The sequence below is a fragment of the Gobius niger genome, assembly GCF_951799975.1.
Source record: "Gobius niger genome assembly, chromosome: 10".
In the NCBI taxonomy this organism is placed as follows: Eukaryota; Metazoa; Chordata; class Actinopteri; order Gobiiformes; family Gobiidae; genus Gobius; species Gobius niger.
Window position 1 is genome coordinate 19,315,697 of NC_136861.1, and position 143,410 is coordinate 19,459,106.

Here is a 143,410-nt window from a genome sequence, read left to right on the forward strand (position 1 = left end):
CAGTTACATGTGCTTCAGTATTTAAGAGGCAATTAACATATAAAAAAAAACATGTCCTGGGGCGAGTATTTGGCAGTGTCCCATGGAGAGATAGATAGGTCCTACAAATTGTTCCCAGCTTGGAACATTCTGAACCTGATAGGAGAAGTGAGGATGGTGATACTGGATAACTCCTGAGAGTAGCTATTGATTGGGTGATAAGATGCGGCTGACACTGACACAGGATGGACCAGCCCAAAGTATGAAACCTAATATAGTCAGCAGCACCACTGACCATCTGGAGAGAAAATAACTGAGCAGGACTTTGTTATACCATTTGTAGCACACCTCTATTCTCAAAACTGACCAGGATGTCTTTCTTAACCACACCCTGGTTGAAACCTTGCAGAAGACAGATTGGTAATTACCCTGTGAAAGGGAAAGGATGCCAAACTCTTTTTATAGGCACAGTAGGAGTTTGAAATGTCTTATGACCCCCTCATGTGCCCCCTCCCCCGACACTGGCCTCCTGGGCACCATTAACACCAGAGAGGGGCATTGGTTTGGAGTTTTGGGCAGGACCAGAGAATAGAGAGTACTCACATCTGGAAGGCATTATGCTGCAGCCTCGGGGTGAAACGCAGGGAGACGATGACGAGGGACTGACTGTGATTTGACCGAGCTGTGTGTGTTTTACATGGGGTTACTTGGCTGTATTGTTGGTAGGAATCAGTACACTCTCTGGTTTCTTTACAAATGGGTTGATAGAGAGAGATAATGAAGTACAGTGTGAGCCTTGTGTGAGGCGTGCGAATGCGTGTGGCACAGCACTGATCCTGTATGGCTCTTTGTTCATGTGACTTGTTTGAAGAGTGGGTCTTTGGCTCAGAGGCAGGATGTAAAGCCCTGGACCCTTGGCAACAGAGCAGCTCCATCGGAGCTGGGCTCAAACAAGCTGTCTTTGTGTGCTGCCCCTCCCTTCCTTCCCCTAACCCTTACCTACAGGGCTAACTCTACCTATAGGTCTAATGCACCAGGTGCTGTGCCTCATTAGCCTCAGAGCGGCCCGCCTGCTGCTGCCTATAGAAACTTACCTCAGCACTTTGACCTTCAGGCAAGTGGCTTTCAGAGCCCTGACATCAGCCAGAGGCAGAGAGCCGTCAGCTGACAGGGAGCAGCCTGTGATATCGCAGACGCCCTTATGCCATATATAGGACTCTTCCTCTGGTTCAAGGGCTGCTGTAATAATAAAAAAAATCATCTGGTTAGTCCAAGCCTCATTTGGGCCATGAAATCTCTTGGCTCAGTACAGTACTTGGAGACCTTCATCTCTGACAGCAGTTACTGAGGACACATGTGTCATTAATAAAATGTTTCTCAATGTCCTTGAAATTATTTCTTGCTATTTGTTATATTTTCCTGGCCACACTTTTACACCTCCGCTCCCGGTCTGTTTTTAGTGCTCTGTAGCTCTTGACCACATGTTACCCTGGGCTCGCTGCCTCTGCTCTGCACTCCTGCCCCTTCTCCCCTTTTCAGTGCATCTGAGCCGCCTCTTTGTCCATCCTCCTGCTGTCAATCCACTTCTAGTGAGCTGGTGTTTTGCAGACGCTCCCTCTGAGACCAGTGACCTCATCAACAGGCAGGAAGTCGAAGGGTTCAAGTTCCTCCTGAGAGAGTCGTCCGGGACAGATCTGCTGGACTCAAGGAGGGGAGTGCTGAGGGGCTTGGGGGTGTGGAGACTGGAGCCCTGGTCCATTCTCACTGTCAGACCACGCCACATCATTATTATCTTTCTCATGGTCATAAACCTTTTTATAGACATCATTTGTGACTTGGATATTCCCAGTGGAACCAGTTTGATCCAGGTGCCTCCACTTCCCAACTTTGAATCACTGCAACGTGAGAATGGAACAATGAGCAGGAAGAGTCACATTCAGAAACTAAAATGACAGAAGGAAGAAGGAGTCTTTTAACAAATGACTTCAAAAATATCCACGTTGTGTTTTTTTAAAAGGCTCTTGATGAGTTCTGGCCACAGAGGTCTTTCTCGTCAACCCAAGAGGCAGAGGAATAATCATCAAGCCTACGTGACCGTGATTGGGGCTTCTCAGTGAAGCAGGTCAAGGACTGTTCAGCTTAGTTTCCTCAACAATGAGTCAGTGGGAACATAAACTAAAGCTAATATGACGCCTAACTGACCACGCCCACACGGCCTTACCAAGACCACTCTGCACGTTATTGCTTTGTGCTCATGTTGTAAGGCTTAAGTGTGTTTTAATGAGACTGTTCAGAAAACTGATTATAATAAAGATTTATTGCAGCATAAACATTTAGATATAATTATAAAACACACCTAAAAAATAAACTTTCATTAGTTCTGTTAGATGTGAATGCCCTTTTCCCCTACATTATTGATCTTTTGCTGCTGTATCCTGAGAGCTCTGGCATGTGAGTGCATGTTCACACTAGATCAATGGAGTAGCAATTAAATGTAACCTGCAGCTATCATGTGAACGCAGCCTGTCAGGATCCTGGCTCTAAAAGCATAAGCAGACAGTGCAGTACATACTATACCTTCACATGACCACACACTTCTTTTGCCTCTGTGGGACTCCCACTTTCACTGATAACCTCCACCACTGAGTGCTGTGCTGCACATCTGTTATGAGCAGAAAAACACTGCTGTTGCAGCCAGGCACTGCCACTCCCAACATGTTGAGAAAAAGATGCTCCCTCTGCCAGAAAGCCCATAGCGATTTTGTGTAGAAATCAGAAGACAGAATACAAGACTGAACAGAAATGTAAGCGGTGGGTGGGGAATGTTGAACTGGGCACAACTCAGATTTTTGCCAAAGGGGACATTGTGCCCAGATGTGTGGGAGCAACACAGAACGTCAACTCATCAAGGCGCAGTCCATTCTCCTCAATAAATCTGCCGCACTTCCAGTCTCTTGGCGTCAGTGACTTGGTCGCTTTTTCTTGCACGTACAAATAATGAGCTGTTAGGGCTTTGACAAGGGTCTTCCTGTCTGTCCGCACTTCTGCACTGCACAGGGCTAGCAGAGGGACAGAAGGAAGTGTTAACATGTATTTTTATCTTTAGTCTTATCACTCAGGAAGAAAACGGCACTGATAGATTGAGCCCACAGAAACCCACAGGCCCTGAAAAGATAGTCCTGAAAAATGCTTTAACCTGTTACTTGCCGTCCCCAGTGATCAGGGAGCTAAGATTATGATTAGGGCTAGGGACGGCAAATGTGATGTAAGTTGTATTTCTCTCACTCAGATTTTACGCATATTTTTAGAAACTAGAAGTTCTTGTGAAGTTCTCAGTGTCAGATTAAGTGTTGAAACACTGCTGCTTGTATCCCATATGCACATAAAGACATTACTATCATAAATTATTGTAGGAAAGCAATATAAAGTCCATGTTTGTTTGCTTTGTGAGTTTGTGCTTGTTAACCTGGCAAAAAGCAGATTGGTATTAACACAATTTTAATCTGGAAAGGCTACACTTTCAATCTTTCTGGAAAAGTGTGGGCTTTGAGGGGATGATATTTGTTGCATATTCGATCAAGCAAATCGTATTAGCCAAACACAGCAAAGTCTCAAACAACAGCTTTAGAAAAAACACTGAAGCTATTAAATACTTTTTTTTTTATGTTACTCATGTCTGTCTGTCTATATTAGCGCCTCATGTTTTTCCTGCCGGTTCAGTGTTGTTGATAAGTATTGATAAACATGCTTGTTGCCGGCGATATAAAACCCGCCTATTCACAGAAATACCGCCCTTTCATTGGTTTAAAACACCAGGGTTTTGAGCCGAACGTTGAAGATTGAAGTCTCTTAAGATAGGGCTGTGCAATTAATCAAAATTCGATTACAATTTCGATTATTACACTAAACGATTACAAACATTAGCATAATCGGAATGTTATTTATTTATTTTTTCAATTTTTTTCAATTTTTTTTATTTTCCCATCGCATTTCACGTGCAATGGCTCATGCTTTTGCCTGACATAAAAACAAACAGCTCTGTGTGATGAGGTCATCAGGCCGCGCTGCTCCGTTTACTTGCGCAGGTGTGAGGGCTGGCCAGCAGGGGGCAGGTGTGAAACAGAGACCTCTCCTTAATCGGGGCACACTTGAAATCATTTGTACTCTTATGACTGTTCAGAAAACAGAATATATTCAGCATTTTGATTAATAAATATATAAATAAAATAATCGTTTGAATAATCGTGATTTCAATTATGACAAAAATAATCGTGATTTTTCTTTTTTCAATAATCGAGCAGCCCTATCTTAAGATGTGCTTTTACGAGTTTGTGAAATCACAAATGTCGCCAGAAATAAAATTATGTTTCTGTGCTTTGTGATTTATAACACATTTTTAGAAGAATTTAAAAGTTATGGTGTTAACACTGACAAACATGTCCAATGCATGTCATATTCTTATTTATCTTACTTAAAGTTTTGAAATGTAGCCTATGAATGTCTAGTTTGAAATTAGGGCAAAGCCTGGTTCTGAATCTGAAAGTGCCTCAGTTCTCTTATCGAATCACTCAGACATTTTCCTACAAACCGAAGTTTGGATGTTCTTGTGATGTGCTCATGATGAAATCAGGTTTTAACATTTAGAGACTTGCCTTTAATAATGATGACGCCCACTGGTCATATCACAATTTCCCTCTGTAACACAGTCGCTGTGAAGGCTGTGCGTGTTGTTTGAAAAGCTTCTTCTATCCTGCCTGACTCTCTGCCAAATTTCATACATTAGTGGAACATTCAGATAGAGACAGCGGCGATGCTGGGAGGACAGTTACTGATACACTGTGACCCTTCTCACTGAAAACAGTCTAACTTTGTGGACATGCTTTTTGCTGTTTGCTCGATTCTCAAATTACATGCTCTCTGCTTCAGGAAATGTACCTTGCTAAAACGATTGGTTAAAGATTAGTTTAGTTGGAACGCGAAGGTCTCTGATTGTAAAGCCTTTTCCCCCCCCCATAAAGCCTATAGCTGTTGATAATTGTACAGAAAAAAAAGCATTGTGTGTGTGAATAAATTGCGTAGGAAAACCATGTGAAAGTGGCTTTGCTGATAAGCGCAGGTCACTGGAGACTGGCCGCTTTCGGGGTCAAGAAGGTCAGCACTAGAAATGCAGAATGTCAGTCACAAACCCTGTAGCGCAGTGTGGGAAAACCCAGAGTCGGAATAGGGAACATTTTCAGGTCGGTTTGAGATAATTGAAGTGCGTCCCGTGGATGGTGTGTGTGCGTTGGTCATGAGGAGTGGAGAGAAGGGGAGAGTGGACAGGGGAATGGAGATTGGGTCCTTGAGCAGGTCTGGTTCCCATTAGACCAGGGGCCCGCGGCCGGTTTGTTTGCACAGGCAGAAGGTCCCAGAGGAGAGCAGCTTGCCTGATGTTGCTCCTCCCAAATGGACCGCTTTTTTATTTTACAGGGAAACCCGGAATTTTACCCTCATCCTCTCTCCATCCCACCCACTGTCTTGGAACAAAGTCCAAAAGGGTCATATCTATCTAAACTGTTTACGGATGTTTGCTGTTGAGTGGTTTTAGAATGTTTTCACACTGCTGTAAAATTTATTAGCTTCCTGATTTTAAAAGTTTAAATGTTTTGGAAAAATTTACATTTTAAGCATTAAAACTCTATAAAGCAAATGCAGATCTAATACATCAGTCTCAATCGTAGTGGTGCTGTTTTTGAACATTCATAAAAGTTTGCGTCTGCTGTAAATCCTGTTCATTGACCCTTGCTCAAAGATATGGCCTCCATAAAAGCCTGAGTTGGTTTTTGAACATTTACAGTTTCAGATTTCACATAATATATACTATTTTTACTTACATAGGAATAGACTGACACTTTCTGAACACACTGACTAACGCACTTCTACTACTATTATCTGTCCCCATAAATAATGGGTGTCCAAATTATGACCTGGGGGCTTGAATTCGGCTTGATTGACTGAAATTGCCTTGATCATAAAGTTCAAAGCCATCGCAGTAAAACCTGCTAATGCACTTATTTTTCAATATTCACTACATAACTAACCTGTAAATGTACATTAGACTTTTTGTATAAGAGCTGATTTACAACATCATCAGTCAGTAGCTCGCAATTATGTATCTCTCAATGAAAAGTTGTGGCCACCGCTGCCATAAATTGATCCAAAAGAGTGCATCATCGTGTTCCCTGTAATAATTATCTCGCCGATGTGTAATGGGCATGCAACGACAGGTTTGCAGTGCTTATGGGTTGGGCTTCAACGCGGCACTCACACGCTGCTTGCAGGCATAATCACAGGGCTATCAATAAAAGCTTTCCACCAGAATTATAAAACAGGACTTGTGCAAGACTTCATTTTATTAGCTGTGCTCGTGTCATGGAACATTCTCCCAGTGTAAAATGTACGGCACGCTTCCTTCTCCTTAAAGGTAATGTCTGTAGGATGCAATCTTAGTGTTTTTAAAGGCACTACAACTACAACAGAACTTGCCCCAAGCTACACATGAGGACACAAGCATTAAATGTGGACATGTCATTCCTCATTTGAAAGCTAAGAACCTCAAGAGTTCAGTCACTGAGCCTTATGTTGTGGAAATTGTACTAGCACTTGGTTGCGGACAGGTGCTGGAATTGTGGAAGTAGGATCCCTTTCATTTCAAGTGGTTTTAACCATAAAGTGCTGCTTTCTGATTGAATAATTGTCTTGAAAACTAATAAACGCTTTAACATCAACATCATGTAAAATCATCAGTCTAAACCGTGTAGTACCGTATTTTCTGGACTATAAGTCGCTCCGGAGTATAAGTCTCACCAGCCTTGGCAACTACCTGGGTACGGAGGCGTAACTGCACCTTTTACAAGCCTCTCCCGGCATCACGTTGTTCAAGCTCTCATTTGCTCGTTCCTCCAGCTGTGGCCATCTGGCTTTTAGCCTGCCATTAGCTTTTTTTGTTTTCTTAATTGCAGTGAGAGTAACCTCCGCTTTTCGCCCGTCCTTCACAAGTTTCTCACTCACTCCACACTTTCTTTCTGCTACTCGATTACCTTTTTTTTCTTTAATCTTCAGTGGTACAGGAGTCGCAGAAATTATATATTTTGATATTTAAAAGTCGCACCTGAGTATAAGTCGCACCCCAAGCCAAACTATGAAAAAAGTGCGACGTATAGTCTGGAAAATACGGTAATTTACAGCTGTATTGATTTGGAGTGGATTCTGTTTATTCATTATGTAAAATGTTTTTGTAATTGTGAATTGTATATTATATTTCCTACATACCTCACCTTTAAGCAGCCCCCTTGAGTATACCCTTTGTTGCTTTACGTCAGGCGCTGGGATTCTTAAAGGGAACAGACAGCAGCCAGTCACTTGACACAGGCAGACACTGTTGCAGATTGACGGCAATAAAGGTCTCCTTGCCGCGACCACATGCTGAAACGATATAACCGGTAAAAATGGGCCGGGAGCCTGGTTGGTAGCAGCATGACTTTGACGCCACCGCAGTGTGACAGACAAGGCCGTAAAGATCTAAGTGGACAATGAGTGACTTAAAGCGAAACGCAGACCTGGTAAAACGCCGAGGAAGTTTGACCGGGCAGAGGAGGGGAGGGGGGGATTCAGGGGGCCGACGTGGGATGATGTTTCTCTTTGGACGCTCTGCAGGGAGTGGGGCCGTGATATATGGAAGCCAGAGCCCCGCTACATCTTTTCCTGGAAACATCTGAAGGAGGAGGTGGGGTTCGTCCAGAAACGGGGTGAGGGGGCAAGAGCGGTCCGTGGAGCCAGGATGGGAGTAATATTTCACTGAGGCCGTTAAATCAATTCGTCTCTTAAAGGGGCTAATGAACATTGAGTCCTTTGCTTTTGCAGCGCTCTGTGACTTACAAGGCCTGTCAGGATCCCAGGAGGTCCAGAGGTGGAGACCTATAGCATTTAACTCTGTTATTGGAACATGTTCAGTGTGACTTGTGTTTATCTTGTTGAACAAAGCAGGAATAGAAGTGGAAGTGGAAAAGGTGATTTCGCCATAAAAGATTCACATAGGCTTTTTCACACTATTCATGCACTAAAAGGAAGAATAACGTTGTCCCTTTTATACCAACTAAACATTATATAATGTATAACACCTGTAATGATGAATATGTATCACATACTTATATTATTTTTTTCACATACTGATATTTATATATATATATTTTTCATATTGGAGACAAATTTTGGCTTTAGCTAATTTCATTTGATCGACATTTCAAAGTAAACCTCATTTTATACAACAAAAATGTAGCAAAATAGTTTCCATTTGATTTCTCCTTGGTCCAAAGTTCACTCCAAACAATGAGCTGTACCTGTCATATAGGATTGGCTGCAGACCTGTAGATTACGAAAATTACATGTGGATAATAGCTTCTGTTAAACTTGAATTACCTGCACAGCCTTAGATCTTTATTTAATTGTGCTACACGCCTCCTTACCATTACGCACATTTCCTATTCAGTCTGCATTTGTACGTTTATTGAAAGCAGAAATGTTAACTTTTACTCCTGACCGGCGATTTTCACCACTTTTATTGTTGTGTGGCAGCTGCATTGTTGCAAGATTTCTCCTCTTGGCTATAGAGGCAGCCCTGTGAGTTTGCATTCCCAGCATTTAACCTCCATGACTCCGGCTGATATAATTACTCCCAGCGATGATTGTTTGCAGCAGATGCTATCAAACTACTGGCCGTTCACTAATGAGTCTCTCCTCGCCAACGCAGACTTTAATGACTTATGACTCATTGAACTAAGTACAACCAACAGGAGGCAAGAAGCAGCATGAGTGAGCCATCAGCGTGAACACTGGTAATTCTTTTTACATGTTTTCACTGGCCGCTCTAGTTTGGCATTAACGAGTCCTTTTTGCTCAACGAAGCGCCATGTACTGACATTTTATATAGGGTGTTTTCGAGAAATCATATTGGTTATGAAAGTCGCCGATATGTTAGTCTGGTCTGCTGCTAGAACTGGAAATGGCATTGTCTCTACTGTCAATCTCTACACATATTTAAAAAAAAGAAAACATTAAAGTAAATCGAAATTACATTACTTCCACTCCCTTGGCGCAATAGGAAAAGAGAGAAAAGAGTTCATTAGAGTTTTTGGGGCTGGGGAGGTGACAGGGACGGGAGAGAGTTCAGCTTCCTGAAGAGTAGGACAGGGTCACATTAAACGATACCAATTTGGTTTCGGAAAACAAAAAACAAAAACAAAAAAAAGTATTTGTATCGAAAAAATAAGTGTTCATGCCTGTTGGGTCCAGGGGCAGCATTAAAGACGGGGTATTATGTTTTTTTCAATCACATAGCACCAGTCTATAGCACACTACAATGATGACGCAACCTTCTGTTGGTCTGTAAATTAGAATAACTGCCTTGTATAAAATTGCTCTCTCAAAATGGCTGTAGCAAATGTCTTGAAATAGGCCTCTGTCTCTTTAAGAACCTCTGACTCTTTCCGACACGCCCCCTCCACACGCTGTCTGTGGCATCAGTGGGGAGGGGGTTCTGCTGAGGAGCAGTGATTGGTTACTCGGCTGGTGACGAAAGCTCGGAGGCGTCTCCAGGAGGTGGGGGCGTTCCTAGGAGGACTCAGGCAAACCTATCCCTAAAATGGCCGCCATCAGAGTTTTTACAGATTACTCAAAAATACGTGAATGTGCCAAGGCAACACTTCAGGCATGTTTTTAATGAGGTAATGACATAATAACATGATGCAAAGCTTGAAAAAGTCGAGTTTGCATAATACTCCCCCTTTAAATGAAGTTACTTCACCTCAAATAAATTAAACAAATTTAAAATAAATATTTTATATTGAATACATGACCTGTTCGGTTTTCTGGTTTTAGATGACAAATATTTTAGGTATTGAAAAAAGTATTGTTTTGGTATTGTAAAGCAAGCAAGTACCAGTGACGAAAATATGTAACAGTACAAGACCGTGATGGGTGTGTTGGAATCACCTGAGGAGAGGGGCTCTCATGTGCAGGACGCAGCGTTGACACCACACAGTGATGCAGCTGGTCAGGTCTACTGTGCACCTGCAAAAGGTGCACATGATGGGAGACAGGGCTCTTCTCTTCTCAGCTTACAGAGAAAGTTGAGACGATGAAACCTTTTCTTAGACAGTAACGTAGTGTTTGTGGAGTGGGATAGATTATCTGTGATATGCACATCCAGATGTAAACAATTATGTCATTAAGTTGTAAATTCTGCCATTGTCATGTAAAAACAATAAATGACAGCTTCACAGCCCATTGGCCCAGGACAACAAAGTGAGCCTAGGCTTTGGATTTCAATTCCTGCCAAGTCTTTGCAGACTTCATGAAAACAAATAGATGAAATGATTTTTCCCCTTGCTGAATGTTTTTTATGTGTTGGTAACAGTTTGATGGGATGGTGCTGGGACCACAAAGAGAAGGTGATATTTTGAAGGAAGTTAAAGGGACTATACGGAGTTTAAAAATGTTAAAACTAAGTATTTTCATCTCGCTACATGTTCCAGCCATGTCCTAATGCAGGGGTGGCCAACCAGTCGGAGACCAAGAGCCGAAATTTTCAACCTTGATCCTGTGAAGAGCCACAAAGGCACCGACCATTAGCGAGATCCCGGGGCGGTACTTTATTGTGATTAAATAGAATGTGACCGTTTTATTTAATCACAGTAAACTATAACTTTATGCCTTTTTCTTTTTTTTTTTAAATAATTGTGTTAGATTGAATGGTTTTACTCCTCAACAAGATTGAAATACATGTATATTAAATGACATTTTGTGTTTCCTGTTCTGACTGAGACAGAATTAGATTATTATTATTATTTTTATTATTTTTAATGCTGGGGTGTGTTTGTATGTGGGGACCTGCACACTGAGCCCCCTTCTCTGATTCGCCCCTGGCCTGTGCGCTCAGTGCCTGCAGCTTTGTCCTGACTGGACTGTGCAAAGAACGCACTCTAGGCTGCACAAAGTTCATGAACTTTAACCAGGAGCCTCTGGAGGATCTGAGAGTCTGTTTTAAGTTGCATCTGTTACATTTATAGCACGTGTGAAAGAAAAGTCATGACTGCGTATTTCCGCGTTACGATGTCGCGCTTCGCATCATACGCTTAATAAGAGCTCCGCTTTTTTCCATTTCCTAATTTTGATCTTTTTCTGTGAATATGTGGCCAAATTACATAAAATAAAGAGTAGCTGATCAGAAATCTGAAAAGCACAGAAGCTAATCCTAGTGCCACGATCTGCCTGCCTGTTGTTCAACCTACATCCCGCTGTGAGTGAGGCTGCACGGGCTCCTTTTACACACTGCCTCGAAAAGGAGAGAGATACGGACTCTCATTCATGTAGAGATGGAAACATGGTCTGTAGGACGATGGTTGGATTTTTGGTCAAAGACTGTTACAGTTTATGGGAAATATTTACCAATTATTTTGCAAAGAGCCGCATTGTATTAAACATCTCCAATCATGCAAAGAGCCGCACTCTGATTGGCCAAGAGCCGCATGCGGCTCGAGAGCCGCGGGTTGGCCACCCCTGTCCTAATGTGTAGAATGAGCTCAGACCTATTCACTACAACTGCCACTAAAATTCAAGTCACTCAAAAAGGTGTTAATTCGGTCCGAAGTGCCGTCATGCACAAGCTTAATATAGAAGCTGCAGGTACGCATAAGACCTGAGGTGGCAGTAGTGAGCATAAAATGACTAACTTGCATCTAGCCTGTTCAAACACTTTTTTTTTTTTAATTTTTAAAATGATTTTTTTTTATTTAGGAAGGAGAAGTCAGAGAAGTCAGAGCTCAAATCTCAAGTCAACGGGGCAGTAGTTAGCACTAGAGCTTCACAGGTTCCGGGTTTGATCCCCGGATGGGGCCATTCTTTGTGGAACTACAAACATGTTGACTACTCCAGCGAGGTGTTTCTGTAGGTTTAAGGATTAAGTCTAAACTCATGAAATTAGTGACTCAAGTGTCTTGAAAGTCCACACCTCTGCTAAATTCTGACCATGTACCTGTGAGAAAAAAGATCTTTGATAAATATGTCAACATGTTTTTCTGCCGTGGCCACAGAGAGTGACTCCACTGTTACCCGAGTGAGAAATGAAGGGTGGTGCTCTTTAGTCATTGTTGCTCATAGTGGACGTCAACTTGGAAAAAATGACATGTTCTGTCTTGATTATTTATTGATGGCTCTGCTTTCTGCTGCCAAGTCTGGGGAATGTAGCTACAGTTAATTATTATTTTGTCCTGGCTTATTATACTGGGATTGAGCAGAAGAGCTTTTAATGTGTTGAAAGGGGATTAAATTGCAGAGACTTTCCTTTAATTGCCTGGCAGTGGCTCATAAGTAATGCTGAATTTGATTGGATGTGGCCCGCAACCCCATGATGCAATCACTGTATCCATAACACTCCCTGTAAATCCCCCAACTGTGTAACTGCAAGGAGTTTGGAAAAGTATTTTCTTTGTAACTTGGGCAAAGAAAAACTTTAACCGAAAGGAGCTGGAATTGCAGATTTCACTTCTGTATTTCTAAATATAAGTGGTGAATATTGCTTAAACTTCAAAGGACCAAGTATTTCTTCAGAACGGGAATACAAAATGAGGCAAATTTTATCTTGCAAAATGCCTGAGGGACAGCGGTCTCCTGACAGTTTTCAACTATAAAATACTGTGCACTGCCATAAATGTGTTAATTTATCTTCTAAGAGCGTATTAGAAAGTAGCTGTTGAAAGAAGTTGTAGCTTTGCAGAAGCAGTAGTAAAAGTTACTTGAGTTTTCATTTAAACAGGTTTTTAATAACCCAACAGAAAGCCTGACATGTTAAAAAGATGATTCAACAAAACTATCAGGCAAAATATCAATAGTGTTGCTAATGCATAAACACTGATCTTTATTTTGACAGACAGAACAACATGTTTAATTCATTTGAAAAGCGGAATTGTACAATGACTCCATGTGACCTCAGACGCTGCCTGGTGTAAACATGTCTCGTCATAAACACGTCACACCTGGCGCTAAAGTCATGAAGCAGTGTAACATGCATTATTATGAACAGTAAATGAACTATACCGAGCAAATACAGCGCTCTTCTCTTGAGAATCATGTGACTTGTTATATTTTAGCTCCTGCCCTTTTGTCCCGTTTCAGACTAGTGGGATATTTGGAGAAACTGCTGGCTGTGCACAGTGTTTGTGGCTCTTGGGAAGTGACTATTTTCTTGTTTGGAGAAGGAAATGAAGTAATGCTCTACATATGGACATGAATTGAAGCCTTTGCTGTGTATTGCATAATAAACTGGAAAGCAGTAATTGAAACCAAAAAGGAAAACATTGTTATATCATATTATAGTGAAGCTAGTAAGTGTAGTACTGTAAGTTATGTTTTTAATGATCACCGTTTATTTTTGCGGACTGAAAGTATTTTTTTTTGACTACCTACTTGGATGACGTTGATTAACCCCTTAGCCCCCTCGCCTTAACCGAGTGCATTTTCTCCAGTTCGGCTTTACCCAAATCTAAAAGCTTCTGGACTGGAGATTGCCTGTAGGCCAGTCCAACGCCTCATTTGAAAGCTAAGACCTAAGACCATTTGAAAACTGATCTTAACAGATGTTTTTCCTCGCGTTGTTGCTGTGTTGTCGTCACTTTTTTCACGCTCATTTTTTGAGGCTTTGTTATTGCGTTTTCGTCACTTTTTTTCTGCACTTTCACCACTTTTGGGTCACATTTTGGTTCACTTTTGGTTGGTCTTTTGTTCCTTTTTTCATCACTTTTGACAAGCTTTTTTTTTACTTACTTTGTTGTCTCTTTGTGGCTTTTTTATTGCGTTTTTGTCAAATTTTTGTTGCTTTTTGCTGCACTTTCATCGCTTTTTTGGTCAGTTTTTGATGCTTTTCATCCTTGCTTTCTTCTCCTTTTTTGCATTTTGCTGCACTTTATTTCAAGAAGCTTTTAGATTTGGGTAAAGCCGAACTGGATTAAATGTGCTCAGTTCATGCGGGGGTTAAAGATGCACAGCGTTGCAGGACTCAACAAATCATCTGCCTCATTTGCATATTTTGCAGGATTTGTTGTGTTTGTCGTTTGGTCACTTCTTTGACTTGGACTTACAGGGCAGACAGGAGGCTTTTACGGGCTTTGCTAAATGCAGCTTTACTCCTACCCTTACCAAACACGACTTGTGATTACCGTAACCAAAGTGCCAGATTAGACTCGCTGTGTGTTAAAATGGTTAAAACCTGTTTCGCGTGCCTTCGGAGGGGCATTTGTCGGGGGGGGGTTTGTTGTCAGCGTGACCTTGGAGGAACGAGGTGTTCCAGCTGCAGCCAATAATGAACGGTTTGGTCTGAAAAAAAAAAACATGTGATCGGGTGATGGGAAAAATGTGTGGTGTGCGCTGGGGATCAAAGCGCCACTTCCCGGGCGGTGGGTGCAGCCCGACCACAGGGGAGAGCCTGCGACTGTGTCTGCTCAATAAACCTGACAGTTACAGGCGGACAATAAAAACAACTTCAAATGACTTCCTATAAATAAATATTATGCACCTATTATCAGAGGTGGGGAGCCAAAATATTTACTCAAGTGAGAGTAGCTTTACTTTAAAAGAAATGAGTCACCCAAAAGCACATGGTGAAAATACTGTTTGTACAAATGCAGAACAGTTTGAGCATAAAAGTCATATTTATGTTTTCATACTGACATAAACCAACAAAATAAAATAATCTATAAATGCAAAGATCATGCAATCATTCAAAGAAATAATTATTAAAGCAGTACAAAGTAACTTGTTTGCCATAATGAATTCTTTTCGTAGCCCCTCTGGGGTATTACAAGTGTTAATGGGATGATTGGGGGGTCTTTCATCTCCCCCAGTGTCTCTGGCCAGAAAACCACCCTTGCAACTTTCCCTGCACCGGGTCGGAGGAGACTAATGGAATCACGAAGAAGAAGCTAACAGGCTAACGGGCAAAGCTAACTACGGGCTAGCGCCACTTAAACAGTATTTACAGCTAAGTTTGAGTGAAAAAAATTCTCTCCATTGTGTAATTGGATGTACAATATCCCTCTCTCCCTGTGTCAGCGTAGTATTTACTCTCACAGACAATTAATGAGTAAATAAAATGCAACATGCTACGACACCTGCAGTGGCGCTTATGGCCTCTAGGGGCATGAGTTACTTAGCTCTGCTTTAATTTAAGGCTTAAAACATATTTTTTACAACGTAAAGCTTATGGTAGAGTATTTGGCTTCTTAGCGAGATGGTTCCGAGTTTTATCACCATTCAGAGGGGCTGATGGCACAGACTGGTTGCCTCGTTTCTTTAGCTTATCACCAGAGAGTATGGTGTGAATGAATATTGACTACAGTGGCACTTTGAGAAATTTCACAAGTGTAAGCCATTGTTATTAGTATTCATGCTTAAAGTAATATTGCTAAAGTACAAGTAAATTAATGTCTAATAGACAAAGATTCATAAGTTGTCATCAGCTTTGTTTTGTTTTGCTGCTGGGATGAGAGGTGAAACATCCTCAATTCAACCAACCCAGTCCAGTCGACATAATTTGACAATCTCTACAATATACAATAATGATATTTCCTGCATGACAGAGATAACACACACAGCCTCATATTTGCTTGTTAGTAACATGATGCCTTTTGTGACAGTTTAAACCGTTTTACTCAGCTTCCCGTTTGCGTCAACAGACAGTCAGTCTCATCTGTCCACTTCCTATGTTGTAAAGGTGGCCCATAGGCTGCACCGGTCTGGGTCATGTGCAGCTTAAGTGTATGAGTGACTGTCCCGGGGGCGGTATAAGGTAAGTGTGAGCCGCCCCCCACCTGCTGACCTCCTGTCATGTCTGCCTTCATGCTTTGTCTTTCCAAAGTCGCTGTTGGTCTACGGCACATATGTCAAACACAAGGCCTGGGGGCTCCACGGCCCTCTGCTGTTGTTTGTGTCCCATCCGGCAGACTTATGCTTGAAGTTTAGTCATTTCAGACGGCACTGTTTACTTTATATTTCAGCCATAAAGCTCAAAAGGGTAAAGGGATATTTTCATAGACGGCCAGTGACAAATTGATGAGAGAATATATTTCAATGTGAATTGGAATCACGGTGTTTAGGACTTTTGTTGTGGTTGGTTCAAGGCTAATTTTGTCAATCTGTCTTTTATTTAATGCATTCTATTTATTTATTTACACATTTTAATTGTCTTTCAGTTAGTACATGGTAATAGGGCCGCCTATTTATTCTTCAATTATCCTTATTGTAATTTCAAGTAAGGCAAGAAGCTACAATTTAGCCTCTACGGCAGGGGTGTCCAAAGTGCGGCCCGGGTGCCAAATGCGGCCCTCAGACCAATTTTGGTGGCCCTTGGGCTTCTTGCTGAATTGGTACACATCATCAGGCAATCAGAGATGGTCCTTTTTTTTAATATGTAGTAATTCCACATAATTCTAACCTAACAACTAGCACAATCTAACTCCCTGCTAGTCGAAGGTTTCACCCCCCCCCCGAAAAGTGTTTGGACACCCCTGCTCTAAGGTCTTCCATCTGACAGAGATTCATATTTGTTACTAACAGAGCCAAAACACATGGCAACAAAAAATGTGCAATGGTTGATGTTTAATTTGATGAAAAAACAACTTGCTTGCGTTTTTTTAAATGGCTTAGTAAAATATGTCAATAATACTTTTATTGCAAAATTCAAGACTGTTGAATATCAGTAGTTTTTCCCTCTCATATTGTGCAGCCTTGTATGGTAGCCAAAAGCAGTAAATAAAAAGTGACATTAATAAAATTAGCATTGTATTTCACTAAAACTGAAAGTAGAGGCGCAGTTTGAATCACAAATAAAAAATATCACATAATAGTGTTCCCATATTGGCATCATGATAAAGTAAAATACAAAGATTGTGTGAATGTCTAGAACAAGCGCAGTTCAGTCTTTTTGTGATGAAAGAATACAAGAACCGTTGATGTCAATGTGGGGGGCTCTTTATTGACCGGCCTGAGTCCGTGGGGGTCATGAGAGAGTCTGGTACCTACAGCTGGATTAAACTAATGGCCTCCCTGCTCCCTCTTATCAGATCAACCCCTGTGACCTAATGCCAAGCTACAAAAAAAAACCTTCTGCTTCACAAGACAAATGCTTGATGCATAGCCAGAAACATTCTTATTCAAACAAACAGCAAAGACAACGCCTTAAGGGAAAATAGACACATCCTCTCCCATCTCCCCCAAGTCATTTCACAGCAAAGATCATCAGAGCTCAATTGGCTTCTCGCACTACATGGCCATGCTATTTCTGAGTGCCAATGCAAATAATTGTATTTTTAAAAAGCTGACACGGTGGACAGTGAGTTTAAGTAGCGAGACACTAACCATAAAACCAGGTGGAAAGATCTGCATTTTGAGCAATGTTTCTACCATAAAGTCCAGCTCATATTAAGCTATTGATAGTTTCCATTGACATTCATGGGAGGGCAGTAACCATGGGAACAAACTATGGTCACACAACTGGTGGCAGATTTAGTTATGCGCTTGACAACTCAATAAAGCAGTACAATATAGAATAAAGTACACATTTTCTGTAAGCTGAGGTCCATACAACGTTTCATGTAAACTTTTTCCTACGTACGCAAAAACAAAATCTGCCTTTTTTCAATCACTGAGTTAGTTTTAACCTTCGCAAATGTTTTTTTATCGCTGTGCAAAATATCCGGGTAGCAATAGCATGCTAAAGCTAGCGGGAGCATGCTAATGCTAGCGAAAACTAATCAGCTCAGACACTATGATAGAAAAACAAATAAAAAAATAAAATAAAATCAGCCACTGCTGAAGCCAAGTGTTTGTATTTTTTTTAAAGAAATAATTGATCTAGCACAGTCTATACAAAATGATCAGATCACTTAATGTGAGTTGTTTATATTAATGTAACCTAACCTGTCATATATCCAAGGATATTTAGTGTAGAAAAGTAATCCTTGTTAAATGCTCGCCACAAGAGTTTATCAATAGATATATTTGATAATTGATCTGTAACATGACAGTAAAATATGACCCTCTTGATCTTACAATGGAGAAGAGTCATTTAATTTTTTTCACTCAGAGAATGCAACTTTTAAGAAAGTCTCTTAGTATTGGTAAATATCAGATATTGGCAGATACTCAAACCCCAGTATCCGTATCGGTGGCCAAAAGCTGTCGGTGCATCTCTGCTAAATATTACATTATTTCATTATTTAGAGGGCCTAATACAAATCAACACATTAGCTTGCTTGTCGTTTTTTAGAGCAAGTATAAACAAAGCCCATGCTTTTGAATAACTTGACTTGAAACGTTAACATTTCAAAGCAGGGATGTCTATGCTCTATATGCTCTTTACAAATGAAACTTATACGCGTATGCTTGACCTGGTCACCGGCAGCTTATTTTACCCGCTGTTGATCAACTTTGCTTCCTGCTCCATCCATCCTCTTCCTATTTCCTTCTTTGACTCCTCCGCCGAAGTAACCTGGCTAACACCAGGCTGCTGTGTGCGCTCGAATTATTTCGAACTGCACAACAGCCTGGGGACCATGGCCCAAATTTTCCGGTGGATTTGGGAACCAATCACAGAGCGAGGAAGGACGGCAAGACGATGACGCACGGAAGCTTGTAGTTTATTTACGGATAAAAAATAAAAAAAAGTTTATTTACGGATCCAACATGACAGCAGCAGACACGATGGTATTTTTTGATCAAGCTTTAGACCGTGTTCTAAATAGTTTAGCTCAAAAGTTTACAGCGGGTACGTCATACGTCATCTCATGCGATGATACGATTGGCTATGGCTACGTGCAGACGCAAGATAGACTTTTTTTTTCTTTTTCGTATCGCCCAATAAACGAGTATGGACGATCGTAAACCACACCTCTCCTACGAGAAAATGCATTGGTGGTCCCCAGACTAAATATCACTTGTGATTTTAGTCTGGTGTTAGCCAGGCTACCGCCGAAGCGCTTCATTGACTCCCACTGGCTTGTAAAAACGCTCTCAGATCTTGCACGCACAGACAAAGGAAAGACCGGCCTGCTTCTCTGCGCGCCAGTGTTGAGTGATTATGGCGTGACATCTGGACTAATTCTCTCGCTTACCTCTGCAACACGTATTAGCAGATGCTGTATGCATTTCACAGATGCGGGAAAAAAATATGTCATGATCGCCTTATCCAACCAGAATCTGCCTTGAAATGTGATTTGGTAAATCATGGCTAACTTCATTTCTGTTTCTTAACTTTACCTGACATATGTGCACTCAGGAAGAAAACACTAACCTTTTGAACTTATTTTATGGTTAATGAATTAGCTACAAATGCCAGTGTTGGGTTACTTTTTGCAGTCGGAAGAGGAGACACTGATGGCTGCCATATGGTTTCAGGTCAAAACAACAGATTTCTTCTTTTTTTTTTTTTTTTTTTGCTTTGGCTCTATTTGAGGTTAGCACAGATTAAATGTCAAAGACGCTCAACATAAACGACAAGTTCAAGACCACGAAATGACAGTTGGACCACAAATTTGACATACGTTGCATCACTTCTGTCATTACACTATAAAACCCATTATTGCAACTTAAATAATACTTTTTTAAAGGTAAGAAGAATTTGTCGCTCTCCAAGTTTGAAGAGCACCTCTTATTGTAAGTTACGAAGCTCTCGTCTTCTACTGTAATGATCCAGTGCAGCCATTTTGTTTTTTAAATAACGCTTACTGTAGTTGTAATCACCAAAACTGAGTACGTGCTCTGTGCTGCTTCATTTAAATATAATAAATATAACCGGGAATGATTCAATGCTCTATAATTTACTCTACAATAAATAATAATACAAACAAGTACTGTGGGATATACTGTAGTCGTGTGATCTTCTGCACAAAATCACCAGCTAGAATGATTTGTGATTAAAACACTAAAAGAGCTGTTTCCGATTGTTGACCGCAATGAAAGGGTTATACCTTTTGTTGTTGTTAAAGGAACAGGCCACAGTTTTTCCATACTGAGATATGTTCTTACCTGAGCTTAGACGAGTTGATGCATATCTGTCTGGTCTGTACGCGAGTGCTCAGTCACGCAAAAAGACCAAACGTGTTGTTAGCATTTAGCCTCTCCACCTCTCCTCTATGGGGCCAAACAGGGGTGAAGTTAGAAGCGACCAAGCTCTTCCACATATTCCTTATTTAAATACGGATACATGAGTAGTTACACGATCCAAGTATAGTTACACAAAATCAAACATGTTGATTTTCTAAACGGATGAAAAGGGGAACTATATTGTAAGGCGTAATAACAGCTTATGAGTGGTTAGACGTCCACACAGTGAAGTCGAAGTGCTGCTGTTGTTATTACGCCTTACAATATAGTGCCCCTTTTTATCCGACCAGACAAGTACACATCAACTCGTCTAAGCTAAGGTAAGAATATATCTCAGTGTGGAAAAACGGTGGCCTGTTCCTTTAACTCTGAAGGGTCCAACATGCACAAGAAATTATAGGTTTTGGTTCTTCATTATAATATAATGCAGTCATAAGTTACTGTTGTTACAATAATCTATGATACTGGTGGTTTGGGACCCAAAAGAGGAATCATATTCAGTGGGTCGTGCTTCGTCTAAAATTACTGTTGATTAACGTTTTTTGACAGTTCCTACTTTCTGCAGTGAATCCTAAAATAGGGCTATAAGTTGAAATTGACATTTTTATTTGGGTCACAGCTGGTTGAGAGGCATTGAAAGTGGGCCGTGAAGCTATGGTTGAGATCCTCTGCTCTTCGGGGGGTAAAAGGATTTCACTCTACAACAAGTAAGTATATTCATTGTTCTACTATGGGTACTCAATGTTTTTCCATTTATAAACTTCAACCATTTTAGTTCATAAACCTTAGGGCAGTTATTACTTATTTATTTATTTATTATAGGGACAGTGCATATTAATATACATTATACATGCAAATATGCCAGAATTAGCCTAAGGGCTATTTTTCATCTGTAGTCCCTGGACAGTTGTTGTGTGTCCTCCTGAAGGGCGTAAAGGTACAATTATACACATTAAAATGCAATACAATAAAATATTTAAAAATGTAACAGAAAACAACACACTCAATATCGCAAACCAATCATGCTGACAGACATTACAAGAAGACTACTACAAACTCAACAACTACAGAGACAGACACAACAGACGAGGACAAGAGGCCAGCAGGGAGAGACCTGCATTACCTACATTTATTTGAGTTGACTTAAACTGTTTTAGAGTTTATTAAACCCTTGCAGTCACAATCCTGCTAGGACAATATTAAGATAATGGACTTGTGGATTTGGTGCTGTTTTGCTTGGGCTACTTTAGCAAAGCTCTGTAAACACTGGCCTGATCTGCCGGAAGTCATGACTCCCCCAAATGATGAGGACCCCCTGAACACTTTAGTATCAACTAACACACTTCTCTATTTTTGAATAGAACATTTACCTCATGTTGATACTGTGGGTGCAGAGGTTGACCATGGGAACAGGTCCGGCTGCCAAAATAAGGTAATCTTACACTTGTACAAGAGACATTGTAGTAAATGGAGAACCTTAGAGCTGAACGTTCTTATGTTGCTTTTATGTGGAAGTACAGTAAAATAAGATTGAGATTTCAAGCGTTGACCACATTAAACTGTTAACTGTTACAGGAACTTAAAATGTTTAATGTAATTGAGATTAACAGAGAGATAGTTCTTGGGGAAGTGAATACAGGAAGGATTTCTGAAACCTGTGAAAAGCAGCTGCTCTTGAGCTCACTGTTTAGACACTAAACTTTTGAGTGCAAAGAGAGATAAGCTTTACTTACAGCAGGCAAGAACATGAAATGCTAAGCTATTTTTGTCCTTCTGCTTGGACTAATATTGAGTGGCCTTTTTGAACGATCAATCCCCTGAGAATTACTGTCTCTTGACTGTTTATTCAGCTACAATTAAGGATCTAACTTCAGACATCAAACTGAACTTGCACACATAAACCCTATAAAAAAAAAAAAACATACAAAAAAGAAGCTTGATTGGTGAGGAACGTCTGTAATTTGTAGCTTTTGTATTCTAAACAGCTTTTTGTTGAGCCAGTCTGAATGTTTTAAGGTGTAATGCTGTCGTCAAATTTAAAATCAAATTGGTCTGTTTATTCTCAGAGCCACAATGTTTAGCCTGTTCTATTACCTATTATTAATATCTGTAAGAGGAAGCGTGGACTGTCTGTTGTTAATCTGATGCACCCTTTGAGCTTTGCTTTTTGTTGTTATTTCAAACACTGATATCAAGCACATATTTGGTCTGGTGCAAGTCTACCGTAAGCACGAGGAAGTGAAGTGTGCAGAGACACATTTGACAAGTTGATACAGACATAGATGTAGCAGATGAGCCTGAGAAACTGGCTGTGAGTTTTCCAAAGCAGCCTATATTTATAACTGCTTTATAAATACTAGAATGAATCTTTGGCCATTTTCGGTCTCAGCAATAAAAGATGCAGCTGCAAATAATAGCAGATCCTTATATGCATGTTCAGTCGTTTGCATTCATACTGAAAATATGCTTGCGGATAAGTTTGTGCTCAGTTCAGGCCAAGGTCAGGCCACCGCAGTTCAAAAACACTCTGCAATGGAGACAGCCTTTCCACTCATTTGTAGAAAGCTGACAGCGATACCTGTCAGGAGACTCTGCAAACTGAATAAAAAACATGACAGTAAAACGTTTCTGTGGGAAACTTCGACTGTTAATGTGGTTCGGTCGTGCAGCTGAGCGAGACCTGAGTTGTGCGGAAGATCGTCTCACATTGTCACAAGGTACAGCCAACCACTGCAACCTTCAAAAACAACATGTGACAACCACAAGTGAAGAAGAGTGCAATTCTTGGTTTGGAGAAAACTTAAGTATGTCATAAGAAGCACCTACTCTCAAATAGATGTGTTGTGTTGTGTAATCCTTTGCAAGTGATCACTTCAGATTCTGATAGACTAACTGTGTTTATTTGTGCTAGTATTCACATGTTTATAACTGCCAAACATGACAGGTAACTTAAAATAAGGATCTGCTACCATAATCAGTGAACTTTGACACAATTACAAATATGACAGACGGTATATGAAGGTATATGTGTTAAATGACTCATTGCTATATATTTCCTATAGTCGCTCTCGTCTTCCTGTTGAAGAGCAGAACTTCTTTCTGCTCGTTTTGACGTTAGAGCTTTAGATAACTATTCGGATTTCTGGGATTCCTGGCACATTACATAATAATAAAACCATTGGAGTTTTAAAGGAACAGGCCACCGTTTTTCCGTACTGAGATATGTGCTTACCTGAGCTTAGACGAGTTGATACGTACCTGTGTTTGTGTGTGCCCATGAAAGAGCGTGGCAGCTTCTAACTTCACCCCATTTGAAGCTATAGGAATACATTGGGAGAGGCCAAATGCTATCAACGTCTTTGGTCTTTTTGCATGATGGAGGGCAGTGCCCACGCAAAGACCAGACAGGTACGTATCAACTCGTCTAAGCTCAGGCATGAACATATCTTATCATAGAGAAACGGTGGCCTGTTCCTTTAAAAATGTTAAATACTGCAGTTATCATTCACATACTCATACTTCACACATTAAATGTCATTAAGTGACATCAAAAATACAAAAATTATGTTACAAAACGCATTCAGCTGCAGTTTTGACTGAAATGGGGCACATTTATCCGCTCAAAAGTTGCCCGTTGTGTCCAATTTGATGAAATGTAATGATGAAATCTGAAGTGATTAGATATGTAGCCTACAAATTATTTTGCATTTGTGGCATTAAAATTGTAGTATTTGTGTATTGAAATGGCAATAAAAGCATTCAGCTACTAATTTATGATTAGAAATGAGCTAATTTCATGATTCCGCCCTTGTATAATGAGGACACATCTTTACAATGGACACCTCGACAGCAGTCCAGTTTAGTACAATGTCTATTATATTCAACAATGGAAACAGATGTCTTTCTACCTATTACTGACTCGCCTCAAGTTCACAAATAACCCCACGCATTGTTTATTAGCTAATGCACCGAGGGCCATACATTATTGTGGTCTTCCTCAGGGGCTGCATTGGGGAAGTTGGTACACAGAAGGCTTTGCTAATAACCGCGTCCAGATGTGAGAGTCCCATGAGCCGCGTACATTCTCACAGACAATGGAATGCTTGTGAGGACCCCAACAGGAAGTGAGGTCATGTCTCTTGACCCCTCCCCCTTTCTACTGCCTCTCTCTACCCCTCTCTCTCTCTTCAGGGGCGACACATGGGATAAAACAGCTCCCGCAAAGTGGACCATCATAAAGTCGCTGACAGTGAGCAAGTCCATAAAAGTCAGTCTCTTACGCGTCCATAAAAAACGGGTACTTCAGCACACCGTAAACAAAGCATCCTTTGAACAAGTGTTTCACAAACATTTCACACCAGACAAGTGGCACCATAAAATATCACTAGACGTTCAGCTTACAGTTACCAAAGAAATTAAATGACTGTTGCTGATATTGAGGGGACTAAAGGCCGAGTAAACTAGGTCCTAAAGGGTATAAACGCCAACTTGGTAATCGTGGTCTCCTAAACCACGATTACCTTATGGTCTGAAACCAAATTATTTAGGGGAGAGTGGGGTAAGATGAGCCACTTTTTGCTTTGGTGGTTGTTGTGTAAAAACTACTACTACTACTAAATACAAAACTATTTTCATACATTTTGGGATGTTTTCTAGTTGTTTGCATCTTTAAAGGAATAGGCTTAGTCCGCGCAGACAATACGCTTTACGCCTCGCTTACAAAATTGACATGTTTAATTTTGTGTGACTAAACTTGGATTGTGTAACTACTCACATAACCGTATTTAAATAGGGAAAACGTGGAAGAGTTAGGTCCCGTCTAACTTCACCCCCGTTTGGGTCCATAGAGGAGCAGAGGAGAGGCTAACTGCGAACAACAAGTACGCATCAACTCGTCTAAGCTCAGGTAAGAACATGTCTTAGAATGGAAAAAATGGTGGCCTATTCCTTTAAATATCGTCTGGAATATTTGGTTTTAAAGATGTTGAACCAGGTCTTGGGGTAAATTGAACAACCAGATTTAAAGGTGAAATTGACAATAAAATGTTTAAATTGACATTAAACATCATAAAGTTTTTTTTTTTTACATTTTAGTGTTTCCCATTAGCAATTTTGAAATATTCCATATTCTTTTCATACTATCTGTAGATTATGACATTTTGGCTCTAAAAAAAACCCATGATTTTATGTAATGTTTAATTTTTATTTGCCAGACCCACCTATAAACTAGGCAAAAACTATACAATTGTACATTCATATTTTCTGTAGTTTGTTATTCATTGTTTCTTTTGCCCCATTTTTTCTTTGTTGAAAACACCAAGATACTTGTGTTGATTTAAGAATAAATCTGAAGAAATCTTTATACCGAACAAAATGACTAACCGACATGAGGGGGAAAAAGCCAAGATGTATTTGTTTCTTTGTGACAATCATTTTTGCGTCAGGCCAAAAAATTACTTTGAGTCTTGAAAAACACTTTTTTTAAGGGACTAGATGCAAGTTGGTCAGTTTTATACTCACTACTGCCACCTCAGGTCATACGTGTAACTACACCTTATATGTTAAGCTCATGCATGACAAAACTTTGGACCAGAAGTAACAAGTTTTTGAGTGACAGTGCAGGATTTTAGAGGCAGTTGTGGTGAAAAGGTCTGAGCTCATACTAGGACATTGCTTTCATTTTCAAAATATATGGGTGGTTCATCTTAACCACTTGCTCAATTTACCCCACTCTCCCCAACGCACGTATTTACAAGTAAACAGCAGTCATTCCAGTAATAACTCAAGTAAGAATGCTGAGTAACTTTTTGAGCAGTGTGATTCATGTTTATGTAGTAGTGTAAATCAGTTGACACAACTTTGTGGCATATTTATGAAGAATATTATGAAACAACTAAATAAAGCTACTAGATTATTGCTTCATTTGTAAACCTGTAGTTGAACACTCATTAAACACATCTCAGACATTGGCTGGATCATCCATAAAAATGCTCCAATAAAGAAAGAAAAATCGAGATCTAATTATGCTCGAGATATAATACAGTAAAAACGATACAATATTCTAGTCTATTTCATCTTAGATTTACGTATGATTCAATGGAAAAAATAATTATTACCTCAAGAGTATTGTTACTTCAAAATAACGATTAAAAAATGTACTGTGATAATACTACAACTACAAGTACAATTTCCTCCAAAAGTTGAGTAAATGTGAATGATCTTTTCCCACCTCTGTTTAAGGCCAAGCCCTTGGAGTAAACCGTGACTAACATTGGACTAAACCATGGACTTAGACAGAACCCAAGTCTAATCCAAGTCTGAATCAGGACCAAAACCAAAAGACCAGACAGACATGACAGAAACTGAAACTCTTAGGCTGAATTTCCTTCTTTGTCAAATATGGGGCATTTAGTTGCTCTTGTCTTTCCAGCACAGCAATAACAAAACTGGAATAAAGACAGTTTCATGTAATTCACTGCTCTGTTTTTTTTTTATGTATTTGTATTTTACCCTGAAAATGCTCACAATATTCCCTGGTGGTTACATAGTCTTCATACATAGGTTAGGATTACTCAGAATCACAGCTTGCCGACCACCAGCGTATATGAATGTAGCGTCATACCACCACTAAAGGATTTAGAAGTTTCAGTATCAGTAGTTTTTGTTCTTGAGCGCGACGGTACACTTTCCAAATACCAGCTGTTTTGCGGGGGCTGGGATGAATGTGGCGAGAGTTGCTCAACGCACGGAATCTCGCTGCGTTTTACGTAACTAAAGAGCGTGTAGAAAAGTACAGAAGGAAACTTAAACTTAGATGTTTGCCCCCTGACTTTGCATGAGGAGGTGAGGTGTGAAGGGTTTTCCTCCACGCAAATGGGTGACGAAATGCCAAAATGTACTTTTCTGTGGCACTGTGACACTGGTGGTGCTTAGACTCATTTGAGTTCTAGTCGTGGGTAAATTTACAGTTTTGGATTAGTCCTTTCCTTGATGATAACTACTTCATGGTCATAGTTTTGTCCCATTTTAGTCTGAGATGTGATATTGTTCAGTCTGAGATGTGACATGCTATAGTCCTTTCATAGACTAGGTTTATATCTGGTGGTATGTGCAGAGACATTTTTTCTTCAGTGGTACTTGGTGTGAAAAACCATAGACATTATATAAATATGTTTTGCCCATAACACCCTCTGGTTTAGAGTCTTTCTGTTTAGCTATAACCGTGAAAAACCTTTTGTACAATAGAAATCTTCTGTTGTTTTGAATCAGCCTGGATCTCAATTTTGATTTCTACTCACACCTTTACTACAACTACATGTTCCTGATAAAGTTGTCTTATGCCCATAACTTTTACTCCAGTTATCAAAGCAGACGAGGCCCCTCTCTGCTCCTTTCGTCTTCCATAACCACTATTTTGTCTATCCCAAAAATGCAGGCCAAAACAGGTATCTTATCTCCACTTCAGAAGCCGGGGACCCCCCTGAATGTTTTGCGAGATAACCAACACTAAAACAACATTAGCCAGGTTCCCGTACTCCTCATCGCAGACGCTGACTTCATGGCCTCTCGGGATGACTTTGACTTTTAACGTAATGACTGCGAAGACGTTATGATTACGTCCTCTGGGGTTGGATAGAGGCTCTTTCACTGATGAGGGAGCACCTGCCCGGGCGTATGCGGCCGACATGTGTTGAGGCGCACCGGTTTTGATGACTAACAAGCCCTGACTTACCTGCACGTCACCTCCCGCGTGACTTATACCTCTACACCTGGGGGAAACACAGAAATTAAAATTGAATCACTTCAGACATGAGAAAGGGATTGGGAGCATGAGGTTAAAAAAATAAAAATAAAAAAACACTGCACAATTCAGCCACTAGTTCTGCAGTTGTGTTATAAATAGGTAGGATGGAAAAGTCCTGTCTTGTTTTTATGTTATTTTATTTATCCTTTATTTATACAGGTTTGCACAAGAGAGTAGAAATAAAAATACAAATGTGGCTAAAAGATTCTAGTTAAAGTTTAGTTTTGTCATGCGAATAGAAAGATTACACTGTTTACTCTTGTTAAATGTTAAAGATAGACACAATAAGACAAAGGAGCTTATGCATGAGATATAACAATAGTCTTTAAAGGAAACTGAGGCATGCAGAGGCTGAATGCTGGGAGTAGGAAGTGAGGAGGAACATCTGGTCTTCATTTGGGCGCTCTAGAGTGAGGAGAGACTCCAGAAATAGGCTTAAAAGGTATTTTCCATACTATTAATTGCGGTTCACATAAGCCGTATTATCATTACTTCGAAGGGCTCGCGACTCTACGCCATGTGACGTTTCATTTATGAGCTGCCTGCCGCTGCCTGTCTCTCTGGTGGGTGTGCTCATGTGCACGTTGCACGCGCGCGCGCTCCACAGCCCCTGTTGTTCCCAGACCGCCAGGAGCAGGACAATCAGACGAGCTGCTGCTGGATTAGGACCACAAAGGAGAAAGTGCAGTCTTCGCGTGAAATACAAGTTTCTCTAGGCGCTCGCTGAAAGGGATCGCGGCTCTCGCTGACGACTGATTGGCTCTCATTTGCCTTTTACGCATGGATTTACCAGTGACAAGACACGCCGCCTGATCCTGCTGCAAACTTTTTGATTGTCATCGCCTCCCCTCCTCTCGACCCCAGTGCCGGAGGTAGAGCGCTGAAGTTTGACGCGGCATTTGGTGGAACCGCTGGACACATGTGAAGACTTTCGGTGGGCAGTGGTCGGAGCGTTATTTTTTTTGCCGCTTTTCAAGAAACCATTCATGGGGTAAGAAGTGTTTTTAAATGACAGTTTTAGCTCTTGACTGGCGTGACATCATTGTTCTTTGGAAGCGCACAAATCACAGGACATGTTATAACTAAAACAGCTCAGCGCATTTCACTGGTCTCCGGAAACCTCACCAAAGCCTATCGTGCTGATGGTTGTACTGACTCATAGCGCACATGACAACAGGACGGTCCGTATTAAGCAACACCTCTGCGCAGTGGACGCGATGTGATAGTTGCTTTCTAAACAAATCGGTGAAATATTAACTTCAGCAGACTTGCAGGGGGGGAGCGTGTGTATACATCGCGTGGTTAATCTAGTAGTCCATCAGTTGTGCATGCATGTGACCCCCCCCTGTAGCCACTGCTGAGTCTAACCCCCCCTCGCTGACCCCTCCGATGCTGTTGGGGCTTGTTCATCCGTCACTCTAAGGAAAGCATTGTTGAAAGGATGTATTAATAAGACAAAAGCCCATATTATCCTTTTGTACTGGAGTTAATCTGGCTTGAAGAGGGTTTAAACTCGTCAATGAAAGTGTGTTATGAATTTGGAGCAGTAGCCTACTAACACTGACCAATGCAGTTAAACTTATCTTTACAGAGGATGTATAGGTGTTAGCAGTCCAGTTGGAAGCATCCTGATGCAGCTGAGCTCCCATATCGCCCTCAGATAAAGATGATAAGGCAGAGGAACTTTTGTTTATTGGCCTGATAAAAGCTACCATCCATCAAGCTTTATCCTGTGGTTGCCCTCTCTCTCAATCCATGTAGTCCATTAGTGCTGCTGCGGGAATGGTTTGGTAGTTACAGTTGAAGGGGAAGAAACCAGATGAGAAATGTATGCGGAGAAGCTGGAGACCCTGTTAAACTGGGATCTGAAAACACCCTAAATGTAGCAACAACACTGGTTTGTGTGGGGTGGGGTGGGGTGGGGGGGTTAAAATAGGAGGCTGTTTTGCAGCTTTCAGAGGAGACTATCAAGCGTTGAAGGTGCTGTCAGCAGGTTCATTGATGACGGTGTTAGTCGAGAGGGGTTTGTTTTGGGCAAGCCTGTTTATTTGCAGACCCTTCTCCCAGCCGACATGCATTAGGAAGAGGGAGACACAGACACAGGGGATGATGCAGCCTGGGCTTGCAATCTGTCTTTTCGGACCATATGATCGCACGGGTCATCGCACCAGAACAACACCAAATTACAATCATCACTCGGCTCGCCAGGCGTCTTTTCTCTCCGAGGAGCTGTTTATTTGCCATTGCCACCCAGAAGTTAATAATGTAACTGCTGGACTTGGAGGAGATGGCTTCTGGAGATAGGGGCTGTTTGAAATGGCATAAATAATTGCAGTTGCCACACCTGGGTGGAAAACAGTCACCAGATTGACATTCTCTAATGGAGCAAAGCAGTAAGGAAATGACTTTAAAAAACAAAAGAAATAACACAGTTTATAGTTGAGGGAGTTGAGGTTGAGTCTAGGTAAAAGAAATCCAAAGTCCGTAAGTCATTCAAAGCGTTTTATGGAACAGGAGTGTACTAAAAGTCGGCTATAATGAATTTACACGTAGAAGGCACATAAAACCAATAAACCATAAAGTATCATGAGATTACATTAAAGCAAAGAGTGGAGATAAGCTGCCTTCATTCATTTTCAGCCTGGATCTAAAGCTACTATGCAAGTGGATACTTTGGCAGAAGTGTTGCGTTGTACTGGGATAAATAAAGTAATAGAGATGCTTGGTTGGCTTCGGTCCACCATTCGTAGCACATTCACAGAGTCTCTTAGTGAGTACAAATACATATTATTTAAGAGATAGAAAAGAAGAAAGAGAGAACATGAGATTTAGTGGCCGAAATGGGTTATGCATTTCCTGTCTTTTATCATTTTCTGCTATTTGTCAGAAAATTGGCCCTACAATGAAGTGAATGTGGTGGAGACTTTCGTTTTTAATTTTTCATGCCTCGCACCGTTTACAGAAGAGTCAAATGAAAGTTTACATTACGCATTACGTACTGTACTGTGTCTAAAAAAAAACCTTGTGTCACTGAACCAGATTCTACTCTCCGTCCCCGTTCCTCCTCTCGACACCAATCTTCGCCTTTTCAAAGGATGTGAGCGTGAGAAAGCGAGACAACCAGATGAACAGAGCAAATAAATACGGCTCTGGAGTTCACTCACAGCGAGGAGAAGAAGAAAAAAAAAAATGTTGTGATTTAGCAATGGGAACGGGATTTGCGGGACTTTTTAATAGGTCACTGGGGGTTGAGGAAAGCATGGACTGGGTGGTGGTAGCGATGATGTTTGGTGGGTGGCGTCGCTCCCTGAAGGATGCTCGGGTTTCAGCAGAGGCCTGGGAGCGGCCCGCTGATAGAGCACAGCGAGAATGCCTTTTCCTGCGGGACGCTTTCTGGCCTTTTGTTGTCTGCGCATACAGCACTTTATCCAGATCAAGCTTTTTAGAGAGACACACTCAAAACTTAGGAGATGCGTCAGATGCGTCATGCTCGAGGCAATACACCCTTTCTCTTTCTTGGTGAAATGAAACCTGCTTAGAGAGTAGGAAGCTGTGGATGACGGCAAAACAATGCTGCCATGTAAATTGAGCTTTTCATATTGCCAGCATGTCTGAACAATCCTGCTACTGTGTTGTTGCGGTGGACTGTGTGCCAGTTCTCAGCCTAGATAATACAACAATTGGAAGAACATCAAGAGCAAACATAAGCCAAGGCAGTATATTAATCATTGAAATATTCAAGTTTTTCTGAAAAGCATTACGATTTTATTTGGGATTCATGTTTTAAAATTAAGGTTCAGTCCACTGTGCACATTTACACTTGAAACTGAAATACGAACTGCTAAGCAAATAATAAAACCATGCAGTTTAGGACATTTCTAAAGGTTAATTAAACTACAGGGTTAGCAGGTTTTATAATACTCCAGAGAGACACGATATTTTGTTTGTAGAGGATATTGTCCTGACTAATTACTTGACGTTTTTTGTTATTTGCAACATTCAAATTGCAATTTCTGTTTCATTGCTATTACTTGAGATTAAACGAGCATGTGATTTGTTGTGGCAACCCCTAAAAGCAAAACAATGCCAGATCCTACGTAATAATTACGTAACAATCCGCCGCAAGGGGTTAAGAGCCTTTGTACAATTTGGCCAGTCCCAAACACTGATAAATGGAGGTCAGGATTCCGTCAAATCAAGATGCAAATCATCATGATACGCTTGGAAAGGATAATATTCAAGGAAAAGAAGAAGAGCTTGTGTCTCAACAACTCAGACATCTGGGATCCACTGCGTGCTCAGACTTTTTGAGACCGAAAAACACTTTCATTGGGTGTGGCAGTGGGAGCAAAATAAACGCCTTCTGTTCTTAAGCTGCCCATGCACAAGTCGCAACACACAGCTGACGCTCAGTGATTCACAGCCAAGATCTGGGAGTGGTTTTCGATCAGACAGAAAAATAAAGCCATCTTTGCACATTGCCAAATTTGTAAACACAGTCGCGATGTCATCAAAATCCTTCCTTTTAAAGCAGTGTGGCAGAAGTCAGTCCTTTTGTGCTGATAAACAGTTACAGCGCTGTTTAAAGTCAAGTCAAAATGAATCTTAGTATGAACAAATAAAACCGTTTTTATTGTACACACATACTACTGGACTACTGGACTAAATGATTTGTTGTGATGTAAATAACTTACCGTTAGACCTCAAAATGGAGGAGCATTGTGTGTTTTTCACATTTAATCTGAAGGGCCATTTGTAGTTTATATAGAGCTTATAATGTGCTTTGTGCGTAAATCCATGAAAAGTGTTTTGTTACATTCCTTCTTTTGGAGAAGTGACTTGGACAAACTCTAGGACCCCCCATGACAAGCTTGTAGCAGCACGCCAGGATTTCCTGACACTTTTTTAGAAACTGATAAGGGAGTTCCTCTATTGTCCCATATATCCCTTTTACTAAACGTATGCCAGCTCTAAAAATGGTTTTCGGATTGCCTGGCATTTTACCTTGTGCCAAAGCAGTCTACATGTCATAAGCATATTTGGGAAACAGTGATAAGTCCTTTCAATTAGGGTTTCTTGTTACCGCTGTGGTTTGAGCTGGAGCTCATCTTCAACGTTGATTTACGTCTGTGAAGCGAGCTCCCTGCTTAACCTCTGCGGTCATGTTGTGGTTTTCTATTCAAATCCCGGTCACTCTCTGCACTCACTCTTGGAACAGGTACACATGAAGATGATGTGGTCTGCAGGCGCCCCGTTGCTTCTCTTTTCTTCTCAATCACTCTTGGAAGCCTTTGTCATGCAGTCAGCTTTGTTTGTGCAGCTGGAAATCTCGCCAGGATTACCTCAACACCCCACCTCCCCACATCCAGGAGTTAACGGCTGGAGACCCTTTTCTTGGATTTCTTGGATTGTCTCGTGCAGCCAGTGGGAGCTCTGAGCTTCGAAAGCCCATCTGAAACCATTCATTTGGTACACAGGGGAAAGTTATCTCCTCCTCTAACAAGCACTTTCACACGTACAGCCTGACAGCGAGTGGTGCAAGGCGATAATGAGGGACACATGCAGCTTTTCATAAAGGAGCAATAAAGAAGTTATTACTTTGATTGAGCTCAGTACAAAAAGAGAAACTGTGCAATAAGGACCCAGCTCTTGGGAATTCAATTATTCATTAGTTTATTTTAAAACTGCAAATATGAGAGAGAGGCCACTAGAGAAATCAACCGGCCGCACACTCCCAAAGCATAAATCTCTCTGACAAATCTAATTGAGTTCATTGTGGAAAATTGTGTTTATATTATGACCATAGCTGGACAGGAGCCACTCTCAAGAGCCGGTGTTGTTGTATTGGCTGTACCCTTAAGCTCAAAGTCCGCCATTTCTTTAAGTTTATCGAGTTTATTTATGCTGGAACTGTTCACATGACAAAATGATCCTCCAGCCATAGTACATGAGCAGGGTCTCGAAAGAGGTCAGACCGTTTCAATTAGCCGCGGACAGATTGAGAGAAAGTAGATGCTGTTTACTCGCAGCTCATATGACATGCGCTGCAACACGTCTTCTTTGAGACAACAAGTCGAGGTCAAAGTCAAGTAGCTGTTGTCTCGAGTGCGCTCACAAGGCCACGGAAGCAGGAAACCCCGCTTTCTAACTGCAGAGATTTCGGTCCGAGGCTTGAATGTGAAGTTTCAGAAGAGCAATGTGTTGTTTTTGAAATTCATACTTGCCTAATTTGCCCACCCATCAAAATAGAGTCACAGCAGTGATCCAACTTTGTGATTTTATTGCCTTTGGGTCTCTTCACTCTCAAAGTTTTATTGATTTAAATGCAACTCCTGACTGTCAAGGCGCTAAACAAACACCATAAAACTGAAACTATAATATTTAAATTCTATAAAATGCTGCGGAAAACCTTCTGGACTCTGTGGACACAACAGTATTCCCTCCCTAGGCAACACTGTTTTTCTTCAACACAGCGACCATGTTTTAGGGGTCTGTTTTTGCCAGAGTCTGGGCATGTTTTTTCTTAGCTGGACCGTAAGTGGCCATGGAGACCCTCCATCAATTCATCAACGTATCATGGCCAGTGAACACAGCCAATCATGGTGGCTTTGTACCCCTGCAGAGAGGAGATTGTGTCATCCATCACTGCCTTTGCTTTGCCGTTTTATCTTTAGTACTTTTTTAATACGTCTGGCTTTTGGCAAATGGATCTGCACTTAACAGTCGAGGTGAAATTTATGAATACTTTTGTTCAATTGCTATTTTGGTTGATTTTTAATAAGAATTAGTGAAAAAGTTGCTGTATTTGTTTGTTTTGTTTGTTTGTGTGGTTTCTGTGGAGTGTCCTGCCTGTGTCTGAGAGAGTTTTCCTCTGGCTGCTCTGCACTGGCTTGCACCATTGGCAGTGGTAGACATATTAGTAGCATGTGCAGCAATACATTTTTTCTGCAGTTGTCAATGCTTTAAAGCGGAACTAAGTAACTCATGCCCCTAGAGGCCATGAGCGCCACTGCTGGTATCGTAGAATGCTGCGTTTTTTTACTCATTCATTGTCTGTGAGAGTAAATACTACGCTGAGAGAAAAGACACAGGGAGAGAGGGACATTGTACATCCAACTACTTGGGATCAAACTTGGCTGTAAATACTGATTAAGTGGTGCTTAGCTTGCTTCTTTCTTTAGTTAGCTTTGCCCGTTAGCCTGTTAGCTTCTTCTTTCGTGATTCTGTTAGTGTGTAGTGGCGCCTCCGACCCGGTGCAGGCAAAGTTGCAATTGTGGTTTTCTGGCCAGAGACACCAGGGGGAGATGAAAGACCCCCCAATCATCCCATAAACACTTGCATTACCCCCAGAGGGACTACGGAAAGGATTTATCAAGGTAAACAAGTTACTTAGTACTGCTTTAATCTTTCAATAGTTTTATTTTTACTTGCAGACTTGTTGAAAAATCACAACTTTCCAAACATCTTGCCACTCTGATGCTGGGTGAGACACTATACACTTCCCACTTCAAACTACGTACTTCACACTTCACTTTTTGGTGTGGGCAGTGGGCCTTCCCACTCCACTGGTAGACAACAAATAATCTCTCACGACAACCTCTCAGATTATCTGTAGCACAACAGAACATGAGAAGGGGTGGAGTTCAAGGTCTGGCAGAGCAGGAGAAAAGGATCGGAACACCGGGACAAAAGAGACCAAAAAAAAAAAGGGTTCAAAGCCTTTTATTGTAGGGCCGAGCTCGTTGTTAAAACAGAGCATGTGAAGGTGTGAAGGGGGCAGAGCTGCAGTGCAACCTTATCACACCTCTCTGGCCGTGGTGCGACTGATGCGTGTGTTTAAGTGTACATGTGGTTAATGCTATAGCTACATATACGCACGCTTTGCTTTTATTTGGGTTTAACCACCGCTTCATGTGTTAAGGCAACAGTTTCATATTGTCATGCTGTGTTAGTCAGTTGCATGTGACCTTAAGCATTTTCGCAAATTTAAGTTTAATTGAATTTGACAGCTGAGATTTTTTCTTTTGGCCTTACATTCTTTGCAATGTCTGATATTGATCTTTGAATCTATTTTACTGTGGCCGTGCAATCATATCATAATCATGGGCCATGAGTGAGTGAGAGTGCCACGGACCTTCCCTCTTGCTATATTGCTAATTTATGTCAGTACAGTTATTTGCATTATTTTGGCATTTTTCTAATGTAATACTTACTTTCCTAAAGTCTGTTGTGTCTTATTGTATTTCATGTTCATTGTGGGATTTTTAAGATGATTTAAGATTAAGTACTTTTTCAACAGAGCTTAACTGCCATTTTTTTTTCAGCCTTAGAATTTGTTCCTGTGATATAAGGTATTCACTAACTTTAGATTTAGTTATCGTGACCTACGCATATGTTCTTGAAAATGTTCTTCACCTTTTCTTCAGAAAATTGCCACTTCACTGGTGTAAAACTATTATTAAATCATCTCACATGCATTATCCCAGTCAAGTCATAAATATAAAAATCTGAAAACCTGTTGTGCGTTTAGGTCCAATGATTTTCATACAAACTCTTTCTTTTGGGCTTTTAATTCTGGAGTAGTCTGACATCATACAGGGCTTACACCACACTCTGTTACACTCTGTATTTAGGCGTGTGACCTCATGTGGCTAGTCTTAATAAATAGTATCATATTTGACCTGCATTTCTGAACAGACGGAGGTGTTTGAGTCCCTTATCGCTCGGCTGTTTGTGCTTTTCTGCCATAATGAAGTCTTTAATAGCTCCAAGCCTACTGCAGATGCGTGCTAAATAAATCCTGCTTGATGTGCTTTTAATCACCTCTTTGTGGCCTGCGTCTTTTGATCTTTGCGGCAGAGTTTTAAATATACGAGAGGAGGGGTGGTGGTACGAGGACGCCGTGGTTTCTGCAGATCAGGGAGGCAGCGGGAAGTATGCAAAACAGTGAAAAAACATGAATAATTTGAGCGACTTAGCTTGACAGTGGTATTACAGTAATTGCGTCTGAAACACCCTCCTCTCTGGAGTTCCCCCACCTCCCCCATTGGGACAGACACGGGAGAAGGCTGTGGGGGAGTGTATGTCTGCTGGTCATTTGGGCTGTAACTTCTGTAATGCCCTTCTTTACAGCGCGTCCTGTCCCACGCTGCTGCTCTGGCGCTATACGGCACCGAAACGCCTGCTATAAATAACACAGTGGAGGCTGAAGCTGAAGTGTGAACGAAAATGAGACAACAAGTCACCAAGATGTATCAAACAAAGCTGGGAGAGGAAGCAGCTTGAGCGTCTCACAGACAGGATCTCGAACAAGACGCTGTGCCCAAACTGTCACCCTGTCTGGTGGGCTAATCCCTAATTATGTGATGAAGCACATGTATTGGGGCCACTTGTGGTATCATCACATTGCTTATGCATGGGTTTGAAAGTATCACTATATTGCTGTGAATATCTACATTTGCACACAAAGCAAGCACCTTTAAAATATAGCTCTGGACTCTCTGTTGGGCCAACCGAAAATAAGGAACGGAATTGTTTTTACCTCCTCTGAAAAGGAACTAGTTACTTACTGCTCGCAATCTAGACGTCAACTGTTACAAAATACATATTTTCTGAAGAAAGATGAGGTTTCCCTTGACCATGGTGTTGGCACAGCATTATTTCTGTTTCCCTTTGTGAAGTCCACTAGGTCTAATATATTGACATATTAGGTAGGTAATGCAATATCCAACGTCAGTGTCACTCAGGTTAAAGCTTAAAACTGTGCAAAAGTTAAATTTTAGTCATAATTTTCTATTTTAGATTGGCTTTGTTCTTTTGACACATCCATCCATCCATCCATTTTCTTCCACTTTTCCGTTGCCGGGTCGTGGGGGCAGCAGTTGGAGTTGCCCAAATCACATTGCACCAGCCCCTATAGCTCCTCTTGCAGGTGGTGGGTCCACGGGAGGACGGCCTCATGGTTCTGACCGGGCTTCTGAACCGCTCTTTGTCTGACCCGTCACCCCGGACCTGTTTGCCATGGGAGACCCTACCAGGGGCACGAAGCCCCCGACAACAGAGCTCCCAAGATCATTCGGGCGCTCAAACCTCTCCACCACGTTAAGGTGGTGGTTCCAGGAGGGTCTTTTGACACAATTTGATGAAAAAAGTCTTCAATGCCCTTGTTCCTGATAAATTTAAAATAGAACCGCACTATTTCATATCAGTAGTCGATTGGATTTTCTGCCTCTTGAGGCGTGTTTAAACACTGGCAGGCCTTACCCAGCCCTGTGCTTGGTCTACCGGGTTAGAGCGTCCCCACTGTCCTAGGTTGACCAGGCACAAGCGCGCTGAACTGGTACTAACATCCACAAAAGCTGCGGTTCTTTACAGAAAGTGATCACTTTTCCCTTTCTTTGGTTGCTGTGGGTAAATACGGAAGTTGATCTTGTGATCCTTGTGATCCTTGTGCCACTTTGACCTTTATATACTTATATTTCCATTTCTCTTTCTTAATTGTTTTTATTGGTGTGTGACAGCGCATGAGTTTTTGCTTTTAGAGCAACCTCTACACACAGTGGTGTGCTGGACCCTCATTTATTTTATTTATTATTCGACATTTACACAATCAGAGCTTTAGCTCAGCTTTGCGCCTGCACTTTCTTTGCCTTATTCATTTATTTATTTTTCTACAGGCCCAAAAGTGCTGCAAAATGTCCGTACTCTCCAGATTACACAGCACATAAAACATTACTGTAGAGCTTATACTGAATTGCCAAGGACATACCAGGATGTTGATCTTTGTGTGTGTTTAGTCTGGCTAAGGTCTTTTAAAGGACGCGACATAGATTGCACCCATCGCTGTTGTCATGGTATCAAAAAACATAAATGATTTTGTCTGGAAATTGACTTCGGCAAATCAATACAAATTTCCCCATGTGGCCTTGGGGCAGAGTGACGGCATGACAGCGTGAGACTGTGCCACCTGCTGCAACAGCCATCCAGCATGGGGCTGTTTTTAGCTGCACTGTAAGAAGCTTCATGCAAGGGAAAGCCTGTCTTGATAAGGCTTGTTGGATCATGCTAAGTCGGCAGTGTAAACACAAGCGAGCGGAGTCCAACAAGTTATTATACCAAACAAAGCAGGAAGAGCACACGGGGGTGTCTTGAGTGCACATTAGTCTGTAAGGTTAGCTCACTGTAGCCAGTATAATAATGGGGCATATTACAGCACAATATGTACATTTGTTATGGAAACTTATTTGTATAGCGCTTTTCACATGACACACAGTCACCCAAAGCGCTTCACATAGTGTAGTTGATTTGCACACAGTTGCCCCAGGAATAGACTGACATAAGCGGGACTGCACACACTGCGCCAACGCCCCTCTGACCACCATTCATTCACGCACATACATCATTCATCCTGGCCTATTGCACATGTTTTTAGTGGTAGGGAAACCCAGGACATTCTTGCTGTGAAGCATGAGTGCTGACCGCTGTGACACGGCATAACCAAAACTAAAATCCATAAATCTAGATCCATCAGATTCAGATTTGATTAAGTTCATGCCCATAATGATAATAATAGAATATTTCTGATGATCAAATGTAAATCTGATGGTGACCAGTGGTTAAAGCGTGTTCAGGGACCCAAAGGTCAGAGGTTCAAATCCAGCTCTCTGTCCTTGGGCTCGACACTGATGTATGTATCCATAAATGTATGAGTGAGTGATTGGTGCTGGTCAGAGCAGATCTGATGGCACTGTCATATCCTCGTAAAACACACTTTTCTCAGCTTTCAACATTTGAGTTCATATCTCTGGGCGAAAAACGAAAGACGGCATTTGGAAACTGCTTTTTCTTGTGCGGCCGCTCGTCAGTGGAATAAGTTGCCTACAGAGCTGATGAACAAGCGCAAACTCTTACACTTTCTTACGCCTGGCAAAGACATGGCTCTTGTCAAATCAAACTTGCACCCACATGTGACCGGATGTACGTGTGTGTGTGTGTGTGTTTTATCTGATTGTTGTGTATGTGAAGATTTGCTTTACTATTATGAAATTGGTAAATGTAAATGCCATTATCCATGTTTGCATGAGGTTTTATATGTATTTTAACATCAGCTTGCCCAGGGACTACAGGTGGAAATTAGCACTTCAGCTATAACCTGGCACAATGCATCTCTTCCCTTGAGGTTAATGTTTATTGTACACTGTCCCTGTTTAAAAAAAAAACAACATAGATTGGTAGTAAGATGACTCTTTCCCAAATAACTGTTTTCTTCATTTAGGCTTTATTTTTTAATTGCCCACTGCAAAGCATACTAATTTGCATATTGCCAAGGAAAAGTTTGGTGAGGCAACCTCCTTCAATACCAGCATGAAGGAAACATTGGCTCTTTCTTGCGGATCAAGACTGCTTAGTTTTTAGGTTTGACATTTCATAAAACAGAAACCTTTCCAATTAAATTGTCTATGTATCACATCTCTTAACATCTCTACTATAAGTAGTATTAAACATGCATTGCTTGTTCAGCTCAAGAGTTTAGCATTAGCCGTGCTTTTTCCTCTGTGGCGACATGTCAACACTTGACTTGAGAAAACCTTCTGACTTTCTCTGCTGTACTTTTGCATGTGGAATTTTCCTTTGAGGAGCTTGAGTGAGTCTCCACTATGCAGACACCTCGAAGTTTACTTAAGTGGACTGGAAACGTTTTCCTGTGTCTAGCAGGGCACAAAGAGATGGTATCTTCAAGACGACTCCATTAGTATTAATGTTTGTCAGCCGGACACCGTTAGAGGGACAGGGGGCCTTTCACGCACACATTTGTCCAGCACTGATAGCCCCAACAAGCTTCAAAGCGGTGTATTGGTAACGGATTGCCTCGATTTTGTAATCAGATTAAGTTTGAGACAAAATGGCGTGGGCAAGTTGGGAGAGCACAAGTTGATTAAAGTGGTCGGAGTGTCTTAGCTTGGGTCAGAGCGTCCTGAACTAACTCAAAATGACTCACAATGGTCTTTTAAACCAATGAATCCCTTTTTTATGTGACGTTTTTGGTGCAGCATCTTCGGATCCAACAGTGATCAGGGGCATCAGTTGTTAGAGAGGGTAGTCTCATGATCAGAAGGTCGGGAGTTTGAATCGAGAGCAGCCGACAATATTACAATTTCCTTTGGCATCAATAAAGTTTATATTTATCTATATCTATCTATCAAAACGGTCAAATACGCTCAAAACGCGAGCAAAGATCAAAGCTAGTCTCATCAAAGTTTTTTCCTGTTTGTTGCGTGGGGGATTTTGCTGTGTCAAGGTTTGCAAAGCTGTTTTGAGAAAGGGGATCCATGTTGTTTTGTGTGCCAGGATGCATTGTGGGATGTCGTCACCCTGGTTTCTGCCGAACAAACACAACTAATTGGGACTTATCAGGTGTTTCTGGTAACAGCACCTCGTCCCTGTCTCTTCAGGGGGATTAGCAGAAAACAGGGTTCAGATTTCATCATTGGACTGAGCTCACAAAGACTGACAAATACGTCTGTTTTGTTGCTCTCAGCGTAGTGTTTCCTGTCATGTCGTGTGGACAGCAGTTGCCTTATGTCACTTGCGATTGCTTGCAAACGTACAGCAGCCCTACACAATTTTTCTTGCTGTAAAACACACAGGGGGAAGTTTGTCTTTGTGCAACCTTCCTACTCTTTGCCCTACTACATAGCACTCTGACATCAGCAAACAGAAACTTTCCATCCATCACCTAAAAGCAGCCAACTGATTACACACTATAATGCCTAATGAAGGGCGATGATTCACATGGCGCTGCCGCCGTGCGTGAAAGTCATAGTGGAAAACCTGGACAACTGTTTTAGAGCGTGGCCTTGTGGGTTTACCATTTTCTCGATACTTATAGGAAATCTGTTCAAAGTGTCATGTCTTTTTTCACTTTCAATTATCATCATCTTGAGTTTCATTCCAAGAGCTCACTGTTGTACAATACATTTTACGTCATAAGGGGTGGCCTATATTGTTAGTGCACTCTTATCGCTTGCGTCACTTTTGGTTGGTTTCTTGGCATTGGCAATCTAATCGATAATTCCGTTTTGCTCATCTCCTAAACAGCAATTGCGACATTATCAGGTAGATTATATCTTGCGCATCAAAACGTCTTTGAGATCAATGAAGCCATGAACTGAAAAAGTGCAACAGGATACTTGTTTATCTCTGAAGTCAAGACATGATGCTCCTCCTCCTCATTTGATCACTTGACGTTATTGTCTTTCAAGTCCAAAGTCTAAGTCAGCTAAAATAACAAACGCATGATGTAATTTTTTATTGGCTTGCTTTGTCACTTCATGTCACAGTAGAATCTGGGTCGAACTGCGGGCACCGATTGCAGTTCAGCAGGAAGTTGCCCTCCTGCGTCGTCCAATCGTCTCGCAGATATCATAATGATTCGGGACAGGCGCAGGGAGCGACACGCCAAAAACCAGCCCGTCAGGTTTTCATTTGCAAACACACACACACACACAGACTGAAATCCCCTGATGACAGACGCTAAGATCTCTACGGTGACAAAAGAAGCTCGAACTGTCTGCACAGCATCTCCGTGACCTCAGGAAACCCAGACAGAGACAAAAGTGTAGTTAAACAAAATGAGACAAGTGCCTTTTTTTTTCTTTTGGCCGGATACAGTTGAAGCAGCACAGTATCTGGTTTGTATCATCTGACTTTTTTCCATTTTTGAAAATCATTACACGCTCCTATAATGCAGCCTAAAGTGATTATGCACGGTGCGGCTGCCGTGTGCTCAGCCTCAAGGCCCTATTCAAGTCTATTAACAAAGTGGGGCACGGGGCACATTATTACATTGAAAAAAATAATTAGATGAAAATTGGAAAAAGCACTGGTCAGATCCCGTAAAAAGCAGCAGCACTGTCTTTAACGATCTACTTTATTTAGAGAAATCGCAGGCGAACCTGTCTGGAGCAGTGGCTAGCCACAGTGCAGTGCCTGGGACCCATCTCCAGACCATAGTTTCACTAGTTTTGTGTTCTGAAGTACCTAGTTTGCCAGTTGTACACGGTTTGGATTAATGGGGGAACGCAGAGTCCCAGACACGGAGAGACTTTGATCATCCGCTCAGCCATTGTGCCAATCTTTTATGAGCTAATGTTGTCATTGAACCTCTGTACTGGTATAAGGAGGATAAAGTAATTTCTTACTTCAGTTTTGGTCCTTTTGATTCCGAATAATTTCAAACACTGTATTAGGACAACATTGATCTAGAGCAGGGGTGTCCAAACTACGGACCATGGGCCAACTGCGGCCCGCGGCCACTTTTAATTGGCCCGCTGCAAATTCTATATATTTTTTTATTATTATTATAATTTTTTTATATATAATTGAGTATATATAAAATAAGTGGAGAAAAAAACATTAAATGAAAGCTTTGCTTTAATGGGACTATATGCAAGTTGTCATTTTATGCTCACTACTGCCACCTCAGGTCTTATGCGTAGCTACAGTTTCTATATTAAGCTGGTGCATGGCGGCGCTTCGGACCCGAATTAACACCTTTTTGAGTGTCAGTGCAGGAGTTTAGATGCAGTTGTGGTGAATAGGTATGGGCTCATTCTACACATTAGGGCATTGCTGGAACATGTGGGGGAGGAAAATACATAATTTTGACATTTTTAAACTCCGTCTAGTCCCTTAAAGCATATTCAATTAAAAAGCATAGTTAACATTGTATTGAATTTGCTAACTTTAATACAATAGAGTTATACATCTGACCTCTTCTGAGTGCAGCCCAGCTGTTTGTGTATTTTTCTGTATGTGGCCCTCAGTAAAAAAAAGTTTGGACACCCCTGATCTAGAGCCTCACCAATGGTTATACTTTCTTCCAAACTTTGATTCTGCATAAACGACTTTGACACCTCAGTGAACCTTTGCACACCTCTGTCTCCTGATAAGGGAGTAATTGTATGATTGCACACACCAGACTATCAGACTATTGAGTGCACTATCCCACTGTGAAGAAGGCTGTCGGACAATGTCGCCTACACTGAAGGAGACTATTGTTCTTGGTTGCAGCTTGAGGACACAATATGCTAGTTATTACAGATAGCCAATAGCAGCAGTGTTGAAGGGTGTTCGTTTTGTTACCGTCTTATATGGGAGGACACACTAGGGCAGCTCCTACGTCATGTCTCTCAATCCTGTTTTCGTATCTAAATGCCATTCCACATGCTTGATCACTGGAGGGCATTGTCAAGCCATAATAATTAAATTTGACACAACTTTACTTGTAAAATTTTCCAAGTTTATGGGAAATTCCTCACACATATTTTCCTTCATAAATCACCTTCATAAATTGCAAATCTACTCGTAATTGCAAACTAGTACCGGGACTTAAAAAAAAAAAACAGTTGTTCAGCCCTCGAAGACAAGTTGAAAATCAGAGGTTAATTGTAGCCTTTTTATAAACCAGGCAGAGCATGTGGAAAGACAGCTGCATAGCAATAGAACGGCAATATGGTTTCTGCATTATACAACTCCATCCTTTGTCTCTTGAGTCAAACATTGGCAGAGACGGAGCACACAGTCCGAGCCCCAGTTTCCATTTCAGATTTTTCACTTTTTGGCTGCAGTCGTCGTCACAGATGCAGAGAGTCCAGGCATCAGTGTTGAATTACCTCCTAACGTTTAGCCAACAGTGGGGTCTCGTTACAACAGACAGGTTAGAGACATCAGCTTCTCCCCTTAATTACATTTCCAGACCCTTAACTTCTCCTTTGTTTCCATCTGATGCGCATTATTTGGCCTCGGAGTAAGTTTTCAACTTTGAAATGCCTTTTGTTGCAGTTTGATGCTAGATTAGTGGTTCACAAGCCGTTTCATTTTCACAATGATGTTATGGAGCTGTCATAACTCACAAACAATGCATGTGCAGCTGCAAGACGTGTTTAGATACATGGTGACTTTTGCCCTTAAATGTCAGGGAGGCTCCCACCTTTTCCTCTCGCAATTGTTTACTTGTCGTTATTTATAATTCTGTTTGAGAAACGTGGATCGGTCAGACAGGATGTGGGGCTATACACCAATGTGCATAGTGTTATTGTAATATCACCCTACAGTTTTCTGTTTGGGTCGAAAACATCTATAAATCCTATATTAACATTGCTATCTTCATCCAGCTTTCAATATTCATCAAGGTTTTTGAATATTGCATTGTTTCTCATATTGTGCAGGTTTAACAGGAAGGTCATTTCAGAGGATCTGGGTTGATCCAGAGCTATGCTAAAGTTTCATGTGGTAGCTCACTGGAGTGGAATGGTTGGCTCCCTGCAACAATGCTGTGTGTTGACAAGGATGGAGGAATGTCCCCTTCAGTCTGTCAGTAAAGACTTTTGTGTCTGTATATGCCAGCACTCTCTTGCACAAAGCTTCATTGTGCTACCTGAAGATAACCACCTTCCTGTGTGGGAAAAAAAAAAAGATGTGACTCTTGCTTTGTATTTTTAGCATTGTTTCACTAAACAACACGTGTCCAGGTTTCTCCGGAAGTCACTGGGTTAAAATTGCCATTGCTGTGACAAAGGTGCAACAATTGTGTCGACATGGAGACAGGAGATGCCCTGATGTGTGCAACCCAAAAGGACTTATTTAGTGGCCCTGTGAAGCTTGATTTTTATTTATCTAACAAATTAACTGTTATTTCCAGAACATTCTCTTGTCTGTCGGTTTGCAAGTGGTAGGTTGGGACACAAAAGGGCAAACTGCAAAAACTATGTGCAATAACCTCTGTATCTGCGTCACTTTATTAACCACTTTCACTATGACTAGAACTTGCACTGCTAATACTGACTTGTTTTAATATAGTATGCTTATTTTATGTTTTATTGTTTATAGTTTTTGCCCTCTTAAGTATTTGGTAGTTATTATACTGTATATAAAATATCTCTATTTAATTGTTTGCACATTTCCTGTCTATTCTTGAGAGATAAATGTAACAAATGAATTTCTCCATTGTGAGATCAATAAAGGCTGTTCTTATCTTATCTCTGTCACATGATCATTTTCAGTGGGTCATTGACCTTTGCCAAAGATGACATTGATACATTTTTTTTTTGAAAGTCAGCCTTATGATCAATGTTTAATCCACAGGAAGTCGATCTATATAATATATTCTTTGTATTTACATATGATGTACTATACAAAGGTCAAACTGCAAAATGTTTCACTATAAGTTGAAATAAAGAAGCTTATAGGTTGAAGGTAGGTTTTGTTTGGAGCTACACCAGTTGAGAACCACTGCTTTGGTCTAAAAGAATAGATTTTAATAACAGAAAAAAAGGTTCTCGGGGACATTGTTCCCTAAATTTGGTCTATCATATTTCTCTGTGCAGAGAAGTTACACGTGACTAACCCAGGTGTTGTGTCTTTGCAGGTGACCCGCCCCGAGCATCTGAAAGTGTGGACATGGCCCGGACCCCCCTCGTGTCCTCCACCACAGGAAGCCCCACCACGTCGTAGAGGCTCCGGAGTCAGTCCAGAGTGAATGATTCTTTGGCAAAACGCCTCTGGGCTCTCCTCCCCAGCCACCATGAGGAGCAAGTATTCGCTGTACTACGACAAGAACCTGGTCCAGTACTACTATGTCTACGCCAGGAACATGACCAATCAGGAGGTGGCAGAACGCACCAGTCAGAAAAACACTGGCTTGAACACCTTAAACATTGTCATCGTGGTGCTTTGTACTATTATTATTTTGGAGAATTTGCTTGTGCTTATTGCAGTCTTTCGCAATAAGAAGTTTCACTCAGCAATGTTTTTCTTCATTGGAAACCTGGCTTTCTCTGACCTCCTGGCTGGTTCTGCCTTCATAGCAAATGTTTGTCTCTCAGGGGCAAAGACTTTTTCCCTGTACCCTGTGCAATGGTTCATCAGGGAAGGCACAGCGTTCATAGCTTTAGCTGCCTCAGTCTTTAGCTTGTTGGTCATAGCTATTGAGCGCTACATAGCCATCACTAAAGTCAAAGTGTACGGCTCCACTAAAACGTGCCGCATGTTTCTGCTGATAGGAGCGTGCTGGGTGACCTCTATCCTGCTCGGAGGACTCCCTATCCTTGGCTGGAACTGCATTGACAATCTCAAAGACTGCTCGGCGGTTTTACCGCTCTACTCCAAGAAATACATTCTGTGTGTCGTGACTATCCTCAGCATCATTCTGCTCTCTATTGTTATTTTATATGTGAGGATTTATTTGATTGTACGATCCAGCCACCAGGAAGCCACAAACTCTCAGGCCTATTCTCTTTTAAAGACGGTGACAATAGTGTTAGGTGTCTTCATTATGTGCTGGCTGCCAGCTTTCACCATCCTCCTGCTGGACTCCTCCTGCAGGATACAGTTCTGTCCAATCCTCAACAAAGCAGAGCTGTTCTTTGGCTTTGCCACTTTAAACTCAGCACTTAACCCCATCATCTACACACTGCGTAGCAAAGACATGAGGAAGGAGTTTCTACGCGTGTTGTGCTGCTGGGGGGTGCTTCAAAGTGGACGTCCCGCTGACCGTTGCCTGGTCCAACTCAAGAGCTCCAGCTCTCTGGAGCACTGCACCAACAACAAACATGAACACCAGACCACTCCCATCATGCAGAACTGTACCACGTGTGTCTAACGCTGCGGACATCAAAGTGCTATTGGCTGAATGAGCATGTGACAAGCCATACCGTGAGACCAAACAAAACTTTGGCTGCCAAAGAGTAGCTGTTAAAAAGTGGAACATGGACTGGGCAAAGCATCCCGGTAATGTTTAAGTTGGTTGCTTGGTTAAGCCTATACAAAGAGTAAATCAAAAGTGCAGATGGGAAATTAGCCTTTTTTGGGTGCTCTTGATAATTAATATGGAGGTAAAAGCCATTTATTGTAAACCTGTCCACTTTTCTATCCTCTTCAACATAAACTCACTGTAGCCAAATGAAAAATGTAACATCATAACAATAGTGGAATAGAGTACGATGTCAGTGACACAAATGTACACTTTGATTGTTTTGCCACTAGGATCAAACACATGACTTTACATTATCCGATGTACTCTACGGTTACATTAGGTCTGAACAGGAATCTCTTTTGCTTTACTGAACTGAAGATAAGTAGTTTGATAAAGTGAAGTTAATTTTTAGTGGTCCCTCAGCAAACCAGGAGTATATAATCCTATATAACCTTGCTTGAACTAATTGAATAACCACAACATACTTACACAATGTGCATACATGTAATGCATGAATTCTAACTCATTTCTATTGGTGTGTATACTATATTACAGTTCAGCTCCACCCTCTGCCCCAATTTAACCTCTGACCTGTCCATGTTGCTTTACCGGTTGTCTTTGTACCTTGACTGTTTCCTTTGAGGAAGGCCGCATCAGAAAGTACATTTCCTTCAAATAGTGGCACTGATTAATTTCACTTAAATTGAGCTGTCCAGCAGCTTTGACCGATGGGTCTGGTGCCCTGGTGCCCTGTAATGTACTTTTATTGGTTTTGCTTTCCTCTTGGGCAATAAGGCTGAATGTAAGTATGAAGTGTTTGGGGCAGGTGCTCCATCGTTGACAGTATTATTGTTAATTTTCTATGACAAGCAGAGAGTGGGACGGACAGGATAGGGCTACTCTCACTGTGAAAACTTTTAACAGGCCTTAATTATTACCACACTGGCCCAAGCCATCCATGTCTTGACTCCAAAACTCCCCACTAGAGTGACTCCAGTTTTACTACACGCAGAGGGGTGTGGCCTTTTGATCGGTCACCTTCATCCCCATCCTCTACAGCACACAACTTCCTTTGACCCAAGGAAGTCCCGTTAAACACTGTCTGTTCCTGTTGTTTGGGGTCACACTTGCCCTCTTCCTGCGTACAAATGGAGATGATCTCGGCTCCCTCAGTGTTTTCATTTATGTAACATTTCAAACTCCATGTAAAAATGGTAAAAAGAAAAAGAAAAAAAAGAAAAAAAAAGCACTTTGGCAGCTTCATTTATTTGCTTTCCAACACAGAAAATCTGATTTCATTGTGTTGCCCAACATTGTTTTGTTAAAATGAATAATGAGTATTTGTACTATTTTACAGTGATGCGTGACTGTATTGTATAAATTGTCTTGTGCAATAGCCTTGTATGTAGTAGCACGCTGCCTTTGTTAAACCGGTACAATCTGAAACACTAATGTAGGTACATGAATAATGTTAATAACATTCCCATTTTTTATATAAAATAAACGGAAACATTTACTTGTCGTGTCATTTTTTCCTGTGTAAAACTGATGTGAGCTGTACTGGCAGCTGCAGGTCCAGAGATGTCTCGCTTTTGTGCCTCAGTCTGAGAAGTCTTCCAAACGCAGCGCTAAAACCAAACATGCTTCAACAAGGTCAGAGAAACACCAGCTTCAACATGAAATTCTGGAATCGTCTATGCAAATCCCACTATTAATCATATTGTTCACTCATCTTACAGCGCTTTTAAATATTAAATCCCTGTAAGGCTAATTTAGACAGGTCTATGGTGGGAAAATGCTCAGATCAAAGTGTGGTATGGTTGAATGTCTATTTAGAAAGTTTGTACGAAATAAGCATTGAGACAGGCCCCAAGAGATGCTTGTGGCCCGGAGGGAGACATGGGGTGAGGGGATAGGCTGGGTTCGAGTGGCCTTGGGAAAGTTGGGCCTATTTCCTGTCAGACATCCAGGATTCCTGGGTGGGAACAGGGCTGAATCAGCCCCAGGAGGCTGCGTTGCTGGGACCTCAGCCAAGTCTCCAGAGCACTGCAGGATGTGACATCAGGCTCACAAACCTGAGCTTGTTTATAAACAATTAGAACTGATTGAGGTAATATTTCTTCATAAAACCTTATATCAGGGTCACATTGCAAGTTTAATACAATTTAGTAAAATTTAAACTTTAAGTGGTAGGATTATTGCGTGATTTATGTCAGAATCAGGATTGTTTTATTGCTATTGTCATGAACATATTCGTATCTTTGATTTTTTGCGGTTCAATCGTGCAACATGGAAGATATAACACATAACTTAAAGTGATAGTCTGTAAGTTTGCAAAGTGGGGAGAGATAGAGTGAAATTTGAAAGTAAACAGTCAAATCCCTCCCCTCTTTAACCAGAAAACCCTTCTTAGTTTGCAAAATGAAGAGCGCAGGAACAGAATTGTCAAAAGCAAACAATCAAGCCCCTCCCTCCTGATTGGACTGACAGGCTGGTTCACAGGAAAAGCTCAACTCATTGGTCAACATGGGAGGATACTAGACTCTGATTAGTTGCAGAGATCCGGGAAGGAGGGACTTTACAAGAAATAATGTATATGTATTATTGCTTACTTATTATTATCATTCTTTATTGAAACAGGGACAATGTACAGAACCATTAGTCTTTACAAGAGGAGATGGTTTGTACCAGATTTAGCTCAGCAGCTATTTTCCATCCGCAGTCCCTGGACAGGTGTGAACATAAAGCATTACAATTACAATCTATAAATCCCATCTACAATAAAATCACTGTATAAAATACGTTCTATGCTTTTCCTAAAAGTGTACACACACAAAAAAACCTAAACAATCTCTATAATATATATACTTTACATCACAATGCAAGACCAGGTGGTAGATTTTGAACATTTAGTAAAATTTGTAATACATGTAGACTTCCAGACTATCACTTTAACTATAACTATAAGACTATAAGGATGCATAAGAAGATTTAATTTAAACTATGATAAAGACAACAACAAGTCTGGCGTCTGTTTATTTAGGTTGTTGTCAGAGTGAGCCAGATTTCGCCTGCGCCTCGACCTTCGGCCAAGTGCGCCCTCTTGTGGTGGTCATTTAGCACCACATCCTTTGCTCAAAGAAGCCAGTTGTGAAAATCTGTTTCGGTGAGAGATTCAGCTATTATTTAATACATTAATACATGCTATTGTTGTATGCACGTGTTTCCCCCCGTCTTTCAAAATGACAAAGAAAGATACGTCACATTTTAAGAGTTTTACAAGCATCAGGTTCAAACAGTGAACGTACATAAAACAAGGAGGCTGCTCAGTTTCGCCTCATGAGAACAAAAGGATGCTTACTCTACTCAAAAAATACAACTATAGCCTTCAATAAATGAATCCATTTAATTCAGAAAGCTAGTCCAGTTGTTAACACCCTTCTACATCCATGTAAACACCCAACACCACGCTGTCAAATGAACTGCTTCCGCTTGGAGCATTAGCGGCAAACTAAAGGGGTGTTTTTAGTTTATGCCCTTTTCATTAAACATGTACGTAAGTGGTTATATACAAAATATGAACTATGCTGAGTATAGATTTAGCTGTCTGGTCGTGTGTGATTTATGTTGAACAAGCAACTTTGAAACAGTATTTAGCGTTTTGCGTGGCGTATGTAGGGACCTCCCCGCGCCGTACTAAAATGGTACGGTCCACAACACCCGGGAAAAGACGGCCCGCGCCCGAGCGCTTATAGCATCCATTGTAAAGACCACAGGCTAAAGTCATCCAGGCGCTCTGTGCGAGTGGAAACTGCGCCGCAGGATTTTAACTTTGTTTTAGCTCATTTTAAAGCCATTTTAATACTTTGTCTCTGTGCAATTGTTACCATGCCAACCACCACTTCCCTGTCACTGCCAGAGGATGTCAGAGAAAGGTAACGATGATATTGTGAATGTAAATAAAGCGCTGTATCTAATGCATCCTCATGACTAAATGTTTGCTAAAGGTTTAAAAAGAACTAGTTATACGCATCCGATGTTTGAAGGCCAATACCTACGTCTTTAGCTGTTGATAGCCTTGCTGCGCTAGCTTTAGCTTATTTCATGAGTGGTGTCGAGTTAGCCCTTGTGTTAGCATGTAGCCTGTCAAAGGTAAAAACGGCATGGTGGATTTGGCGCCACTCAAGTCTGGATTTGTTTACAGTGCGTTGGCGGCATGCCCCACGCGTTAAATGGAAGATTCAGCTACAGAATGGATGCATTGTGTTGTCTCATTGCTACACTGCCTTATTCACATCAACATTTATGTGACTACTCTTTGTCCGCAGGCTACAGGTGCTGGATGAAGATGGAGTTTCAGATGAGGTTGGTGAAGATCCCTTACACACGTCTTTAACAAACGCAGTTCAAAAGAACACAAATAACTTTTCAGAGGTTTTCCTTCCACTGCCTATTTATTCACACATTTGGCCATTTGTTGACAATATATGCATTTTCATAAAGTGGCCAAAGTCTAATAAACAAAGCGGTCAATTTCTCAGCTCCATCATAAGTGACCTGTTCAATTTGCTTGTAGGATCAGGTGAAGGAGAAGCTCAGTTTGTTGCAGGACTTTCTGGACTCCAGCACCCAGGATCATCTCAAGACCCTGAAGGACAAAATGACCAGCTCAGAGATCTCAATGGTTTGTCTCCGTCTTCTTGAGGGTGTGCTTTTTTTTTGTGTCCAATGCTTTTCCCTTAATTTTATGTGCCTTTTTTAGGAGGCGTACATCTCCAAAGTTAAAGCTGTGTTGGGAAAGAAGCTTTCTGTTGAAAATGGCTCTCATGCTGAAGGTTTGGAGCAAAATGGAAGCTCAAATGGCCTAACTAATGGTTCTCATAAAAATGAAGACAATGGTGATGTGATTATGGAAGATGAATCTGAATCTGTCAAATCTCCCGGAGCTCAGAAAGGAAAGGGTGGCCGCAAGAGCAAGGCAAACTCTGACTCAAAAAGTTAGTAATTCATCTCAACAGATTTTACAGAGAAGCTATTATTATTATTATTATATTATATTTATTTATTTATTTATTTATTTATTTATTTATTGTTTACCCATTTATGATCATCTGATTTTGCATTTTTAGAGTCTCCAGCAAGTTCTAGGGTGACAAGAAATGGTGGAAAACAACCAACCATAATGTCCATGTTCTCTAAAGTGTAAGTAAAGTCAAAAAGAAAAATAAGCCTGTGTTTCACTTATTTACATTTTGGGGTCTTAATTCAGGCAAAAACGCAAGTCTGAGGACTTGAACAATGAAGCTGAAGCCACCAATGGAAGTGGAAATGGACACGAAGATGTAAAGGAAGATGATGATGTTGAAGAAGTTAAGGTATATTTCGTAATTCACATGTGTGATATCTGCTATATTTGACTAATTAGTCATTCATATTTTAATAATAATAATAATAATTACATTTTAGGTCCGTGAGGAGAAAAGGCTCAAAGTGGATGCTGATCAAAAGTGAGTAGTGTTTGATAAACAACAAAACGTGACTTTGAACTTTGTACAAATAATGATTTTGTGAATTTAGACCAATCCAAGAATCAAAAACTGACGTCACTAACTCCGTTGCCACTGCAAAGGTAGTTTAAGATTAGATTTTTGTTGACAAATAGAAAGTGACAATGCAATTTTTATTGAGCTTGGCATTTTCTCACAGGCACCGCCTCCAAAGTGCACAGACTGTAGACAATACTTGGATGACCCAGATCTGAAATTCTTTCAAGGAGATCCAGACAATGCTGTAAGTGTTAACTTTTTATTTGTTTTGTTTACTTTGTCAAATGCTCAGTGATTTAAGAAACGTGTCTCATTTCAGCTGGATGAACCTGAAATGTTGACAGACGAGCGCCTTTCTCTGTTTGATTCAAATGAAGATGGGTTTGAAAGCTACGATGATCTGCCACAGCACAAAATCACAAATTTCAGGTTTGTTTTTGGCACAAAATATTTGATAAGACGTGGTGCAGCGGTTAGCGCTTGTGCTTGGCAGTTAGAAGGTCCCGCACCAGACCGGCCTTTCTGTGTGGAGTTTGTCGTCCCATGTCTGTGTAAGATTCCCCCTGCCACTAAAAACATGTAAAATAGGCCAGGATGCAATGTGTTGTGGCGTGTTTGCATGTTAATGAACACCCATGGAACTCGTGCATGTACGGTCCCGAACAAACAAATATATAAAATAAAATAAAAAAGCCTGTGTAGACTCTCGGTCATCCAGGTGGTCATTTCAATCTTTTTTAAGGAAATGAATTGGATTCATGACTCAGATACAGGTGTCTGCTGGGTGTGGTGGTCACCAAAAGCGGCCATGAGGAAGCTCTCTAGGGGGGAGGGAAAACTAAAATTGGGTTGTATCAACACTTATCTATAAACTGTGTTTCCATGTAGTGTGTATGACAAGCGCGGTCACCTTTGCCCCTTTGATTCTGGATTAATTGAGAAGAATGTGGAGCTCTACTTCAGCTGTGTGGTCAAACCCATCTATGATGACAACCCATGCATGGACGGTTAGAAAATCCATTGCTTGAACTTTAAAGTATAATTACAATGAAATATTAAATTATGGCTGCTCCGATCTTCAGGTGGTGTTCCTGCCAAAAAACTTGGACCAATCAATTCTTGGTGGATCACCGGCTTTGATGGGGGAGAGAAAGCACTTATTGGTTTCACTACAGGTATTCAATACAAAGGTCCATTTAGTAAATATGATCACCATGGTATCTAATATGTATAAACTTCTAATATCTTAAATCTAGCTTTTGCGGATTACATCCTGATGCATCCCAGCGAGGAGTACGGCCCAATCTTTGCTGTGATGCAAGAGAAAATCTACATGAGCAAGATTGTGGTCGAGTTCCTCCAGAAAAATCCTGACACCAGTTATGAGGACCTTCTCAACAAGATTGAGGTGAGCGTTTTCCTGTGAGGAATGTAGTTTAAATCTTTCATAGTATGTTCTTACAAATGAATGTGTACTCCAGACGACCGTGCCTCCTGTGGGGCTCAACTTCACACGCTTCACTGAGGACACGCTGCTGCGTCATGCTCAGTTTGTGGTGGAGCAGGTAGAGAGCTACGACGAGGCTGGAGACTCGGACGAACAGCCAATCATCGTCACTCCCTGCATGAGGGACCTCATCAAACTCGCTGGAGTCACTTTAGGAAAAAGGTTGGTCTTTTAACATTGTTTGTAATTTGAGAACCTGCGTATTGAGGTTTACGCTTGACTAAACGTGGAGGGTTTCTTGCTTAGTCTGCTTCTCTTCTAATATTCTTTCTACATTTCTCTATGCAGCATGCTGCTGTACTGGTAGGTGGGCCCTGTTGCATCCGCCTATAGTGTTTGTATTGTGACTCCCGGAACTAAAAACGTTTCATACAACATATTTACTACTTTTATACATGCTGTACTTTGTGTAGTCATGACCCATGTCTTATTCCACAGTATTTTACATGAAACATGGTTTTGGCCTGTGCATCCAAGTGCAGCACATTTCATGATTTGTGATAAGATTATTTACTGCTTCTTTTGTTTGCTTTGGTTCTCATTTCTTTTTGCATGGCCCAATGTGATGACATCCACTGGCTTCTCGGCTCCATTTGCTGAATACAACGTGATGATTTGTGTTTTTTTAAATCAGGAGAGCTGCACGAAGACAAGCAATTCGACATCCTACAAAGATTGAGAAGGACAGTAAAGGTCCAACTAAAGCGACTACAACTAAGCTTGTGTACGACATCTTCGACACTTTCTTCTCTGACCAGATCGATCAGATTGATAAAGAGAATGGTCCAGTCAAACGACAGCGCTGTGGAGTCTGTGAGGTTGGGAACTATACATATCTTTGTAAATGACACTGTCCTTAATCAGTTCTGTTTTAACACCTGGATTTCGGCGTGTTTTCAGGTGTGCCAGTCTTCTGATTGTGGAAAGTGTAGCGCCTGTAAAGACATGATCAAATTTGGAGGAAGTGGCAAGAGCAAGCAGGCCTGCAAGCAGAGAAGGCATGTTACTGCCTTTAACTTGCAGCAGGATGTTTGATCACAGCAAGTGGCTGTCATTTTAATTCTCAATGGATCGTTTAGGTGCCCTAACCTTGCTGTAAAAGAAGCAGAGGATGATGAAAACATTGAAGAGGAAGATGCTCCTGTGGTGAAAACCAAAAAGGCTCCTCCAATGAAGAGGAAGAAGCAGAGCCAGTCCAAACTCTCTTGGATTGGTGAACCTATCCAGGTTTGCGCTAAGATACATTTGCACTCCTAGTGGCTTAAGTAATGAGTGCCTTTTTGATGGATCTTTCATTAATATTTACATTTCTCATTTGTACATTTTTAGGTGGAAGGAAAGAAGCATTATTACAGAAAGGTCTGTGTAAATGACGAGGAACTTGAGGTGGGAGACTGCGTTTCTGTTTTGTCAGAGGACCCGTCAACCCCTCAGTATCTGGCCAGGTAAGGCCTTCAATTGATCTCCTGTTACTGTGAGAGTTCATTAATGCAGCTGCCATGGTCTCTCCAGGATCACTTCTCTCTGGGAGGCAAGCGGTGAGAAGATGTTCCACGCACACTGGTTTTATCGTGGGACCAACACCGTACTTGGAGAGTCCTCTGACCCTCTTGAGCTGGTCATTGTGGACGATTGTGAGGACATGCAGCTCAGTTACATCCAAGAAAAAGTCAGCGTCATGTACAAGGCTCCATCTGAAAACTGGTTCATGGAGGTAAACCTTGCACCTCTGTATCTAGTGTACTCTTTCCCCCTCATCATGATTAAGCAGATTTCTCTTTGTTACAGGGTGGGATGGAGATGGACCTGAAAGTGGTTGAGGATGACGGCAAGAGTTTCTTTTACCAGTTTTGGTACGACACAGACTTCGCCCGCTTCGAAACGCCTCCAAAGACCCTCCCTTCAGAAGACACAAAGTTCAAGTAAGAAAGATTAGAAATTCAGAAGTATAAATGACAAGCAAAGTACATGTTTATGTTTATCAAATACTTTGTTTGGTGTCAGGTTCTGCAGTAGCTGTGTTAGGAACAACGAGAAGGAGGAGCAAGCAACACCCCGTGCATTTGAACCTTTGGCAAATGAAGATAATGATGCGAAAGCCCTGTACGCTCTGGCCTGCTATAAAGGAGAGCAGTTCAAAGTAGGAGACAGCGTTTACCTGCCACCAGATGCTTTCAGCTTCAGGTAGGATAAGTAAAAGATGTTGACAGGTCTTGTGTTTTTTTACTAAATTTAACCTATTATTCTGCACGTTTTCATTGTGTAGTGTTAAACCAGCCAGTCCAGTGAAGCGCTCCCACAGAAAGGAGGATGTGGATGAAGATCTGTATCCGGAGTATTACCGGAAGTCTTCGGATTACATCAAGGGCTCAAACCAGGATGCGCCGCAGCCTTTCCGCATCGGGCGCATCAAGGAGATCTTCTGTCACAGGCGCAGCAACGGCAAACCAGACTCTACAGAGGTGAAGCTGAGACTCTACAAGTTGTACAGGTGATGGCTCTTAAATATTTTTAATGTACTTCATGCTTGTGAGGTCAAAATGAGAGCGCGAGGTCCAATGGGAAAACCAACACTAATAAATGTGGTCTCTCTCTCCAGGCCTGAGAACACTCACAAAGGGGTGAAAGGCAGTTACCACACAGACATTAACCAGCTGTACTGGAGTGATGAGGAGGTGACCGTCAGCATGGCGGAGGTGCTCTGTCGCTGCCAGGTTGAGTACGGAGAGGACCTCACCGAGTCAGTGCAGGAGTACTCCAGCGGAGGGCCCAACCGCTTCTACTTCCTGGAGGTAAAGAACTACCTTTTAGATTGGGCATCATTTTCTTAGCCTGCTCTAATAAAAGTATGTGTTGAAATGTAAAAATTATGTCAATCCTGTTTTTTGTTTTGTTTCCCAGGCCTATAATGCAAAAACAAAAAGCTTTGAAGACCCACCCAACCATGCCCGCTCTGCTGTCAATAAGGGCAAAGGAAAGGGCAAAGGAAAAGGTAAAGAAGAGCATAAAGGGAAGTAGTGCTTCGCTTTGAAACTGTAATAACATTTTCCTCTTGACTCTGTGCTTCCAGGTAAAGGCAAAGGGAAGGCAGCGGCTGCACAAGAAGCACAGGAATCTCCAAATGAGTCGCAGCAAGTTAAACCGCCCAAATATCGCACCCTGGACGTCTTCTCTGGATGTGGTGGCCTGTCTGAAGGATTCCATCAAGCAGGTGAATGGATTTCAATGAATTGTGCTTTCAATTGGTCCTCAAACACTGCGGCGGTTATTTTGAATTAAAACACAATGGCAATTTAAGTTGTGCATTTAGATTCGGTTCAGTGAAGTTTCAGAAAATGTTTGAGGTCTAAACTAACGGCTTTGTAGGTTTAAGCTCAGGGCTAGATGGAGATGGAGGCTGTTGTACTGCCGAAATGATTGCAGTCTTGTGATTATTTGCGCTGCCCTTAAACCCGTGTACTCTTCTCGCTGCAGAAATCTCTGAGACTCTTTGGGCCATAGAGATGTGGGAACCAGCGGCTCAGGCCTTCAGGCTGAATAACCCTGGCACCACAGTGTTTACGGAGGACTGCAACGTTTTACTGAAGCTGGTCATGTCCGGAGAGAAGACCAACTCTCTGGGACAGAGGCTGCCCCAGAAGGGAGACGTGGAGATGCTCTGCGGCGGGCCTCCATGCCAAGGCTTCAGTGGAATGAACCGCTTCAACTCTCGCACTTACTCCAAATTCAAGAACTCTCTTGTTGTCTCTTATCTGAGGTATAATGTGCTGCGCAAATGACTTGACTGATATTTTGGTGCTAACTGCTTTTTGTTTTTTAGCTACTGCGATTACTACAGACCCCGTTTTTTCCTACTTGAGAACGTCAGAAACTTTGTCTCATTCAAAAGCTCCATGGTGCTTAAACTGACTCTGCGGTGTCTTGTACAAATGGGCTACCAGTGCACGTTTGGAGTTCTGCAGGTTAGTTTTTCTTCAGCCAAATAAAGCATTGTTTCCTAGTTTGCTTTCTGTCATCTAATACGTGTGTTTTATTTTCAGGCTGGCCAGTATGGTGTTGCCCAGACTCGCAGAAGGGCCATTATTTTGGCAGCGGCCCCTGGAGAGAAGCTTCCTCGCTACCCAGAGCCACTGCATGTGTTTGCACCCAGAGCATGTTCTCTGAGTGTGCAGGTGGATGAGAAGAAATACGTCAGCAATGTCACAAGGTAAATCCAACTCGTCTGTGACCAGCATGACCCAAATATGCTCCTTTTTTTTAAACGTTTTTTATAGCAGTAAGATAACTTTGCTACAAACTTCTCTCAAACTAAACTAAAACAACTAAAACAAATCTATGGCATCTATAAGCCAGCCTCCCATGAAAAGTCACGAATCCCATCATTACAGTCACATTTCAGATTTTCTTTTTTCCTTTTTCCTACAGAGGCAATGGTGGAATCTACAGAACCATCACTGTAAGAGACACTATGTCAGACCTGCCAGAGATACGAAATGGTGCGTCTGCGTTGGAAATCTCCTACAACGGAGAGCCTCAGTCCTGGTTCCAGAGGCAGATCAGAGGCACACAGTACCAGCCCATCCTCCGAGATCACATCTGCAAGGTTCATGGGTTTTAATACACATTCTCCTGATGATAAACTCAATGATTTCAATGTGACTTTAATTTTGACATCGTGTTTGTTTCCAGGACATGAGTGCTCTGGTGGAAGGACGAATGCGACACATCCCTCTGGCTCCTGGCTCGGACTGGAGAGACCTGCCCAATCTCGAAGTGCGTCTGAAAGATGGCACGATGACCAGGAAGCTGCGCTACACGCACGCCGACAAAAAGAACGGACGCAGCGGCACCGGGGCCCTGCGAGGGGTGTGCACCTGTGCTGGAGGTAAACGCTATTTCGGATGTTCAAATGAGGTGTCCATTTCATACACTGTCAAAGACTAAACCATACTTCTTTAGGCAAGCCATGTGACCCGGCAGACAGGCAGTTCAACACACTGATCCCATGGTGTCTGCCTCACACCGGGAACCGCCACAACCACTGGGCAGGACTGTACGGCCGACTGGAATGGGACGGTTTCTTCAGTACAACTGTAACCAATCCTGAGCCCATGGGCAAGCAGGTAGATCCTGATTATCTTGTGTTATTTGAAAACCTTTGATCATTAATGTTTAAGATTTTATACCATGGTCTGGGTGAATACTGGATTCTGATTGGCTGGAAGGTGTCCATTAAAAAGTGATAATGTACACCTAGCCTGGCATCAGCTGTTTCCTTAGTAACGATAAACGACTGAGCTGGAACTACTTTCAGGTAAAACTGATTTAAAAAGTGAAATAACTCAAACAAAAAATAAGCAAACAGGCCCCAATGAACAGGTTCAGTTGGCGGGACCATGGTATAAGCGGGATAATGCACTCCGAGGTGTCCATTATCAGTAATATCTGGACACCTCGTTGTGCATTATCCGTTACGTATGAGATGTACAGTGTTAACAAACGTGTGTTGTCATAGGGCCGCGTGCTGCACGCCGAGCAGCACAGAGTGGTTAGCGTTAGGGAGTGCGCGCGATCTCAAGGATTCCCTGACACTTATCGCTTCTTCGGAAATATCCTGGATAAACACAGACAGGTAATTGTTAAAGAAATGGTGCGTTTAATTTTACTTGGCACGGAAAAAATAAATCACTAAATAATCCATTACACAGGTTGGAAATGCTGTGCCTCCTCCACTCAGCAAAGCCATAGGTTTGGAGATCAAAAAGTGCATTCTGGAGAAAATGAAGGAGGAGCAAGGATCAGGTGAGTTGTAATCTTTGTCCTAGTGAATATTCATTCAACAAACCTAACATGTGTTTCCTCTTGACAGAAAACATCAAACAAGAAAAGATGGAGGCCTCTGATTAGTCTCCATGTTCAGGACTTAAATCCGTTCATTTTAATACTGCCATTGTTTTATCTCAGCTGGTGTTTCAATGTGCTGTATCGTTCCATGCGTTTTAAATGTGCTTTTAATCATGTTATGAATTGTTCGCATAAAGTGGAATGAATTGTATGTAGTTTTTATATGTGTAATATTTCAATTAAAGCTCCTATGGAAATTGTTTCTAAAAAAAAAAAAAGTGTCTTCATTCTAATTCTTGGCATTTTGAGCCAAACTACACATTAAAGTTTGAATGATGGGCTTATGTAAATGATCCGACTCATTTAGCCCAGAGAAAATGGAAAGTAGTTAAATTTATCTGTCTAATGCCCAGAAAGGTGCAATTCTTCCTGTACATTCATTTTATCCCTTCACCCTCATATTTTTTTTTTTTCTTGCATTGCAATGTCTTTAGCAGCACAGTGGCTGAGTGGCTATTGCTCTATCCATAGGACCCAGGCTTGATTTCCTGGACAGGGCCTTTCTGTGTGGAATTTGCATGTGCGCCATGTGTCTGCATTGGTTTTCCTCAAACTGCTGGTCAGGTTGGCTCTCAGTGGCCTAGGGCTAAACCAACATCTGATCTACACAATTACAGCAAGTTATTGAAACATTAAAGGGACAGAGTTTTAAGGTATTTTCCTCGCCCTACATGTTCCAGCAATGTCCTAATGTGTAGAATGAGCCCAGGCCTGTTCACAACTGCCTTTAAAATCCTGCACTGTCACTCAAGGTGATAATTCAATACGGGTCCGAAGTGCCGTCATGCACGAGCTTAATATAAAACCTGAAGATACGCCTAAGACCTGAGGTGGCAGTGAGTGTAAAAATTACCAACTTGAATCTCGTCCCTTTAAGGCCCTTTCTAATAGGGCCCAGATTGTTTTTTGGATAAAGGATCTGGTCAAAAATGAAAGATTTTTAATCTTTTTTTAACTTTATCATGGAACTTTTGGTGCGGGGAAAGAAAAACCTTTTTGTGAGCCAGTGGCTGTATGGGAGGTCAGCATGCCTTTCTTTTTACTTATCTCAGTGGCCTCTACACTCTAGGACCAATTGTTTAGTTGGTTTTCAGATGAGGCAGTCCTTCAGATAAGAGCAGTGAAAACTAATTCTCCCAGATCAATTTTTAGAGGTCAATGTGATGGAAAATAAAGGTCAAATAATGTAAATTAAGAAGTTATTTTCACATAAGTTCCATAATGCATCTTTAATATAGCACAAGGTCTAAAGCAATGATCCAGATAAAATGACACTGGCACTAATGTTGCGGGTTTCTGTACATTATTGCTAATATAATAATATAGCTAGTATTTTTTAGACCTGTCCCAAATGGATCCTTTCTGAGGAAAATACTTTTTTTTGTAATTTCTAAAATTGCTGCGCAAACCCTGAATGAGATTTTGATACAGAAGACAGACATTTTCTTTATTTTAGGTCGAAGTTTAATTTTTCCTAAATAAAATGTATTCCAGAACAATTCAATGAATTCAATTGTTTGAAGGTCTGAAAGAAGAAAAAAAGATTGTTAGTGAAATGTTTGTTTGTAAATGTACATTGTGGATTGAAAGCACTCACTTGGCCCATTCAACATTGAGAATAAGATGGTCATATCCAAATCCTGACACTCCAGCGATGGCTCTAGCAGCGTCCTCTCTGCGATGAAAACTAATAAAGGCAAAGCCCTGGAGCACAACACATTGGAGTGAATTTAAAACATCGTGGACACAATGGTATTTGACATTCACCACCACATGCACTGACTGACAGACCTTGGACTGCCCTGTATTCTTGTCCTTGGCCAAATAGATCCTGGAGATGGAGCCAAAGGGTCTGAACAGCTCCTGTAGATCAGTCTCACGAGTGTCTTCAGACAAATTGGTCACGCGGATAGTGGCATTATCATCAGCTTCAAAGGGAAAACATACAGTGTCATTATCAATCAATCAATACTGTAAGAATTATGTCGAAGTGAATGAACACCCACCTCTGCGGTTCGGCTGCATGGACTCTCCTCTCCTGGTTCCTCCATCCCGAAGACTCGGAGGAACGTATTTACCAGTCTTGCTTTGAGCAGGTTGTGCAGGCTCTGGTTCAGCTAAACGAATCAATCCAACAAATTAGGAGTAAGTAAGGAAACAAACAAATAATGCGGCACATAAACTCATCTATACCAGAGCCAGCAGGTTTTTCCTTGTCTCCAGTGGAAAGCCCGAGCTGTTCGGCCAGCTCCTTCTGCATTGGGCCCAGAGTATCTTTGTAGGGACATCGTGTGGTCCAGTGGTCGCCTTTACAGATACGACAGGACACAATCTTCTGTCCTTTCAGTTTGTTCATGGGATCTTCATCTTGGTCTTGGGAATTCAAATCCTACACAACACAATGTGATATAAATAATCCTAAATGGGCGCAAAACACAAAAGATCACCCTCTTACCTCTTTGCTGGAAACAAAAGTCATAAAAACATCATCGCTGACTGTGGTGGTGGCAACATTAGGACCTGGGGCATCAAACTCAGAATTGCCAAACTTCTTCCAGTTCTACGAAAGATAGAGAGTAAATTATGCAGTGCAACGTTGATCTTGTTGAATCTTCACCTTCAAACAAACAAACCTTTCTCCTGGCCACAGCCTTGGAGGCCTTCCTGTTCTCAATCTTGAAAGTTCGCACGATCTATTGAAGAACAATAACACAAAAGTTGAGTCATAGAGAAACCAAGTGTATATTTTACTCTTCAGATGTACAAAGTGACTGCGCAATTTACCTTAAACTTCTTTCCATCCTCTATTTTATATTCAGTCACTGTTTTAATATTTCCTTTAATGGTTTCCTTTGGAGAAGGAAGTGTACCTGTCACAAGAATACACGTTTATAATACAAAAGTTTGATCAGAGACTTATTTGACTAGTTAACGTCTAGTAAACAAACATGAGGAGTAGATGTGTCCACAGACCACTTGTCCTAATCCTGAATTATGCCGCAGACTGTCTATTTCATCAACGTCCAGCCCCACCAAACAATGTTTCCCTTACATTTTAATTACGTTCCTGAATGAACGTGGATCTTTACATAATATTTATAGCTACAGTATCATGACATAATCATCAGTGAAGAGACAGTGAATGAATAAATACACAGATTAAAAAACACGTGGATAGAGAACTAAACAGCTGGCCTAAAGGCGAGCTAACCGCGGCTAGCTCTTTACCTTCATCGCCCTCCTCCTCGACCTGGTCCGCCCAGCTGGGCTTGGAGCTGTAAAAAATGAAAGTGTAGGTTCAAGCAATGACAATGATCCACCAAAAATGACACAATTGGAATAATAAACACTCACTCGTCGTATTCATTAGACGGCATCCTGGAAGCTAGCTTAGCCTCGAGAGCGCGGAGCCGCGAAAAGGGACGTACACCGGAAGTCGACAACACATACTTCCGACATGTTCACTTCACAATAAAAGTCTGTTGACTTTTATTGCTAAAGAGAAAATCATGCTGTATTACATATTTCATTATACCTTTGCCAGCAAGACAAAACATTCCGGATTGAAAAGCTCAATCTGAAACAAAAGCATTTTAAAATAATCGTTATTCATTTCTGGCCTTTGGTTTAATCAATCATCAATATTTCAACAAAATGTAACCCAAAATATTCACTATTTAAACATTATGTAAATTCATAATTTTCTATAAAATGTTTTGTAGATGTTATAGAGCCTGATTGCAGTAATAAATGTCTAAAAGAGTGAGAATGTGTGCGGGAGCTTTTGAACATTTTTTCCCCATTAGCCCACAGCGTTGCCAATAGGAAACAAAAAAAAAACTTAGATGGGGGGATTCCCTAAACATTTATGTGAATCAATAAAATGTCTTAAAATTATCTATGATCCATGTGTGGAAATATTGTTTTGCATTTGCCTTCTGTGCAGTACATAGTTAAAGCTACTGTATGTGAAAATTGTTTGTATATATGAACTGATCTATAATTATCATCCTGCAGTAGTATTATTTATTTTATTTTAGACCTTTTTAGCAGTCATTTGTATTGCCTTTTTAAATTAAATATTGCAATCAAAAAATATATGAAAAGATGGGTTTGTTGTGCTTAAGGTCTTCAAAAAGATCTATGGTTCAGATAAGAATATTTTTTAAACATACTTGTGACATACTTTTTCCAATATGACATATGAAACCACTAATAATGCTTTTCAAATAAAGAAACATACATTTAATCAAGCAACGCGTTAATAAAAGGTGAAACAATACAAAATACAATGTCACCAAAAGAAAACACAGACATACACTTTTACTTCATTGAATTTCTTGTGTTTTATCCTCTCTGTTTTCCCCACAACAAGCCACTCTAATACTGTCGACCACTGCCATGAACAGAAGTGGGTGAATGCACATATTCAGAGTCGCCAGTCCTTTTGTAATTTGGTACGTTCTGAACAGTGGGCAGCTCACTTGCTTCTTTATTTTTTGGTAGAAATGGATCATAAGAAAAACATGGTAGGGCAAGAAGGAAATGGCATACAACACAACAACCGAGATCACCAACAAAGCAACTTTGCGTTTTTCAAGCACTGTTATGCTTATGCTTTTCCAAGCGACTTGAATCACTACAGAATATGAGGCAAAGGTGATTAAAAAGGGGACAACACACCCAAACACAGACAGGAACATTTTGTAATTAAAATGTGACCACTCTGTATTATGCTGGTTACAATGAGAGACACACACCGTTTTATTGCTGCTCATATCAGGGCAGGTTGAGGCAAAATGCAACACCGGACTTGAAATGACCCCAACCAGGATCCAGATGATGACACTGGTGATCTTTGCTTGTTTGGGCCTCAGATGCGTTCGGCTAAAAAAGGGGTATTTCAAAGCCACACAGCGGTTGACGCTTATGGCCGTGATGAAGAAGATGCTGGCATACAGGTTGCAGTTGAAAAGGAAACGTTCAATTTTGCAAGCAGCATTTCCAAATATCCAGTGTTTCTGCAGGGCATAATAGACGATGAGCAAAGGCAGGGTCAGGATGTAGAGCAGGTCACTGATGGCCAAGTTGCAGGACAGGATGATCCCAGAGTGCCAGTTTCTCCTCTCTTTAGTCAAAAAGAGATACAGGGCGAAGGAATTCCCGACTAGAGCAATGACAAACTCAGTGCTGTACAGTGAAGGCAGCAGGTGGATTTGAAATTTCTCGCAATCACGAATGTCAGGCTTCATCTTGAGTGTGGGCACTTGGTCGCGGTTCCAAGAATCTGCAAAGTAGTAAAATGGGTTCAGAGTTCAGGCAGGTTTATGTGCTGTTTTTCGTATTATTTTTTATTATCTAGCACTTTAAAATAAAATATACTTAACATTTTGTCCCCAATTGACTGTGCATAACTTCAAATCATAACAACGCCGCCCAAGAAGTGACTTCCTGTTTCGATCCAGCACGTCTTGATTGATTAGTTCAGCCGGTACTTGCAACATTAGAAGAATATAATTACATACACACATTTTAAGTGTTGTGTCTGTTTATAGTAAGGTAGAAAGAAAGTTGAACTAATGAACTGCTAAACTAATGAATAAGATGGTGCTTTTATTTTGGCGTGCTGGATCGAAACAGGACGTCACTTCTCGGGCAGTGTTGCTATGATTTGAAGTTATGCACAGTCAATTGGTAAACATTCTACAATACACAGAGCAGATTTAAACAAGGTTGATTTATTTTTAAACAGGAGAGCCTGACAAAAAAAATGTGTGGTGACCTGACTTGACCTGACCACCTCACAACCTTCCAGGTGCCCAGAAAAAAACACCTCTCTTAAATAATTTTCTTAAGTAAATTAAATTATATGTAACTAACATGAATAAAGTCTAAAAGTGTAGATTATCCTGAAAACCGTCTGAAGAAGGCCACGCATCACAGTTTGAGAGTCCATGTACGACAACTTTATAAACTCATTCTATTGCTCTCAAACATTATGTTGTTTTGAACATTGACAAAAGTTTAGGTTTGCAGTAAATGACATTAACTGTCCTTATGGCCAAAGGTACAACCTCTATATCGTCTGCGTGTCATTTTCTTTAGGAAAAATGTTATTAAAATGTCAGTCTCAGAATCATACAACAAAATAAATCGAGAATAATATACCTCCTAAACCCACTTTATCTATTATTTGTGTGAAGTAGGCTATATAACATTTAAATAGGAAACGGTCACTCACCAAAATGAAGATATGCTGTTTCCGTGCTGCATTTGCTCGTTTGGCAGAAGATAATGGTTTGAACAGCACAAACAGTGGCCAAAACAAGTGACTTCCTCTTCATCTGTTTCACAATTTGAAGAAGTAAAACTGATGCAGATTTGCTTACATTAGTCTGCTCAACTGAACAATTAGTAAATCAAATACATAAAAAAGTGTCTTCAAGACCCATGTTGCATCATGTAAAGTAATGCTTATATTTGTTTCTTCCTGCACACTTACTCCAAAATGACTGTATTTATTGAGATCTTCCTCAGATCAGGGATTGCACCACAAATGTGGGAAGTGACAGCGTTTATACAGTGGATCATGGGCGTAAGTTTGCGCAGGCGTAGGTTTGGTTAGTCGCAACAAACCTACGCCCTTGGTAGTCATTGATATTTATCCATTCACAAGTGGGATAGGCGGATCGATACCAAAGGATCGATATATCGATACCAAATGGCTACTTTTGAAGTATCGATATTGGGCAAAAAGTATTGATACTAATTTGCATATGTAAAAGAAGGCGGGGCAGCAATTATCAACACAAAAGGATCTGTTGTTCTGAGCCAAAACAATCCACAACATCAAAGGACTGAACTGAGCCAGTCATTCTGGGTTAGGTGCTGTTTGACATTTAAATATTAATTTTAAATTGTGTTTATGTATATCATTTCACATTGGCATTGTTTAACTAACCAGTTAAAGTCCAATTAATTATAAAAAATAACCAGTTTTATAAATGTATATTGATTGAAATACATTCACCCATATGAAATGACCAGCATCGTTATCGACAAAAATGACCCCGAAAGTATCGGTATCGTATCGATTCCAAAAAATGTGGTATCGCCCATCCCTATTATCCGACCACTACCCACCACATTGATGCAGAGGCCGGGCAAGTGTATTTGTCTGGCACATTTCATGTTCATATATTCATGCAGAGGCAAGGCGGGAGGACGTCTGTCTACAGTCTGTGGTCTACACCAGTGCAGGAGCAGCAAGTCCCACTCCCACCGTCTCCTTTTTACAGTGCAGGCGTTTCTAGAGAACAGTGGTTCCCAAAGTGGGGTCGGGGACACTGAAGTGTGCAAGATGACTTTGAGATAATTGACCATCATTTTTTTGATTCAATTTGATGTTTAATTGCAAACAGCAGGTTTTGATGAAATTAAGCCAAATATCGAAATATGGAATCCAAACTAACATCATTGAATCAGAATATGTTTTGCACCTAAATTATAAATCCCAATTACATTTTACAGAAGTTTTGGTTGAGTGATTTTAGGGGTCACAGCCTGAAAAGTTTGAGAACCCCTGACTTTTAAATTCATACAGCCACAATCCACATTGTAATGATCCTTTTTGGCCTTTGGAAACTAGCCTGGCAAACACCAGACTAAAATCACAAGTGATATTTGCTGTGAAGTTCGAAATGATTCGAGCACGCACAGCAGCATGGCGCTAGCCAGGCAATTAGGAAACTGCATTTAAATGGAATCTTCCACACACACTTTTTTTAAATGTGGTCATCTCTACAATCTTTCTTTTAACCCCTGAGATCATGAACTTAATTTCTGCCACTTCTAAAAAATACTTTTCTTTCAATTCAATCAACAGCTTTAAAAATGTCTACTGTGCACCCTAATTGCAAAACAGATGAGCTTAAAAATGTTTCCAATTGTAGCTGAGGAATAAATCCAATCTCTATCCTTTCTAAACGGTCTATAAAGATGGACAAAGGCAAATGGTAAAACGGTTTAATATTGTTGTACAGTGTTTGACCACTGGTACGGCTACAATAATATGGACATGCGCAAATTTAAGTCAGCGTTATCACATTTATTCAAAATGAAAATATAACAATTTATCCTGCCCAGTGTCATTATAAATTGTATTTACAGATGCCAACTGATGTAGAAACCACAACTCCTGTGCAGCAAGTTCAGTCCGGTTTCATTTCCTCTTTTTGAAACCTTGTTTTCCCCCTGTTGGTTTCTTAAAGCCTGGTTTTCCTTTTTGTCCTTCAGGTTTAAACTTGTCCTTGTTTTTATTTGCAAATGTTCTCTCCGTCTGAAATTTCCTTTTTCCAAAGTTCTTTTCAGCACCTCCGGGTTTTTTGTTGTTAAATGCCTTGCCTCCAGGTTTCATCTTCCTTCCAAAAGTTTTCTCTGAATCTCCAAATTTCTTCCACTGCTTTTTCTGAGGTTTGTCTGTGTAGTCGGCTCTCGGGCCGTTCCGCTTTGGCGATTTGCCGCGTTTGTCTCCGTCTGAAGATTTGCCAGGAAAAGGCTTTCTCTTTATGGGGGGTCCATTCGACTTGTCCCTCATTCGTCTCTTCTTTGCTCCAGGGAACATATCTGCAAACACATTTATAAACTGAATTACTGGCATTGGAACACTTTTTTTTAAAAAGGAACAGGCCACCGTTTTTCCATACTGAGATATGTTCTTACCTGAGCTTAGACGAGTCGATGCGTACCTGTCTGGTCTTTACGCATGCGCTCAGTCACGCAAAAAGACCAAAGATGTTGTTAGCATTTAGCCTCTCCCAGCATATTCCCATAGCTCCAAACGGGGGTGAAGTTAGAAGCGACCAAGCTCTTCCACGTTTTCTCTATTTAAATAGGGTTACGTGAGTAGTTACACGATCCAAGTATAGTCAAACAAAATTAAACATGTTGATTTTCTAAGTGGATAAAAAGGGGAACTATATTGTAAGGCGTAATAACACCTTAGGAGCACTTACATGTCCGGACATTGTAGTGCTCCTAGGGTGTTATTACGTCGTACAGTATAGTTCCCCTTTTATTCGCTTAGAAAATTGACATATTTAATTTTGTGTAACTGTACTTGCGTAACCGTATGTAAATAGGAAGAGCTTGGTCGTTTCTAACTTCACTCCCGTTTGGCCCGATAGAGGCGGAGGAGAGGCTAAATGCTCACATCAACTTCAGTCTTTGTGCATGACTGAGCACACGCACAAAGACCAGACAGGTACAACTCGTTTAAGCTCAGGTAAGAATATATCTCAGTATGGAAAGCCGGTGGCCTGTTCCTTTAAAGGTAGATTCCTATACCTTCATCTGGGTCCAGTCCGACAGCCTGTCTGTAGTACTCAGCGTCGTCATCTGAATGCGCTCTGGCCGTGTCATCCTCCGCCCCAGGATCCTCCACTTCACTGTCTTCATCAGCCTCTGGGAACTTCCTTTTTATACCTTCGAGACTCCTCACCCTGTTAAAATAAATAAAATAGCGAGGATTTCAGTAAGCACATCAAGTTTGATATCAGTGCATTAAAGTGGACTTACTTGTTCTTTTCTCTTTGGTCTTTCTTTTGAGCTACATTTTGCTCTTGTTTTTTCCGCCTCTCTTGTTTTGCTTTTAGCTGCGCCTCCTTCCTGTTCAGGATTTCTTGGATCTCCTCTTCTGTCTTGGAAACTGCAAAAAGGAAATCAAATGTTTTGTTTTAAAGGGTGTTTACATTTACACATTGATAGAGCGCAATTAAAAACAAAAAGGTGCATCAGTAAGCGTTTACTTTAAGAGAGAAATCATTTAATTCATAAAAGGTTTGACATCATGTACACCATGATCCATAAAGGCCAGAGGTTTGCAAACATGTACTTACTGACAGAGTGATAGAGGACGTTTCCCCCTCCCATGCCTTCTTCAATCTTTGACAGCTTCAGCGTCATGCGAGGGCCGATCTGAGACAAAATCACACATTACTACAACAAACACAGACTCCATGCCATCTTAAAGGGATGTTAAAGGATTTTTGACATAGGGCCTTATTTCCTAGTTATCCAGAGAGTTGTTGATTTGAAGAGTTACGTGGCGCTAGGCTAGTGCAAGGCTAGCGCATTTCTATGGTATCAGCTAGCATGCATTGAAAACAGTGACTCACTCCACAGTGCACCTGAGGCAAATCACTTATAACGCCAGACTAACCATATAAATGTCTGTCGATAGAAAAATTGCATGTTAAAGAAATTTGAGCAGCATTAGCTTTGTGGTTGTATAAGCTACGCATATATAAGAACTGCATGAATTACAAAAATATCTCCAGCAATCAACAACACTCTGGAAAACTAATAATTGAGGTCCTATGTCAAACATCCTGAAATATCCCTTTAAAGTTTTAAAAGCTTAACGACTTACCTCAGTTAATCGCACCGCACTTTGTTGAGATGCCATATTGCCCCGTCCAGAATAGGCCTGGGGGAGCTCCGTAATGTTGTGGTCCCCGTCTTGCTCGGCTTCACTTTCCGACAGGTTTGTGCCCCTAGAAAAAGAAAAGAGTAAATTCATTTGCAACAGTGTCCACACAAAGGCGGTCTTCGAACCCAATGCCCGTTGGCTGCTCTGCTTTTTGGCCACAACACTAGAGGCCGCCAATGCTGTAGTACCTCCATATCCCCGCTAGTCACCCATTGAAAAGCATTGGACTTTAGACACGTTAAAAACAACTTTAAAAAGGGACTAGATGCAAGTTAGCCCTTTTATACTCACTACTGCCACCTCAGGTCATACGTGTAACTGCACCTTCTGTATTAAGCTCGTGCATGAGGCACTTTGGACCCGAATTAACACCTTTTTGAGTGACAGTGCAGGATTTTAGAGGCAATTGTGGTGAACAGGTCTGGGTTCATTCTACATATTAGCACATTACTGGAACATATAGGGAGGGCCGAGTCTACAGTGAAGATTCCCCCCCCCCCCTTATAGGAACATGCTTCGTCAGAGCTGGGGAGGGGGGAGTCTGTAAATCCGCCATGATTTCCCCCTCGAGTGTTGTCATTATGGTAAACGAGGAGGAGTGAGGAGGAGACGGCCATTATATATAGTCTATGTTCAAACCATTTCATTACACCTTTAAAAAAAAATCCTTACTTAATCAGGAGTTCACTGATGTCCTCCAGCTTGTTCATGTTGGGACACCTCTCCTGCATCAGCTTCTTCACCCCACGGCTCATACCCACAGGGACCACCTTCAGGCTACTGCAAGGAGGAAATCTTGCATCATTGCAGGCCAAACAAAACAAAGAACCCTTCTGTAAAGCTGTGGTTCATCAGTGCGTTTACTTTGACATATAAATCACTGTCAGTCAAGTCAGCGTTTGTCATCCTTTGAACCATTGATAGTAATAAATGTATGAATAAGCCACTTACTAATGCCTGAACTCAATTTCCTCAGACTCTGCGTTGTAGTTCAACAACACACACCTCTTTATGTTGTTTAAATTCACCTGAAACACATCACAGGAGTCAAGACCCACAATTCAGCATGTTTTTAACCCATGCTTCAACAGATTTAAACCCCTATATGTCAGAAAGCGTTTACTTTTTATACTGCTCATCAAAGAGAACTCAGCAGACTATACTTTCATCATGTCATTCAGGGCTACACATAGGAGTCACCGCCTTCACAATGATGTACCTTGTGCACGTTTATGGAGGGGAACATGTTCTGAAACATGGTGGCCATTAGCTTGATGTGCATGCCGCTGGACCCAAAGTTGTTGAGGATCAGTAGAGGATGGTGCGTGAACTGCTGCTCGTGCATCCTGTGCTTCTTTAGAGCCGACACCACGTCTTTGACAAGGGAGTACTGGAATAGACAAATGGAAAAAAAGCCTTGTCACGAAAATATAGCATTTCTCAAAATATATGAATGCCTCAAAGGGTTCATCAGTGCGTTTACTTTGAAAACATCACTAACAATCAAAGAAGACATTTATCATCACGTGAGCCGTTTACACTTAATGCTTTCACTGAAGCGATATTTACCTTGACAACTTTGAAATGAAGCGTCGGGCCTTTTGGGAGCCGAGCAACCCTCTGAAAAAGGAAACACGTTTGGATTAATTGCTAAACGATCAAACCTCTTACCTCCCCGCCTGATCCGAGTGCATTTTCTTCAGTTCAGCTTAACCCAAATCTAAAAGCTTTGAGTGTATCGCTTCATTTGAAAGCCAAGACTTACAAAACCAAGAGTCACCGTTTTGTTGGGTTATCGCAGCATGTGTAACATTCAAGCATTTTGTCATGCCTTTGTCATTTTTTTGTTGCTTTTTTATGCTTTTTTTCCTGTTGAATTCTTGCCACTTTTTTTGTTGAATGTGTGTCAAATTTTTTGCCCCCTTTTTTATTCTTGCCACTTTTTGGGTGAGTTTTTATCACTGTCAAATTTTTGCACCCATTTCTTTGTCACTTCTTGATGATTTTTTTGCCACTTTTTCATTGAACTTTTCAGTTGAATTCTTGCCCCCTTTTTGGTTGATTTTTTGTCACTTTGTTGAATTTGCCATTTTTTGGTTGAATTCTTGTCCCCTTTTTCATTTCTTGCCACTTTGAATTCATGTCACTTTCTTTTGTCTAATTGTTTGCCACTTGTGTTTGATGAATTCTTGCCACTCTTTGGTTGAACTTGTGCCACTCTTTAAGTTGAGTTTTTGTCACTTTTGTCAAATTTTTGCCATTTTAGGTCGAATTTTTGCCCATTTTATTTTTATCCTCGTCACTTTTTGGTTGAATTCTTGCCACTTTTTGGTTAAACTTTTGCCACTTTTTCATTGAATTCTTGCCACTTTTTGGTTGAATTCTTGCCACTTAGTTTTTATCCTCGTTTTTGTCTCCGTTTTGGCACGTTTTAGATTTGGCTACAATGTGTTTGGTTCAGGCTTGAGTTAAGAGCTCAAACCTACATCCAAGTACTTATAATTCACTCACCAGGTTTACCGAGCTGGGAGTCTTGCTGAAGATTACAAAGTGTGTGACTCCAAGTGGTCCAGCTATGGAGACGAAATCTTTCAACACGTTCTTCTTTCTAACCTAAAACAGCGACAACAGATAAGTTAACAAATCACATCAGCACAATTGCGATGTTGGTTTCTGCGACAGCACACACACACCTTCAGGCTTTCTGCCGTGTATGGCTGCATGACTTTTCGGACATCCAGAATAAGTTGAGCCACGTTTTTGCCGATCTGACCGCGTTGAAACACGAAGGTGTGGGGGACAGCGCCGTACGTCTCCTCGGCCACATGGTTGGCAGAGACTCGAGCTTTCTTTTGATTCTTTGTCTAGGATAAAATCAAGCAACACACAATCGATTATTACACATGCAAACGTATACAACTTTCAATCGCATCTTTATACACAAACTATAATATAAAGCGGATACATGAGCATAACATGTGCATGGCTACCACACCACAACTTCGCCACATCACGCCTTACCTTTGATTTCCCCATTATTACAAACAACTACAAAAAACAACGAAAGAAAAATGGTTTCCTTCTCAGTAGTGGGACAGACTTATGACTGACATAACGATAAAGCACATAAGTTTAAGTGTGGAGAAGAAACTGACATCGAGAGTGAGCAGTCCGCATGGTGCTCTGGTGGTGCTGCGTTTGTTGTGTCACACTCTCTCCAATCCGTGCAGAAACAGCAGAAACTACGGTTCCGCCTTAAATACGTGTGACTTTATTATTTCTGTGTCTGACAAGATTTAAACTTTGCTTTGTAACATAAATTATAACATTTAGACAAATAACTATATGCTGAATATGGGAAGATTATTATTATTTTTCTTACCATTCAATAATAATAGTAATAATAATACAAATAAATAAAAATAATAATAATAATACAATAATAATGCAATAATAACAATAATAACAATAATAACAATAATAACAATAATATTATAATAATAATAATAATAATAATAATAATAATAATAATAATAATAATAATAATAATAATAATAATAATAGTAATAATATAGGCAACTACAAAACCAATACACAAATCAACAATTTTGGCTGTTTGTTAAATAATATTATACTTACTATATTTATGATACTGTATGTTCAAATCTTGAATATGAACACCTTTCACACTGCTGTGTTCATGTTGCTGCTCAGCCACAAGGGAGCGATAGAGTGAGTTACCAGGGCCGGTCCTGGGCATGGGCGACCCAGGCGGCCGCCTAGGGCGCCATATGTTGGAGGTGGTGCCGAATTGCGCTTTATTATTATTTTTCAAACCAGAGAGATCCAAGCTCCCGCCATCTACAACATAATAATCTACAACATAATCACCGATATTCGGACATGGCAAACGTTCAATCTTGCCTCGGGCGCTAAATTGGCAAGAGCCAGTCCTGTGACTTAGAGTCCGTCAAAGGCGCAAGTGATTTTGATTTTTTTTTTTCTTCAGCAATTAAACTAAAATAAATAAACAGAGCCTAATCCCAGGATGACAAACACATTGACAGAGATAGTGAGTGTCCTTTCAGTGTTGTGTGGTACCTGAATACATATACACATTTTGGGTAACTGTATTCAGGCTTTGAGGGTATTTAGAATACAGTTACTTTCTTGATATCAAAGGAATACATCACAGCAGGGGTCACCAACGTGGTGCCCGCGGGCACAGGGGCCCTTTGGGGCATGTCCAGTAGCCCTTGGGACTTTTTCTAAAGTGTAAAACACTTCATTTTCTTGAATCTAATTCTTAAATTTACAGTTATTTCGGTTCTTGTGACTCAGTATGAGTTTAAAATAAAGCTATTTTAATATAATATGGGGTCAATATCCTATAAGTGAACAGTGTACGTTTAAGTCTTTAGGATTTGTTTTTAACTAGTAGCCCTCGAACAACTTAATGCTCTTAAAGTAGCCCTCAGCTGAAATAAGGTTGGTGACCCCTGCATCACAGTAAGTACTCAATCATTAAATTTAAATTACATAGTCATAACATTAATTACAAAGAAAAGATCAAGACAATCGGCGAAAAGCTCTGTCCTTGACTGTGGGCATTTGCAAAGTGCTTTTTCATTCCTAGGTGATTATCAACTGTAGCCTAAACATCTTCTTAATCATATGCTGCTTTTATGCATAAATATTATGCAAATCAGCATGAAAGCATTCTAAGTATTCAGAACACTGTACTCTGATTGGTCAAATTAACGGAATACGTAACTAAATACATTTTAAGGCTTCGATATTCTGTAACTAATTTCAAGGCATTCTCCCCAACACTGCTTATACTTGAGAACTTAATATTTCCATAATAATGTGTTGTACAGCAGGTTGGTGATGGAGGGAGGAGACAGCCCCGGCTCCCTCCTGGAGAGGCGGTGTCATTGGGACATTTGGGAGGCAGTGTCTAATTAGCTGCTTCTTTCCTGAGAGATCCCAGGACATTCCAACAAAGACAGACCCTGAGGAGAAGAAGTGATCTGCCTTATATCCTTGACATTCAGGCAATATCTACAATGCTTTACCCGTTTGATTAATTGAGAAGTACTTACCTGAACTGCTGTGGAAGATTTTCATTTATTTTTTTTACTAGTTTTGCCTGACCAACTTTAAAGATGTAATTATGATGCAGAAATAACTTACTGTAAGACATCACCATTCACCACTTTTCAGCAGCTAAAGGTAAGACTGAAGATGCTTTTAGTTCTTAGCGATTCGCCTCAGCCGTCAGTGCCTTCCCTGAGAAACCGAAATGAAGCAAGTTGTCAATTTATCTAATGGTTTTGCGGTGTTTACTGTGTTTGATGATGTTGGACCCTCTCAAAAGGCTCTGTTGACCGTGAACTGGAGTTCTGTTGGTTTTTGCAGCCCAGTGTTGACAGTTGCCTCTTCATTGTTGACCTGTTAATAAATTCCAGCCTCAACAACCGCAGCACAATGTTTTTGCTCATCAGCATGCAAAAACATACTGTAGTAACTCACTAAAAACACCTAGCATAGTCGTTTTATGTGGTTTCTGTTTGCAGTTTTAACAGTTGCAGGGAAATAAATCGCTAGGTCGGCAATATTTAGATTATTGATATTTGCTCTGTAGATACTGTGTCTCTTTTGGGTGCGAATCTTATCACAGTTGTCATAAAAATCACATTGAGGTGTTTTCCCAAATTCGTGCAGCTCTCCTGAGGATCACGCTGAAGCGTGTTTTCGTTTCCCTTACATCTTGGCAGATTTCACTCAACTAAATTTACATGCAGCGTGTTTTTTAAGAACGCCTGCATCCGAATTGTGGTTTTAGTTCCTTCCTACTTCTTCAACTGTCACTTGTATTATTTGGGGTTCATTTCTAAAAGCTGAAGATACTGCCTACACAGTGGGAGGAAAATGTTTGTGAACGCTTTGGAATTTCTCACATTTCTGCCTAAATTTGTCATAAAATATGGTCTGATCTTCATCAAAATCATAAGAATGAATAAACAGTGTCTGCTTAAACTAATACCACCCAAACATTTACATGTTATCATATTTTGTAGTTGCAGATTGGACGTGCACAAGAGGAATAGATCTTGGACTATTCCTCTTTACAGAACTGCAGTTCAGTGAGATTCATGGGTTCACTTACTTTTTTTCCTCCCTGTCCTGTGAATGTTTACATGTCATGGCCATTAAAAATATAATAACATGTAATTGTTTGGGTGGTATTAGTTCAAACAGACACTGTTTATTCAATCTTATGATTTTGATGAAGCTCAGACCACATTTTGTGACCGATTTAGGCAGAAATGTGAGAAATACCAAAGCGTTCACATACAGTACATTCCCCTCCCACTTAATGCAGTGTGATAATTAAATGAGTCATATCCATATTCCATGTGGAGTTTGCTTGTTTTCGATGATTTCCCACATCTACATATAAAACATGCATGACAGGTCTGCATAAAATAATGACAGAATAATCACAAATTAATCAGTCATAAAAGTCATAATTTCAATGATTGCAATTCACAAATAAAGATTGCTATAATTATTTCAGTAACACAATGTACTCTACAAAATATAAACGGGGTCAAATGCAGAGAACAAATGTCTTTTTTCAGTAACTGAGGAATGTAACAAAATACGGGAATAGTTTAGTCATTACAATTCAAGTAACTCGAGTTACAAGTGCATTTAAATATTTGAATGAAAAACACCAAACTCCTCCCAAATAAAATGCAGCACCAGATCAGGTTGGACACTGGTGTAAACAATTTGCAGTCAAATCTTTGACTGCACTTTTGCTCGGTGGCATTATTACTATTATCAGTTTATATTTTGCCAAAAGTAACTCAGAATTTAGTCAAACTACAACATTTTTGAAGCAGTAATATGTAATACAAACATATTACATTGTTAAAACTGTAGCTACTAATATAGAATATTTTACAATTTTAAAGTGACTTGCCCAACACTGATTATTACATCTCTGTTTTTCTCTCTCTTAGGTGTCTGGACGTTACACATATTCATGGGGAAGACACTGACCATCACCCTGACTCTTCTGGTAGCACTTTGTCTGGACATAGATGGCTATGACAAAATCCTATCTCGATCAGATGCAAAAGGCAGCCGTTGCTCCTACACCTTCATCGTGCCCCAGCAGAAGCTGACGGGAGCCCTCTGCGTGAACACAGCCTCCACAAACCAGTCTGAGGTGCTGGCGCTGAGGACGGAGCTGAAACGGCAGCAGGAGCAACTGGAGAAGCTCCGGGGCCAGATCGAACACGAGGGGTCTCTGGTGATGGAGGTGCGGGCTCTTCGCAAAGAGAGCAACAGCATGAATTCACGCATCACCCAGCTCTATGCCCAGCTGTTGAGCGAGGTCATGGCCAAAAAGGATCAGATGTTTGAGCAGAGAAGAGTGGAGGGCCTGCTGTTAAATGCGACAGCACAGGTGAGAGAGCTCTGTAGCCTATTAGAAGAGTTCTGGTAAAATGTACACAATGACACACTGTCTTTATTAACTTAGTATTGTTTTTTTCATTTGGTGAAGGCCTTGCAGGTGTCTAACAACTACAGAGAACTTGAAAAGAAATATGGCGCCCTGACGTCCATGATGAGCTCCCAAAGCCAGTTTATCTCCCGCCTTGAGAAGCAGTGCCAATGCAAGAACTCACCCCACTCCACTCCAGTAAGATCACACCACTCTACTACTGCACTATTTTCACTTAAATATAAACACTTTTTTTTTTTGGCAGTCTTTGCAGGTCATCTCTCAACCACCCACCAACACTCCAAAGCCTAATGTGCATCATAATTACAGCTCAGGGGCAAACGACATGGCCAACGATGTTCAAAGGGACCAAAGTCTTCCTGCAATACAACAGCAGCAGGAAAACACTGTGGCGGTGGGACCCCTCCCCACCACCGCCACCGCCCTGCCCACCGAGCCACCCTTCATTAGCTTCCCCGTGACCAAGACGCCAGGTACAAAGCAGCTCTGAAGTGCAGTTCACACATGCACTGCTGGCCACAAATCTTAACATGTTTTTAATAAAAGAAAGAAGTGTCAAAATAGAAAGAGGTGTCTGTGTACAAAATACTTCATGTCCTTTATAGTCAGTGTTGCAGTGCCCCGACATGGATCAAAGTGATTTAGTATTAAGAGTAAATGCTTCTGTATGTACTTTAAATGACCGGGAAAAAGGGGTTTTCTCACATAACCGTCATCTTGAAACAACTTTTAATGTAGGCAATATTCACTCATCGTAAGGTTTTCACACCTCCCTAATGTTCTGCACTTCATGCTTAACCAGCTTCACTCTGTGGTTTTCCTGGATTCGAATGAAACACACACTGAAGTCAGTGACCTAAATGCAGGGCACATATCTCTATGGGAACATCTAAACACTGTCAGAAACATCTTGCAGCACTGCATAATGAGCAGGGCCCATAGCCACCTTATCAAATCTAGCAGTGACACTGGAAGATTGTTTCCAGAGACCAACATTTTTAAAATACCAAACCATTCATTAGGTCTTTTGTGATAATTTACTTTTATATTCTCATTTGCACACATACAGTTGGGCAAAAAAGTATTTGGCTGAAATCCTTGGAGGAAGTCTATGGGGAAATGACCGAATACTTTCTTGCCCAACTGTTTAACTGAATTTATAAAGTATTTTATTCAGTGCCAGTAATTATTGTAAGCAGAAGTGACTCAAAGTAAATGACCCTCAGTAAATGGAAGATCACTTGTACCTTTCCATTTAACAAAACAGAAACAAAACAGAGCGTTTGTTAAGACGCACGGATAGATCCCCGTTGTAACCTAGATTATAGTTTTGGTGCTGAGAAAGCCAATTGTGTTATTAGGTGGTACTTGGTATAAGAATGTGAGAGTTACTGAACTGAGTAATCCTGAGCTTTTTATTCATAAACTTGCTTTAATTTGTTTTGCCCACTCTTTCTCAGGCCCGTGGCGTGACTGTAAGCATGCTCTGGACTCCGGCGAGAGCACCAGTGGGATCTACCTGCTGCGTCCTCTGGGCACAAACCGCCTCTTCCAGGCCTGGTGTGAGCAGAGCCGCGCCCAGGGAGGCTGGACTGTCATCCAGAGGAGACAGGACGGATCTGTCAACTTCTTTCGGACATGGGAGCAATATAAGGTGAATTTAATTGACTGTAAACAATAAGCCATTTTATGCTGATGTCATAAAGAAGACCTGAATGAATGTAGCTGCCAAGAAGGGCGAAAGTCGCTCAGGACTTTTCATGATTCTGTGGTAGCCTCCGCTAAGTAACATGCGCAATAACCTCTTGCAAACTATGTGCAATAATCTCTGTATTTACGTCACTTTGTCTGTGTCACTATCAACCACATTTTTGCTGTATATACTTTTTTTGTTTATATACTTTTTGCTTCCTTACTATAGTCTGTTTAGGTTATTTTATTTTACTGTATATATTTTTAGCACTTTTGCCCCCTTAAGACACCACTATTTGCTATCTAACTGTTTCCAGTCTATCCTGCACACCCTGAGTGTTTCTGAGAGCTGAATGTAACAAGTGAATTTCTCCTTGGGGGAAGCCTTATTAACAATCACTCAAACACCACTTTCATACCTAGGCAAGGGGGGCGAAGATACATTTTCACCACCAAGAAAGTTACTTGGTTTGACCCGTAGATTGTATTTTCAAATATTACATTGTACACTTGTGTTGCAGCAAGGCTTTGGCAATCTGGATGGCGAGTACTGGCTTGGACTGGAGCACCTGTACTGGCTGACCAAACAGGGCCAGTACAGGCTGCGGGTGTCTCTGGAGGACTGGCAGGGGCGGCAGGTGTTTGCGGAGTACGACAGCCTCCACCTGGAGCCCGAGACGGACTGGTACCGGCTGCGTTTGGGCCAATACCACGGCACCGCTGGGGACTCCCTCTCGTGGCACAACAACAAGGCTTTCACCACTCTGGACCGGGACAAGGACAGCTACTCAGGTTGGTTTCACTCAATGAAGGTCTTGGGTTTGGTATCTCTGATTGATTTGATCTCTCTTCTAAAATGTAAATTCATGTCTTTAAGTGGAGTTACATTTATATGAATAGTGCACTCTAATAAACTAATCAATTTTGATTGAGCGGAAGGGAGTTTGAATTCTGAACTTACTATAGATGTAGAGGGCCCTATCTTATGTTTATGCAGGCTGTAAACTAGATTTTTGTTTTGTTTTGATGGGGTGCTCTGTGAAATCTTCAGCTTCAGACCTGACGGAGTATTTTCCACAGACGGGGTGTGAACACGCACTGATGTTTTGATCACACTGCCGCGTGGAGAGCCCAGCACTCTTTGATGCCAGAACAGGACCATCGGTATATTCTCTTTGTCTCGGGACAGTGTTTAACTCACAGTTTGTCCTGTGAGAGCTTAAAAAGGATGCTACCTAAATGGTGGGTGATCCAGTTGGGGAGTAGCAACTTTGACAGCACCAGGGCTCCACAGGGGACAGTTCTTGCGCCCCTCCTCTTCACTCTGAACACCACGGACTTCAGGCACAGCACTGAACTGTGTCATGTGCATAAGTTCTCGGATGACACTGCCATCGTCATGTGCATCCGTGGGGGGAACGAGCAGGTGTACTGGTCCCTTGTGAAGGACTTCACCACCTGGAGTCACCTGAACCACCTGCAGCTGAACACCTCCAAGTCAAAGGAGATGGTCCTCAACTTTCAGAGGCGCCGCCCATCTCCTCAGCCTGTGACCATCAATGGCGAGGAGATGGAGGTGGTGGCCTCCTATAAATATCTTGAGCTGCAGGTGGATGAGAAATAAAGTGCAGACTCTACTTCCTTAGGTGTCTTGCCTCTTTCAAGATCTGTAAAAATGTGCTCCAACTGTTCTACCAGGCAATAATGACTCTATTGTGTCAATCACGGAGAGAAGAACCCTGGACTATTCTGAATCCAACAAATATGAAAATTTTAAGGCTTTCTGAGATTCAGACTTTGTTACTTATCTCTCAAACTTATTTTTGTGTTATCAGGTAACTGTGCCCACTACCAGAAGGGGGGCTGGTGGTACCACATGTGCGCCCATTCGAACCTAAACGGTGTGTGGTATCGGGGCGGACACTACCGCAGCCGCTACCAGGACGGGGTCTACTGGGCCGAGTTTCACGGAGGTTCCTACTCCCTAAAGCGCGTGTCAATGATGATTAAGCCCATGTAGCACAAAGTCAGAGGTGGGGAGAGCAGGTGATATGTCCAGCTACTGTGACAATCAGAATAAATCAAAATATAGATAATTACTAGAGCAAAATTCAGGTTGTGGATGGAGTGTGAGGGCATCTGAAAATTATTATTGTAATATTATTAAAATATTCATATTATTGTGAATAAGTGAATGTATTTAACAAGTATATTTGAAATGTCCTAAAAACATTGTTTCATATCCCAAGTAAAGTACACATCTTTCCCATCAATCCATTTTTCTAGATGGTTTCTTTGTTTTGTACATAAAGAACAACAGGGTCACATCATATTACAGTGATGTGTTTATGGCGTTGTCACAATCAAAATAAATTACAGTTATTGATTTTTTTTTCTACCATAGTATAACAATGGAAATGTATTTGAAATGTACTGAGATGATGTACAGTTCACCTGTACCAGGGTTTGTAAGTTTGCCATAGGATGAATTTTTTTCTTAATCGAAAGATCATGGGCCAAACTTCTCAAGCACCATTTAAAAAAAATACTACTTATTTTCATTATAGGTAGAACAGAGGGGTCATTGGTGGCTTGCTCAAGATATTTCAGAGGAATTAATATTTATGCATAATATAATATTTGTGTGTGTTTTTGGAGTACTTTAACATTGATCGTTGTTGTGGGCAATCATATTTCTGTAAATCTGTTGTGGGCCATGGGATCTATGCTGGAGGACCAGGCTCTGCTCCAAGGCCTGACGTTGCCTACACCCTGTTGTGCACCATTGATATGTGAATTTGTTAACCTGCTACCTTTTAATCTGTTGTTAACCTCTGGATTGTAATATGCAATGCTAAAAATCTGTGAAATGTCTGTGTAGGCTCCCTATTCGTACAGGAGTTTTCCATCTTCAATGAAGGTTCTTGAGTCATCTTCTGTACTCTGTAGCTGAAGTGTCAAACGTTAGGCTGACGAGGCGCTGACGAAGCCTTTTGGATGAGCTGTGAATCATTCGACACTTCAACTACAGACTACAGATGATGACTCAAGAACCTTCATTGAAAAATCTGTGAATTAAAGTTGTATTGTTCTGTAATTGTGACAAACTGATCACTCGGCTTCAATAAATCATGCAAACGTTTTATCTTCTGAGCAGGTCATATGTGATTGCTCAAAAGCGAGGGGAGGGGTGCATGTGTTCAAACAGAGGAGCTAACAGGGGGGTTGTGGTGTCACCGTTTCCGTTTGCAGTTTCCTGTTCTACAGGGCGTAGAGTTTCCCTTTATATATACAATCTGCTTTCCCTTCTGAGCCTCTTTCCAACTGACAACGGGCCCAGGTCATTCCCATCCAGAGCGGCTTCAGGACAAGCGCTGGCTCCACAGCTCAGCATCCTGAATCCTGGCACCCTCCTCTACCCATTTGATGGTCCTATAAGCCAACATGCCCCGCCACACAATGTTCGGCCCCCTCGTGCTTTTGACTGCGCTGCTGGGTAAGTAACACGTGCTTATAGGGTTATGTGAAGATTGAATTAGATTGTTCGAAAGGATATTCATTTTGCAGTTGGCACTTATTTTTAAAAGTTTTATTTTAAAGAAAAAAACTCAGCAGCATATTTTGGCATGTGACAAACTAAACTCACCTCATCAATGAGACGGGCAACTTTCAAATCTCTTTTACTTGATCTTATTTCACCAATTTGTTGATATTTTTGGGTGTTTAAGAGTAATACAGGTTTTTATTTCAAACACTAACTCTTTACTTTGTCTTGATCCATGTGTGTAAAACTACTGTATCTTTGCACAGACTGGTCCACTGCGTGCCCCCTGACTCTGCAGCCTCCTGAGGTTGTGCAAGCATTTGGTACATCCATCTCTGTCAATTGCACCTCAACAGCTGATGGTGACAAAGGCCTGTACTGGACTCTCGGCAGTGAAAAACAAGACGAAGGCAATTTATACACCATGTTGGAAATACCACGTATTGACTGGAATACATTGGCCTACTGCACAATTAAACTCAATGACAACCACGCGTGCAGTGAAATGCTTCAAATAAAAACTTACAGTAAGTACAGTGATGGCCAGTATTTAGCGTCAGGGCTTGACTTTAACATGAGCGATCCGACCAATGTGTCACTATTTTACTCTAACTACACATATGCCCATTTAGTGTAATACTATAATGATTCTGAACAGGTAAATTTGACTGTTCTGTCTCTCACTGTTTACAGCCTTGAAATAACATCGTAATAGGCTGGAAATAGTATCAATTTGTGTTAACAGGGGGATAATGCATTTTGCAGCTTTGTTTCTATATTACTAAGAAAATACTAACCATGCTTCCTGGTACTTTACAGCATTTATACTGTTTGAGGAAGGGAATGATTTGTTATATTACTACTATATATAATTAACACGCAATTACACTTTCAGGTACTATTTCCATCTTATGACCATGCTATTCCTGTGCTAGGCTTGTTTATTAGGCTACTATACTACTATAGATTTTGATGGATCCCGCTCCATAAAACCAAGATAGGACTGCATGATACGCATGACAAAAATTGCAATATTCACTAACTCTCAGTATGTTACATTACATTTCTAACAAAAATCCTTTATTTTATGTCAAACTGTGTCAAAAAAAGACCGAACCAAATCTAAGAAAAATGAAAACTGAATACCGTTATCTGTTATCAGTCAGTTTCACTCTCACAAAAAAAACCCTCAGTGATTCAACATGGTGTTTTTTTTTTATACAGGTGAAACTCGGAAAATTTGAATATCGTTTAAAAGTGCATTCATTTCGGTTATTCAACTTCAACTGTGAAATTAATATATGATAGACTCATTACATGCAAGCATTTGTTATAGTTTTGATGATTATGGCTAACATTTTCAAAATATTCTAATTTTGTGAGATTTTTAATTTGGGGTTTTTACAAGCTGTGAGCCATAATAATCAAAATTATAACAAATAAAGGCTATACATATCTCACTTCGCATGTAATGAGTCTGTCATATATTAGTTTCACAGTTTTAGTTGAATAACGTTTGCATGATATTCTAATTATATGACGAGCACCTGTATAGCTTTCAGTATCATTTTGAGTATTATGGCTCAGCTTGTAAAAATGGACTGTAAGCCATAATCATCAACATTATAACAAATAAAGGCTTGACATATCTGTATGTAATGAGTCTATATCATAAGTTTCACATTTTAACTTGAATTACAGAAATAAATTAACTTTTGAACGATATTCTAATTTTCCGAGTTTCACCTGTATTATGGATATTGCTTTATGGATATTGCTTGGTCTAAATTATTTTCAAACATCATAGCTTTATTTATATGGTAAAAATATATGGAAAAATGCAGACAAGAAAAGGAAATCCACCCATAACCCTCCCACACTCTTCACACAAAAGTAATGCAGACTGAAATAAAACAAGCCAAGAACAATAACAGCAACAATACAATAAAGTCAAACTATTCAGGAAGGCTGTCCAAGTCAGTTCAAAGTCACATTGTTGGTGCAGTGTGTCACAGGTCATTTGTCCATTGTTTTTGGCTGGTCTTTATCTTTCCCGCTAGGACAGCTGTTTTCTTCGAGTAAACTTTATAACAGTTCAAGTTTCTATCCTTGTTAATTGACTCTTTTTTTTGGACAGAGAAACCAACTAGTGTCACGGTGCAAAGTAATGGAATAAAAGGGAAACAGCTTGAGCTCAAGTGTGACGTCCGTGATGTTGCTGTAGTGCAGAACCTCACCATCACGTGGTACATGAACAACGACACAGTAGTGAACACAACGAACCATCTCCCAACCGGGGCCAATCTTCTAATGAATGTGTCGACTGCCCTGACCCGGCCTGTGCAGGACGCGGCGACTTTCACTTGTGAAGCATCGGAGTGGGGACCACAGGGACCTCTTTTTGTTTCAAGTGATACGTGGAAAATATGTGAGTACTGCGTCAATCAGAACGATGCCGGTGTAAATTCACAGTTGTACCAGAGATGTCTGTTGTGTAAAGCAGGGGTGTCGAACTCGTTTGGGTCGAGGGCCGAAATTCAGCCCCCACGGCGGGTTGCGGGCCGCATATATGAGGACTGTGGCCTCATAAATAACAACATCTTACACTTATTGCGCTTTATCAGCCTGTGTCACATGTTTCTCAAGTCATTATTCATTCAGTCCCCACTTGATGGCAGTAAGTTACTTACTTACAACCACCCTGGGGCAGACTGACCATTTACCATTATGCTGTTTATATCCTGATCTCTTATTATGTCAGTGCCTTCCCTTTTTAAAGGGATATTTCAGGATTTTAGACATAGGGCCTAATTTCCTAGTTATCCAGAGTGTTATTTTTTGTGTGATTCATGCACTTCTTATACTGTATTTGAAGAGCTTCGTGGCGCTACGCTAGTGCAAGGCTACAGCATTTCTATGGTATCAGCGAGCCTGCATTAAAAACAGTCTGACCCGCTCCGCAGTGCACCAGAGAAAAATCACTTATAACGCCAGACTAACCATATAAATGTTTGTGTCCATAGAATATTTTTTGGAATATGACTGAGCTTGCGTCACATGAATGATCGCATTTTGAGGGACTATTTTCTAGCAGATCACTCCGCCGCCGCGTAGCTTATACAAACACGAAGCTGATGCTGCTCAAATATATGTTCTTTTAAATGCAAAATGGTTAAAATTATCGACACTGTTATGGTAAATATTGAGACCATATTAAATAAAATCTGGAGAGAAGTTGTCGTGAGTCAAGCGTGCCGATTTATTGGACATGTGCACATGGAGACACATCAAGTACCGAGATACAAGATGCTCTGAAGCGCAGTTCAGAGCTCACAGTATTTATACACAAAGACAAACAATGATCATACGATTGTGGAATGCCCCCAATGGTGTAATGGTTCAGGTTGACCTAAGACATTCAAAAACGCTGACGAAGATGTATTAGACAAACGTCGCCAAAGCAAGGACACAGACACCCTGTCTCCAAATCGAGATAAGATGTACTACCCCGGCCACGCAGGTGTCCGAGCAGGTGTCCCTTAGCTGAAAACACTGTCTCTTAGCTGTAAACAGGGTACAGTGCGTACTTGTCCGTCGCTCATAACACATACGTAATGCAATTACAATGAAGCACATAATAAACGTATAATAATATATAATATACAGTTGGATTTCCAAAATTTCCATAACAATCCCCACTCTTGATTATAATAAAACTTTATTTTATTTTGATCAACATAACAACTAAAAAGTACTCCAAATAAGAATAAACTTTGACTATTGCTGATTATAAAAAAACAAAAACAAATACTGGTTAGTGCTCATCTCTTCTTTTGTAAAGACTAATAGTTCTGTACACTGTCCCCGTTTGAATAAACAAAAAACAACAACAGAACTTTCACTTTCTTGTAAGAAAATCACCAACCTAAACAAAATTAGAAATACAGATGTCAGATCTTAGGGGAATGTCAGCGACTGAGATGCATAAGATAAAGGAGCTAAATTCCTGAGTCAGAGCTTACAAAAACAAGAGTTTGTGTGTAACCAACAACTCTAGATGATGATGTAATATGGACAGGATAATAATATGGCCAAATTTATCACGCTATGTTTATGGTCTATAGGGTGATATGTTAAACCATTTAACTGAATTGTAATTTATTTTAGTACCCAACATTAAGATCTAGTTCTACAAACACTTGGCTTTTATGTTTTAGTTACAAACTGCTATTCTTCAGCAAACTGAAGACAAAGTGGACGATGCCACTCTTCAGAAGGCTGAAGACTCAACGTGCTCCCCTGAAAAGGGAGTGTCGTCGTCTCTAGCGTCCGGAGTCATCATGTTCAGATGTGAGTTACCAGTCAGTGTAGACGTGGTCTCAGTGAATCTTGTGACACTGAGAGATCTGAATACAGTTCGGAGTATTTGTGATCGTTGGAGTTACCCGAGGGCCTCACTCTCATCCAGCGTTGGCCCAGCGCGAAGCCTAGACCAGGTCCCACGTAGCACCTAGCGCCCACGCCTTAGTGTTTCAACGCAGGAGGTCGCGGTCGTGCCAACCTCGTCTTCCTCGTCCCCCATCCCAGGAAAGTCAGGGCACTCCCCGCCGCTTTCACAAGGGCCAGGGAGAACGTCCAGAGGCGTTGGAATGGTCCCCAAGTCCAGACGAGCCAGGCTGGTTGAGTCCGTGATCAGGAGAGCATGCAGTCAGCGTGTCGATGTCCAGGTCTTCCACCGTATCATGGAGGGCGGTCTCTGCAGACCTCGGCCCAGCTCCAGTTCAGAACTGGTTTCACATTTTGAGTACCGATTCATGGCATAGTATTATTTCAGATGACCTGCTAATCAGAAAGCAGAAAAAGGTTGCACAGCAAAAAACATTACCAAGAGTAGGCCTATCTGAGGCCGATCTGAATACGACATGCTGTTCTGCCGTTCTGCTGTTCTTCTGTAATACAGTGATTAATATTCTTTACATTGTCATAATTGCCAAATTCATAATTTGTCATACTGTGCTGATTAGCTGGTTTAAACTGCATTAATACATATAGACACTAACAGTAGATTTCCAAAAGATTTTATACCTCCACAATACACTTCAGAACTCAAATTTCAGATGACCTTTATATTTGTTCTGAACATGCTGAACACACTCTGAGAACAAGTGGGTAATATTCTCAAGTATCAGGACTAAATTCAATGAATTTGCTATATAAGATATAACATCTTGGCCATTACTTTATCAATTTAAATAAATTGGTAAATTTCTATAAATTCAAAAATACTATAAATTAAAATATAGTTTTGGGCATTAAAAAAAATGTGACTTGTTTTTGCCTGTTTAAACCCCGGTATTTTGTAAAAAAGGCCTCAGTTGTTAGGCTTTATTGATAAACAATGTTTTCAGTATGTTATGTCCCTGACACAAAGAAATAAAGAAACAAGTATCTTACCAAACCGCACAATTATCGTGATCCATCATTAGTTTCTTGCACACAAACCATGGTTTCAAATAGGCTTCTCATTCTGCATATTGGTTCTGTGAGTTTTGAACTGTAGTGATCCCTGTACGGTCTGAGAATAGGGACACAGAGAAAAAACAAAAACAAAGAAAACATAGACAAAACAACATTCTTTTCTCAGATTTGTGACTCTGTAGTCACTGCTGCTTCCCGGCACCTGTTAAAAACCTGGAAATTCAAAATCCAATACCCACATAGATGTTTACCATAGTGTTCTGTCCAAGTCATAGACAAGACAAGACAAACATGAAGTTATTAGTTCAGCCATTCACATTCACTCAAACAAAACCTGTGTTAGTAGCATGCTTTAGTCCAGTCAAGTCGTCAACTCTTCACCAAATACTCACCTTTTTCCCAAGCACATGTGCCATTACTGCCATATGGAATAATAATCGTTTGTATAATTCACTATGTTTGGGTCAGGAAGTTGTCCTGTCATGTGATCACATTTCCCAAAGAAAAAACAAACAAAAAAAACAAATAAAAAAAATGAACACATTTGGTACAGGCCTTCGCAAAGAATTCTTATCAAGAGGTTTGGGTCAAGCTCAAGTTAATCAACAGAGTTTGCAACAATATTTTTTACACGATGTATTATGTTTAGTTCACGTATTTATCTTTCACAAGCGAGCCAAGTAAATTTACTATTTTATTATTAATCTCTGTTGTTGTTGTTTTTTTTTTTTTTTATTGTTTGTTTCTCCATTGTTTGTATTATTTTTACGAAACATGCATCAGTCTTATTATTATTATTTTTAAGTTATCGTCTTTCAGATATTTCCTCAAAATATATTTTAAACGTTCTGTTTTTACTTTGATCTTTCAGACTCTTTTGTGCAATTCAAACTATTTAACCTTATTTGCATACATTATTTTCCCTTCTGTAATTTATCATTTTAAATTGAAATAATACTTGTTTATTTCCTGTTTTGATTGTGTTATTCTTTTTTAATATAGAGCATATCCAAATAGAGATTTTGTCACCCTGTTTGCCGCTGTTGCTGTTGAGGCTGCCCTAGTAGCAGGCGAGATAGACAAGGACAGAGCCTGAGAGAAAATAGGAAAAAAGGAAAAAAAGTTTGTTGTCTGCAGACATAGAATTGGCCAAAAAGCTGAATGAAGAAAGGACAAATTAATTTCAACTCATTTGTCACTATTATTTCCAGACGAAAAAAAAACAAACAAAAAAAACAGAAAATTTAATGAGTGAGCTCACAGTAAAAAAAAATCTACATTTTTTCTTTTTTTTAAATCAAAAAATTACTCGAGGCGAAATTATTGAAATGCATAATTAAATCTGGCAATTATCCTGACTTAAAAGATAAATAAATAAATACATAAAAAAAAAAAAAAAAAAAATTCTAAATAATAAAAAACATGCCAGTGCCTCAGGCTACCCTTTAATTGAAATGGAGATGACCTACAATCCAACAGGTGTTGAGGTCAAACTATATAATGTATTGCTTGAGATCTCGGCCAGTCACTAATTCAAACAAAATTACCCTATAGTAATAATAAATAATAACCCTGTACCCCAGAATTCTCATAAACCACTTTAACCCGTAGATTAGAATAAAAAGCAAATGTATTCACTAAAATGAGACTCAAGACTAAAGCTTACAACCTTTAACACGTGTAACAGTGTCTTTACGTTATAATTCTATGTTCATGACATTATCTATTAAAACATTTTGTAAGAGCTATTTAGCTATAGCAGTGGTCTGCAGCATTGTTTCGGTCAAGGCCCCCCAAACCTATGGTTTGTGGACCCCCACACCTCACTACATGCACCGGAAAGTGGGTTTGATTGTTTTTTTAGAGTGGGGATTGTTTTGCTGTCATTGATTCTGAAATTTTAATTTAATGTTGCAGACCTCTGCTCTAGACAAATTGTGGTACCTATAAAGCAGAGCATGTTGAACAAGCTGGTGTCTGTAGCAAAGCGCTTCTTCATTGCATTTTAGCATGTGATTGACATGTGCTGGACTTTGGAGTTCAATGTCTAAAGGTGTAACAAAACATATCTCATGAAGAGCTTTCTAAGTATCATGTGATTACCTCTCTTGCTGCTCGCGACCAGGCTTTCTTTTTAGGCTTTGAAAATGCAATATATAATTGGGAACATGGTAAGTAAAAATACTGTTCTTGTTGCGCATCTAGGGACAATGTAAGGGCAGAAAAATGATTTCCCCAATAAAAATATTTAGTGACCAGCGTGTCTACATCACACTGACCCCACGATCAATCAAACATATCTTCTAAATCAGATGACAGACCCAAAGAGCATTGCAAATCTACCAAATCTCTGAGCTCTGTATTGTCATTAAAAAAACATGTGTCATTAAGTTATTGATCATGGGAATTGGTGATAATTTCCAGTAGAAATGATATTGGGGTACTGATGCCTCTGCATACAGTCCCATAAACAAATTGTTTGCCAAATCTTCCTTACTTGCAACTTTTAACCCATCTGCTGTGGAAATCAGTGAAAGGTCTAATTTGCACATCAGATCTCGACCCAATAGGTTGACAGGACATAATGTGGACAATAGGAAAGAGTGTTTGAATGGCTCGCCTACAGAGTCATAAAGTTTGAGTGGTGACGTGAACTGCTCCTTGGTTGCTGCCCCTGATGCTGCTAAAGAGTATGTGAACCTACCGCTCATCTTTGGTTTTTGCATTAAGCTAGACATTTTGACCACAGAATTTGTGGCGCCTGAGTCCACCATAAATTGAACATTTTCACCCTCTATTTCTAAGGTGTACTCGGGAAAACTATTTGTAACTTTAGCCATTAATGCATATGTGTCTGTTAGAGGTTTGTCTTGCTTTTCAAGATGAGCAATAGTTTCAAAAACAAGTTGTGTAGTGTGTGTCTGCTCGTTACCCATTTTTGAGAGCAAGGTTTCTGCCGCTGTTTCCTTGGCGCTCCCGGACCCGTTCCCCTCCTCCATACCTAGTCAATCCGACCCATTCTGCCCCCTGTGGAAGTACTCGTGATGTTGTCCAAACAGCTCTTGTTGTTCTCCTTGGGCCTTGGGACAGTCTCTGATCCAATGGTCGAATGCACCACACTTAAAACAGGCACCAGTGTTGTTATTAAAGTGACCATAATTGCGTTGGCCCCTACCCCTGTAACGTCCCCCATTTCCCCCGCGTCCTCTGCCTCTGCCATTAGGACGTTGGTTGTACTGGAACGGGTTCTGGGGACCATATTGGGGTGTACCTGATTGTCCATTCGCTGCAAACAGGGTCAGAGTGGCCTCATGTAGTTCTTTCTCACGCTTCGCGCTGCTGGCCCCCTGCTTCTCCATCACAACGTTAAAGGCATGTCGAGCGTGTCTTTTAAGGTCATTCAATGTTGGCTCATCCATCCCCCCGACATAGTTCTTTTGGATCACTTTACGTACCTCTGGAAGTAGAGTTCGAATAATGGCATGGCAGAGATGGATCTCGTAGAGGCTGTCAGCTGGACCTCCGTTCGCTGGGCTGGTCAGCCCACTGTGTATATCAAAAATTTCAGTTAACCGTTGAATATAATCATCAGATGGCTCATTAGGTCTTTGTTTTACTGTGGCAATTATGGACATATCGATCTTCTGAGGAAACTTCTCTTCAATTTCTTTTCCTAAAGTGTCCATAGCATTTAGATAAGCAGTGTCTCTGTCTTGGTCAATTTCTTTTGATCTGAGCCCAGCTTCTGGAATTTTGCTGCTAATTTTTGCAAAGTCAGTGGCTTTCATACTTGAGCTCAGCATGCGTCTAACTTCAATACCGGAGGGGCGATATTCTCTACAGAAAACATTAAATTCTTTAGCATACTTGGGACCATCAACAACAGGGTCAGGCAGGAGTTTTGCAGCTCCCTCCACATCCGCAAGACTCCACGGGCGGTACACAAGCGTTGGTCCGTCCGGTCCGGCCACCTCTATCATCGGAAACGTTGTTGTGGTGTTGGTGTTGCGCAGTGGCCCGCTATGCCAGTCTTTTTTAACTGTCGGTTCTCTTTTCTTCTTTGGTATTTTGAGTGTGGTACCTGAGGCCGCAGCAGTTTCTGTCAGTTCATTACTCAGTGGTGTTGGCTCGTCTTCTTCTTTTGTGATGTCTTCTGGGGGTGTCGCGTTCATGTCGCTGAGCTGCGCTGGTCTCTCGGCGGGCTCGGCAACGGGTTGGGGTCGGACATGTTGGCAGGAGTCGAGGTCCCAGTCCAGGTGCACCGCGGAAAGAGGAGGCAGATCCTGAAAGGGATACAAAGAAGAGACAGCAGTATTTTGCTCTCGAGCAGAGGTGTGTGTCCTGGCGCCAGTGCTAACTGTAGTGTTACTAGGGTTCATGTGCGTGTTTGTGTATGAGTTGGTGCGATAGGGCGGTGGATTTCCGTCCTCATTCACTCGCGCTCTCACATTCAGCTTATCTCTCTCACTCATGGCCATTGGCAATTGTTTACATATTCTCTTTTTCTCTCGGGCCCATGCTTCTTCTTCCCATACTTTTAACCATTTCTCGTGATTTCCCAGTGTTTTTACCGTTTGTGTCGAAATACTTTTAGATTTTAACAGTTTCTCTTTTTCTTGTTCTAAATTTTCCCTTAATTTTTTAAGCTGGTTTGTACTCAGAGATCCCCCCGCTGGAAAACCAAATTGTGCTGTCCATACTGCAAGACACTCTACACTTTCATTGCCATGTTTACTTTTCATAATCAGGGTAATTGCTGTCTCCGGAACCTCACACACACCGCTCCTTGACTGCCCTTTCCCCATTACCTAAATGGGCGTACGTACGCTTTTCCAATATCCACCAAAACAAACTACGCCGAGACGTCTCTACGACTGTTGCCAGTGCTCCAAGCACTTGCTCCACCTGGTAATCACTACTTTGAGGACTCTAACCTCAGTAAGGGACACTGAAAGTGGACTCTAACCACTTGTTTATTGGATGACCGTCCCTACAAGGTGGACTCTAACCACCTTACACGGGGGACTCTAACCACCCGTTACCTTCCTAGGTGAGCGTGGATTTAGGCCCAGCCCGGCAGTGTGCAAAAACTTAGGTTCCCAAGAAACACCATAAACGTAACCCCAGAGGAAAAATGGCACGGACGCAGGACAGACTAAACACTATCGAAGGTTACACTGAGCACAAAACATCAGCCAAAAAATATAAGTTCTACTAAAATCGGGACCCTTAAACACACGGTTGAATCAGACAACAACTCACCATTATTTCGCAGATTCTTTAACTTAGTGGCGACGTTTTCCCACGGAGTGACACAGTCCTCTCTCTCCAAATTGCGAGGCTTGAGGCTGAAAGAAAAATTAGGCTTCCATGTGGCCAACACTGCTCACTACGTGAGGAAAAAAAAAATCGCTCAAAAGTTTTGCCGACAACGCCAATTGTTATGGTAAATATTGAGACCATATTAAATAAAATCTGGAGAGAAGTTGTCGTGAGTCAAGCGTGCCGATTTATTGGACATGTGCACATGGAGACACATCAAGTACCGAGATACAAGATGCTCTGAAGCGCAGTTCAGAGCTCACAGTATTTATACACAAAGACAAACAATGATCATACGATTGTGGAATGCCCCCAATGGTGTAATGGTTCAGGTTGACCTAAGACATTCAAAAACGCTGACGAAGATGTATTAGACAAACGTCGCCAAAGCAAGGACACAGACACCCTGTCTCCAAATCGAGATAAGATGTACTACCCCGGCCACGCAGGTGTCCGAGCAGGTGTCCCTTAGCTGAAAACACTGTCTCTTAGCTGTAAACAGGGTACAGTGCGTACTTGTCTGTCGCTCATAACACATACGTAATGCAATTACAATGAAGCACATAATAAACGTATAATAATATATAATATACAGTTGGATTTCCAAAATTTCCATAACAACACAGACATTTATATGGTTAGTCTAGCGTTATAAGTGATTTGCCTCAGGTGCACTGTGGAGTGAGTCAGACTGTTTTTAATGCAGGCTATCTGATACCGTAGAAATGCGCTAGCCTAGCACAAGCCCAGCGCCAGGAAACTCTTCAAACATAAGAACTGCATGAATTACAAAAAAAATATCTCCAGAAATCAGCAACACTCTGGATAACTAGGAAATGAGGCCTTATGTCAAAAATCCTGAAATACCCCTTTACTTTAAGATGCCCCCTAGTGGCTGGAGTGGGCAAACTGGTAATGTAGTTAAAAATAACCATATGGTAAAAATATATGGAAAAATGCAGACAGCCCACTCCGCACAGGAATGGGCTAGAGACTTACTCCTTTTTTTACATGCACAGGAATTGCTCCTCAAAGGGTCATCTCACGGGCCGCATGTGGCCCGTGGGCCTTGACCTTGACACATGTGGTGTAAATTTTCTTAGATTTTCTTAAAGTAGTCATTTGTTCTGGCCTGTTTTAAAGGTACACCGCGTAGTATTTTGGACAATGCTGTTGCTATCAGCGCAAAACCTTCTCCCAATGACCAGCTCCACACAGAAAATGCTATTACTGCAGTGGGTAATCAAAGAATGGATTTTGGATAAGAACTTAACATGTTCTGCTGACTTTACTCGACATCTCCATGGCAACGAGCTGGAGACGTACCCACTCCCGGTAGAGTTATAGTCACGTCGTAGGACTGCTGGGCCGCTTACAGCAAAAGCACATGTTTGTTTGTACATTTATGAGGCATTTTTCATTGATGAAAATATCTGTCATAAAATAAATGCTTGTATTTCAATTCTACATGGTGTGGCTTTAAAATAGACAAAACAGCCGTGTAAAGAGAATCATCTGTGCTTTCTGAAGTGTGGCGCTAATTGAAGTCCGTAACTTTGGATTCTACATACAAAAAACAATGATTTAAAGATTGAAATTGTTTTTTTGATCTTGTTAAGTCGTGATTTTTATATTTATCATTATATTTAAGTCCAATGTTATTACGCCTAGTCTTTTCCAAATATGCTAAATAGAAAAGTGTAAAAAATTCTACATGAACTTTTGACACTATTCTGCCTTGTCTCTGTAGATGCTCCAAAGTTTGCGGAAAATACATACGACATACATCTGAATGACGGTGATGAAGTGAGCTTAAGCTGCGACGTGATGAGCAGCCCTCCTCCTCACTACAGGTGGATCAAAGATGGAGTCACTGTCTCAAACAATATCAGCTTCAACATCAACCGAAGCCAAGTGAACGAGAACACGACTTTAGAGTGCGAGGCGTCTAATGATCTTGGGTCGGATAAGAAGACATTTATTGTCACTGTGCCGGAAACAACAACACCAACTCCCATAATAATAACAACAACAATAACACCAACAACAGCAGCAACAAACACAACAACAGCAGCAGCAGCAGCAGCACCACCAAAATCATCAGGTAAACACAATCCAATACAGGTGTAATACAACATCCTTATATGGTACAGAAAAGTATGGACAATCTGAATCGAAAATGAAGTTTGGTCACTCCAAATTAAAGCATGAGTAGGGTTTACCGAGCGCATTTTCTCCCAAATCTAAAAGCTTTAAGCCTATAGGCCAGTGCCTCATTTGAAAGCTAAGACCTACAAAACTGATCTAAACGGATCTATTTCCTCGTGTTGTTGCCGCATTGTCATCCCTTTTTTTCCCATTTTTTCCATCTCATTTTTACCCATTTCTTGTTGCTCTTTTGTTGCTTTTTTATGCCGTTTTCGTCGCTATTTTCAAGAAGCTTTTGGATATGGGTGAAGCCAAACTAGAGAAAATGTGCTCGGTTCAGGTGGGGCTTAAGAGGTTAATTATTGCATAATAAAAAATGATTGATGGCAGTTATAATATTGATTTATTCACTCTTACAAAGCTGTCTAGTCAGAAAAGTAGAATGAGCCTCCACACTGGAATTGTATGGCTTAATCCGAATACATAAAGGGCACTCTCTAATCTCTATAGGCTCACTCACTCACGACCAAAATCCAAGTGCCTGTCCCCAATCAAGTCCAAATTAGAAATGTATTTACATATTTTTTCATTGCTTTTTTTTCTGAATTTCAGATTGCCCAGTAACAATAGCTCCAGATAAGATACTGGTGAAAATTGGCGACCCGGCTTCATCCAACTGCAGCACAACAGAGACAGACGCTGAGGGACTCGGCTGGGAGGCGACTACTGACGGCATAGGCTTAACTCCCGTGACTCACTTAGAGTGGAGGGCAAAGGAAGTGAAAGCCTGGATTATAACAGCGAAATGCTTCATAAATCTTCAAAATGGATCCCAATGTTCAAAGCCACTGGATATCACCGTCTGGAGTAAGTGACCGAAACTAACAATTTACCTTGAAGGGGCTAGGTTCAAGTTGGTCATTTTATACTCGCTACTGCCACCTCAGGTCATACGTGTAACTGCACCTTCTATATTAAGCTCATGCATGACGGCACTTCGGACCCGAATTAACACCTTTTTGAGTAACAGTGCAGGGTTTTAGAGGCAGTTGTGGTGAACAGGTCTGGGCTCATTCTACACATTAGGACATTGCTGGGGTATGTAGGGGGAGGAAAATACTTAATTTTAACATTTTCAAACTCTGTATAGTCCCTTTAACCCAGTGTAAAAAACATGAATTCCCTCAAAACATAGTGTTTTCGTATTGATAATGGCTGGAAAATACACTATCCCTTGTTATGGTCACCATGCAATCTCCATATGTTATACTGCGTCTTAATCCCCACCTTAACAAAGTGCATTTTCTCCAGTTCAGCTTTTATTTACTCAAATCTAAAAGGTCACAGTCTATAGGCCTCATTTGAAAGCTAATACCTACAAAACTGATCTACACTGATCTTTTTCCTCACATTCTGGCATTTTTGTCCCTTTTCTTTTTGTTGCATTTTCATCACACTTTTTTGTCTCCTTTTTGTCCTTTTTCTGTTATTTTGTGTTTGCATTTACATTTTTGTCCCTTTTTCCATTTTTTTCCTCCACTTTTTTGTCAGTTTTCTGTTACTCTTTTGTTGCTTCTCTTGTTGTATTTTCGTCACACATTTTCATCCCCTTTTTTTGACGCTCTTTTGCATTGTTCGTCTTTAGTTGATCCACCCTTGTTTAGGTCTAATTTTGTTGCTATTTTGACTGAAGCTTTTAGATAAGGGTAAAGCCAAACTGGAGAAAACGTGCTCGGTTCAGGAAGGGGTTAAGAGATTAAGGCAATCTATAGAGTTCGGGAAATTCCACAGTTACCATGGTGATTCGCCACCTTTGCAGCTGTTACTAAACATTTCCATTGACTAACATTAGCTAAAAACGGTATAAAAAGTGGAGAAAAGGCCGTGGAACAACTACATTAGCTGCTAAGTTAATACTGGTAAATACATCTAACTCACTGTGGTGTTTTAATGTAATGAATAACTACAGTATTGTAACTTTTGAAATCTCCATTAGTTTACAATTGCTGCTAATCCCATTGCGCTTAGCGATATGACATCACATTCCCAAACTCTGTTGTGTTTTTACAGAATCTCCAGACGAGGTGCGGGTCTCTCCAACAGACAACAGTCCAATGGAGGAAGGCAAACCACGCGGGCTGAAATGTGACGTCTTTAATGTCGCTCCTGTCAAGAAGGTCCAACTGAAGTGGTATCAGAATGGTAAACTGGTCCACACAGACAGAGGTGAGTAGTTATAAGTTTTTACATTTACTTAAGTACCTGAGTAATGTTTTTGACGTAACTGTACTTCTTAGAGTAGGGTTATCATAGTTGTTTGAGTAATCAATGCCACGATAAGGTAGTTTCTCTTTCCACTTTGAGTACATCTGTTGAATTTGAACTCAGATCACACTTGTCCATTCAAACAATTACTCAGTGCTCAATTAGTACTTTCACGAAGTATTTTACCCTTACTTTGGCATGTTTTTTTGTTCATTGTACTTGAATAAAATGATTTGAAGCTAACCTTGCACTTTCTGCCCATCTGCTCTTAGACAGCTTCCAAGAATCAAATGCAACCCTAGCCAATGTGACCTCCATTTGGGAACTGACTCCAGAGAAAGACCACAACGGGGCGAACTTCACATGCGAGGCCGAGCTACTTCTGGGACAAGAACACAACCCAAAAGCTGTGTCCAAACCTTACACCGCCAATGTTCTGTGTATGTTTTTTTGTTTTCATAGCCTTTATTCAGCGCTGATAGCTGTACCTACATCACGTTGCTTTTTATTGCAGATAAACCTCGTGTGACATGTCCGGAGAGATATGCGGGTAGAGACTTACTGTTGGACGCAGTGCGATGTGAAGCCGATGGCAATCCTGCTCCTGATATGTATTGGTACTACAAGGACAAACTGGTCAATTCTACCAAACCTCTGACAAGAAGTGAATCAGGAACATACACAGCTGAGTTTAAAAACGACTTGGGCAAAACCAGGGCCGATGTTAAGATCATCGTTGAATGTAAGTCCAATGTTCCTTTTGTACTGGAGCTAAGGCCAAACATTCATTTTACTCACTGCCAAACATGGCGAGTCTGGAATAAATACATAACTAAAATAAGTAAATGAGCAGTAGTGGATAACCTGCCTTCAGTCAAGTGTTTTTTTCGATTGTAGACCTTTTTATACCTAGATTGCTCCTGATTTGATCTAAGTCTGGTGGCACTTGGAAGGTCAAATATTATATGAGATGGTACTAGTTAAATGTGAAATGTAAATCTTTAGTTATGTATAAAATCCTGCATTTAACTTTGTCTCATGTTAACGTCCTGTGTCTCTTCTTGTCTTAATATGTTTACAGACGGCCCGTCATTCTCCTGCAATGACCACTATAATGTGACAGAAAATTTTAAGAGTGGATCTGAGTGTGAACCGGAGGGAATACCAAAGCCAACATCGGTTTGGTCTAAAGATGGCAAAGTGATTGATTTACCAGAGACTTGGAAGAGACTGGACAGTGGACTATACTCCATCGTAGCCACAAACATACACGGACGAGCCAATCACACACTGAGCATCAATGTTTTGTGTAAGCTGTAACATAAAAGGCCACATGGTGATATTTCACAAAATATTATAGACGTTTTTTTTTGAGTGTTCACTTTTATTATTTTTTTATAGATATGCCTAAGTTTTCAGAAGAAGCCATCACAAAAGAATTCAACGAGGGGGAAAATGTTACCTTGGAGTGCAGCGCTGATGGGAACCCTCCTCCTCTGCTTCACTGGAAAAACCCTAAAGCTGCAAACGTCCATGTGAGCACCAGGGGGCGCCTCAGTTACGTCCTTGTCTTCGAAGCCACGTCTTCCGACGCGGGTCTTTACAGCTGCACTGCCACGAATGAACTTGGGAGCGTTTCAAAAAATGTCACTTTGATGATAACAGGTACATGCCCTATATCAGGCATCAGTGATGAGAGTCATTTAGCCAAAAACTGCAAATCTGATTTTTTTTTTCTTCTTTTTTGCAGGAAAAACAAAGGCTGTCCATCATATAATCTTCATCGTTATAGCTGTTTTTGTCCTCTTTCTCATCTTCATCGCTGTTCTGATTTACCGCCACTACAGGAAGAAATCTGGACATTATGATGTTATTGGCCTGTCTGACATTTCCCCACTGACTCCACGGTCATAGGTTGTTTAGGGGGAAAAAAAAGCCTATTTATTTGTGAAATCCTGTATGTGTCTCAAATGATACACATTTAATACATTGCGTATAACTGACCGTATAGACCCTGGGCATAGGCGACCCAGGCTCTGCTGGAGGCAAGATCCATGCCAGTGACAGCATCACCAAGTTTCAATCATAACTTTGGAATGGAAAGATAGAGACTTGCGGTCTTTTGTGTCAGAAACCAGTCATCTTTTTTACCTTTCAAGCTTTCAAGCCTTGTCTTCGTATGCCTCAGAGGAGCTGTGTATATTGTTGCAGTGAATGTGTAATCTTACCTAGGGCACCATATTGGCTTAGCCCGCGGCCCTAATTGACATCCTGGGCCTGCAATTTGACGTAACGTAAAGTGACATTAAATAATTTGTACATAAGTCTAAGTGATCAGAATCCCTGGTGCCATCACTTTGACCAATGGGACGAGCTTTTCTGTGAACCTGCCAGGTCCGATCAGGAGGGGAGGGAGCTTGATTGTTTACGTTTAAAATTTCTCTCTCACTCCTTATTTCGCAGTCGTACAGACAACGTGTGGTGATTGTGTGATGCAAAACAGTGGTTCTCAAATGTTTCACACAACCAGGAAAAAAAAAACATCTCAGGAAAAAAATAAAGGTCTTAAAGGGATATTTGACAAAGGGCCTCATTTCCTAGTTATCCAGAGTGTTGTTGATTTCTGGATATATATATATTTTTTAATTCATGCAGTCATTATATTTGAAGAGTTTAGTGGTGCTAGGCTAGTGCTAGGCTAGCGCATGTCTATGGTAACTAGTAGCCTGCATTAAAAACCTCATCATCGGGTAGTCCTCTAAACGTTGCCACATCTGATTTGTAGAAAGCTCCTTTGTGAATTCCACATATAGTCATGCCGGCCGCAGGTAAACAAACTACTGTAGATCCGATAACCTAGCAGATCACTCCGCCTCTTCGTAGCTTACAACCAGGAAGCTGATGCTGCTCAAATATAAGTTCTTTTAAATGGAAAATGGTTGTATTTCAAAAAATATTCAGTCAACACAGACATTTATATCGGTAGTCTGGTGTTATAAGTGATTGTGCTTGGGTCAGACTGTTTTTAATGCAGGCTACTAGTTACCATAGACACGCGCTAGCCTAGCACTAGCCTAGCACCACTAAACTCTTCAAATGTAAGGACAGCCTGAATAATAATAATAACAAAAATATCCCTTTAAAATGTCCTAAAATAAATCTAAATCGGACAATATTATATCTAAATTTTTTAATGAATCAAATCTTAAATAGTAAATTATCAGGAGTACAACGTGGAGAGCAGAAGCCAATGTCCCTGTGTTGAGGAATTATTTAATTTTGAAAGTGTTTAAGTTTGTTTACAAGCTATTGGGCATGTGGGCTATGTTTTTTTTTTTCATGGAACAATCAGACTGTTATGCATTGTGTACAGTGTGCAGGGGCTCGAATAAACCGCGTCATTTATTTTGTGTTTTTATTCCCAAACAATCACACATAATGTACGCGTATTACAGGCGCCTGTCTAGCACACACAAACTGCGGTTAAAATCCACCTGTAGAGCCACTAAAGACATGCTACAGGAACTTCTCACTTCGTGGCCGCAGAAGCGAGTTGTGTGACTGTCCCTTTAAGACTTAGGATTTGGGAGTGACGCGGATATGAAAGCTAATTTATCCCTCTTTCCTTCGCTATGAAAAATATTTGGCCACGCTAAACCAACCGACTGCTAGTCTCACGATGGACGGCTTATCAAAAATGATGTTATTTTTTCTCTGATAACCGGGGAGAGGCTGATCGTGCATGGTCTGAAAGCGGGAATTAGCTCCTCGGGATTTACTTGTCGGGGCCAGAAAGAACTCGCTCCCCCTGGGCTTGGATAACTTCGGACAACTTCTTTGGAGACGCCGAGACCGCTACTCCTCGTCTTGGCCCACCTCTGGCTGAAACATGGAGTGGGGCACGGAGCTTTGGGTAAGCGCGGCCATATTTTCCATCCCAGTGGAGCAGAGTTTTATGGCTTTTTCTTGGACGGGCGCCTTCGTAGAAAGTCGGGCACCGCTAAACCTCTCCGCTTAACGCGGTGTGGCGCTTGTCTGTGATCTCCTCCTGGGCTGCTCACCTTTGGCTACATGTTGCATAACGGGAATCGCTTCTTGGCGTGGGATTTCGACACAAATGTATAAACAACCCCCTTGCATCGTTTATTTGCAGCTGTGCGTAAAGTGAGCGCAAACACCTTTTACTTTGAAAGGCTGTACAGACACAGACATTTAACTGGATAAAAGCTTACGTAGTCTAGTTGTGCCTCAGAGGTGTGCTTCATTGTTTACACCCAGGAGTACCTTGCGTCCATAGAGATGAGTCTGTTGCCTTGTCAACAAGGACTCTATTATGGGCACAAGTTATCCTCAAAAGTGTTAAACAGGGAATTCTACTGGTTTCTCGAAAGTGTGTGTCTATTCAGTGCGCTGCATGGTCTCAAAAATATCAGTGTTGCCTACATTACAAAAATGCTGGTGAAAAATCCATAAAGCAATGTCTTATAATAACAATGAGCTATGAAGTGCGTTCCCTTTTGCTGTTTATGTCAATTATGTTAAGAGCTACTCATTCATGTAAATAACTAAATACGTTTATGAGCATTTTAGCACATTTCTGTTCTGCACAGTTTGTGCAAATATAGCTCAATCATCATCAACAAAGCTCTAAAAATATTGAAACATAATTTCTTGTCCATGTCTCCCACTCTTAAACATAAGTGGCAATGGCTGAATATTTGATAATGGTTGAGATTTCTTGCATATCAGTCTTAGTGGGTGCTTGGGAACATACTAAATTTATTTTATAGCATTTGGAAGCGTGAGAAGAGGCCATAACATTTCTAGCAAGTTGGGTGGGGAACATTGGTTTGAGTCTAACTATGAAAGAAAGCTCCAATAAAAGGTTTCCTACTGGAAAAGTGGCAGTGGTGATGGCTCTTTTTGTAATTAGGCTATCATTTTCTTCACCTGGTCGCCGAGACTCCCTCGCAGCGGCGGAGAAAGACAGAGTACACCTATCAAGTTTGTTACAACTGCCCCAAACCCATGTAATCCCTTTTACCTTGATGCCTGGCGCCGCAGCAAGAGGCTCACAGAGGCCGCCAGCAGACGATCTTAGGACACCCTAAACTGGAGCAATGCAAGTTGAGGATAGGGAGGTTGTGGCCTCATTACAAACTCTCCCCCCCCAAGGCCTCTCCGCTGTGTCCCCGTTCCGTCCTACACGCTGGTGGTGCAACAGCCCAATTAGTTTTGCCCTACTTTGATAGAGGCAGTGCAACATGTATCACTTCACATCATCAAGACATTTTCCTTTTATAGGCATAATCTTGAAAACACTCTCAAATCAGTGGTTCAGTGGCTCATAAGCACTGTACTCTGCTTTTTCAGTCTTTTTTAATACTTTTGGCTCTTTAGTGCTGTCATCTCTACTTTCTTTCTTTCAAAAATGCGTTTGTAAAACAGGTATAGTCGCCCAACCCTAGTTACCAAGACTGCAAAATGCCTGAATTGATCCCTTGCTGACACAGAGAGGAGGTGTGCATTTAATATGAACTCGGCGTTCCAGCTATTACCAAGAATTCATTTGTGCTGAAGACAATACGAGTGCTGAAATGATCACAGTGAGACAGAGGAGAACCACCTCATGGCATCAGCTGGTGTGGGGTCGTGTAAACACAAACAAACACACAAATGAAACAAAATGAAACAAGTAAGTAAGTTGAAAAGGATATTCCCTTAAAAGGAACAGGCCTGTCTTGTATATTTTATGGTGTACTGTTTAGTTAGTCATCGTCAAACCAGAACCTCTAGTCCCTTTTGTTAAATATGTTTCATGAGAAGTACTGTTGGCACTTTCTTTTATTGTTTGTCTGCGAGCGTCCTCCCTTGGGCCAGCTCAGCCCTGTGGCATCTGCCTCCTTGATTGTTGTTAATCCAAGGGCTATTTTGGGATCACTGTATTAGCCGCGATAGTGAGCGAGCGCTGCCGGTGAATGGGAGCTGCAGCGCGGTAGGTTTGGCCTCGTAGACACCGTGACTCAGGGCTGAAATATCCTCTGTGAGCCTCGTGGACCTGGCTTTTAGGGTGACTCCTTTTGAAGTTATGTTCTGGTGGTGCGACAGACGTTTTGTCTGTGGGATTACTGGAAACACTGGGAGATAAATAGAACCAGACTCTCAAGATGTTTAGGCTCAAGATTCTTTCTTGCACAGAAGTTTCCCTGAGCGCTTACCTTTGAATGAGTCGGAATAGGTTAATGATTATAAAGTGGATGGTTGTAAATACGACTGTGAATTAACCAGGGCCACACATAAATAAGTAATAAGTTATAAACGGACAGATGCGCAGTGTGTTGTCCCATGAATTGTCCAGCTAGAGTGACCAATCGGTTCATATCTGGAGTCCTTAGAAATGAATGAATCATGCTGGACTTTCGCCGGTTAACCCCATGGTCTGTAGTTAGGTTAGGTTAGGAATGCTTCATGCATCAATCTGACACTGGTGTCGGATATCGGCGCCGATACTGGAAAAAATACGATATTGAGTACTGGCTACAAATACCTGATACTGACCCGCTACCAGTTTTGGCTCTCACCACCTTTAAAACACAACTTTTACCAACTAAGTCTAAGTGAATATGGGCATGCTGTATATCACTTTCAAGAGTTAGTTTTAACCTCTGTAAACATATTTTTAATCATCACACAAAATTAGAATTAGCATTAGTATGTTAAAGCTAGTGGGAGCATGCTAATGCTAACGAAAACTAATCAAAGCTGGGTCAGATACTATGATAAATACCGAAAGAATGAAATATAATCGGCCACTGCTGAAGCCAAGTGTTTGTATTTTAATTTAAAGAGGGGTATTATGCTTTTTTCAATCACATAGCACCAGTCTATAGCACACTACAATGATGACGAAACCTTCTGTTGGTCTGTAAATGCAGTAAATTAGAATAACTGCCTTGTATAAAATTGCTCTCTCAAAATGTCTGTAGCCAATGTCTTGAAATAGGCCTCTGTCTCTTTAAGAACCTCTGACCCTTTCCGACACGCCCCCTCCTCACGCTGTCTGTGGCATCAGTGGGGAGGGGGTTCTGCTGAGGAGCAGTGGTTGGTTACTCGGCTGGTGAGGAAAGCTCGGAGGCGTCTCCTGGAGGTGGGGGCGTTCCTAGGAGGCAAACTTATCCCTAAAATGGCTGCCATCAGAGTTTTTACAAATTACTCAAAAATACGTGAATGTGCCAAGGCAACACTTCAGGCATGTTTTTAATGAGGGAATGACATAATAACATGATGTAAAGCTTGAAAAAGTCAATTTTGCATAATAACCCCCCTTTAAGAAATAACTAATCTAACATATTTGTAATGCTCAGATCACTTCATGTGAGTTGTTAATATTAATGTAACCTAAAGCCTGTCCTATACCCACTGATAGATTAGTGTAGAAAAGTCCAGTGATCCTTGTTAAATGTTAATTGATCTTTAACATGATCATAAAATATGACTTTATTGATCTTACACTGGAGAAAAGAGTCAGCTCAACTTTTCACTAAGAGAAAGACACTTTTAAGAAAGCCTCATGGCATTGGTAAATATCGGATATCGGCAGATGCTCAAACCCAGTATCGGTCTCGGTATCTGTAGAAAAAAGCTGGATCGGAGCATCTCCAGTTAATTCCCCTCTTCTGGAGTTGTTGTTGTTTCCCTGTGCAATAATTTATTACAGGCAGTATAAATATCTTTGTGTGAATGATGGTGCTACAAGTATCTTGCCTCTAACAGGTGTGATGGAATAATGAAATAATGTGGCTCACTTTGAGAGAGGGTGCTTGTTGACACTGATGACATAATTTCAAAATGTGTGAAAACAATGTCCTAATGAGATTGTGTGTGGAAAGCCATTCGGGAGATAATGTTTTCTCAAGACAGTGATTTTGTGAAGAGTGAATCCTGGAATCTGCTGCGGGCCATTCTGTGATTAGTGCCCCTTGGGTTGTTGATTTTTCTGTTATCACCACAGACAGACTCTATCATGATGAGCCCTGTGTGTTTTAGATTGAGCACAGCAGCAGAGGTGTGTTTGAGCGCGTAAATATTGGACTTGGCTTCTCCCTCTTCTGCGACGGGAGGTTTGCTGACCAATCGAAATCCCGGAATTTCAAATGCAAATACTGCTATGCAAAATAAGACTCGAACAACACAACTACATTTCTGTATAAATGACATAATGCCTGTATTCACCTACCTTCAACTTAATGGACAGTTTTTGTTCCTGCTTTAAGTCACCGAGCAAGTAAAAAGTAGCTATTAAATCATGAAAAGTAAAGTACAAGGATTTCTAAGTTACAAAGTGCCTTTATAAATTACTGTTTGATCTGTCATTGGTTCACTAGAAAACTTTGATAAAAATTGCAGGGACAATATTATGAATAATACGTCACTAAATCATTTCAAAGCAGTATGTTGTGTTACATAATATTCCCTTAAATGTTTCAAAGCAAAACTTAAAAAACAACTCTAAACCAGGACCAAAACGTGGCTAAAATGGCACTAAATTAGGAAACTCATGAAAACGTTTGCACATTTTTACATTACCTTGTGTTTTTGTTTTTGTCAGGTGGAAGACAGTTATTTTGCGATTTATCTGAATGCTGCATCACCGAACAATACAATGACAATAATATTGCGATATACTGTGCAGTCCCAGTGCATTTCATATGTTTTAATGAGGCTCACAGTGTTGTCCTTTGTTCTCCAGCTCTGTGATGCCAGTGATTTATTGCAGGCCCCAGACCTGCCCTGAACTGAGTTCTGTAATTAGTCTTTACATTGCTCCTTCATCTGGTCTTTGTTTCACCTGAAGGGCAGGATGAGGGCACGTATAACATGGCCCGACCTGTCAGGAATCCGCCTCTAACAAAGGCAATAATGGATACAAGGAAACGGTGCAGAGCATTGTCTCTAGGACTTGTTTTACTGTAGAGAGAGATACTGTAGAGAGTATAGTGTCTTTTCTTTGACTAAAACATTTTTTAATGTATATTATTGTAACATATTCACACACATTTTTGACTGAACTAAGTTACAGATCAGGGGTGCTTTTTTTGGCCATATAAATAATATTCTGTTTTTTAATACTTTTCAGAGAACATGAATGAAACACAATACGTTTTTTCACTCATAGTTAGTGGTGAAGCCATTTATGGTCAAACAACTGAGTTTGCTTTTTTTAAAATAATGCCAAAAGAAACCAACATGACCCTGATTTACATACCCCGGTGATCTTGGCCTGATAATTTACACACACATTGACACAAACGGGTTCGAATGGCTGCTAAAGGTAAGCATCCTCACCTGTGACCTGTGTTTGTAATTATTGTGTGTGTGTATAAAAGGTCAGTGAGTTTTTGGCTCCTGACAGACCCTTGCATCTTTCAACCAGTGCTGCACTGCAGGGCAAGAAAAGGTAATTGTCCTGTATAAAAGAGGAACGAGAATTATATTAAGATATCTAAGGTACTGAGAGTATCAATCAGCAGTGTTCAAACTTTAAGTGGAAAATGCCGGATTCTATTGAAACCTAACCACGGTCAGGGAGACCAACTAAAATTTCAGTATCAACTGGCAGGAAAATTGTAGATTTGGTTGTTGCTGTTTTAAGATGCACAATAAGGAGGCACTTGATGAAAAATGAGCTGCATGGCCAAGTCGCCAGAAGAAAGCCATTACTTCGCAAATGCCACAAAGTATCTGCTTTCAATTATGCCAAACAGCGCAGAGACAAGCCCCAACATTTCTGACACAATGTCATTTGGAATGATGAAGCCAAAATGGGACGTTTTTACCATAACCATAAACATTACATTGGGAGGCGTCAACAAGGCCTGTGATGATCTGCGCACCATTCCTACAGTGAAACACGGAGGTGCATCACTGATGTTTTGGGGATGTGTGAGCTTCAGGGAACTTGGTCAAAACTGATTTCAGGATGAATGCAGCATGTTATTAAAGAATACTGGAGGAAACGTGTCACTCGTCAGCCTGGAAGCTGCACATGAGACGCACTTGGACGTTCCAACATGACAACGATCCAGAGCACAAGGCCAAGTCGACCTCTCATTGGCTCCAGCAGAATAAAGTGAAGGTTCTGGAGTGGCCATCTCAGTCTCTTGATCTGAATATCACGTGCAGTTCATTAAAAAAAAAAGTAATTTTTACCATCAGAGGATGTTAAAGGGGGCAATTCACAGTATTTAGAACTGGGGTATGTAAACTTTTGGTCAGGGTAATTTTGGCAGTTTCACTTATCATTATGATTTAAAAAGAGCAAACTCGGCTGTTTGACCATAAGTGGCTTCACACAACCACTCTCTAGAAGTGAAAAAAAAACTTTTTGTGTTATCTTTCATAGTCTCATGTATGGGTATGTAAAACTTTTGAGCACAACTGTACATTACCCTGCAATATGAATAATTGCAAAAGGTGAAAAGACAGGTCAATAGATTAATCACAATTGAATCAAGAATACAGTTTGAGTGTTTGTTTGAGCAAACCACAAAAAACAGGAAACAAGAAATATCTTATGTCTACGGAATCTTTTGTTTATAACCCTGTAGTTTAGACCTCTAAACTGTTACTATGTTGAACAGTTTGTATTTCCGTCTTCTCTCAAAGGTTGGCGCTTGTGGGTATGTTTACATTGTGCACTGTGTTAAGCTCGATTTTAAAACATGCATTGAATTCTGTGTTTTATTTGGTTTTAGCTTCAGTGTTTTGATATACTCTCCATTAAGTAGTGAATTTTATGGAACACACTTTATTGCCTTATCAATAGAAATTTAGGAGTAATCGGAGTGAAGAAAATCAGAATACAGAGCTAAAAAAAATGCTATTATTATTAATGGAGTCTTGCATAATGTATAAATGATGCCATAACATAAATAGAAATAAATCGGCCTACTTATATTCTTTTCTTTGGGGACCACTTGGCTGAATTTATCGCCATGTTTGCAGCTTTGCAGATGAAAAAACATATGGAGTGCACAGATGTGTGACCTCCATTTGACCAGACTCGCATTATTATTTAGCGCATTCTCCGACTCTTTCCCTGCTGTATAATTTAGTTTTCTTATTTTTATCACATGCCTCTTTTTTTGTTTTGCAGGACCAGTATGACATCATTGAGAAGCACACACAGTCGGGCCTGGAGCTGGTGGAGAAGTATGTCAAGTTTGTGAAGGAGAGAACAGAGATCGAGCAGAACTATGCCAAACAACTGAGGTAGGCCTCCCCTCCGCGGCCCGGGCCTCAGATTCCTGTGTGGTCAGTTGTGATAGCACCAGTGCACATTACACGGCTGTTTATGAAATGTTTGCGCCGTCTTGTGACCGCTTTGGGACAAAATCAAACTTGTCTCAGAAACACTAGACTCATTCTCCAGCTGTAGCGCTCTCTCTTTCAATCTCTCTCCTGTCTTCCCTGTCCTCTCTCGCTCCCGCCTCAGCTTCAGGCCCACATCTGCTCTGCTGCTGAGTCGTGCTGCAGAGCGGAGGAAGTGGGAGCAGACTGGCACATGACAGGCAGGAAGTGGTTAGGAGAAAGAAACAAGAGAGAAAACAGAGAGGAGGAGAAAAAAAGAAGTGGAGAGAAGTGGCTATTTTTACATTTATAATGGAATTGTGAATTGTTTTATTGTGGCAGATGTTTCATTTCTCTCATGTGACTGCACAAAACCCACACATTGACATTAATTGCTTTTTTCTTTTCTTTTTTTTTTTTTTTTTTACCATCGACAGAAACCTATCAAAGAAATACAATGTAAAAAGAAGTGGCAAAGATGAACCTGATTGCAGGTGAGCCATGACCTTTGCTATTCACATACTTGTGACGACATTACGCTTTATACCATTTTACCATTCTCAGTCAATTCTAAGGCCCATTTTACAACTTTGAAAACATTATTTTAAGATTGATGCCATAAAAGAACAGGTGTTGTGTTCTTGTAACTTAAAGCATGGAGGAATTGTTTTACTCAATCTTGTTGTTTGGTGATGAATGCGCTCAATGCACAAGAGGAGATCCTGCGGACAAATTCTCCTTATAGGAATAATTATCCTCTCCAAGACGTGCGTAAATACAGTATAAACAAGTATAGAGTCCTATACAGAGCACAAAAGCCTTTGTTCGGACATAAATATCCACCGCAATCAGTGGCTGCGATGTAATTCCAGAAGCAGCAGAAATAGGACAGACTGATGATACGAGTCAATATCCTCCTAAATGTTTGTTCCCAGAATGCTACTGTAGTAAGGAAGTGCCTATCCTGACACAGGCCACTGTTGACTTCACTTGGAGCCTGGATGTTTATCATCTTATCAGTTGACCCCTGTCACCTTGTTCCCTTTAATCTCCACCCTTTCCTCTCTCCTCCCCTCAAACCACAGGCTGTCCAGCTACCAGGCCTTCCTGGACGTCCTGAACGAGATGAATGACTATGCAGGACAGCGGGAGCTTATCGCTGAGAACATGATGATGAATATATGCATTGATCTGACAAAATACCTGCAAGAAATCAAGTTGGAAAGAAAGACGGTATGATTTAGAATTTGTACTGTTGTCCTGCTGTGAACATCTGAGAATCTATTATGGAGCAATACAATGACTGATTTAGCTTATATCAGCCAATCTAATGTCACAGTAACAGAAGTGTTGAAACAGGAAGCTATCTTTGTAACTTTCCAGCGGGGAGACAGGCTTTATCTATTGGGAATGTTTTGGCATTGTCATTGACTGCAGTAACACGCAGCTGTGTACAGACGTGATGTCTCAGACAGACACTGGTATTTGTTTTCTGGCCTGTTATAATGTGTGGCTTTTGGAGGTCATTGTTTATTCTATGTCTCCCCCTCCACATAGCTGTGCGTCTCCCTGTCATCTGACCCTCCTCCCCTCACTATGTCTATTTTTATGAATGTCTGCAGTATCTTATGGAGGCCAAGAAGGCCCAACAGAATTTGGAAACTACGTACAAGCAGCTTGATAGTGTAAGTCAAGAAGACATTTCAATTTGTTTCCTTAATATCAAAACGTAGCTGTTTGTTATGTGACCACATGTCCAGTCCAGACATTAATAGTATTCCAATGATGAGTGCATCATGTGTTTTGGAAACACATTTGATATGAAGTTGTTAAACTGACCATGAAACTCAAACAAGTATGTGGCCACATGTTGAATTCACAGAGTAAAAAACGTTTTGAAAGAGAATGGCGGGAGGCGGAGCGTGCAGCTCAGTATGCAGAAAAGACTGATCAAGATATAAATGCCACTAAAGCAGATGTGGAAAAAGTAAGATTAAACAAGGTATTGAATACCTGTTGTTCACAAACACATCCGGTTATTGTGACAATATGTTTTCAGGCCAAGCAGCAGGCTCATATGAGAGCTCATGTTGCAGAAGACTGTAAGAATGACTATGCTGCTCAGCTCCAAAAGTACAACAAAGAGCAAAACAACTTTTATTTTAATGAAATGCCACTTATATTTAATGTAAGTAAACATTTCTTACTTCTCAAACATCAGTGCATTTTTTTTTTCATGTGCAGGCATGAATTTTTGTGTTTTTCCAGAAATTGCAAGATCTGGATGAGCGGCGAGTACGTAAGCTGGGGCAAGGATACATCCTGTTTTCTGACACAGAAAAACAAGTGATGCCCATTATTGGCAAGTGCCTTGAAGGCATTACTAAAGCTGGCACTAGTGTTAATGAGAGGAATGTGAGTTGGCACTGAAATGCGCATGAACATATGGCCATTTGTTTAAATCGAGATCTGTGATGTCTGCAATAATGTCTCTGCAGGACTCCATGGTTATAATTGAGCAGAACAAGTCGGGCTTTGAGCGTCCAGGAGACGTTGACTTTGAGGACTTCAGCCAAGCCATCAACAGGGCGTCCTCTGATACCAGCCTCAGCACCCCCAAAGGCCCCATGGACCTGCTGGCCAAGAACAAGGGCAAAAACTTTTGGCTTTTCAGCAAAAGGAGTAAGGTAAACACAGATAAACTAAGAGATTAACTGAAATAATGCACATCAGTAGCTTTGTTTGGTACATTGTTTTATGGGTTATTTTCTATTAATAATTAGCAAAGCATTATATCCAGTTCATCTGGCGTATACGCATGGAGTTCACTTGGAGTTTTAAATAAATTGGCAAAGTGAAATAGGTGAATATTTTTGAGAGCACTCTTGATGGACCTGTGTGCTACACACTCACAACACAGACTTGCCCCTCTCCAATTCACTAAAACGCTTGTAGCATGTTTACTGTGATGATGTGCAGATACACACAGGTTCTTTGCATGACTCTGTCCTCTGAATGGATACACTGCCCACACCTCCCTCCCCCTGTGTGAGTGGTTCCAGTAGGTCACTGAGCAGGCAGCATTCTGCTGTGCTGGTGCTTTCATCAGCATGGGCCCAAACAACACTCCTCGACAGCTTTCCCAAACACACTGCTCCTATTATGCCACCTAGAACTAACTAGCATTATGTCCTGCACCACAGTCCAATCTTTGTTTCAATATTCACAGAGAAGCACATTTAGCAGGTCACAAAAACTGGATCCAAACTGAGATCCTATTTTTGTTATTTTTGCGTGAAGTATTAAATCCTTGCTCTGAGGTGTCCATTAGGGCAACAATCATTCAGGTAATATAGTGCTTGTGCTGACCACTAACATGTGGAGTCCCCTCAACTCCTCCTTTTCATTTCCTGTAGTGTTTACTTGTTCAATGGCTCTCTTCTTTCTGTCTTTGGACATGCTCTCCTTGCACTGTTCTGTGTATGTGTGTGGCACACTGCTCTGTGTCATCAGTCATGCTCTCCCAATTAGGCCTGTAGTCGTATGAATAGGAGACTGACCAAACTGACTTGAATGGGCTTTTGGTTTATGCCTGGCCCATAAACGCTCCAATTTCAGCTACTCTCCTCTACTTAAGAGTCCTATAACTCTGTGCAAAGTGGCACATTTCTCCCAAGTATTTATGTGAAAAGAGTGCTCTACTTCAGCTCCTCCCGATTGCTCACAAGGCAATTATTGTAGACTAGTAGTAAGCCTTACCTTCTCTGTTTGTCTAATAAATCACCACAACTGTACTGTAGGCCAACGCTTTGGCCACACAGATCTGCTTGGATTGAGTTGTTTTGTTGAAGATATACAACACCTACTTAGAGGCTTCACTTCTATATGCTCAGCTCCAGTGATGTATGGCTTCTTATTATAGCTATATAGGTCACGGCAGGAGGGTACAAGTGGTTTGAAAATCCGCTATAGCATACGGTCTCCGGAAGTAATATTAGGGCTAAGAAACAAAGCCAAGCCTTTTGCCTATTGACAAGATTACTTACAGTACATTTTGTACGTAAAAAAGACATAATTCAGTGTAAATTAAAACAAAGTGAAAAATGCTGAAGTAATTGATATAGATAATTTAATCGCAGAACATTGTTCATTCAACATATTCAGTAATCCATGTAAATGTGCCACAACGGCTAATTTGAATCTGTCATCCATAGGCAGGTAAAAAACATTCAATTACATCATACAAAGGACTTAGATAAAGCACATAGAACAACAAAACATCAGTAATAGTTACAAAGAGGTTTCATACAAAGACAGTTGCACAGTTTAAAGGTTACGTTGAGATGCAATGAATAGACTACCTACTTTACCGCCGGGCTTTCATATTGTCTTTTTGGCATCACTGGCGTTGCAGGGGGCGCTGATGGGACGCTTGCCATGTAACTGTTGGTTTATGCTGTTTGGGTTTGCTTCAGTGTTGTCTTTCTGGCTTCATGGTGTTGATGGTGTCTTTTTCTTTCCCCCGTCCCTTCTTCTTTTTTGTTGTTGTTTCTGTCAATGTTCTCCATCCGTCTGCCCCTCTTCTCTCCCCGTCCCCCACACCTTAAACTCCTAAATGCCCGGGTGGCGGGTGACCTTGGTTGCGGTTGCGTCCCCAGCTCTCTACCTCTTCATTCCCTCCGTTCTCCTCACCCCCTGCTCCCTCGCCCGCTAACGGACCCCCCTCCCCCAAGTTTGGCCGGGACACTCTGTCATACTGTTTGAAGGAGATCAATAAGACAGTCAAACCGCGAATCTCATCCTTCAGGACACTCAGGAGATCGGTGAGTCACCAGACGGGACGGGTCACTTGTTGGACTGTCAGAGGAGCCTATTCATGATCATGTGTTGTTGCTTCTGCCAAAAAGCTCTGATGATGTTTTGACAACTGAATATTTAGAACTGAAATTTCTATCCAGCTTCATTTTACAGTTGGTTTAATAAGTATTCAGACATCTCTCATCTCTATTCCTATGTTATGGTGAAATCTCATACTAGAAATGTTTATATCCCCACTCTTTCTGTATAATGTATAAGATGTAGTTATGTATTGGGTCTAAATCCAATGCCGCAATAAAATGTTAGAAGGTTTTCTATATATTGGAAAAAAAAGATTAAAAAAGAAAATGGATTTAATTGTTTACGGGACGGTGATGAGTGTAATATATATTATTCTGTTTCTTTGTCCCACAGAAGTTTACTCCTGACAAAATTGTGGTAATGTTGTCATCAATGAGTCTTTGAGGGTAGTTTGGTGATGAAGTGGCCACCTTTTCGTTGCAAAGCCAACATTTTATTGTCGGAAATTGAGCTACTTTTTGTTTGCACTCACCTAATTTCAATGCAATGGGAAGGTGGCCACCTAGTGGTTCAAAATGGGAACAGATGGCTTTTTCCTTAATACTAAACAATATTTGCTATCCGTGTATCTTGGTTCTTTCCTTGGGTTTTTTTCTTTGTGTGGTGATTTTTAGTGCAGTTCAATGCAAATAGATTACAAATAAAACACATGTAATCTGTCAATTGGAAGTGGATATCATGGAGGGATTAAAGACGTAATGAAAACGTAACCGTTCCATTGTGGATACACATCTTCATTGAACTGAACCAAGGCTTTACTGCTGTTTCTTTGTGTAACCGTGGTTACAGCTGACCTTTGACACTGCGATCTTCCTGTATTCTTACAGCCCACTGTCACAGAGGACTTTACCCATCTACCCCCCGAGCAGCGCAGGAAGAAGCTGCAACACAAACTAGATGAGATTAGTAAAGAGTTGCAGAAGGAAGTAGATCAGAGGTACATGTCAATTTACTTTCCTCCTGCGTATTAATAAGCATGTCTGTTAGATCTTCTCCGCAGGGAGAGCAATGTAATATTCATGCAGCACAGAGCTGCGTGTTTGTGATTTGTTTACACTCCCCAAGCCCCACACCAACCGCTCCCCTCAAAGTCACTTTCCCTTTCCTCTTTCCTCAGTGAAGCTTTGGGCAAGATGAAGGATGTTTATGAAAAAAATCCTCAGATGGGAGACCCTGCCAGCCTGGCATCCCAAATAACTCAGACGACCCAAAACATAGAGCGGTTTAGGGCAGAGCTCGGCAAGTACGAGGTAATCCTGACCTCTGTTGTTCACTGCAAGAGGCAGCTGAAAAAAAGTGTATTAATATGTATTTACTTACCTTTTTGTATACATTATTAAATTACGGTATTGTTAAGAGCTGTCTTTATAGTCTAAGTCCTTGACATTTTACTGTAGTCTACTGTATATTTTGTATGCATACACCATGACTCCTTCATTGTTTTCTTCTGTAGATATGGCTCGCTGAGGCTGGAGGTCGAGGTGATACTCTGCGCTACAAATCCCATGCCTTTAACAACAATGGGTCACATGACATACACAGGTGATTATAGTAGTTGCAGTTAAAATGTAATTAGCGTTTTATCTGTGGAGAAGTTGTTGATGCATGTGTTTCTCCTCAGCCCTGACGGGGCTCACTCTGATGAGAGCACTCCTGACACCTCCCAGGCCATTTATGCAGAGTTTGATGATGACTTTGAGGATGAAGAGCTCGCGGCTCCTATTGGGACATGCACTGCGATGTACAACTTCCCCGGTACGCCAAGAGACTGGTTTGTCTGAATGTGAATTATGTTCAGGAACAGACTTGCAGACACTGTAATGTTAGACTAATCGTTTTTATGGCAGATCCGTTCTTACTAAAGTTTATCTCTGCCCCTAGAGATAAGTATTCAGAGGATGTTCTGCAGCATTTTTTCAGCTGCAGCTAACAGAAATGAGCAAGTTTAATAATAGCTCCCTACTTTTGTCCTTTACCCACACCAGTAATGCACTAAGCTTTTGTTTTGTCCAAGACATTACTGTATTTGTAAGCCAGTGTTATTTTGATATTTGGTCCAGGTGCCAGTGAAGGGACCATCTCGATGCAGGAGGGCGAGGAGCTGGAGGTGGTCGAAGGCGACAAAGGTGACGGCTGGACTCGAGTGCGCAGAAATAACGGGGACGAGGGCTACATTCCGACTTCCTACGCCACCATCACTATGTTCAAATGAAAGAACGCACGCACTTGACATCACAGAGCGGGTTGCCACAAAGTCCAGTGCATTTCTTTCCAATGTGTGCATCACAAAAGACAGTGCTTTGACTGGGACCGTGGGCTTTGATTTTGCCAGGAAGATATTCACGAAAGAGCATCCTCCATATATCACAGGAATGATGGCGAGGCGCTGCTTATACTGAACCCTGGCTAATATTTTATCTCTCATTTCTCTTTGACACCATGCCCGAAGTTTTGTTTATTTTTACCTTTTGAATTTTTATCAAAAGACTAGGCCTGGAGGTAGCAATGTGCCCTATCCCACTATTAGGCATTAGTTTGTGTAGCTGCCCGAAATTTTACACTGAGCGTGAGTAATAATAATATCTTTCTCATCCACAGCGCTAACGTTTACGTTTTTTTTTTTCTCTCTCATTCACCATTTTTTTCTGCAATAGCACGTGTTTAGAAACTAGATGGCATCTTGTAGTTTTGCTTGAAGCTAAAATCCAGCACATTTTGAATAGGAAATCGACAGCTAAATGCCTGGGACAATCGATCCACTTTTTTTTTTTTTCTTTCATCAGAAGCAATATCTTAAAGAAAACTAAAATTGTACTGAAAATAATTTATTACATGCATTTAAGTTAGTTCTCAAGTTGGTTGTTCTCATGTTCTTCCGTCCTCCCTTTGCACAAATAGTGGACTGCCACAAAAGGGAGATGGATAAGCACAAGCGAAGTGCGTGACCTTGTTTTTATGTAAGATATATTTAAGAATCACAACACCACTTTTGTCTTATTCGTTTTAACCATGAATAAAGGATGTCTAGAGAGATGTTTTATGTACAGTACTGCTACTTAGTTTTGGTGTATGTTTTTGGAGCCAGCTGTAACTACTCGCATGTCACAGTGCCTTATTGTTTTTAATGTACGCAGTGTGTTCACACCATTTATACCAGGATGTTTCGTGTTTTTTCAAGGCCTAATAAATGTACAGCACATTCAAAGTTACATGTGGTTCTGTGATCATGTCGGCTACGAGGGTAGAGCTGTGCAATATATCGCTAAAATATCGCAATGGCAAAATTAAGTGCCGCTATATAATAAGTGTGAGTGTGACAATATATCAATTTTCCCATACATCGCGATATTTTGCGGGATGATACGATACTGATGCTTTTTATTCTGATATTGATGCTTTTGATGAAACCATGCATATTAATTAGCTATGTCATGCATATTAATGAGGCAGCAGTGCTCCAATGTTTTCACAGTCAATAGAGGCCAATAATGATCAGACGAATTCAGTAGTGCTGCCAATAAAGGGCAGCACTACAGTTTTAAGCACTTGGACCAAACTTTCAAACAAATATATTACTTTTAATGATCGTTTTTATAATTTTAAATAAAATTAATTTGGGGTTGATTTATTTCTTTTGAAATGGGACCCATCTACAGACCCATCTTCAGTGTGTAAGTCAGGGACCATTTAGTCACACGCACAAGTATGTTAAAATAAAGGTTAAAAGTTGCTTAAAAAAATCGTGATCGTATCTTGTGCATTATATCGATCACAGTAGCGGCGTGTCATGAGATTATCATTATCGTAATCCATGTATTGCGTATTGAATTGTGAGGTACCCAGGGTTTCCCACCCCTACTATATAATGATATTGCAAAATCAGGTCTTCAATCTCTCTGAGATTTGAATTGTTTTGTTTGCCGACACAGCCTACAACCAACACGCGGAAAATAACGTAAAAATTAACAATGGTTGAGTAATAGTTTTCTTCATTTTGTCTTTAATTTGTGTCTGATTTAGAGTCTCTAATTTTGAGTGTTGATTAAAAAACAGTCAAATTTACAGGAACAAACTTTATTCTTTGAAAAATTGCAATAGTATTCATGAAAGTTCTCCAAAATAGCAATTTATTTTTCATTTTGCCCCAACAACCCTGCAGTAGAACAAGCAATAGGCCTGTATTAGATGTGCAATTATGCTTGTTTTCTCTCTGCTTTCTCAATTAATGACAGTTGATGCGTTTGATTGGACCCACCCCCCCCTGCCCCTTTAGTACCGCCCTCTCTCAATAGATGGCATTGTTGCACCACTTTCAATACACCATCCACCTTTTCCCCTGAATGCTTTGTTTTTAATATAGGTCACAAATTAGCATACCTGATTATAAAACCATGCTCCTAACCTCTTCTAACCTGCCCCATTTTCTCCCTCACTTCATTCATAACAACAAACAGGTCATTAAAAAGCAAGGCTATTCAAGTGAACTAGACACTGGGAAATAACTATAAAGTGCCCGATGATTTGAGTGATGTGCAGTAAAGGGGCTTTCACTGTGACTGTATTGCTGTATTGACTGAGAAGCGGGTGACAGGGAAGTTGGATCATCATTGATATGCAAAGCCTTGGCTCTCAGGATGCGGGAAAGGTCAACCTCTCAATAAGGAGACTGGATCCGGTCCACAGATGGGGAGACGCTGCATCCTCGCCACACTGTTCACCGCTGGGGACAATGTTGAAGGAGCACACACAGTCAGCTACTGGAGAGAGATAGACCACCACACCTCCAGGGCTACAGTATTAGGCCCAAGGTATTGCCCATGGTTACACGATTACATAGGCTGCTTTGTCTTTATTTCACAGAACAAAAAAGTGTGCTAAGCCTATTTGAAACCATGCAATGTTTGGAAAAGTTCTGAAAGAAACGATTGAATTATGTGTGTGCCTGTCAGGATATCAAAGTTCGATAAATTTGAGACAGGAAAATATCGCGATTAACGATATTATAGACTCTTAAGATACTGAACACTGCCAACAACTATCAAAGCATAAACAAGAAAGTAAACCTTTGTTCTAAAAGTGCACAATTGTATCCTAAAATACCACACAAGCTGCAATGAACATGTAATATAATGTAACACAATTTGCCTCAGTTAACAAGAGACTAGGCAGAATTAAAAATGTTAAAATTATGTATTTTTCCACCCCCTACATGCAATGTCCATCTAGTCCCTTTAAAGAAGAACTAAGTAACTTGTTTACTTTAATAAATCCTTTTCGTAGTCCCCCTGGGGTTCATGCAGGTGTTATTAAGGGGTCTTTCATCCCCCTGGTGTCTCTGGCCAGAAAACAACCCTTGCAATTTTCCCTGCACCGAGGCGGAGGCCCAATACACACTTATGGAATCATGAAGAAGAACTGTGGGCTAGCGCCAGTTAAACAGTATTTACAGCCAAGATTGAGTGAGAAAAATTATCTCCATTGTGTAATTAGATGTACAATATCCCCCTCTCCCTTTGTCTTTTCTGTCAGCGTAGTATTTACTCTCACAGTCAATTAATAAGAGTGCTACGACACCTGCAGTGGCCCTTATGGCCTCTAGGGGCATGAGTTACTTAGTTTTGCGTTAAAAACAACTTCTACAAAGACAAAAAATGGGGAAAAGTCTAAAGAATTAACTATTGAGTCCAAAAATGTATCGTTCATGTGTTATTTATTGAAGGATAAGTCGATAGAGCAATAATTGCGACAGCCCTTGTTCATTTCCACATCAAAGCCCACCTTAGGCACTCAAAGCGCTTTACTTCAAGCAACCACTCATGCACACACAAACACTCTCATTCATACATGGCTGGTGCAGTAGTTAGCACTTCACAGCTAGAAGGTCCCAGGTTTGATTCCCACCTTTCTGTGTGGAGTTTGCATGTTCTCGGTTTCCTCCGGGTTCCCCTACCACTAAAAACATGTATAATAGGTGAATCCTCCAGCCAGGTGTTTCTGACCATTAGCCTGGCTCCACATCTTGAGACTGCTCACTGCTCCTACAGGTTCTCCCTGCGGCATTGAGGACCTTAACCTTAACTCTACCAATGTACGCAGACACTTGAGACAAGGTGGGTGAAGTGTCTGAACACATAATCGCATCATATCGCTTGGAGTAAGAGACCGTTGGACGTTGGTACAGATTCTGTCTCCCCATGCCTGCAGTGGAATGGGTTACACAGCTGATATTTCGAAACAGTGTCTGAAGTCACAGTTACAACAGACATCAGTTTGGCCTGTGATATGGGGTCATAGTCTGGACACCGCTACCCAAGTGCACCTTTGTTTAAATCATTGCACAAACCTTCCACTTCCCTCTATTCCGTTGACTTGAGAAAAACAAATTAAAAACAATTATTGGGCCAGATTCACTCAATGTACTGTCTGTCAGCTCGATGGCAGAGGGAGACCGTGACATGTAATTCCACTTATATTACGGTGGGCTGCTGTTACAAAATAAGCAATTATTTCTGTGCCTGGTGCAGCGCAGGTGATTAAAGATTTAAGAAGTCGATCCACCGCTGCTGAGACAGAGAGTGAGGGAAACCTTTAAGCTCCCAGTGCCTCTCTGTGCTTCAATGGCGTCACATTTCACTGCTGTGTTAAGCCGCCACTGAGCGCAATTAAAACGGTGATAGTCGCGTGAATAATTGAACCCTTAAGTTGAGATTTTGCATCCACACCCACTCAATTGCTTTGTGCCCGCATAATAAAAAAAGTCATGGATAATGTTACCTTTTGTAATTGCTTTTCGGAATGGAGACGTCGTTTTGGTGTCGAATTCTTATACAGCTGGAGGCAATGCTTGGTTTACATTTTTTGTTTTGTACCAATTACTTGGCGACATAAACAGTATCATCAATCAATTTTACATTCTACATTGGTACAGGTTTACAAACAGATGCCTACTTTTTTTCCTACTGACTTCTGTTTTGAATGATCCAGGTTTAGGACTTACATAAAAGCTCACATGCTGGACCTGTGGTTGGAGTTCTACTTTCAATTTTTCACTGGGACCAGTAGATAATCTTCTGTTGTATTATCTTTTATTGGACAATGCTCAATAATAGTCATGGGATGTTATAATCGTCAGGTTTAGAGCTGTGTCCGTGGCACAAACGGCACCTGCAGGTTTTGGAGTTTGGATGAGATAACGGAAGCTGTTTGAGCTGAGGTTTATATAAAAGGTCTTTTTCAATTAATGAGATAAAATAATTTTGTGATTAATTTTTTTCTTGCCATATCATTCAGCCCAATACTGGAGACAGGGTGGCTGAGTGACTGGCACTTTTGCCTCACAGATAGAAGGGGCTAGGGTTAGGATTAGGCAAATGTGATGTAAGTTGTGCTTCACTCACGCTGATCTTACACATGATTTTAGAAACTAGAAGGTCTTTGCTCTCAAACACTGGCATATTTTGGCTGGCAGAAGGTAAGTTGGTTGTTTAGAAATGAAATTTTTTGCTTGGCAAGATATGTAGAAAGAGCATGTGCAATGAGACTGAAAGCTTTGTATCCAAATTCTTGATTTTTTTTCTGTGAAATATATATTGTATATTGAACATATTGTTAAGACGATCATTTTGTAAATTATATTTATAGTGTCTTATAAGTCCATGTGGGCTGGGCACATACGTGCATGACACTTAAATATTTATTAATTCATTCATATAGGCTGTAAGTTCTCCTGTCAATACGCTTTGAGATTTGGATATGCTTAATTGGAGCAAATAGCCTTAACAGTATAATATGTATAATGCAGTATACCACACCTCTCACACCTTAATTGCCCTATAGCCTGCATTGTATTTTATTCCACAAGATGACGATGGACTGCCTCTGCATTAGACGAGCAGTCTCAGTCATGGAAATGTGTGTGGTTTATGGATTCAGGATGGACTCTATAGTGCTGTCTGCCACCGGTCTCTGACTGTCTGCCATGACCTGTCCATGTAGCATATAGAGCTCTCACGATCACTGCAAAAAGTCAAGTCATGCAGAAAGTCAGGCAGTTTTGCCAGCACCAATGTCCCGGGATTCCCAGGCTGGTCCTTTCTGTGTGGACTTTGCATGTTCTCCCCGTGCCTGCATAGGTTTCCTCCAGGTGCTCTGTTTTCCCCTGCCACAAAAAAAAAAGCATGCGCAATAGGCCAGCATGAATTAGAATGTATTTGTGAGTGCCAGTGTGGAACAATGGATGAAAACTGGCCCATGGCTGGACAAGACTGAAGCAACAATCCTCCCCTTGTCATTATGTTTGTATCACTGTGCTCCAGGCCGGTGCTGCAACACTTCCCATGTTGCCTCGTATTTTGTTTCACAAATCTGACTTGTATTTTTTCCCTTGAAGCTAAATACTATGTGGAGCCAAATGTGGAAAAACATAAATTACCATTATGAGATTTCTTGGGCGAAATAAGAGGCTGTCAAAGGCCAATGAATACTGGAGGTCAGAACTCGATGGCTGTGAACAATGAGGTCGCAGCCACTTAAGTGAAAAATAGCTCTGCTGTCAACATCTTTAATGGAGCTGCTCATGCTTTTCTTGTGCATATTGTTTATTCCCTATAATATTCTATGTGCATTTTGAGCAGAACATATTGCAATAAAATCCATATCCATTTCTTATTTCATGATAAGAGCATTTTTACATTATATCCACACTTTAGCTTTGAAATGACTCAGTAATAGGATTGTAAAACATTAAACCACTTAACATTGTAATGGTCAAACAAAACAATGTTACAATGTGTATTTGCCTCCACATGGCAATCGGTAGCTGCAAGTGTTGCTCTTTAGAATAAAACATGAGTGGAACCAATAACAAAACCCCTCCCTGTAGGAAGAGTTGGTGATAACAGGGCCATACAAAGGCTGTCAGGTCTTGTGTGCAAGGTGTGAGAGTTAAGATAAAGTGAAGGTATAGGCTGACCTTTTAATTTATGTCATGCTATTTCTAGGAGTGGCAAAATAGCCATGTAGACATTTGAATTAACACAGACTTATAGTAGGGAAATGAGTCAATTAGTTTATTGTCTCATTGTCCTTTCGAGACCTTTCGGATAGATGGGCAATAGGAGCTTCTTTAATTAAGTGAACGTGGTTGAATGGAGTTTGACCAGTGCTAGTAGAGCTCTGCCGAGCTGGGCTTTCTGCTCTGCCAGTCCCACAGAAGAAAGTGGGATTAGTATTCAGCTCCAGAGGAAGTCCTGTCTGCTGAGGGCAACTGCAGCTAATGAGCTCTCTCCTCTGTAGGAGCACGCCGGCTTCCTGTGTTCCATCACAAAGCTAGCTGTGCTTTAGACAGAGGGTGAGCTACTGTAAAGAGGAACTACTGTAAAGAAAGCCCATAACAAAAGTGAAGTATATATTTTCCGTTTTGTTTTCAAAGGCATTGAGGTGCAGAAGTACATGCCCATGTATGTTCCAAGGAGGCGAGATTTCTAATGTTCCTGGTTTGTTTGCAAGTACGTAGCTATATAAAAATCCTTAGCTAAAAAGGTGATCTATTTTAAGATGTGGCACGAAAATCCATTGCACGAAATTTAAAACATGACAGTAAAATAGACTATAGATTGTGTACCCTTAATAATTACTGTGTACTTATGTTAATGTGTTTTAATATGGACAATCAAGTCCATGTATGTTTGCAAATCATCATGTATATTACAGTTTGATAATTATAACCTATAAAATGGAAAAGACCATTCTGAAAATACCCTTTTGACAACAATATGTCTGAGAATGTTTAAACAACATTATTTGTAAAATTAGGCATCTGAAATGAAGTAATATAAACTTACTTTAATTTGTGCCTCCTTTTTGCTTTCTCAGATGCATTACTTAATAAATGTACAGTACATCTTTTCTTTGTGGGCTTCATTCTTCCTTGGTGTAATGAGCAGCTGCTGTGAAGAGAGCAGCGGTGCCATCGGGCGGCCTTCAGCAAACATACTACATGTGCACTCTCTCGCTCCGCCATAGGGATAAATGAGCTTCTTTTTAAAGCTCTGATTAACTCATTACTTTAATTAAGAAAGTGGTAGCCGTAATGTCTTACGCTTAATCTCTTTGTTTAATAGACCGATGTCAAACTAGCACACAAGGTCACGTTCAGTGAAAGTGTGTTTGAGAGTGCGAGTGTGAGACAACGAGTGGAAATTATCCCATCATCGCATGGCGTGTTTACATGCATGAATCCCATGTGTGTTCATTAATCTCTTACGTGACGCCTCACTTGAATACTAAGATCTACAAAAGTGATTGTAACTTGAGGTTGACATACACTGTCCCAACCAAATAAACCAATAATTAAATAGGCTGCGTTCTTCAATTTGATCTCATAATCTCAGACCGAAGGCAGGGGCCTGTATAACCTCTATGGGTGATTTACTGGTTTTAAATGATATATCGAATTATCATAGTTTGGCGAGGGGGTCCACAAACTTGCCAAACTACTGCAAACTAAAGGGTCAGGGTAAACAATACAAGGTATGAACATGGTCCATCTACAACAGAGGGACCATAAACATCAATGCCGCTGTTTAAAGAGTTATCTAGTTTTTCTAAATCCAATGGCAGCAGGAGGAAATTGTTGTTGTGCAGTCCAGGCTAATATCTCTTGACAGTTCAAAGGCAAATTCTAATCTGACCTTTCCTCCACCTTAGTTTTATATAAAATGTTATGTCATGTGAACCCAGACAACACCACTCATCTAATGTTCCTGTTTGCTGTAGGTACTTCATCTCACACACAAGACTCCTATAATCAAGACTTGTTTTCTTCCCCCTTCGTCCTATTTTCTCTCTTTCTTGTGCGTTGCATCACAGTACGGCTCCCTCTGTTGTGTCGATGATTAACCTCGGCCATATTCGCCGTTACTTTCCAGGCTTTCATTTTCACTTTCATTGTTTTGCGTCACCATATGCTCCGATTCAGCCCCGGCCCGTTACGCAACCAGGTGTGACAAGTTCTTTTCCGTGTGTCTGTCTGCAAAACACAAAGGAACTGCGCTGACAAGTGTGAGATCTAAGGGACAAACTTGAAGAAATCGGCAGCGATCTGTATTGAGTCTTAAAGCGCTTTGTTTATTCTGTAATATGGGACTATATTTAATTGGAAAACAATGGAATAGATGTCTCAATTGTTGCCTTGTGCTTCCAGTTGATGTTGATTGTTCTTTGTGCAATAACTACTGCATCTTTTATATACAATTATCTGAGCTTGATCAATAAATATGACCTACTCTATAACTCTACTAACCCTATATATGTAGCCTATGTATTTAACTTCTGTATTATCCAGATGAGATTCACAATTACAAAATCATTTTACATGGTTGAAAAGTTTAAGCAGTACTAAGTAACTCCTAGAGGCCATAAGCGCTACTGTAGCTGTCGTAGCATGTTGCGTTTTTTTTTACGCATTAATTGTCCGTGAGAGTAAGTACTACGCTGACAGAAAAGCGAAGAAAAGGGAGAGAGGGATATTGTACATCCAATTACACAATGGAGATAATTTTTTTCACTCAAACCTGGCTGTAAATACTGCTTAAGTGGCGCCAGCCTGCAGTTAGCTTTGCCCTTTAGCCTGTTAGCTTCTTCTTCGTGATTCCATTAGTGTGTATTGGTGGCACCTACCCAGCGGCAGCGAAGTTGCAATTGTGGGTTATAAAAATATCATACAAACATTTGGCTAGGTCCAGTAAGGTCAGCTGCAAGTTAGTCTACATTAGTGGTTCTCAACTGGTATGGTGTTGGGACCCACCATCACCATAAAATCACAAGTCTCTACCCAAAACAGAATTGAATTTGTTGTACATAATGCAAAAAATGTGTATTTTACAAATGATTATTTAATAATCCTTTAAGAAGCTATTTCAGTCATTTTAAGTCAATATTTTTGAAAGAAATGTTTTCTGGAAAAGCCTCGCAACCACTTTTGGGTCGGACCCACTAACCTTTTTTGTCTTGCAGTTTTGAACCCTCAAATAGTAATCCGTGTACCTCCTACCTCAAAGGAGTCAACTAAAACTACTCGTCATCAGTAAAAAGGCAATATTATGTGTTGAAATTAAAAAAAATTCTAAGTGGAAAGTGTAATTTAACCTCTTACCCCCACTTTAACCGAATGAATTTCCTCTAGTTTGGCTTTACCCAAATCTAAAAGCTTCTCGACTGGAGCTTACTTAACGTTTTTTTGTTGCTTTTTCATCTCTTTTTTGTCAGTCTTTTGTTGTGTTCTAGTCGCTTTTTAAAGTGTGTTATTGATGCTTTTCCAGCCCATTTTTGTCGCTCTTTTGTCACTTTTTTGTTGCTCTTTTGTGGATTTTTCATTACTTTTTAGTTGTGTTTTTGTTGCTTTTTTGTTGGATTTTCAATGTCGAGTTTTTGGCACTTTTTTCAAGAAGCTTTTAGATTTGGATAAACTAAACTAAAAATGTGCTCGATTAAGGCGGGGGTTAAAGGGTTAAATAGCCTTATCTTTCAAAACTTTTTTTCGTTTTTAATATGAAATAATAGTATGTGAGCCCCTGGGGTCCATGTACCTATGGTTGGGGAAACCTCTGGTAGGCTAAAACAACATAGTCTATTCCATATAATGCAAAACTCTGTCCTGGTATTATCCAACAAAAATCTTTTCATATGAGACCCTGTGCATAAACCTTTAAACAAGATGGCCTCTCTGCTCTAATCCTCTTTGTTTATCCTGGTTTAGCATGGACACAGAAGTACGCAACACTGGTTTGAGAGACTCCCTCTGGCTGTTACAATTCAATCACCCTCATATGACAGTTTCCATTTGTATATCTCCATACATGTAGGATTGCCATCACAGCTGCTCACGCTCTGTAGCAGTCTTGCAGCGGCTGTTGGCCCACTGAGTGACATTGCTTGGCCTCTTACGCCTCCTGCATCACCTCCTGTATCCCGCTTGGCTGTGCTCTCTGGCCCGGTGTGATTGATGAGTGGGCAGAGGGAGAGGAAATCTATCCCCGGGCCACAGTGCTGCGCCAGTGATGGATAGACCTTTAGGAGTCTGGGCAGAACGGATGGGTCTGGGGTCCCGGAGAGCCACGAGCGGCGAGCCACAAGACAAAGCAGGATGCCACCAGAGCGGATAGAGACAGGCCCGAGAAGGGGGGAGAAAGAGAAATTGATTATTTATATTCCCCTTATTGTGGCGTGAATGTTTCCATAAAGACATTTTATTTAGACAGCAAATGGACAGCATAGTTTACTTTCTGCTTCACAAAGTTTCTGTTCCCCCAGGATTATTATTTCTTTTTTTTTTCTTCATTTAGTTGACACAGAGTTGAAATATAACTTTGACCTTTGACATTTAGAGCTGTTTATCACAAGCAGTGCTGTAGCTCGAAGGAACAAACCTATGCATGCAACTTACTGAAACAACTTGGATGGAAATATAGAAATTGTACTTCTTTGTTGAAAAACTACGCTATGTATTGAGAAAAAAAAACCTTTTAGTTTGTTAGACAAATGTATCAAATTTTGTCATGCACTCACAAAATCCAGTGCATGTGACACATCAGACACCATTTTTGCTAAAACATAGTTAACACAATTATATTTTAGATTTTGCTTAAGATTGTGCTTTCTTTAGTTTGGCCATTTTCGTGATGTTCCTCATTGGACACCGACAGGAGGTGACATAAAAGAAGGTAAACAATTTTAAACTGTTGCCGTGCCGACCATGTTAAGTCAATGGGAAATGAGTGAGTCAAACTGCTATGGAAATTTACCATGATAGATTGGGGACAGGAAGAGAATTGGAGAATCGGGGCTATATGGTACTGCACATGCGCGAGATGAATTATTTTTCGACAACGGCATGAGGAATTGTTTTTAAAGTATACATTAACTCAATATTTTGATTATTTAGTAATAACAGCTAAAACACAGAACACCCACATACTGCAGCACAAATGATTGCAATCAAATTACAAACAGTAATTTCAATGGTTGTAATTAGTAAAGACTGACTGCGATTATTTAGCTGTTGGCTCGCTTTGAAACTAGGGGAAAAAGAAGTCCTGAAAATATAAAATATATATTTATTTTTAACTTTCAGTACATAGTTTTACCAGAACCGCGTACTCATTTCGTTTCGTACAAGGGTCTGGACCTTCACAATTGTGCTCTGTTATCAGGTGGCAGGGGTGAACTCCTTTGAAACTATTGGATCTGATTTTCTCTAGCGTTTGGTCGTGACGTATGTAATGCCCCAGAGTGAGTGAAGCAGCTATCATAACTCTTGGGGGCATTCCTTGCGCATTCCAAGGCTTCAATTTCAATATCTGGATATTTGGGAGAAGAGCCAGAACGGATTGAAGAGCTTCCTTTGCTTTTGTATCCACCGCCATTGCCGAACTACAACTTACAACCAGCAAATGTGGCGCAAATGCTTGATGTCACCGACAACACCCGCCTCCCTCGCTCGCCGAATGGTTGGTTGAAATTCAATCGATGTAACGCAGCCATTGAGATCAGATCCAGACGTACATGTAGGGAAATTAGATTTGACTGGAGTTTACGGATGGCTATAGCTAGGCTAGTACAATAATAAATGATTGTTTGTTTTTGTGTATATTACCTGCGATATACATTGGTTTCCTTTTGCACAAGATGAGAATTAAGATGTAACGGATGTAATTGTCCCCGATCTACAGTTACCTTCTTCTATGTCACTTCATTAAAATTGCTGCTTCACTGAAATAAAACCATAATTATGCAACTGATGAACTTACAACTGATGTTATCCATCTAAATGAGTCATATTTTCAACAGCAATAAAACCTGTCAATATGTAAAACTATCAAATTAACAATATCCTACAGGAATAGAAACACCACATGATCTGTGCAAAATCATACAAATTTCAGCTTTTTTTTTTTTTACTTAAACAACACCCTCTATCGATCAATCACCCTTCCCTGACGATAGGTCTCGTGGGTCGCTATTTCAAGCTATTTCCTTTCAACCTTCAACAGCATTGACATCTTGACCTGTAAGTTATTTTTCATGGTTACATTTCAGTTGTCAAGAAGGTCACAGTATGACCGTCACACTATCTTCGATCTAGCATGAAAACTCAAATCCTTTTCCAAGTGAAAGCCAACAACGCGAAGTTAGTAAGTCTGTGTCAAAATATAGTGTTTTTATGTATTTGTAATCCGACCATGCTTCACCTTTCTGGGACACGTATTTGATCCTTCCCCAGCGGCAAATGAACTAAGAATCAATCAAGATGATGCGCAGACCATGGAGAAACTGACGGGATACAACACAATAGTTTTCTAATAACACGAGGAATGGAAGAGACGCCTTTCAAAGGTCACGTCAAGTTTAGAGAAACATCATGCCTGACAATTACGGAACCGACTTGGGAGCTAAACACTAACGTTGTCATAACATTGTGAGTTACAGAGAAATACCAAAAGCCTACTCAAATAGTTTTTTAGCTTTCTTGATATGAAAGAGCAAAACCTTCCATATTTTTAGGTCCAACAAAGAAAAACGTGTTCACCAAAATAACCACCATAGCAGCCAAAATCATCGGTCTACCCACTCCCAACCTCACACAGTAAAGCCATAACACGCACGTGCAATAACACAGGACAACACCCACTCACTGCACCACTGTTTTACTCTATCACCCTCAGGTCGAACATACAGATCACTCAGATACAACAGAGCACGTTTTAAAAACAGTCTAATCCCCACAGCCATCAACACTTAACAAGTCGTAATTATCACTCCCACAATGACATCTGTATTTTTGTCATCAATGTCCAGTTGTCTGTTGTGTCCTAGTGCTTTCCTGTCTTTACTACTGTGAAAACTAATTTCCCCTTGGGGACAATAAACCAAACTAACATACTGTAAACATCATAGACTCTTCATGGATGGAAGTATAGCTGGGTTTCGAAATGGCAAAATGTGCAAGTGTAGAAATAATAGTTGTCCTGTGTACAGTTTCCCCCACCTGAGCTGTAGCTCTCTGCAATTCTTCCAGGGTCATGATAGGCTTCTTGGTAACAGCTGTGATCAGTGCTGTCCTTGTTCGGTCAGTAAGTTTAGGTGGACGGCCGAGTCTTGATAGGTTTGCAGTCTTTCCATTCCTGGATGGTGTATATAACTGTACTTTGAGAGTTGTTCAAAGCTTTCGAAATCTTTTTATAACCTAATCTAGCTTTATACTTCTCAATGACTTTATTCCGGACCTGTCTGGTATGTTTGTTGACTTCATGATGCTGTCTGCTCCCCTATAGTCTCTTAACAGACCTCTGAGACCATCACAGAGCAGCTGTATTTGAACTCGGATTAGATTACACACAGATAGACTCTATTTAGTCATGAGGACAACATGTGATAATTCAGAAATCATCAGGCAACTTCTGAAGGCAATTGGTTGCACTAAAAGGAAAGGGGGCCTGTACTTCTTGCATATCACACTTTTCAGTTTTTTATTTGTATATAAAAAAAATATATTTATGTTTATAGTGTATTTACAGATGTGCAGGCGCATTAAGTGTGAGTGTGGGCATAGTGCAATAGAGCAGTGCAAATGACTGAAACAGGTTGTTACGTTCATGAGTCTGATACAGCGTTATTGGGTCTTGTTATCGTTCATGAGTCTGATGGCTGAGGGGAAAAATCTGTTCTTGTGGTGGGACTCGGGAGGTATGGGTCTGAGTGGACCGTAGCCTCCTGCCTGAGGGGAGAGGGGTGAATAGTCCGTGTCCAGGGTTAGAAGGGTCAGATCCAACCTACACTCCTCCGGGTCCTGGAGGGGCACAGATCGGAGCCTACAGCCGGGTCACCTTCTCAGCAGCCCGCACAATGTGCTGCAATCGATGCTATTTAACCAAAGAACATTTTTGGTTTGTTTGTTTGTGTACTTTTACACTGACAATGCCAATAAAAACGATTCTGATTCTGATGACTAAATGTTTAGCCAATTGGGCAGACATTTAGGCTCTCTTCAGGCTCAGACCAAGATTTTGTTGAATGGCTCATATTAGGCGTACTTACAAATAAAAACACTATGTCCTATTTTCTCTTTTTTTCGTGCTTTTAAATTTTCTTCTTGGACCCATTTCAGTCTTTGACAAATAACATTTTGTTAACCTTGAATGAAAGGTTTTGCCTCATCTAAATTGAATGCTGTGAGGACTTTTGTGGTGTTCCTTCATTGTAGTTTTGGTTATAATAGCTATGCCTGGAGCAGTCTAAATTGACATTTAAGAAAAAAAACTCATTACACCCTCTGATCAGTGTTTTGAAACTTTGTTTAAAACGTAACTTTCTCTTGGCTAATTGTCTGTCTTACTTAATTGTTAAGAAAGATTCATTACCCCATAACTCCAAGACAATAACAGACTTGGCCGTCTTCCATACGTACATCCTTTATGACCAACGGTAATGTTTTATCCTGAATGAAAACAAGTTATAATGACAGCCATATGCAGCATAGGCACTCTCACTGCTGCACAAACCACAAAAGGAGGGCGCAAACACCTGCCATTGCTGTCTAACGGTACCAGTCGCTCTCTCTAAAGCAATATACCACCCCAGCAGTATCGGGCGAGGTGGTCTGCTGCTGTGATGAATTGGCATGGATTAAATGTCAAACCTGGAGAAGATTCACCCCTCTGCGGTGCTGGAGTGAATCTCGTCATATTAGAACAAGTCAGCTGGATTATTGCAGGCGCCTAGGTCAGCAAATAATCTTTATGTGTGGTGGGGATTTGCATAGAGTTTGGGCGGACATTGTAAGGAACATACATAGGCTTGCACTAAGTGACAGATATTTGTTTGCGTCATGGTGCCGTGTAAACAAACAGCAACCTCCCTCTCTCTTGGTACAGCTGAATTTTTTTTGCTTTTTTCTGCGAGCTGCATTTGTGGTTTCTGTATTCCACATTGTTTGGCTGGATGCTTTTGTACGTCTTTGCTTTGTTTTTGTGTAGAATGGAGTATTTTTTTTTACTGCAAATAGTCCATAAAGGTCCTGAAGAAAGCAGCTTTTTAAGTAAACACACAGCTAGCTTATGAGCTAAAGTCATTTGAGACCTACAAATGTCTTCTTTTGAAACACTGAAGAGGCACCAAGAGCCCCCCACACCTGTCGAACAGTGGAGGCGTCACAAGAGGCGCAACAGGGAACAAAAAAGGGACAAACAAGGAGGTATCTGGGCAAGACTCACAGCTGAGCCACACGTGCCTTCTATTGTTCTGGCTATTGGACATTCACTGGAGATCAAAAACAGATTAAGTGCTAAGCTCATCCCAGACGATGGTGAAAGACTGTTGTGGAGGGAGTGGAGGGAGCTGTGCAGAAGGAGAAGGAAGGAGCAGCTGACCAGTGCAGGACACCACGCTCTGAAACAGGGATAATATGCTGCAGCATTTCAGAGGTTCAGAGGAGCAACCGCAGCACCCAGGTTTCCTCCGGGTGCTACGGTTTTCCCAAAAACATGTTGATCAGGTTGGCCCGCAGTGGCAGTGCAGCTCAGTGGCAGCGCAGCTCAGTCGCAGCGGCTCAGGACTAACTCCTGAACACAATTTTGTTGTACGGTTGTACAATGACAAATAAAGCACTTATACTTGGCTGACAGTAACACTAGGAAACCGGTCAAATACGAAATACATTTTGAAAAAACAACAATAAGGAAAGCTGAATTTCATGCATATTTTACACCTACAAAGATCTACACTCTATAGAATTAAATTTCTCCTCTTCTGTTTATCTGCGATCAGGCTCCAATAAATCAGTACTAATGCAGACCATTGGAAGTACTCAGGCTCTAGCTCTAGTTTTTGTTCAATTTGGAGACTATTATTTATGTCCTTGGGTTAATAAAGTTTTTTAATTTTTAACCAAAATTGTTAGCAAACCCAGGACCCTCATACAGACAGATGAAAGTTCAAGCCACCACCTGTAATTCATCAAACCAAGAATTGAATCAGTGGAGCCAGACGTTACTCCTATTAGATGTCAGCATGAAGACGATCCAAAAAAAACATAATAACAGTATCTTTTGGAAGCTTTCGTGGGCTGTAAAAGAAAGGCTGAATTAGTGTTGTCTGAAGTTTTTTTTTTTGGTGTGGAGTCAGCAACATCTGTCCACAAAAAATGAGCCTAAGGCGAAATTCACTGCAATCACACTTAATTAGGAACTGAGTGAAGATCAATGACAAACAAACAATATGAAACTGTCTGCAACAAAAGATTATTATTTTAGTATTTTATCTACATAATTGGCAAACCGTATGCACTATAAGCAAGCAATTAATATTTAATTATCTAATTCAAACGGCTATTTAAAAGTCTGTTTAAGGTCAAGGCGCTAAGGCTGTTGTTGAAAAAATCCAATTCAATACCTGTCTTGAATTGAACTGAATGCTATCAACAACATTGCTTTCATTTGTAATCCTAAACTTGTATTGTTTTTCATCAAATTGTGTCTAAACAAGACTTGGAAATAATATATCAGGATCAAAACATGGCTAAAAATGTATTAAACTGGGAAATGTTAATTGAAAGTATGACAATGGAAAATTCCTGGATGACTTAGAGCCTGCACACTTTTACTATGATTAAAGTTAGATACCATGATATATTTGTCCTGTTAAGAATGGAGAAAATAATCCCACGGATGCCAAGATGAGTAGACATTGTTGTGGTGCTGCAGACAGATCAGCAGACATACACACCTGAAAAGGGAGAGACCACCAGAGGATTTAGGTGTGTGCGAGCTTGTGATAGTACTTATATTGTTCCTGCTGCCTCTTTGCCCAGGGACACAGTGATTTCCCCAGTGAACGGCAATTAAACAAAAGTCAAGTTACAACACACACCCCTCAGTGTGAAACTTTAAACCGTGTCACATTTTTAGAGCCACTGGCTGCACCAGGTGTCTCTGGAGTTTAAAATAAACCCTTATCATTAATGATGTTTTCTTTCTGCAGTGATGTGTGAACAGCTCCAAACAGCAATGTGATTTTAAGGCAGCCAAGACGCTTTTGGTGAGTTTGCATAAAGTGTTTTAATTAAAGAGGAAATTTGGCAACAAGTCCGCTGCCGTGGCCTTACACCGATAAGGCGAAGGTTAATGTATACTTTATTGTCACCGTATGGAAATTTGTCCGAGTCAATGTTTATTTATAGAGCATAGCTCGTACAAAAGGCAATTGAAAGCGCTTCACTGTTACACATAAAATCAATCCATAAAACATAAATATTAGGGGCCAACTGATAAGTCCAATCCAAATACCAATATGAAGGCGGTTGGCACGGCCCAATAGCCAATAGGCCAATATAATAAGTAATTTAATTTGATGTGATTTTGTTTATCTCTCAAATAGCCTATAGTTAAACAGTTATTATTATGGTAAAGGTTTGAATTATAGACTGATGTGGGTATTTCTGAGGCTGATGCCCATTGGGGATTTTTTTTGGCCAATGCCAATATGCATTGCTGATTTTTTGGCCAAAATGTCTTGTCTATAATCCTAATATGATGCTTCTAAACGTGGCAGTGTAAAACTGTGACAGCAGGGGGTGCTGTATGAGGGGCATAGGGCTGATTTGTTCAGGACATTCATGTTAGGTTCTTCAGATGGACAAAAATCAGTAGATTCCAAAACAAAAAAAAGGTAAGTCTCTATCTCTTATGGTTCAGAGAAGTTTCTCTCACTTTCGGTTCTGGAGATATCAGCCTTTTTGATATTGAAAATACCCAAATACTGTTCCCTGATGTAAATATACTAATTAATTTTTTTGTCTCTAATGCGAGACATGCAGATAACATGCCTTCACTGTCATGCACTGTTTTCAGCCTGGATCTGAACATTGTCAGAGTTGAGGCCTGTCTCACATCTTCTGACTGTTCCAGATTGTAGCTGCATAAAACCAAAATGCTGCCCAGGATGGTTCACATGGCTTTAAAGGAACAGGCCACCATTTTTCCATACTGAGATATGTTCTTGCCTGATCTTAGTTGATGCGCACCTGTCTGGTAGCATTTGGCCTCTCCCAATGTATTCCTATTGCTCCAAACAGGGTGATGTCAGAAGCGACCAAGCTCTTCCATGAGCACACACAAAGACCAGACAGGTACGCATCAACTCGTCTAAGCTCAGGTAAGAACATATCTCAGTATGTAAAACGGTGGCCTGCTCCTTTAACATGTCCGAGATGTACTGCTCTGGTGCGAGCCTGTGAAGAGATTTGAGATTTGTTTTTAAGTCTGTTTTGTGTGACGAATTAAATACTGACTAGATTAGAACCTATTTATGTGTGAATCATGTACACAAATAACATTGGAGTAGAGCTTTTCAAATATTGTCAACTAGACTAGGTTGATTGAGTTGAGGATGTTTCACCTTTATCTACAGAGGCGTTTTCTCACTCTGGTCAGTCTTACAATCTGACTATGAGAAGACGGCTCTGAAGAAAGGCGTCCTTTTACTCAGTATACCTACATGAAGCTACACGGATGGAAAATTCCTGGACGACTAAGAGCCTACACAAGCATACACCAAATAAGGTCAACATTTGTATTTGCCCTCTACATTCGACTCAATCTTTCCAGCTCTTGAGACAGGTTTATGGTCAGGAGTACATGGCTGGAGGATTAGCCTATTGTGCATGCTTTGTATGCAATTTATGGAGCAGTTTATATGTTACTTAGAAGAAGGAACAACAATGAACAAGTTATATGTAATTTTGCAACTTGGACAATGGTAATGGACGGACGACTGGGTCCAAAATCGTCCATGCCTTAAGTAAGAGGTGCAGCTCTTAGGAGATGATCTCAGTCTGCTGTGGTCAGTAGACATTCATTTCCCAAGCACTTTATGTGGCCCAAATTGATGAAATTGTCTTTTCCCAAATGCCTCCCACCCCAACTTAGTATATTTATAGTTATGTATCTTCAATCATTTACCTCCCCGACCCATTCCAGTTGTTTCAAACATTACTGCACTTTTATCTCTAGCCTCGTTTTCTGTCCAATCTTGAATCCAAATTGCCACTTTGCCCGGCAGTCTAGCACAGAGGGGATGGGGAGGGTTTGGGAATGGACCAAGCTGGAGAAAATGGCTGCACTCTGTCTCTGTGTGTTCGCTCTGAGTGATGGACCTCAGCCCAGAACCACATTGTCTTTGCGAAATCTACGGGGCTTCAGAGTTTGAGCGCTGTGCTCGTTCAGATCAAACATGGGGTCATTATTACCTATGCGTAAATGAACACGGACACAAACTATTCGGACAAGTCATCTTAAAAAATGTTGGTCTTTACCTGCTGATTTATAGGCAGTGTTATTCTTATTTTGCATCCCTGTTGGACATGAATGTTTTCCGCATTCAATTTTTTTGTAGAGATGCACTGGAAGAAACATCAAGGCGATTCTTAAGCCTTTTATGAACATGGTAAACTAGGATTAGAATATAGAGAAAGTTATAAAGCTACCTGTCAATCAAAGCCATCCTTTCACTGAGATCCTGTCAGATGTGTTGTTCAATAGACATGTCTAAGCGAGGCACTCAACAAGATAAGGGTGAGAATAGTTACGTTTTACAGTTAAGAAGGGGCACTGAGGGAAAGACAGAGCCCACAACATCAAGTGCATCTAGTTCATTTTCTCTTTGTGACTGTGAGTGACAAGAAAAAAGCATAAACTCATAGCAACCACATTCAGAGTCGAAAAATGAAGAGTTGACGGTTTTGACGGTCGGTTGACAATTTGCTATTTGCTATTTTGAGGATATTTGTTTGTTGTGTATGAAGTATGTTGTACAGCAGTCACTTTTCTTACAGCAATATTGATTCAGTTGCTGTGTTGAGAGTGTTTGAATGGATATGATGCAGAGGAGAAGAAAAGAGGACTGAAAATTCTCTTTGGGAAAATCTAACAGAGCACAATGTCTCAATCAATGCAATCTTCTGTCCCCCAGCTATAAAACTGTTTTATTTAACAATATTCAATATTCAAGAGGAGGTTTCGCCTTTTGCAGCCTGCTCACTTTGCCAAAGGTGAATTTGCTGTGCTTTTAGAGAACGATTGTGAATATTGAGTGTTGCTTCTTGGAAAAGGCTTGGCTTGAAACTAAGGTGCTGCTGCAGTGGTAAAGATGCTCCACTGAGATAGCGGGATATTGATACATGACTTCAGCCATGTCAGTCCCGTGTGCTGCAGAGGGGCAAAGCAATTTGTGGCTCCTCTTGGTTTGGTCTCTCGTGTCGCTGCGGTCTTAGTAAAGCGCACTCCAATTTCCATTTCTTTGGATTGCGTATATGGATGAACTGTGAAATTCTGCCAATCACATATCTACCTCTGCTCTCATTTAGATGAATGAGGTTTTCAGCCTCTTCAGAAGATTCCTTGGCACTGGGTATGAATGAGTTTGTGAAGTCTCAATGAGTGGAGGCTGGGGACAGGAGGAGAAATGAGCTGGTGATTGGCGTGACAGACGAGAGTAGGTTTTATTGCATTCTTTGGGCTTTCAGCTGCACCGTCGTCAAGTGTTCCCATGCGAGCCCGCTGTATAAATATTCATCTCCTCAATGTGCATCAACAGCTACTACACTTTCATCTGTCTACGTTTGGCTTTGGAAAATGCACCACTCCCGAGCTGGGAACAGTATTAGCAAAAAGATTAAGACTGTAAAGAGAAGCGTTTTGTGTCTCAATGGGAGATGAATATAGTTTGAATTACTTTGATTCTATGTTGTTTTCCATTAGCATGTGTTTTTCTAGTACATCAGGCTTTATACAATGTGCTACTCCGTTCTTTCCTTTTGACTCAATTCCAAGTCGAGCTAAGCATCATCCATCGCTAGCTTATCATCGCAGTCTGTGTTTTAGCTACTTCTTTCCATCCCACAATGGCTATTTCAGTTAATACAAGTAACGGGAGCACTACTAATACTGAGAAGAGTGAAGGTTGAGGTGGGCTAAATTTAGTATTTTACACCAAAGCTTTGTCTTAATATACTGCAGTGTATTTCTGCTCGTTCCAGTTCAATAAACTGGACATAACTCCAGTGTCTGCGTACATTGGTGAATGAATGGGAGTGTGAATGGGTGAATTGTTCCTTGCCGTAAAGCGCTTTGGGCCTAATGAAGGTAGAAAAACGCAATATCAGTTGAGACCATTTTACCATAACTAAAGAGTTACCATAACTTTTTTTTGCCGTATTTTTGCTTTATTGAGTTTTCCACACCATCAACGCAATATGCCATTTTAAATTGTATAGCAGCTGTGCTTGTTTTTTGTGTGCGTACATCATTTTCATGCTAAACTGAAACAGCTTTCCACATTAAGTGGCAAAATCAAACTGTAACTAACGATGCAGACTGGCCACTTATTTGGATTCTGCTGATATGCTGTGACATCACTCAGATTCCCTCTTCAGGACAAGAGGAAAAAACACCATACAGTATATGTCATACAGTCAGGGCCATGTCCATAAATATTGGGACTTCGACTCAACTCTTATGTTTTTGGCTCATTAAACCACCATTGATTTCGAAGATGCACATAAACTGCAGACTTTCAACTTTCATTTGAAGGTATTTACATCCAAATCGGATGAACGGTGTTGGAATTACAACCGTTTTTTTATGTGAGCCTCCCACTTTTTAAGGGACCAAAAGTAATGGGACAGTTGGCTGCTCAGATGTTCCATGGCCTGGTGTCTGCTTTTCCCTCATTATCCCATTTATAAGGAACAGATGAGTCGTCCAGAGTTCATTTCTAGTGTGATATTTGCATTTTGGATACTGTTGCTGTTAATTCTCAATATGAGATCCAAAGAGCTATCACTATCAGTGAAGCAAGCCATTATTAGGCTGAAAAATCAAAACAAACCCATTAGAGAGACAGCAAACATACAAGGTGTGGCTAAATCAACAGTCTGGAACATTAGTAAAAAGAAAGAACACATCGGTGAGCTCAACAACACCAAAAGACTCAAAGACTACGGATGACAAATGTGGATGATTCTTTCCCTGATGAAGAAAACCCCTTCACAATAATAGGTCAGATCAAAAACACTCTCCAGGAGGTGGGTGTATGTGTGTTAAAGTCAACAATCAAGAGAAGACTTCACCAGAGAGATTACAGACGATCAACCACAAGGTATAAACCCCTGGTGAGCCTCAAAAACAGGAGGCGGATTAGAGTAAAAAAATCAATCAACTGGTACTAGAGCACATATTTATTGTTCCATTTCAAATCTATTGTGGTGGTTTTTAGAGCCAAAAACATAAGAAAAGAATCGTCCCAATATTTTTGGACCTAACTGTATCTCAAGTTAAATTATACTTTATTTATCTCTGTAGAGAAATGTGTTTTCTGCATTTGACCCATCCTCAATGTCGCTGGGCGACCTGTAAGAGCAGTGAGCTGCCAGCGTGGGCTGGTGCTCGGAGACCCATCTCCATGATGTGGTGCCAGGCTGGTGGTCAGAAACACCTGGAAGAGACCGTCATTCCCTGCAATTCATTTATGTCCATTGTCCATGTGACAATAACAGATGCCGCTCCTCTTCCGCAATTGTCTCGTGACCCGGTGTGGCTATTGACAAGGAAGTTTTCATTTTTGCCTTAAATTCACTATTGTTACCAAAACAACAGGAAAGGTATCGGATTTTAGCTGCTTACTTTCCAGCAACGGACTCTGCTCGAGGTTAATGCGAGACGAAGTGTTTGCCTTGCAGTGACAAATTAGTATAATGGATTCGATTTGGATGGTGCAGCATGCTATAAAAATACAGTATATTTGAGAAAACAATGAGAAATCCTCCCTAGAAAGGAGCCAGTGCTAAAATGTTAATACAGCCCTTGTCAATACAAATGCAAATGCATTCCCGGGGTTGATGGTTTATCATCAGCACTTACAGCAGCTGAAAGGTCCTGTCAGGCTTTATACATGATGTTCTATATTGGGTTATTGCAGGGAAATTAAACACGCTTGTCAGTTTAGGTTTCCCACTCGGTCTATCAAATTATGACAAACAGAGCGCAGGGGCATTTCTCCCCCTCATGTAGCTATTACACACAACGCACAGGACATATTTATTATGTGACCCCTGACTTTCATCACAACCCATAATTGAAACAAGAAAAAGGTTCTCAAGCTGTTATCTGTACTGGGTTGTTTTTGTGTTCCCAAAGGCTTCGCTAGAAACGTTGCTCTTACAACTACCAGTATATCTTATGTCTCATAGTATGGATCGACTTTGTTTTTTCATTTGATTTCGTTCTTTCAGAATAAAGTAAATACATGTAGATGATATATGAACTTATACAAATATTTTATACAAACCTCAGTTCAAACAAAAACAAATACAGTATCATTTCACGTACAAAATGTGGTGCTGTTTCTCCCAAAGAAATGACTGCAAACCTGACGATTATAAAGACCCATGACGATTGTAGAGATTGCAATTTGGATTAAATGATTATTTTTCAAATTGTTGACAACTATTTTAGTAATCGATTAATCGTTTTCTGGTTCACACAGACTCAAATAGAGCAAAAATTACATGAAACATTTTGAATTTTTTAATGAAAACCTGCTTTGTGTAAAATTAGGGTATGTAGTGTTTTGTATGTTGTAAATTTCATAAATATCTGTCTCGTGTCTCGTCCAATCAGAAAGCAGAATTAGCACTTAGAGCCTCCAACAAACATTTAGTTTAAGTTTAGTCCATCAACACGTCCACAAACTTTGCCACATTTGCTTTATGTGATGAAAATAATTTTCATACACCATTCACAGCCAAGCGATTAATCGATTTATCGTTAAAAATAATCAATAATCGAAACTAACGATCCTGACTGAACATGTGGCTGACAGCGGGTCACTCTGTACATGTGCCATAAAGGAAGAAATAATTAAAGCCTGTTTCGTCAGTCCACTTTATGACTCCTCATATATTCCACGTATATATCCTGCTTTGCATGATTAGTCCTCCTCATGGCAGCACTTGAATATCTCTGGCTCATTCATAAAATCCACCCTGTGATGTTGGGTTAGTAGTGTGGGGAGGTGGTGAGAGGAGCGTGCGCTAAAGCCCCCAGGACCAAGACTGCTGTCTAAACGATCCAATAGAAATTATGTGAATTATTGTAGCACATCTGAAAAACCTCTTGACATTAATTAAACCATGCTCTGCTGAAAGTAAAGTCCTGATTAGACCATAAATTAATCCATGAAAGTGAATGCAAATTGAGCTCCTCTTCTCCAGCTTTTACCATTTAGCACTTCTGCACCAAACTCTGGCCCACTGCAAAGTCTTTATTGTAAATATATGGAGTGGAAATTCATAATGCATGAGCAGCGGCGTCAAGTCCGTTTGGGTGACACATTCCCAGCAGATTAAATAGAGCATATGTTTCTGAAGGTTATTTGCAATTTAGCCAATGTGCCTGCCCTTTTCATACTCTGTTTCTGTGTCTATCCTCATTCGCACATGATGCAATGTGACAGGGTGCGCAGAGAAGGAAAACCCAGCTTCATTACTCAAAGTTTTCTCTATTAGTTATACTCATTTATGTTCATGTCTCATCTCTTATATAAGAATTTCACTATTTGAGAAACCCAGAACAGATGATGGCTGAAGAACCTTTTCTACGATGAAAAACTCATTTTTTTAACCATTTATATCTAAATGATTGAACAGGAAGGAAGGAGTGCATTTTGTGACATCTCATGTGTTGTATTATTGTAATGTAATTAGGCATAAGACGCTAACTCTGACCCTAACCTTAAGCCCTAAGGGTCTTTTGTCTTAGTACATTGTGTAGCTCCAAATTACAAATACATTATTACATTGTGTACAAGTTATTACAGATTACAGAAGCAGATTACATTGTACTAAATTTAGTTTGGTGCAATGAATGAAGGTAGTGCAATATACAGTG

The 143,410-nt window shown here is 40.7% G+C and overlaps 8 protein-coding genes across 12 annotated transcripts; 5 read left to right on the plus strand and 3 right to left on the minus strand.

Annotated features, from left to right (window-relative positions):
* The first annotated feature begins 28,334 nt into the window (after positions 1-28,334).
* On the plus strand, positions 28,335-48,474 carry s1pr2 (sphingosine-1-phosphate receptor 2). Its single transcript, XM_079564540.1, has 2 exons — positions 28,335-28,964; positions 46,401-48,474. The coding sequence occupies exon 2, from the start codon at positions 46,512-46,514 to the stop codon at positions 47,631-47,633; it is 1,122 nt and encodes a 373-aa protein (XP_079420666.1). The 5' UTR covers positions 28,335-28,964; positions 46,401-46,511; the 3' UTR covers positions 47,634-48,474.
* Positions 48,475-51,443: 2,969 nt separating this feature from the next.
* On the plus strand, positions 51,444-60,852 carry dnmt1 (DNA (cytosine-5-)-methyltransferase 1). Of its 2 annotated transcripts, XM_079564343.1 has the most exons (35): positions 51,444-51,661; positions 52,055-52,091; positions 52,303-52,410; positions 52,489-52,723; positions 52,856-52,928; positions 52,996-53,101; positions 53,193-53,233; positions 53,304-53,355; positions 53,433-53,516; positions 53,592-53,701; positions 54,161-54,279; positions 54,355-54,447; positions 54,529-54,680; positions 54,754-54,941; positions 55,068-55,082; positions 55,414-55,597; positions 55,680-55,777; positions 55,859-56,006; positions 56,109-56,224; positions 56,292-56,493; positions 56,568-56,701; positions 56,784-56,963; positions 57,046-57,270; positions 57,379-57,571; positions 57,681-57,771; positions 57,850-57,990; positions 58,254-58,536; positions 58,600-58,741; positions 58,820-58,986; positions 59,205-59,382; positions 59,469-59,664; positions 59,739-59,902; positions 60,295-60,411; positions 60,488-60,581; positions 60,649-60,852. In XM_079564343.1, the coding sequence occupies exons 1-35, from the start codon at positions 51,615-51,617 to the stop codon at positions 60,684-60,686; spliced, it is 4,551 nt and encodes a 1,516-aa protein (XP_079420469.1). In that variant the 5' UTR covers positions 51,444-51,614; the 3' UTR covers positions 60,687-60,852. The 2 variants fall into 2 exon arrangements, with proteins under 2 accessions (XP_079420469.1, XP_079420470.1); XM_079564344.1 differs by lacking the exon at positions 55,068-55,082.
* Positions 60,853-62,151: 1,299 nt separating this feature from the next.
* eif3g (eukaryotic translation initiation factor 3, subunit G) lies at positions 62,152-64,143 on the minus strand (the record flags this gene model as incomplete). Of its 2 annotated transcripts, XM_079564925.1 has the most annotated exons (10): positions 64,038-64,143; positions 63,912-63,958; positions 63,468-63,553; positions 63,317-63,376; positions 63,139-63,243; positions 62,877-63,072; positions 62,690-62,800; positions 62,475-62,611; positions 62,281-62,387; positions 62,152-62,208 (listed from the first exon to the last, which is right to left on the minus strand). In XM_079564925.1, exons 1-10 carry the CDS (start codon positions 64,058-64,060, stop codon positions 62,193-62,195), a joined length of 888 nt encoding a protein of 295 aa, XP_079421051.1. In that variant the 5' UTR covers positions 64,061-64,143. The 2 variants fall into 2 exon arrangements, with proteins under 2 accessions (XP_079421051.1, XP_079421052.1); XM_079564926.1 differs by lacking the exon at positions 62,152-62,208 and having other exon boundaries at positions 62,277-62,387.
* A 787-nt stretch (positions 64,144-64,930) lies between these two features.
* p2ry11 (purinergic receptor P2Y11) lies at positions 64,931-66,974 on the minus strand. Of its 2 annotated transcripts, none has more exons than XM_079565043.1 (2): positions 66,925-66,974; positions 64,931-65,970 (listed from the first exon to the last, which is right to left on the minus strand). In XM_079565043.1, exon 2 carries the CDS (start codon positions 65,933-65,935, stop codon positions 65,012-65,014), a length of 924 nt encoding a protein of 307 aa, XP_079421169.1. In that variant the 5' UTR covers positions 65,936-65,970; positions 66,925-66,974; the 3' UTR covers positions 64,931-65,011. The 2 variants fall into 2 exon arrangements, with proteins under 2 accessions (XP_079421169.1, XP_079421170.1); XM_079565044.1 differs by lacking the exon at positions 66,925-66,974 and adding an exon at positions 66,484-66,503.
* A 1,741-nt stretch (positions 66,975-68,715) lies between these two features.
* ppan (peter pan homolog) lies at positions 68,716-74,372 on the minus strand. Its single transcript, XM_079565042.1, has 12 exons — positions 74,194-74,372; positions 73,866-74,036; positions 73,684-73,785; positions 72,742-72,792; positions 72,392-72,562; positions 72,124-72,200; positions 71,845-71,952; positions 71,113-71,236; positions 70,580-70,658; positions 70,260-70,389; positions 70,029-70,183; positions 68,716-69,308 (listed from the first exon to the last, which is right to left on the minus strand). Exons 1-12 carry the CDS (start codon positions 74,206-74,208, stop codon positions 68,905-68,907), a joined length of 1,587 nt encoding a protein of 528 aa, XP_079421168.1. The 5' UTR covers positions 74,209-74,372; the 3' UTR covers positions 68,716-68,904.
* Positions 74,373-76,323: 1,951 nt separating this feature from the next.
* Positions 76,324-82,448, plus strand: angptl6 (angiopoietin-like 6). The gene is made up of 7 exons (XM_079564691.1): positions 76,324-76,407; positions 78,207-78,655; positions 78,755-78,892; positions 78,960-79,188; positions 80,176-80,369; positions 80,929-81,199; positions 82,243-82,448. The coding sequence occupies exons 2-7, from the start codon at positions 78,230-78,232 to the stop codon at positions 82,425-82,427; spliced, it is 1,443 nt and encodes a 480-aa protein (XP_079420817.1). The 5' UTR covers positions 76,324-76,407; positions 78,207-78,229; the 3' UTR covers positions 82,428-82,448.
* A 1,274-nt stretch (positions 82,449-83,722) lies between these two features.
* Positions 83,723-101,134, plus strand: LOC306969371 (vascular cell adhesion protein 1). The gene is made up of 11 exons (XM_079564986.1): positions 83,723-83,903; positions 84,218-84,478; positions 86,089-86,379; positions 96,502-96,855; positions 97,512-97,766; positions 98,970-99,125; positions 99,437-99,604; positions 99,679-99,906; positions 100,246-100,473; positions 100,566-100,829; positions 100,915-101,134. Exons 1-11 carry the CDS (start codon positions 83,852-83,854, stop codon positions 101,076-101,078), a joined length of 2,421 nt encoding a protein of 806 aa, XP_079421112.1. The 5' UTR covers positions 83,723-83,851; the 3' UTR covers positions 101,079-101,134.
* A 1,594-nt stretch (positions 101,135-102,728) lies between these two features.
* trip10a (thyroid hormone receptor interactor 10a) lies at positions 102,729-118,604 on the plus strand. Of its 2 annotated transcripts, XM_079563870.1 has the most exons (15): positions 102,729-103,077; positions 110,320-110,435; positions 110,951-111,007; positions 111,599-111,746; positions 112,136-112,198; positions 112,396-112,500; positions 112,573-112,701; positions 112,782-112,928; positions 113,012-113,200; positions 115,172-115,336; positions 116,240-116,349; positions 116,530-116,662; positions 116,866-116,954; positions 117,034-117,167; positions 117,473-118,604. In XM_079563870.1, the coding sequence occupies exons 1-15, from the start codon at positions 103,054-103,056 to the stop codon at positions 117,622-117,624; spliced, it is 1,761 nt and encodes a 586-aa protein (XP_079419996.1). In that variant the 5' UTR covers positions 102,729-103,053; the 3' UTR covers positions 117,625-118,604. The 2 variants fall into 2 exon arrangements, with proteins under 2 accessions (XP_079419996.1, XP_079419997.1); XM_079563871.1 differs by lacking the exon at positions 115,172-115,336.
* The last annotated feature ends 24,806 nt before the right edge of the window (positions 118,605-143,410 follow it).

What these genes read in the sequence shown, in the direction of transcription:
- s1pr2 (XM_079564540.1), top strand. Translation starts at nt 46,512, where the DNA reads ATGATTCTTTGGCAAAACGCCTCTGGGCTCTCCTCCCCAGCCACCATG.
- dnmt1 (XM_079564343.1), top strand. Translation starts at nt 51,615, where the DNA reads ATGCCAACCACCACTTCCCTGTCACTGCCAGAGGATGTCAGAGAAAG. An exon ending in GGCAAACTCTGACTCAAAAA is followed by an intron (nt 52,724 to 52,855) that starts GTTAGTAATTCA and finishes TTGCATTTTTAG; the next exon opens with AGTCTCCAGCAAGTTCTAGG. An exon ending in ACCTTCTCAACAAGATTGAG is followed by an intron (nt 54,681 to 54,753) that starts GTGAGCGTTTTC and finishes TGTGTACTCCAG; the next exon opens with ACGACCGTGCCTCCTGTGGG.
- p2ry11 (XM_079565043.1), bottom strand. Translation starts at nt 65,935, where the DNA reads ATGAAGCCTGACATTCGTGATTGCGAGAAATTTCAAATCCACCTGCTG.
- ppan (XM_079565042.1), bottom strand. An exon ending in CTCCCAGCTCGGTAAACCTG is followed by an intron (nt 72,793 to 73,683) that starts GTGAGTGAATTA and finishes TTCCTTTTTCAG; the next exon opens with AGGGTTGCTCGGCTCCCAAA. An exon ending in TTCATTTCAAAGTTGTCAAG is followed by an intron (nt 72,563 to 72,741) that starts GTAAATATCGCT and finishes TGTCTATTCCAG; the next exon opens with TACTCCCTTGTCAAAGACGT.
- angptl6 (XM_079564691.1), top strand. Translation starts at nt 78,230, where the DNA reads ATGGGGAAGACACTGACCATCACCCTGACTCTTCTGGTAGCACTTTGT. An exon ending in ACTCACCCCACTCCACTCCA is followed by an intron (nt 78,893 to 78,959) that starts GTAAGATCACAC and finishes TTTTTTTGGCAG; the next exon opens with TCTTTGCAGGTCATCTCTCA. An exon ending in GGACAAGGACAGCTACTCAG is followed by an intron (nt 81,200 to 82,242) that starts GTTGGTTTCACT and finishes TTGTGTTATCAG; the next exon opens with GTAACTGTGCCCACTACCAG.
- LOC306969371 (XM_079564986.1), top strand. Translation starts at nt 83,852, where the DNA reads ATGCCCCGCCACACAATGTTCGGCCCCCTCGTGCTTTTGACTGCGCTG. An exon ending in GCTTTTGACTGCGCTGCTGG is followed by an intron (nt 83,904 to 84,217) that starts GTAAGTAACACG and finishes ATCTTTGCACAG; the next exon opens with ACTGGTCCACTGCGTGCCCC. An exon ending in AGCACCACCAAAATCATCAG is followed by an intron (nt 96,856 to 97,511) that starts GTAAACACAATC and finishes TCTGAATTTCAG; the next exon opens with ATTGCCCAGTAACAATAGCT.
- trip10a (XM_079563870.1), top strand. Translation starts at nt 103,054, where the DNA reads ATGGAGTGGGGCACGGAGCTTTGG. An exon ending in AGTGGGGCACGGAGCTTTGG is followed by an intron (nt 103,078 to 110,319) that starts GTAAGCGCGGCC and finishes TTTGTTTTGCAG; the next exon opens with GACCAGTATGACATCATTGA. An exon ending in TGCGATGTACAACTTCCCCG is followed by an intron (nt 117,168 to 117,472) that starts GTACGCCAAGAG and finishes TATTTGGTCCAG; the next exon opens with GTGCCAGTGAAGGGACCATC.